This window comes from Convolutriloba macropyga, chromosome 7, assembly GCF_964194025.1.
Source record: "Convolutriloba macropyga chromosome 7, txConMacr16.3, whole genome shotgun sequence".
Taxonomy (NCBI): Eukaryota; Metazoa; Xenacoelomorpha; order Acoela; family Convolutidae; genus Convolutriloba; species Convolutriloba macropyga.
Genome location: NC_134474.1, coordinates 48,677,417 through 48,821,595, shown reverse-complemented (window position 1 = coordinate 48,821,595; position 144,179 = coordinate 48,677,417). Strand labels below are relative to the sequence as shown.

The 144,179-nt window shown below is 34.6% G+C and overlaps 2 protein-coding genes across 3 annotated transcripts; both read left to right on the top strand.

The window, feature by feature from the left end:
- Window positions 1–28,276: 28,276 nt before the first annotated feature.
- Window positions 28,277–32,008, top strand: LOC142342930 (exportin-5-like). Its single transcript, XM_075394609.1, has one exon. It carries the CDS (start codon window positions 28,312–28,314, stop codon window positions 31,855–31,857), a length of 3,546 nt encoding a protein of 1,181 aa, XP_075250724.1. The 5' UTR covers window positions 28,277–28,311; the 3' UTR covers window positions 31,858–32,008.
- A 38-nt stretch (window positions 32,009–32,046) lies between these two features.
- Window positions 32,047–112,047, top strand: LOC142342931 (calcium channel flower-like). 2 transcript variants are annotated; one of them, XR_012759184.1, is made up of 6 exons: window positions 32,047–32,391; window positions 32,957–33,029; window positions 52,718–52,843; window positions 63,157–63,264; window positions 105,717–105,877; window positions 110,617–112,047. XR_012759184.1 is itself a non-coding variant. In XM_075394610.1 (5 exons), the coding sequence occupies exons 1-5, from the start codon at window positions 32,286–32,288 to the stop codon at window positions 110,702–110,704; spliced, it is 501 nt and encodes a 166-aa protein (XP_075250725.1). In that variant the 5' UTR covers window positions 32,054–32,285; the 3' UTR covers window positions 110,705–112,047. The 2 variants fall into 2 exon arrangements, 1 of the variants encoding a protein (XP_075250725.1); XM_075394610.1 differs by lacking the exon at window positions 105,717–105,877 and having other exon boundaries at window positions 32,054–32,391.
- The last annotated feature ends 32,132 nt before the right edge of the window (window positions 112,048–144,179 follow it).

Below are 144,179 nucleotides of genomic sequence, written 5' to 3'. Positions count from 1 at the left end.
TTAATCTTTTAACCCCAGTTCGCGGAACCTACTGAAAAAAGTTTCGAGGCTGTTGTTAGATTTCTGTACTGTTGTTAACAATTGGATCCACTTGAAAGTAAAACCTCTGGGTCTTGTTTACTAGGCCTTTTGTTGAGCAAACGTCTTCGATCGTGGGTTTGTTGATGATATATTTTTGTAGAATCTGATCCCAGGGAAATGTAGGGTGTGCATTAAATAGTTGATACCCTGAAATTGGTGTTCTTTTTGTGTATAGTTTTGTTCACTTTCCTTGCGTCTTGTGCTGCTATGACTGATTTTTCTTTTCTAACTGTAATTACTACCGGGCTTTAAAAAATTTGTCTGGAGATTTGTCCAGATGTCTAATTTGCTTATATTTTATTAGTTTTTCGAATTCCTTCTCAACTTCTCTTGGGATATGTAATGCGAACATCCTTTTTTTAAATCGGCACGGCTATTGGTCGTTTACGAATGTAGATTTTGCCTTCTGGTTTAATGATTTTTCCAAATTGATTACGGAGGTGCAGCTTTTTTTAAAAAAAATGATTTAGTTTTTGCTTATATTAATATTGTTTGTGAAATGAATTAATTCACATGTTCCCTTGGGATTTGTCTGTTGGAGTGGTAGTCCCAAAATCCTGCGATTGTACCTTCCTTCACATTGTGTGCTTGATGTGCCAACAATAGAATCTCACAGCTCTTTGCTAACCATGATCCCCATTGTTAGAGGTCCCTGAATTGCGATGTCCTTGTAGTGGGATTGTTGTGCCTGTCGGGTTTTATTATGATTGGGTGTGGACGCACCACCCCTTGTTCAGGACACTATTGCTTCTATGTTTCTTTTTGACTATTAGACGTGTTACCTAGATGTTACGTCTGGGCTTTGTTTGTAATAGCTGTTAAGTGGGGTATCTTCGTCCATATAATTCGTCGAATCAAGATACATTTGAGATACCTAACTTTTGATTATGTCCTCCTCTACGGTATCTAGGATTCTTTTAACCCAAGTTCGCGGAGCCTACTGAAAAAAGTTTCGAGGCTGTTGTTGGATTTCTGTACTGTTGTTAACAATTGAGTCCACTCGAAAGTAAAATTTCTTGGTCTTGTGTACTAGGCCGTTTGTTGAGCAAACGTCTTTGATCGTGGGTTTTCTGATGATATATATTCTTGTAGCCTCTTATCACAGGGAGATGTAATGTAGGTTTCTTTTTTAAATCAATTTCATCCAAAGTGTGTCTACTTATGATTGGTTCCCAGTTCTGAACGTGCTTGAATGCATTTTCGCAATCAAATTTTTGTCATTCGTTTTGTTTTTCCAAATTTCTAAATTCCTCCTATTTTGAGTTTTCTAGGGCGTCCTTGTAGATGGGGTATATTGGATAGAGGAGATCCTTTATGTTTGGCTTCAGTTGAAGTAGTTTTCCGACCTGCATAATTGTTGACCATCACTGTCATTTTGAACGTGGGGAATCACGAATTGCAATTCCCGCAAAAATTTGGCCTTGCGTCTCAGAAGAGGGGAAACCGCAATTTTCATTTGATTGACTGTGTCATGTGATGCGACAGCACTTGCTTTTCTAAGAAGTCAGATTCGATCACACGTAATTCGGTGTTAGCTAGGTTCAACTTAACTCTCTAGACACTTTCTTTCAAAGCGATTATCTTTAGAATAAACGGTTACTAGACAATACCTGTCATTGGCAACAAAAACAGACGCAGTCCATTTGGAACCTATGGATGTGCTTATATGAACTAGCGAAACAAAATCTATTTTATGAAATGCCCTCCCCAACACTGGGTAAATACTGGCTGGTCCGTGGCTCTCCCAACACTATGTATTCCTAAAGCACTTCTTTTTGATCGAATCTATCAATTAAAATTTAAAGTTATAACATTAAACAAAACATCAGCTGAGAAAAAAAATTAAAAAAGACAGACAGCATTCGAAAGCAAACAACTAATGGCGAAAGTAGATGTTTCAAATTAGCAGCCTTCCTTCCTCAACGCCAGCTCCAATTGGAGCACAAAACATGCGAATTGCGTCTGTCTATGTTTGGTGCTCGGTTCTGAATGTGCTTGTTTTCATTTTCCCAATCAACTTTTCGTCATTCGTTTATTTTTTTCCAATTCCTGTTTTTCTCCTAGAATGAGTGATCTAGGGCGTCCTCGTAAACGATGATTATTGGATAGAGGAGATCCCTCATGGTTGTTTTCAGTCGGAGCAGTTTTTCAACCAGCATCTTTTTAGGCCATTACTGTCATTTTGCGCGTGAGGAACCACGAATTGAATTTCTGGCCATGGTTTGCCCCTGTCTCCCAGAAGAGTGCAACACGCAGTTGTTCGTTGATTAACTGCCCCATGTGATGAGACAGCCTTAGTTTTTCGAAAAATTCAGATTCGGCTACAATTAATTCTCTGCTTGCTCGGATTAGCTTAACTCTCTACACACTTTTTTTGATAGCGATTGTCTTCAAAAGAAACGGTTACTAGACATTGCTTGTCATTGGTAACAAAATCACAAAAGGAAGCAGTCCATTTGGAACCTATGAGTGTAGTTATATGAAATAAAGAAACAAAAGCTACTTTAAGTAACGCCCCTCGCTCCTCCCAGTACCACGTTTTCATAAAACAATTTGTACTGTTGGAACCTCTCAATAAAATGATAATATTATACACAAACATCAGCTGAGCAAAATGCAGAACAAACTACAGGCCGTATTCGAAAACAAACAACTGATGGGGAAAGTAGGTGCGTCAATTTGACAGCATCCCTGTTCAACCACAGCTCCTATTGAGGCACCAACCATGCAAAGTGTGTCTATCTATGATTGGTCCTTGGTTCTGAATTTGCTGGCTTTTGTTTTCCCAATCAACTTTTGTCATTCGTTTCGTATTTTCGAATCACTCTCTTCTCTTCTGTTGAGTTTTTTCTACGGCATTTTCTTAATTGGGGATACTTAGACACTGTCCATAGGGTCCTTAGGAATGTGGGGAACGCAGAGTAGCATTCTTGGCGAGAGTTTGCCGCTCTCTCACAGAAGAGGGGAATACACCATTGTAGTTTGATTGACTGTGCCATGTGATGTGACAGCCTTTGCTTTTCGAAAACTTCAGATTGGACCACAACTAATTCGGTGCTGGCTAAGTTTAGCTGAACGCTCTAAACAGTTTGTTTTAATGTGATTGTCTTTAAAATAAACTGTTACCAGACAATACCTGTCAATCACAAGAAACCACAAACTGACGCATTCTATTCACAATTTATGTATGTGCTTAAATGAACAAAAAAAAATAAAGCTGATTTGAGAAATGACCCATCCCAACAGTTGGTAAATATTGGCTGGTCCGTGGCCCTACTAGCACAACATCTGCATGAAACATTTCGGAACATTTGTTTCCACCAATAAAATTATAATATTATACACAAAAATCAGCTGAGAAAATTGTAAAACAAAAGACATACAGCATTAGAAAACAAACAATTCATGGCGCAAGTAGACGTGTCCAATTAATATCCTCCCTTCTTCATACAAAGCTCCCATTGAAGCATCAAGACTTTCGCGCCGCCTAAGTGATGATGAGCCTCGAATGCAGAGGATCAAATAAGTTAAGAGAGCAAAGATCATTTTTCTTTTTTTAGAAATGATATGATGTCAGCGTAGTTGTACTCTTTTCGCTTAGAGAGCTTTGATGCCAGTTTTGCAACACTTTTTAAGCTAAAGGCCAACTGCGCCAGTGCATGCAAAAAAAGAGGACAAGAGGCTGCTCTCTCAACTTCAATTACTCTTTCATCAAATTTGTTCGTTTTAATAGATTCATGGTACTCGTAGGTGTCGCTACTGCTTTAATCGCAACTTCTTGCCGGGGTTTTGAAAATTTTTACATCAATTAACGTTTTGTTAAACCTGAATTTCGAAGGTGTCGATATCTAAACTTGCATCATCATCATCAGTTGTCGTTGATTTAAGAGGAAAGTTTTTACCTTGCAAAGGCTTAAATGAGGTTCGGTCTCGATATCATGACAGACATCACTTAGGAGGTTCTCAAAAAAGTTGCTGAGTTCACTATGTCTCAAGTGGTTGTATTTTTCATTTGGAAAGTGGAGGGCTTGTACAACGGAGAAGTTTTCCCTCCATGCGCTTAGTGATGAAATCGTCACTGGGACCCAACAATAGCATCAACCAGCTTGATGCTCTTTTTTGACTAATTAACTCCATTGAGCCAATTTGCTCTTAAATCTTTTCTTTATCGGTTTGATATCAAGCTCTTTCATTTTTCTTATTTCTTGCATAATTTTTTGTTGCTTAAATTCGGCTTTAGGCAGAGATGGCGGAAAATTAGCCTTCAACTATTTCCAATTCTTTGTAAACAAAAACTGTGTGCTGTTTCAAAATAGGGTTCTTTGGTAATAGTGTGGTACTTGGAAAGATGATAACCGAAATTAAGACATCGTTTTTTCAATAAGTCAAAAAAATTTGTTTAGATTATCAGTAGAGCCAACAGCGTTACCATTGTCCGTACACTACCTTTAAATTGCGAAAAAATTGTCAAGAAGTCCAATTAAAGTGATATTGGCGAGCCCATGAATCGACATCCCAAGATGGTCACATTGGGTTAAGCGTTTCTGGGATTGTATCGTTTGTCTGTTAATAAACAAATTTGACCAATCACGACATAAATTACTAATGCATTGCTAGAGATAACGGGATAAAATCTAAGTTCTTGATGCCTTTTAAGGCAAGATCACGATTGAGACAATTGAAAGTGTTTTTTGCATCATTAAGCAAGGTTGCTTACGAATCTGTGTTTTTTTAAAAGCAACCCTTAATGGTTGAACGGCAAGTTCAATTTCCCCCTTTGACCCATACTTGTTTGTTGATCACCGCCCAATACCTTAAGGTCGATCTTAGCACACTTGGAAATAGATCTTCTATTAATTCGGCTTGGGTTTTCTCCAATTGCTATAAAGCGTACAAGGGCGCATATAACAAGAGCTATCAATCGACATGAAATATATGAAAGAAGTTACTTAAAAATTGAAGTTGCTATGAGTATTGCTAGTTTAGCAGTAGTTTTGTATCGATCAGTCGAGGACGCTTAAAAGATGTCAAACCCCTGCTATTCGTTGGCATCCAGGCCCAAAAAGCCATGGCTTCCATGCGTCTTCATGGCAGATTTTCTAACCATTGAGTTTTTCAATCATGGACTGATGGTTTGTTAAGCTTTTGGATGTTCATTGTCCACTATATAATTCAAATTTTTTTCGCGTGGTTCTCGGTAATTTTTTTGTAAGCCACCGGGAACTGTTTTTTGTCAACTTTGTCAGTTGAAGGAAGGACACCACCTTTCACTTCATGGGTGAAATTCCAATTCCGGTTGACATTTATTTATCAAATTCCTTGTACTCATCAAAAGATTGTTTTTTTCAACACTGCTTATATGTTCCTAGTTCACTTTCGCTTCAAGAAACAAAAAATTTTTGGCCCAGTTCATCAATTGGCTGACCGTCCTGCAATGGTTGTTTTTTTGTGGCGTCATACATCGTTTTTCTTCTCGCAAAAATGAGATGATGCATCGCTATTGCGCAGTGCATTGCAGTTTCTGCGTTAGAATCAAATAAAGTTGCAAAATGGCAGACAGGGTTTCATTTAAAGTATTGGTGAAGTTAAAGCCTGTCTTGCTTCTTGGTAGCGTAAAAATTGATTTCCAACGCAGAAATATTTTAAGATGTTTTTCATGCGCCTTCTTTTGCTTTCCTGGAGGTTAATCCACTAGCTGCAGGATTCCGAACAGGCTTCAATAGAAGCCTGCAATGTCTGGCTCTCAGCCGCTGCATGGCTTTGAGTTGTTGCATTTTAGGAGTTTATAGTAGCTGTCGCATCGCAGCTTACGCAGCAAAATATCTCATTGTGTTTTTGCCCGGTGCTGGGTCAACTTCACTCAATGTGCCTATAAAAGGCGCATAAGTAACACTTAACCTTTCTACCTAAGAGAAGTTTTCAACATTTTAGGCAATTTCAGCATTTTAACATTGACTACTCGGATATAATTTGCAAAGAAAATAAGGAAGGGAGGCTGTTGGTATATGATTAACTAACGAGTAAAGAACCCAAACATGGGGGTTTAATAACAAGCAAGCATGTGGCTTCTGTAGATAGAGAAGTTTCCACCATCTTTACAGAAGTGATTGAATGGGATGTTGAAGTATGGGTTCCCAATTTGAAAGACTCCACAAAAAGACTACTTTATAAGTTACATAAAGTTTTATTTGGTTTTTTATTTTGCCTATTTAAAAAATTATTATTCGTGAGGCCAAAAATGTTTGGGACGAAGATGAAGCGAGGATGATATTTGTTCACGATTGTATTTTTCAAATTTCCTCTGTTATTTGAAAAGTCATATTCATTTGCGTCGTGATCTTTAAAACCAGTAATTACAACTACAGTGTTCAATGTCTTTGGTCAATACGTTTGGAAGGTTTATTCAACTCCCCAAGGAAAGTACCTTTGAAGGAGTGTATTGTCGCCTTTGTCTACATAGGTCCAGGTAATTCGACCTCGTTGATTCGATGACCAATCTCCTTGAGAGTCCTGGATTTGTCTTCGGCGCGGAATCAAGGTTTGCCTACCTTACACTATGGCAGTACAAGGAGATCGGTTGCTTTAATGGATTTTGTTCAATGTGCGTTCAAGAAATAATTGAAAAATTTAACACTTTGTGAACAATTTGGGGATGCTGATGCCTGGCCGGTGCCATAGGGTGTCTTTTGTTACGGGTATGAAGTAGTGGATCAAAGGGGGCCCCCAACCAACCACCCAACACTAACGTGTATTCGTGGGCGATTGGGCCCCTTTTATCCACTACTACAGTATTGGATATATATCCACTACTACATATACACATTACTTTATATTTCCCATTCTTATACAACTAAAAACAACCATTTCCTGTCTCAGCCAGTGCATTACACTAGTACAGATTTAGGCTGGTAATTAACCGTTATCAGACGGATAGTTTGGGTTTTATCCCACTGACTCCAGTGGACGTCCCCGGATACTAGTGTAACTGATGAAACCGTGTAAAAAGCACGTAAAATCAACCTGCAAAAATCTGTTAAGCCCCTTTGTGGATAACTTGAACAAAAGAAGCCAGCTTAGCTTTCCACTTCTACGTTAAATCTTTCGGCATATTCCTCGAATCTATCTTTGGTATGTTTATATCTATATCTATGCTGATAATCACATAAACTACACTTAAAGTTTTTAATTCTAAATCCGATGATATGTTGATTTACATTAAACATTATACAAGTTATATATAGATTTGGATTATTATAATTCATTTTCAAATGATTGATATAATCCCTATTCTTAAAGAAGCTTTTACAGATTTAACATTCAAATAAACTATCTAAACTTTTATCACAACATTTTTTCTCCATATCTTTACAACTATCACATTTTACAGATGTCTGCATAATTAATTTTTATATTTTCAACAAAATGAGTTTCTGTCCTTAAAAAATAAAGACGTCTAATGTAGAAAACGTAATATTTTGTCATATTTGTGATTTGTCCTTTGAAGCAAGGAAACAATTTGTCAAACACATTTTAAGTATTGAACATGTGAACAGGCTGAGAAAGGAGTATTAAGATGACGTGGAAGATGAGGCTAATGAGAGGATGTATGATTCAGATCAAGATGAATACTTTCTCGCCCCTGAAACTAAAATTAAACTGAACCTTAGACTCAAAATAAAACTAACACTGAACCGAGCCTAAAGTTGTGGTACCATGCTGGGTCTGTGGTGAAAAATTTAAAAAAGATTTTGCCCTAAAAACACATATGAATAAACACTGGAGAGAGAACATAGCTACAACTAGTGATTATGAATTTAAATCAAGCTTTAATTAACGACAGATATAGATTTCAAGAAATAATAAAAAATTTATCGAAAATAATAATGAACCAGTAGATTATGTAAGATGATAACAAACCATTTAATTCAAATAAATATAAAGTTACCGCCGATTGTTTAAATAAGAAGGGAGAGTCTGAGGAGGAAAAGATTATTAAAGAAAACTTTAGAACAGACGATTATATGACTAAAGATTATCGACTAGATCTAAGTCAATGGCTTGATTTTCCTAAAGAAACCTTTGAAGGTTATGGTTGTGGTTATGAATTTTTAGTGTAACTGATTCACAATTAAATATAGAAAAACCAAACCATCACTAGGATCTTCTATCGAACTACCGCCTGGTTTAAGAAGTAAAACAAAAGCAATTTTAAGTATTGGAAGTGATAAATTTAATTGTCTTCGTCTATGTATTTGAGCTGAATTATATGCAGTAACTGATCATGCAACTAGGGAAAAAAACTATATTATTAACCTAGTTGAAGACTGGGAGAATAATGAATATGTATGATTTTCTTAACAAGAATTGAGAATAAATATATTATCAGCATATGGTTTTACAAATCTTCAACAGATGATAAATCAAAAGTAGAACTATTAGGGAATTGCTCTGGCTTCTTCAAAGTCATAGGAACGTATGAATACTAGTCTGGGATGAAGACTGTTCTTTAATTAAGAACATAGAAGTATTATTAGAAAGATCTAATACTAAACATGTAAAGTTTTGGTTTTGCGATAACTGTACTTATTGTTTTGACTCTCAACATAAATATGAAACTCATGAATGCTGCATTCAAGTTAAACCAAAGATTTGTGCCCTAAATTAAAACAAATCAAATTAAAGAATCACCACACACAAAAACAAGTGAAGAATGTTATCTATAGTGATATTGAATGTTATATGGAAGGTGTTAATAAAAAGATTGGTGATAATGCATATAAAATAACTGACCATGTACCTATTGCTATTGGATTTAGTTTTAATGGTAACTATGAACCATATTTTGAATCGGACTTTATTACAGGTTATGTTAAAGATCTATTAAAAATCATATTGTTAAATTAAACAAAACAATGATATTTAATAAAGAAGATAAATTAAGTCATGATGCCAATAACACATGCCATATATGTAGTAAATTATGTGTGAATGATTTCAGTGATTACTGTCATGAAACAAGTAAATATAGAGGTCCTGCATGTAATACTTGTAAATTAAACTATAGACAACAAATCTTCATTCCTGTTATATTTCATGATGGTATAGGTTATGACTTCAATCTATTATGCGATGAGATGTTTAAAGAGAATAGTGTTAAAAGAAGAGGAGATGTATTACTTAGTACCAATGGTAAAGCCGGACTGTTTAGAGTAAGTATGCTAAAGTTTATAGATAGTTACAGTTTAATGACAATGTCTTGATAAAATGGCTAATGTGGTATTAAAAGTAAAACATTATATCTTCATGAATACTTTAATGATGAAAATAGCCATAAAATATATTAGGTAATCTATCTATCAATAGAAAACTTTAGATAATCACTAAAAAATGAGTTGCCACTCCAAGCTGAAGTTGATGAGTTTGCTGGAAGTAATAGTAAGAAAACCGTTAAAGAATTATTACTATAGTATATAGAGAATGATGTTCGAATATTGGAATACTGTTTCAATTCAATTGTTAAGTTAAACATGATTACATATAAACTCAATCCTCTGCATTATTTTAGTCTACCTGGTTATAATTTTGATTGTTTCCTAAAACTAAGTAAAGTTGAATTAGATAAAATACAAGATAAACAAATCCTAAAAGATTTCTTTAGTGCTATAGGAGGTGGTATATGTGGTGTTATGGGCGATAGATAAGTTAATAATAATAATAATAGGATCATCTGGTATATTTACAATAATAGATTACATGGTTATGCATTAATGCAAAAGCTGCCATATGAAGATTTTGAGTATCACGGAACCTGCTTCGCAGATATTACTACTACTTCTTTATATGAAGAAGAAACAACGCTTCAGAGTTTATTAAATACTCCAGATGATTTTTATTAATGCTATTGGGTTATCTTTGATTTGGAATAAACAAATGAATGTATAGATAAAACTAGAAACTTCCGTCTTTTACCTCTTAGAAGAGAAGTAGAAAATAATGAATTAGTTTATAAACACAGATCACCAGATTCTTCAAAAAGTGAGAAATTAATATTAGATCATAATTATAAATATGAATATCCAATACACTATAGTAATTTAAAGTTTGTTGTTAAGATGGGTATAAAAGTTACTAAAGATCTTAAAATAATTAAATTCAATTATTTAGGAGCTAAGATTCTAACAGATGAATAGGAAATAGTTAAAACTGTTATTAAATCAACATGTAAAGATGTATTTTGATATGATAAATATAGTTTAATAGAATATTAGAAGAAAGAGATACAATATGATAAACCAATATACATAGGCTCAATTGTATTAGAAACTCAGTAAACTCCACATGTATGATTTCTTTTATAATATATTATAACCATCACTTAAAGATCTACAACTTCACTACATGGATACTGATAGTTTTGTATTAAATTTTACTGAAGGTAGTGTCCCTAACGAATACATGGACTTAAGCAATTTGGATACTAAAATTAAAACTAATAATAAAGTTCCAAGTAAATTCAAACATGAGTTTGGAAGTAAAGTCATAGAAGGATTCATAGGACTACAACCAAAGACTTATAGTTTTAAGAATAAAATATCTAAAGAAAAAAGAACAAAGAAAGAAATCAATTGTAACATGAAGACTATTCTAAAGCAATAATGGATGACAAAGAAGGAATTGTAGAAAATTGTAGAATACAAAAAGTAGAAGATAAAATGGCATCTATTAAAAATAGTAAGAGAAGTCTAAATAGCTTTGTTGAAGAAGATTTTTATGTTTATAATATTAAAAGCTATCCTCTTGATAAAAACTTTTTTCTATATAAGGGAGGTTTGATAATTAAAATTGAAGCTGCTTCCTTAGATCAATTAAAAAATTAGGGCTAGAAGTAAGTAACGAGATATTAATAAATAATGTTAAAGTATTAACTATTAATGATGATCGAAAATCAATATTTGCTGCTATTAACATATATAATGATTTAACTTATTTTTTGTTTCGACGAATAAAAAATGACTCAGCTAGATAAACTTATAGAATCAAACAATCTAGGAAAACAAAAAAACAGGACAAATAGATTAGAAAAGAAACTAAGAAAACAAGAATATTATGGCGAAACAGAAGAGTTATTTGATCCTTTGACCAAAACTTTAAATACTAATAACGAAGCAAGGCAGCCCCATATGGAGACAATGCAAGCTCTTCATAACAAAACAATAGCAGCATTAGACAGTAATACTAATGCTTCAAATAGTGTGGGGTATAAAAGTCAAAACAGCTTTCTTGATGAACGAGCTGGTCTCGTATCCCCCACACCTGATCCATCTGTAACATTAAAAGATGATAGAGGCAAAAAATTTGCTGTAGACAATGATATGATTGATATTATATTACTAATGGTTACACAAACAAATAAACATTTCGAATTAATATCAGTTGATCCAAATTCAAACAAATTTAAAATAAACCGTTTAGAATTTAACTGTATCTCTAGTTCCTGATGGTATAAAAATGAAAGGTGATGTTTATGATTTTTCTAAGGGGTTTGCTATGTTTATTACTAATGAAGATGTAACCGGAAGAGATATAAAAATTGATGAAAACAAAATAAAACAATTTCTAAGGGATATCGGTTATAAACAAAGGGGGGATACTAAAAGTAATAGATCAAATTTTATAGGAAGAATGTTAGCTAGTTTTTGGGAACCCATTTCACAGATTGAACAATCAATAGTGTTTCCCTCTAGAGAAGATAACATATACCGACGTGATACTAGTGATTACGAACAAAGTGCTGTAGAAGAAGAAGAAGAGGATTAAAATGATTACAAGACTGATAAACAAATAGAAGCTAGTGGTCTTAGCGAAGTGAACCCTAATATTTTAGAAGAAAAGTTACAATTAATAACAATAGAGTCGAAAGCTGGGAATGATGGTTTATATGACGAAAAATTAAATATATCAAAACAACTCGTATCACTGAATATTATTAATAAACAACAATTAGATAATTTTGCTTTTTATAATGGTAAACGAGCAAAACTATAACTAAGCCCTTAATGAAACGACAAGGCACAATTAAAACTAAACAACAACTACTAGCTAAGGAAGTATTTGTTCCCCAAATAACAAAGTTTAGAAAAGGAAGATTAATACAATTGAATTAAGATGAAACATGGTCAGCTGATTTGACAGACAAATCATCTCTAAGTAAATGGAATAACAATTATAAGTTTATATTAACTGTTATAGATATATTTAAAAAATATGCATGGACTATATCCTTAAAGAACAAATCCGGTATATCTATAACTAATGGTTTTAAAATAGTATTAGGTGAAAGTCCACAAGGCGGTATCGAAGATAGAAAACCAGAAAAATTATGGGTAGATAGAGGTAGTGAGTTTTACTAGAAAACATTTAAATCTTGACCTCAAGAATATGAAAGAGAACTATATACTACTTATAGTGATTTATAAGCTGTGGTTTTAGAGAAATTTAATAAAACGTTATTACACATAAATAATAAACCAATATTCATCAACGGGTGAATATGTTAGGAATGCTGACAAACGTAACATTTTCTCTAAAGGCTACACTTCTAACCGGAATAGAGAAGTATTTAAAGCTAATGAAGTTCTAAACACTCAACCACCAACTATAAAATAGAAGATAATAATGTTCAGATAATAGAAGGTAAACACTATGAACAGGAATTTTTAAAATCTGATTTTGATTTTGAATCTAATTAAAAAGCTTTAAAATTGTTAAATATAGACCTCCCGTCACCTACAAAGTAGACAGTTTCTTTTCTGTAAACAAATACAAAAATGACAAGAAATATATTTAACCGAGCTAAACAAGCATCATCAGGGAACCTGCTTCACAGATCAAATATTAGTCTATCAGCATGTAATGCTCAGCAGTTTTTCCTAGAAGATAATGATAATATTGACATAAAAGATATCTATCAAATTACAAATGTGCACTCTCCCATAGATGAAAAAGATGTTGTCATTAAAGAGTATTGTAATAATAAATTATTATCATCTGATAATAATAAAGATATATTAAGTAAAAACTTAACTGAACTAAGAAAAGGTTAGTTTGAAGACTTTACAATTGGTCAACTTAATGCAAACATTATTCGTCTACCATCATCTACAACCAATGGAGGCACTGTATGGATTGACGATCAGACAGTTGAACTAGTTGCTCTTAACTAATCTAATATATCCACATTAGCCAATAAGTTAATTGAAATTGAAACTATTATTGTTCAATTTGGCAATAATGTTTCCGCTGATACAATTTCTAAATATAATGAAATAGAAGTAGAGTTTGATAACAATCAGTATAATCAGGCAATTGCTAATATTCAATTAGGTGATGCGTTTGTTGATAGATGGAAAGGTTTAAGTTAAAATCAGATATTAATAATAAAGACTACTATAAATTATATAATAGCTATATTATTAGAAAAAAAGCTAGTAGACGACAACGAAAAAGCAAGGATTGAGATACATTATGATTTTAATCGAGAAAATTTATTGAAAGAAATTGATAGTTATTTAACTACTGAAAATGAGTCAACCAACAGCACCAACAGTGAGAGATTACTACATTCAAACTTATCAACCGTTAATGAACAAAAGATAAACGATAAATCCTAGCTAATAAAAAAATTTAGTAACAATACTACCAACAAAAACGATATTAGATTTTATTACGAAATTGAAACTAATAACTATAATAAAAGTTAAGTGGATATTAAAATTTTATTAACATAGCTGAGATAGCAGAAATATTATTATCTTTAATAACAGCAACGGCAACAACAACATCAGTTGCATTAACGTTTATAGGATTACCTTATTTTATACCAACTGCTTTTGCTGCACCAACTGTTTGTGGTTCATTATCAAAAACGATTATTACTAAAAACGGAAATAAAATTATGAAGTATTATAAAATTTATTTTTTAAGTAAACAGTTTAGTGACAAGTTAACAGACTATATACTAAATCAATGAATGATAATGAAATAGATACTGATGAATATATTGAATTAGTTAAGGTATATAAAGGTATATGAAGGATATAAGAAAAAAAAGAGAAATAAAGTAAATCTTTTTTTAAACTGAAGTTAATAGTGTTTAATTTTAATAAGTTTAGTAATTAAAATATTAGTATTAAAATTTACCATTCGACATAATTACTTCATTTTCTTAGTACCTAAGTATAAACTTTTTCGTTTCTGTACTACTTATTAACAATCGCCAGTAGTTTCAATTTTAATTAAATCAGTTGTGAATGATAAAGCCACTCTAGGATTTCTACTTGCAGCTGCACTTCCGACTTTAATTGCTATTTCTTATGCTCTTTCTGTATTATTAGCAATTTGTTTTTTAAGGTTAACTCTTGCTTTAACAACACTCTTAAAATTTTTTTTAATCCCTCTGCATCTATTGTTGCGTCACTGACAGTCATTAACTTATTTCTTTGACATTTAGTACAATTACTCTTTAACATTTCAGTACCTTTTGAAGTAAAAAAACAACTTAGGATTTTAGTACCCCTGTAAGGTCTACCACCAACACAATATGAACCAGTTTTAATTTTCTGTAGACGACATATGAATATATATATATATATATATATATATATATATATATAAATGAATATAAAAAGTATAGTACTTTTGTCGTAAATCCTAAGACTAAGACCAAAACTATGACTAAGACTAAGACTATAGTTGAAAGTAAAGATCTAGCTAAAGCAAATGAGAAGAAAATAGATATTATTTATGCTAAAAGATAAGTTAAATTATCCAAGTCTGACTAAAACTATAAATATATAACTTGAGTATAACTAGAATATTAGATATAATTAGAGTATTACTAATGTATTAACTACATCTATTGCTAAAGTAATATTAAAGTTTTAACTATAACTATTACTAAAGTTTTATTAAAGTATTAACTATAACTTTTACTAAAGTATTTACCATTACTATGGACCTCATATCTACAAGATAATATCAACCATCTTACTACAGTCACTATTAACACTAATAACTCTTCTAGTTAATACTAAAGCATGACATATAATATCAGCAACACCACGAGCAAATTTAAAAATATTTTGTATTGCTTGTGCCCCTATATGATCTCTTTGATATCTAGCATCAAATATGTATTTTCTATAACTGCTTTTAAATGCTCTACGATTTATATATGGTTTAATACTATCTAGTAACGATTTTCATCTCTATTGAAATTTACAATCTCTTAATATGCAACATTATACTTATAAGCACTATAATTAATATTCAATGTATGTTCAGGAGATGTTACACTAACAGTCTTACAAAAAAATCCGTAACATCCATTTCATTGAATATAGTAGAATCATTAGTTTGGTCATTAATAGACTCTTCTTTGAAATTTTGAAGGCTGTTTTATGACATTAGCATGGTTTTCTTTTTTATTACATTTAGTCTTCGTGAATCTATTTATGAACAAGCAGACTCATATGTCAGACTAATACTTGAGTGACAGCTCCTTCCCCTGTTATTCGTCGCGTTTGTTAATCTCGTTGGTTTTCGTTGCTTTATTCGCAATGCGTCTGCGTTGATCAATTTTTCAGTGTCGCTGGTCAATGATGCGCCAATTAAAAGCTTTGACGAACCACAGCAGTCGCTAACGTGTTGTCAGAACCTGTGATTTTGGTTTCTGGTGCTCTCTCATCCTGGTAACATGACGGCAAGTTTGACCGACATAGGTGGATTGATATCCACTACAACCACGTGAGATTTCGCTTTTTTTTTTATCGAAACTAGACTTCAGCGAAGACAAGCAAAATTTCTTTTGCACTATTTTTCTTATTTTGTAATGGGTCACAATTACGATAGTGTAGGATTCTAGAGGTATCGGTAGGCTTACGGTACCTGTTGCATGAAAATTTTGTTCCTTGCTAAAACATTCATGTCAAGAAAGGGCAGTTCGCCGTTTGCAAATTCATTTTTTTATGTAAATTGAAGGTGTTTATGCAATGTGTAAACCTTTTCGCGCAATTCTCCGCTTCTTGATTTCGTGGTACATGCAATATCCTAAACGTATTGCGCAAAAAAACTTTCTCAATAGCTTGAGTTGGGTTTTGGCTAATTTGTTGCTGTGACTACAGAACCATACAATATCGGCCATTATTTCGTATTTATTGCTTATTTTCTGGCACTTCGTATGAAATCATTTTCCGCATCGTTATTATTATAGGTCTAAGCACCATTTACAAAATCAAAGGTGCTTTCAAAGTCAAATAATAAATAAAAAGGTTTTCAGTTTTTTACGATAATCAAACTCATGGGGTATTAATTTCATCTCAAAAAGCAGCTTATTCCATTTGAAAGGAACAACAAAACTAAATGATCTTTGCCCAAATGTAGTTTTGACATTAGGAACCTTCAAATTGTACGCATATTGGCGTCTAGTCATCTAATCATTTCGGAAAACTAATGCGCCAAGATACATCGGAATTTTCTACGGATGGTGAACTAAACGGTAGCCAAAAAGTAAAATTTTGTAGAGGATACGTTGTTTCATGGGTAGCCGATGTAGCTCTTTGATATAGTTTGCTGTTGGTGAACCAGGTGATAGCCTAAAAATGAGACAACATGCTGAGTTCATTATACGCTCTATTTTCTGTATAATATAGACAGGTAGTCCATAGTACAGTGAGTTGCATTAATTTGGTCGCGAGAGCATCATTACACGAACTAACTCGATCAACGAATTTCTGTCGACTGTTTCTCTGATGGAATAAATATTTCGCAGGAAATAATAACATCTACGGCACGTAGAACTAACTTGTTTCGTATATGAAAGTCTGGAATCTAAGTTGAAGCCAACAAACTATCATTGTCAGAAAAATTGGAATCTGTTGGAAGTTCAATATCGCTATCTAAACTATTCTTTCTACTAATAAAGATGTATTCGGTTTTATTCGACTTTAATCGGAGTTTAGCACCACTGAACCATTTTTGCAGAGTCGGAAGTATCAAATCGAAAGCCCCCCTGTTTTATCGAAGCTTGGTAAACAAAATGTATAACAGTATCATCGGCATAAAAATGATAATTGACATCAAGACGTTCAAGCAGAACTTTCAGACGAACAAGATAGCAAGAAAAAGAACGGGCCATATAACAGATCCTAGGGGAACACCCGTTTTTATAGTTCTTGGCATCGAATATTCACCATCAACCAACACTTTTTGAGATCTACTACAAATACAACTATTTAAAAAGCTAAGCACTTTATCTTGAAACCCAAGCTTGTTTCAAGAACTGACAGAAGTAATTCATGATCGAGAGTGTCAAAGGCAGCTGATAGATCAAGTCCAATATAAATTTGTTTTCCTATTTAAATTGAGGAGCAAATCATTTTCCATCTTAACCACCGCTGTTTCTGTAGAAAAAAAACTTCCTGTAGGCGCTTTGGTATTTGCTAAAATGACTTTTATTTTCGAGGTGTTCACGCATATGCATGAAAGCCGCCCGTTCTAATAGTTTTTGGAATGTAACTTAGATTGAGCTAGGTCGATAATTTTAAAAATCTTAATTGTCAGAATTTGTTTTCTTCAAGTGGGGCTTAACAATGGCCATTTTAGGGGACTGGGGGTAACATCCCGCCTTCAGCGAAAGATTAGGAAGTTTCAGGAATCGAGAAAATAATAATCTGGAAATGACTTCATAAGATGTTTCGGAATGATGTCCAGTAAACATGAACTGTTTTAAGACGCTGAAATCAAATCTCTAAACTGACTCATCGACAACTCTAAGAACGAATTCATTGAGTTGACTTCAGTTTTCAGAATTTAAGGACCTGTCGCAGTGGGAATCGATGCAATAATACCTTGCATTTTAGATATAAAGAACTCGTTCAAGACGTTTGCAAGTTGTTTTTTTGTTTTCATAATTTGGCAGTTGTTCAACGTCTTGACCAAGAAGCAATTTTAAGTTGGCAAATTTGTTACGGCTACAATATTCCAACAACGCGTTCTCAATGTATAATCTACGCTTCTCTACGAACTTTTCAAAATACAAACGGTTAACATCTTCAGATTCAGATTTCAGTACAGATGTTTTTGACTTTCTGTATTTACGCTCTGTTTTTCTCTTCTTTCGTTTCAATCTCAAAAGCTCGTCGTCAAAAAATGAGCATTGATGTTGAGAAATGTTTTTATTTTGAGTGGTAGAACGGAATCCAAAATATTCTCAAACCTTAGATACATATCCCATGCTTCATCAATTCTTGAGCAACATCAAACTTTAAGCAGGACTTCAATAACTTAACATAAGAGCGAAACTGTTTTCAATTTCTATACATCAATCGTTGTTGAGATTTGCGTTCTTTCACACTGCTGAGCGAGAAACAAATAAAAGAATGTTCCGAAGAAATAATGAAGCTATTTGATTTGACACTGATTGAAATATTGTTTGACGCTATAACATGATCAAGAATCCCACCATTTCTATGCGTTTTCACGGAGACGTACTGAGTCGAGTCAGTCCAAAATCGTCAAAAAATGAGTTCCAAATTTTTGATGCATCGTTATTTTCGATACATTCAATGAAATGATAAAGTAACCCAGGAGAAAAATATTGTCGAATTGTAGCCTTTTCTCTTCAAAAAGAATAGCAAATTGATCAATAGAGGGTTTAAAATTTAATCCAGGTGATCGATAAACAGCGATTACTAAACAACTGGTAGCCCCAACAGTTAAGAGGCATAACAGCATTCAAATATTCAGAGGTAAAATTTTCAAAATTTTCCAAATGGAGATCATATCTGTAAAAGAGGCAAATTCCACCTTCTTTTTTATTCATCCTTGGTGCACTATAGCATGCAAACCACGGGGTACAACACTGCTTCAGAATAAAGTTGTCATCTGAGTTGTTCGTAATCCACCATTCTATAAATAATCCCAAACTAATTTCTTTTGCTTCCAAGAGGAAGTAAAAAAAACATTTTAGGATTTTAGTACCCCTGTAAGGTCTACCACCAACACAATATGAACCAGTTTTAATTTTCTGTAGACGACTCATATATATATATATATATATATATATATATATATAATGAATATAAAAAGTATAATACTTTTGTTGTAAATGCTAAGACTAAGAACAAAACTAAGACTAAGACTAAGACTATAGTTGAAAGTAAAGATCTAACTAAAGCAAATGAGAAGAAAATAGATATTATTTATGCTAAAGGATATGTTAAATTATCCAAGTCTGACTAAAACTATAAATATATAACTTGAGTATAACTAGAATATTAGATATAACTAGAGTATTACTAATGTATTAACTACATCTATTGCTAAAGTAATATTAAAGTTTTAACTATAACTATTACTAAAGTTTTATTAAAGTATTAACTATAACTTTTACTAAAGTATTTACCATTACTATGGACCTACGGTCATATCTCTACAAGATAATATCAACCATCTTACTACAGTCACTATTAACACTAATAATTCTTCTAGTTAATACTAATGTATGACATATAATATCAGCAACACCACGAGCAAATTTAAAAATATTTTTTATTGCTTGTGCCCCTATATGATCTCTTTGATATCTAGTATCAAATATGTATTTTCTATAACTGCTTTTAAATGCTCTACGATTTATATATGGTTTAATACTATCTAGTAACGATTTTCATCTCTATTGAAATTTACAATCTCTTAATATGCAACAGTATAATTATTAGCACTATAATTAATATTCATTGTATATTCAGGAGAGGTTACACTAACAATCTTACAAAAAAATCCGTAACATCCATTTCATTGACTATAGTAGAATCATTAGTTTGGTCATTAATAGACTCTTCTTTGAAATTTTGAAGGCTCTTTTATGACATTAGCATGGTTTTGTTTTTTATTACATTTAGTCTTCGTGAATCTATTTATGAACAAGCAGACTCATATGTCAGACTAATACTTGAGTGACAGCTCCTTCCCCAGTTATTCGTCGCGTTTGTTAATCTCGTTGGTTTTCGTTGCTTTATTCGCAATGCGTCTGCGTTGATCAATTTTTCAGTGTCGCTGGTCAATGATGCGCCAATTAAAAGCTTTGACGAACCACAGCAGTCGCCAACGTGTTGTCAGAACCTGTGATTTTGGTTTCTGGTGCTCTCTCATCCTGGTAACATGACGGCAAGTTTGACCAACATAGGTGGATTGATATCCACTACAACCACGTGAGATTTCGGATTTTTTTTTATCGAAACTAGACTTCAGCGAAGACAAGCAAAATTTCTTTTGCACTGTTTTTCTTATTTTGTAATGGGTCACAATTACGATAGTGTAGGATTCTAGAGGTATCGGTAGGCTTACGGTACCTGTTGCATGAAAATTTTGTTCCTTGCTAAAACATTCATGTCAAGAAAGGGCAGTTCGCCGTTTGCAAATTCATTTTTTTATGTAAATTGAAGGTGTTTATGCAATGTGTAAACCTTTTCGCGCAATTCTCCGCTTCTTGATTTCGTGGTACATGCAATATCCTAAACGTATTGCGCAAAAAAACTTTCTCCATAGCTTGAGTTGGGTTTTGGCTAATTTGTTGCTGTGACTACAGAACCATACAATATCGGCCATTATTTCGTATTTATTGCTTATTTTCTGGCACTTCGTATGAAATCATTTTCCGCATCGTTATTATTATAGGTCTAAGCACCATTTACAAAATCAAAGGTGCTTTCAAAGTCAAATATTAAATAAAAAGGTTTTCAGTTTTTTACGATAATCAAACTCATGGGGTATTAATTTCATCTCAAAAAGCAGCTTATTCCATTTGAAAGGAACAACAAAACTAAATGATCTTTGCCCAAATGTAGTTTTGACATTATGAACCTTCAAATTGTACGCATATTGGCGTCTAGTCATCTTATCATTTCAGAAAACTAATGCGCCAAGATACATCGGAATTTTCTACGGATGGTGAACTAAACGGTAACCAAAAAGTAAAATTTTGTAGAGGATACGTTGTTTCATGGGTAGCCGATGTAGCTCTTTGATATAGTTTGCTGTTGGTGAACCAGGTGATAGCCTAAAAATGAGACAACATGCTGAGTTCATTATACGCTCTATTTTCTGTATAATATAGACAGGTAGTCCATAGTACAGTGAGTTGCATTAATTTGGTCGCGAGAGCATCATTACCCGAACTAACTCGATCAACGACTTTCTGTCGACTGTTTCTCTGATGGAATAAATATTTCGCAGGAAATAATAACATCTACGGCACACAGAACTAACTTGTTTCGTATATGAAAGTCTGGAATCTAAGTTGAAGCCCAACAAACTATCATTGTAAGAAAAATTGGAATCTGTTGGAAGTTCAATATCGCTATCTGAACTATTCTTTCTACTAATAAAGATGTATTCGGTTTTATTCGACTTTAATCGGAGTTTAGCACCACTGAACCATTTTTGCAGAGTCGTAAGTATCAAATCGAAAGCCCCCCTTTTTTATCGAAGCTTGGTAAACAAAATGTATAACAGTATCATCGGCATAAAAATGATAATTGACATCAAGACGTTCAAACAGAACTTTCAGACGAACAAGATAGCAAGAAAAAGAACGGGCCATATAACAGATCCTGGGGGAACACCCGTTTTTATAGTTCTTGGCATCGAATATTCACCATCAATCAACACTTTTTGAGATCTACTACAAATATAACTATTTCAAAAGCTAAGCAATTTATCTTGAAACCCAAGCTTGTTTCAAGAACTGACAGAAGTAATTCATGATCGAGAGTGTCAAAGGCAGCTGATAGATCAAGTCCAATATAAATTTGTTTTCCTATTTAAATTGAGGAGCAAATCATTTTCCATCTTAATCACCGCTGTTTCTGTAGAAAAAAACTTCCTGTAGGCACTTTGGTATTTGCTAAAATGACTTTTATTTTCGAGGTGTTCACGCATATGCATGAAAGCCGCCCGTTCTAATAGTTTTGAAATGTAACTTAGATTGAGCTAGGTCGATAATTTTAAAAATCTTAATTGTCAGAATTTGTTTTCTTCAAGTGGGGCTTAACAATGGCCATTTTAGGGGACTGGGGGTAACATCCCGCCTTCAGCGAAAGATTAGGAAGTTTCAGGAATCGAGAAAATAATAATCTGGAAATGACTTCATAAGATGTTTCGGAATGATGTCCAGTAAACATGAACTGTTTTAAGACGCTGAAATCAAATCTCTAAACTGACTCATCGACAACTCTAAGAACGAATTCATTGAGTTGACTTCAGTTTTCAGAATTTAAGGACCTGTCGCAGTGGGAATCGATGCAATAATACCTTGCATTTTAGATATAAAGAACTCGTTCAAGACGTTTGCAAGTTGTTTTTTTGTTTTCATAATTTGGCAGTTGTTCAACGTCTTGACCAAGAAGCAATTTTAAGTTGGCAAATTTGTTACGGCTACAATATTCCAACAACGCGTTCTCAATGTATAATCTACGCTTCTCTACGAACTTTTCAAAATACAAACGGTTAACATCTTCAGATTCAGATTTCAGTACAGATGTTTTTGACTTTCTGTATTTACGCTCTGTTTTTCTCTTCTTTCGTTTCAATCTCAAAAGCTCGTCGTCAAAAAATGAGCATTGATGTTGAGAAATGTTTTTATTTTGAGTGGTAGAACGGAATCCAAAATATTCTCAAACCTTAGATACATATCCCATGCTTCATCAATTCTTGAGCAACATCAAACTTTAAGCAGGACTTCAATAACTTAACATAAGAGCGAAACTGTTTTCAATTTCTATACATCAATCGTTGTTGAGATTTGCGTTCTTTCACACTGCTGAGCGAGAAACAAATAAAAGAATGTTCCGAAGAAATAATGAAGCTATTTGATTTGACACTGATTGAAATATTGTTTGACGCTATAACATGATCAAGAATCCCACCATTTCTATGCGTTTTCACGGAGACGTACTGAGTCGAGTCAGTCCAAAATCGTCAAAAAATGAGTTCCAAATTTTTGATGCATCGTTATTTTCGATACATTCAATGAAATGATAAAATAACCCAGGAGAAAAATATTGTCGAATTGTAGCCTTTTCTCTTCAAAAAGAATAGCAAATTGATCAATAGAGGGTTTAAAATTTAATCCAGGTGATCGATAAACAGCGATTACTAAACAACTGGTAGCCCCAACAGTTAAGAGGCATAACAGCATTCAAATATGCAGAGGTAAAATTTTCAAAATTTTCCAAATGGAGATCATATCTGTAAAAGAGGCAAATTCCACCTTCTTTTTCATTCATCCTTGGTGCACTATAGAAAAAAAACCACAGGGTACAACACTGCTTTAGAATAAAATCGTCATCTGAGTTGTTCGTAATCCACCATTCTATAAATACTCCCAAACTAATTTCGTTTACTTCCAAGAGAGCATTTACATTTTTAGTTTTGCTCCTGACAGAGCGTGCTTTATATAGACAATTGTTTAGTTCTGTAGATTTTTGTATCGTCGATCTTTGTTTTAATGGAGAACTGCTTATTAGTCAATTTTGATCCACTTTTTTAGCCAATCACGGGCGGCTTCATTCAGGTAAAATCTTGACACCGTAACGATTTCAGTCCAGACATCAGGAAACTCTACTTTCTCTTCATCAAAAAAATACACAATGGAAGTGTTTCAGGTGAGCTTCTGACTTCGAAATTTGGCGAATATGAAGTAATTCGACGTTCATTTTTATACAGAACTCCTCCTTTTCTGATGCTGTTATGTACTGACTCAATCGACCTACATTTAAATGACGACGCTTCGGGGGCTTTTTGATACCCTTGATGACTGCTGGATTGGTGTTCATTCCCGTTTTTATCTCCTCAGGTGATCTTATTTTTCTATGTACAGTTTCAAATTTAAAATCGTCCGCCTTTCTCTTTTTGATTACTGTCACACTGTGATAACTGGATGAGCTGGATGAGTTCTGCAGTAAAGCTAGGAATACAACCAGCACAGGACCAGTAGATCATTCCTTTGATATTTTCGGTACTTGAAATTCCCAAACAACCAAAGTGAACATTTATTTTCTTACATTTGACACAAAATGCACTCATTTGTACATTGCAAGGCTCGTTACAAATATTGCAGAGGTTCGGGCGGTGGCGACGGTGGCGGGGGCACCAACGTAACTTGGGGTAAAAGGGGAACTAAGGGAAGTGGCCGCTAGGGGCCTAAACTAATTAGTCAAGCAAATGTGGAGAACCCTAAAACCAAATCTTTTACTAAGGAAAATATATAGGATGGCAAAAAATATAGGGAAACAAGCAGATGCGGAGAACTCTCTCTCTCTCTCCAAATGCTTGGTACCAAATATGGGGTCGTAGATAATTCTCGTATAATATCTTCCACCGGAATCTGAAATCCCCGGTAACTGGGGCTACCCAAACAATGTCCGGCCTCTGATACCGCAGAAAATAACAACAATCAGGGGCTGAAACAGAATTGAATAGCCTCCCAGGTGCACTTGGATACTATTTATTAATGTAAAAGAAACCGATTTGTCAAAATGAAATTACTTCCGATATTTAAAACAAACGTTTTTGAACTTTACGTTCATCGTCAGATTAAAACTGTTTTCCAAATTGTTAAAAGATAAAATAAAAATGTATTTACAACTTCTGAGAGCACACTTAAAACAATTCTAGGAACTATTCTAAAAAATTCAATCGAAAACTTTTTCATATATTCAATATTTAGTCTATTTACAACTCACATTTACATCCGTTATCAATTTATTTAAAAACATTCATATTCCGGATTTTTCAATTTTGGCCATGTTCTTGTATTTTTAGGGTTATTTTGAATTTGCCCAAAACTTAAGTATCCCTTTTGTGGAGGTTTTGCAAATTTCGTTTTGTCATGCACAAAATGTTTTTTGCCTTATGTATCCTCATCTATTCAAAATGATAATTTGAACTAATATTTTAGCGTGAGTTCCCGCCCCCTATATGCATCGCGTGTGTTAATTGCCGGCTTCAGCTTGCTGATGTATATAGCTTCGATAGTCATTAGTTTTTCTACCGTCCGGCAGGCGTCCAGAATTTTCTATTCAATGTCATTCGTGGCGCCACGACAACCAACCAGATGTTGACCCACCTGTGAATCCTTCTTTTGATGTTCTGTTATCCTTGTGGTAACATGCCGGCTTGGGTGCCCAACATAGATGGATCCGCATCCATTTTATTTAATCTCATAGACCGCGTGGGATTTCAGGTCTCTATCGAAAGATGATTTCAGGGTGGGGAGGCATGATCTTAATTTCCGCGTTGTGAAAACCACTTGCAGTTCGCATAATTTCTTCAATTTGCTTGAAAAGTTTTGAGTAAGGTTGCCTCTGTATTGTAGAAAAAAGGTTGCCTTATCATAAGATCTATTCTTGCTTTTTTGATGCTCTTTTGGTGTTGTTCTCAATTGGTCTTTACCGCCATTTATTATCTTTTCTAGAGTCTGGTTCACTGTTTTTGAAGACCAATCTTCTGGATATTGATTTTTGGTCTAGCGAAATTTCACCTTTTCAAGAGCCTGCTCGAAGGGCAACCAAATAGAGGTTGCATTAAAAACCCTATGAACCGTCCCTTGAATCACAGTTTTTTATGCTGAAACGGTGCACAGCTGCAAAAATTCAGTATTATTCCAGTGTCAGTTGGTTTTTGATACCAAAGACAGGTGATATTACTTTTGCTGCTCACAATTACGTTAATGTCAAAAAAAGCCAAATTCCCTTCCATGTTATTTTTTCTAAGGTAAATTGCAAGTTGTTGTGTAAAGAATTTGCGAATTTTAAGTACTCGTCCCGGTCACCACGAACCCTGCAGATAATCTGCTTCCTCGATAAAGCATACCTGCTCAACGATTCGTCGGCAATTGATGAACTAACGGTTTTCTACTTAGACTTCGAAAAAGCCTTCAACAAGGTTCCTTACGATCTTCTGCTTTTGAAAATCCACAAAATGGGAATAGGTGGAACAGCCCTAACACTAATTGCCAATTATTTAGACAATAGAAAACAATGCGTGAAAATAAACAACTCAATATGTGAATTCCGTGATGTCACTAGCGGGGTCCCAAAAAGGTCCCTACTGGGTCTTCTACTCTTTTTAATCTACATAACTGACCTCCCCACTGTTGCAAGTGAAAGTGAATGCTTCGGATATGCCGATGACTACAAACTGTTAAGCACATCTCGTGAACTCCTAGAAAGTGACCTAATAAGTTTACATAACTGGTGTGTCGCAAACAAAGTCAATCTCCATGATGACAAATGTAGTCTGATGCACTTCAAAAAACAATCAGTTGTCAAAATGAACGAAGTCGCTGTCAAACCTGTTAAAGTTCAAAAAGACCTTGGTGTCCTAATCTCTAACGACCTCTCCTGGAAAGAAAACTGTAATCTGCGTCGAGTTAAAATCTCTGAAATCATTGTGGTTTCTCAAGCGTAACATTTCTTTCAAGTCAACGACTAAAGCCAAACTAAACGCATACACAGGATACGTGGTACCCGTCATATTGTACGCATGTGAGGTCTGGTACCCCACCAAAACAGACTTGTCAAACATCGAAAGATTACAGAAAAGAGCAACACGGTGGATTCTAATCAACACAATTCCCTATAAAAAAACTCAAAGAACTCAACTTAGTGCCAGTGTCAATGTACTTCGGACTCCACAATCTCTTACAGTTCTGCGCCATCAGTGACCACAAGTTTGACATAAAAACATAAGACTACATATCACGTAATACCAAAGAACGAACCAGACAAGGCTCCAACTCCAGCTTCAACATTCCCCAAAACCAGACTCAAAAGGACCGACGATAACTTCTGGACATGAAACGGAACATTGCACAACTTTCTGAGTAAATATATTGACTTAACAACGAAAGAAAACAGAAAAGCACGAATAACACAGCAATTTTGGAATTTCTTCGAAAAGTTCAACGAAGACAATCTATGTACCTGGAGGATACTCTGCCAATGCACGAACTGTAACCAACATTCCAAACTTACTCACTAATGACATAAAGGCTGAAAACCCATGGTATATCCCTAAGGACTTCGCTACTACTACTACTACTACTATGATATCATCCACATACCTTTTGAACATTTTCATCTCCTCATAACTCCCCACTATCTGTTGGTTGTTGCAATAAGTACAAATCCAAACAACATCCTGCATGTTGGCGTATTCCTCATTCGATAACTTTTGGCATCTTGCATGAAACCAGTTTTTGCATGACTCACATTCTACTCCTCTATCTCGGAAAGTCACTCTCCGGTTACAGTCTTTGCACTTCCCGTTTTGGTCGGATATGGAAATATTTTCATTGAGCTCTGGTTTTTGCAGTGATTCCTCAAACGATTTCATCCACACGTTTGCTAGTATTACAGCCAGTGATGCACCCATAGCCAGACCATCTGATTGGACATACCAAATTCCATTACATTTGAAATTAACATTCTTCACCGCAAGCTTTAGCAAACTTTTCATGGCGGATCTTGGGATATCTGGCGCTAGGTTGCTTGAATAGAGTTCTCTTAGAGCAATTTCTATAGTCTCTCCGACCGGAACGTTGGTGTACAAACTTTTTACTTCAAGAGATACTATCTGCTCGTCATCTTCAAGAGTGAGAGACTAAGGCCTTTCTAGCATCTTGCGTGTTGGTTTCAATGTTTGCGCCCGGTAGTTTCTGGGAAAATGGTGTAAGAAATCTGTTTAAGTTTTCGTAGCTGCTACCAGGTATCGAAAGAACAGGTCGGAGAGGTGTATCTTTTTTATGTACCTTCGCCAGGCCATAATGCCATATTTATTAAGTTTATCACAACAATTAGGCTAACATCGTTCACATTCGACTCCTTTACTATTCCAAACTATTATTCTTGAACAATCGGGACATTTCTCACTGGGATCTTTCTTCCGTCTGCTAGACAGTATCATTTATTATAACATTTGAAATGGTTTATCTGGCAATCTGTCTGCTATGGTTTATCTGGCAATCTGTCTCGTATGATTTATTAATTTTTCTTTTACAAGAACTATGGTTTTGTCTTTATTGGAAAGAACGTTATGTTCATATGGCTTTGGGGAATTACATTCTGATTCTGTTTGCTAAAAACTGTAGAAGCTGTTTTTCAGTTTGTCATGGATGAAAGTGATGAAGCAAAAGTGATGATTGCTTATAAGACATCTCTGAATCCTTCGACATCAAACTTGGAGAAACAAAATGCGTTCCACTTCCTCGAGACATTCAAACATCAGTCTGACAAATGTTTGGCTATTGGATCTTCTTTAATTAGATCGCCTAATTTGTATGAGAAAACCTTGGGCTTTGAGCTGTTGCATTGTTTTGTACAAGAGAGCTGGACCCTGAATGATTGGAACAGTGCATCACTTAAAGCAAAGTTCAAATGGGAGATTCTCTTGCATGTCCAAAATGATCAAACCATAAGTGAAAATAGGCTACTCGTTAACGCGGTAACGAAACTGTTTGTATTGATGTTTCTTCAAGAGTTCCCCCAAAACTGGCCAGATTTATTGCCAACTCTCTTCAATATTATGGAAATGTCAAGAGGTCAAAAAATTTTGGTCTTTGCAATTTTTCAAAGAGTTTCAGAAGATCTTATTATATCGGCTTGTGAATCAATTCCTTCTAATCGCACGAAAGATATTCGGCAGTTTCTATCTAGAGCTTCAAATTTAGAACCTGTGTTCAGGGTTTGCCACGATGACATGAGACATGCTTTAGAAACAAAATCTTCGCCCGATATTGGTTTGATTACTGCCGAAATTACTTTGATGCAACAGATATTAGAATGGGTGCCTTGTGAGTTAATTTCACAGTTCAATATACGCGAGCTTCTTTTGAATTTGCTTAGCATTAAGATTATTAGAATGCAAGTAGCAGATTGTATTGTTGCTCTTTTGCAAAGAAAACCATCCGATATTAGCGAACGAGCATTGCTGCTTTCATTCTTTAAGATTTCTGCTTTGAGATCTTTCAGATCAGCAATTGAAATGACGAAGTTAAGCGATCAAATTGAAGATGATTGCTACATTTTCTTGAAGAAAGTTTTGGAGTTGTACATTACAATGAATGATGTTTACGCCAATATTCAGAGTAAGTTTGTCAACGAGTTATCGTCGATAACACCAGAGGAACACAATACTTTCCTTGAAAATTTATTTACACTTCTATTAGTACCGAGTCATTTTTTGCATCTCGAAGTTTTGTATTTGTTGGTACAGAATTTGAAATCTATCGTTAAAAACCCGAACAAAGCTTCGTATCTCCAAAAAGTGTCGCCAATGTACCAAATTGCATTATTCGTACTGGTTAAAGTTGGATTCCCGTCGAAATCTAACCATCCAAGTTGCAGGTTTGCGGGACTGGATTTTGATGACGATCTTGAGTTCGGAAGCTATGTTGGCCAACTCAGAAGTGGTGGATGTGATCTGATAAAATGTCTTGTTGATCTAGATTTTTCTACTGTATCTCAAATACTAATTGGCGATTTTACAAAAACAATAAACCAATGGTACTCTGAGGGGCAAAAGGATCCGTTGTTGTGTCATTATCTAGAAGCCAAGGCGGTTGCATTATGTTCATTTCTGGCCAAAACGCTACCGAAAGAAGAAACTGAGGCAGTGGTAGATCTCAAAACTCGTTTGCAGAATATATTTGTTTTCTGTTTAGAAGCCTGTGAAAGAGAAAAAAATGCTTCGATTTTGAACTCGCTTCTATCGGTTGTGTCCTCACTTTTTTCGTACTGGTTTCAGAGTCAAGAAATTTTTGTTAGAGTTATCAAGCTAATATTCAATACAATGCAAATGGTTGATTTTGATTGTGAGGAAGATTCAAAGAAAGCCTGTTTGTTGCATAGGCATTGCTCATCTTTATTTTTGTCAAAAGTTATTGAGCACTATGATCTTTTCATTCCGTTCTATAACGATTTTTTTCCAATCTTGTCATCGTTTTTGTTCAACGAAGAAATTGACAAAATGTGTCGAGCGTCAATGCTGGAGTCAATTGTTATTCTGACCGCTTATATTGACGAACCGTTTAGAAGTGAAACCCTTCAAAAACTGCTCCATTTTTCGATTGATAAATTTAACAGTATAGTGCAGGAACATTGCCAATCTGTCGACAGTTTTCTCCGTCTAACAAGTATATGTAACTACGGAGAAAAATTCGAGTATTATGATCAAATGATCGAGCTAAAATTTTCAACGTCTTTGGTAAATGGATTGTTTCGTAGGTTCTGGAACGCTTTAGAAAGGAAACAAAATACAAGTGACAAGAAGGATGTTCCTGAAAAAGCTGTTCTTATCAAACTTGCGAGTGATGCAGCAAAAATGGTGACACCCCATGCAATAGCTGTGATATGTAGACTGCACGATTTACACGAGTCAGCAATAAAATCCTCGTTTTGTGATCAACTAAAAGGAGCGCTGGAACTGAGCGAACAAGATCGGAGAATGATTCTTGGAATCCAGCTTCCAGTAGTTGAAGCCCTGGAATCCGTAGGAAAAACGCCGTTGGATAAAATCCAAAATTATTTTAAAGAACTTCATAGCAATACTATTCAGACACTATGCAGTGCAGCCCTTGTTTCTTTGTGCGAACAAGAACAAAATTTTAAACTGATCGAGCTAATGCTGGAAGCCTTGTTCTGCAAATTTGATTGCCTGTCCAATGTGTGCATCGCCGGTACAATCAAATATTTCCTTGCTCCTATAAAAGATAAATGTCCCGAGTCCTTACACGCAAGTATTTTGATTCCAATCTTCAAGTTTAGCTTTCCGAAAATTTTTGAGAGGTTAAACCGCGACTGGACAGCACTGACCAGTCGGCCAGATGCAACGCTACCAGGGTTCAAGGATCCAGAATCTGGTGATACTAGCGAAGAAGCACTCGAAGATCTTTTTATCCGGAGAAACAGCCGGGCAATCATATCAATAATCGAATCTTCATGCATTGTGTTAACTACAGAGAACGTATCACAGAAAACAGAAGGACCAAATGTCAACCAAAAGAACAATGACTCTGAAATGAATGATGCGACTCCTCGACTGTCTTCGATTCCGTCAATTGTGCAATGTCGTCATGAGTTGAAGAACTTTGGTCAAATGGTAGTAAATGACGAGTCTTTGTATGAGTCGGTGTTATTGATACTTGTGAATGCCTTTGTTTGGCCTGATACCGCCGCGTGCAGTAAGTCAATCGATGTTTTTTGGACCTTATTTCAGCCAATGATGCAGCGGGAATGTTCAGAGAACGTTATTGGTCTTATTTTTGCACAAATGCTGAAAGGCTACCAAGTACACGAGTATTCTAATTCTTCAAGTGCGCAACTTTCATCGCTAATTTTGAAGTTCTTTGTTAGTTTAAGGCCAAGATACCCAATTTTGAGAACGATTTTGAACCAGGTTCCTGAGTCAAATGCTGACCTAATTGATGAGTTTGAGAAGAAAGTTCAATTGTGTTATGCGGAAAAGAAAGAGACACTCCCGAGTGAAAAGAAAATGAAGGAAATGATGAGAAAGATTCTGAAGGGAGTTGTTGGCAGGCCTACAAGTCGAATGTACCAGAAGAAAATTCTAGTCAACAAATTGCCCAGATTAGCGCCCATGGTCAAAACTGAAATTGAACCTGATCTTGATACCCAAAGCCTTTTCCAGTTTTTCTAATACACCGTTTGAAGTCCTCAGTATCATTTTAATTATATCTTAAACGTAATTTTACGTCAAATATTTGTTGTCCAAATTGTTAAATATTGTCTGTTGTAATGCATATATTATTACTCGTTAATGACAGAGTTAAATCGTCATATTTTATTTATAGATTTTTCTGGCTCGTGAATCATTTTCTGAATACTAGTTTTATTTTTCAGATATTTGTTCATGTTCATAGCATTTGCTCTGGAACAGAAATCACGCTATCAGAACGGGACTGGATTTCTTTGCTAAATCGAGGAGCCAACTAGTTAATTTGCTTCTCAGCTGTATATTACCATAGATATTGTTAGTCAAGCATTGACATCAAAGTTGCCACCAAGGCTTGACCTCTTTGTGAACCAAATTGTGACGAATCGGACAACCCGTGACCTCCTTTTGAAATGCCAGACGTGGAGAGCAACCAGAAGCCGGCAGAGCAAAGTGCCAATGAAGTGACGTGGGGCTTCAAAATTCTAGGAAGAGTCATCGGCACACTAGCAGCTGCTGGTACATAGCTTTTTTTCATCTACATATGATCTGTCGCATAAAGTTAAAATAAACGAACGTTCGAAAAATGCCAAAACATGTAATTATCAGTGCGGTCATTTGTGCGCCATTGCTTTTCTGGCTTTCACCTTAAGGTCCAATTTATTTGCTTTTATCTACATTTTTAAATTTTAACTTTGAACTCTTCGCTGATATATAATGGAGAAATTATGGCAAAAGTACATCCGATCTCATAGCTGACATCGGTAAAGAACTGATAGCTTTTGGTCTTCAAATCGTGAAACTTGCTGATTATCAGTAACTCAGAAAGCTTTTTTTACTTAATCGATATCAACTTTGAAATTTCTGGAAATTTGCAATGGCAACTCATGGCAACAAATTTTATTTGTTTGCTGGTTCATGCTCGCATAGCTGATGTAATGAAAGAGTGTGATCTCTTATTGGGCTTAGATTGAAGTTTTGAATCTGTGATAGTATTTTATAGATTGCTGGACAACAGCAGTATAGACTTTTGCCTATTGGTGAACATTGGTTTGTGTAGTTGATTGATGTTTGTGTGCTTCAGCGATGATAATTCTGGGCCTGATGACAATGATTGGGTTCAGTGGCAGCTGTCTACTATCAGGTGTACTCATGATGTAAGTTATTAACAAGTAACCACTCCTTGTTCATACATACCACTAAGTCGAAGTTGCACTCAATCGAAACACCCTTAAGTTTAGCTAAAGTGTCCATATGATCGAAAAGAATGAATTATTCTGGTTATCTTGTTATGAAGAAATTCGTCTAATGGATATTTGATTGTTCTAAATAGATAAATATGTGTTGAATGGAATCAATTAACAACGGCGCGCTTATTGTTCATAAGGACTGGTTAAATTATTTCTTTGACCTGTGTTTCCTTAAGAGATGTTCAAATAAGACTGTTTGGAGTGTTATTCGTATCGATATCTTTCTAGTTGGTCAAGTGGCATTTGCTGAGCAGTGTAATGCTCTGACTGGCTCAAAGTTGATATTTCAAACAGTCTCTCTTGAATCAGATCCATGTTTAACTGCTCTCTAATGAAGTTCGAATCATTTATTGCAGCCGTGCATGCAGTCTTTTCTATGCACTTTTTTTGTAGACCGTTGTTGCAACTAAGTTTGTTGCAATTATATTAGTCCTGCGGTTTTTTTAATGCGTTTTTAAGCTAGCCTCGGTAAACCCAACTGGTGAAACCAACCGCTTGCTAGTCGTTTGAGAGCAATTCGCCCGACGTTATGCGGTTATGTTTTTGTGATGTAGTATAAATGATGACTGATCCCATTGACTCCCCTAATGAGTTGTGACGTTGTCAAAAAATTCGTTAATATGAATACTTATCGAGCATGATATTTAAACAGAATATTCTTTATTTACATAGAAGCAAGCCTCACCAAATTGTTTGTTTTAAATTCATAAAAGTGAAAGAGATTGTAAAGTTAAGTTACTTGCTAATTTCAACACTATTGAGAATTAATTAAAACGATTAAGTGAAAATCTTTACTTACTCAACATTTAGAGATACTGTACTGAAATATAGAATCCATTGCATCCAAAGTACAGCCATCCACCAACATCAGCCTAAACTTGATAGTAATTAATTTTCTACGCATGCAATTATCTATAATACACATTAATAGCAATACCAACCTCGTACCAAAACAGTTTTATCGTGGTATTGGATATGGTGACAGAAACGGACACCAACAGCTGAGAAGAAGGTCCAGCTGAAAAAGATCACAGGCAGTATCTTGTGTTACAATGTCAGCATCTTAACCCTACTAAGCAAAGAAGAAGAAAAAACTGGATTTTACTTGCTCAAAGCCAAAGACGCAGCAGAAGGGCTCAATCCCATTTACAACTTAGTGCTCAAGAATCACCACAACACTTCAAGGGTTCGTTAACAATTCTACTTTTGCAGTGAATTTATAAAATGTCCTATCTAAACTTGATGAGCGCTCAGTCAATTTTGATCAAATGAAATCATTTATCGTGAAAACAGAAATGTTTGAAACCATGAATGGAGAGATTAAAGATAAATTTTATGGTGCTTTTAAAAGTAATTATCACTTTCATCAACTGTGTCACTAAAGTTCAGTTCAAAAACTAAAGGGGCTCAATTTTTCAGAGTAATTTCAAATTTTGACACTTTTTGGGATAATTCCGAAGGAATTTTGACAAAGCACATAACTTTTGTTTCAATCACTTGCATTTTGCACACTAACACGTCTTTTGACTTCAATAGTTAATCATAATAATAATAATAATTATAAAAATGGCTCAACCAAATATAACTTTGAAACCGTACTCAGGTACAGAAAAAGAAAGTTTCCGTGAATTTGAAAGATTGTTGAGAAGCATAATAGGAGTTGCAGGAATTGCAGCTGGTCAACAGGCTAATTTTATGTCATTACATCTTAGAGACTCAGCATTAATATATTTTCAAACACTTGACGACGCTACAAGAGCAGACATTAATTTAAGTCTAACAGCACTGAGAAATCACTTTTGTAACCCCCAATTGCAGGAACTACATGTCATTAAGTTAGAAAGTTTGAGATTCGATCAAAAAACTGATACACCAGAAAATTTCTTAGTAACACTTCAAAATATGGCAGTGAGAGCATATCCTGACCCAACACCAAACCCGGTAGCAGCAGCTGACCCTGCGTTAGATGCAGGAGCAGAGAGAGCAAGAATAGATCGTGAAAATGCTGTAAATGCACAAAATTTACTTTTTGCACAAAATGAACGTGGTAATCAGATTAAGAGACTTTTTGTGAAATGTATGCCAAGTTGGTTAAGAGCAAAGTTACTTGAACAACCAGATAACGCAACAGTAGATGATTTGTGTCTTTTTGCCAGAAAACAACTGACAATTCATAACTTATGTAAAACAGACGAATATGCAGATGGAGCATTCAGTGAAATGAGTAACACAGTATCAGAGAACTTAGTAAATGCACTTTCAAAACTTACACAGACAAGTGAGGCTATGGAAAATAAAGTAAATGAACTTTCAAAACAGTTTGAAGAACAAAAATTACAACATCAACAACAGGAACAAGTTTTGAGTCAGCAAGGTATGAATGCTCAAGAAAATTATTACCAAGAACAGGGAGACTTCAGAGGAAGTTATAGAGGCCGCAACCGCGGTGATTTCGGATTTAGAGGACGAAACAGAGGACGAAATAATTACCGAGGTAATAATAATAACAGAGGTAATTGGAGAGGACGAGGATATTATAATAACAACAAAAATTATCCTCGGAACAATAACTTTTCGCAGCAACTTTTCCCTGCATATGCAAATCAACAAGCAGCAGGTCAAGTTTCACCTCAAGCACCACCTGCACAAGCATCTAGTTCTAATGCTCAGCCTGCCACTGTTCAAATAACACCTCCCGCTCCCCCTGGTCATATTGAAACAGTTCAATATTCTAGTGTAACATGTTTCATTTGTGGCTATCCAAACCACACTGCAGCAACATGCTCTCTGCGAGGCAGAGGAGGCAGACGCGGCGGTGGTAGTTTCCCATTCAATAGGAAACCAAAAAACTAAACGAGCCACAAGTTCCACAAAAGTCCTCCAAAAATTTAGATTTTTCTACTAATCATGTAACTGACAATGTATTTGATTTTGATACTAGTAGTTTAGAAACGGAAAATGATTTATGTGCCGTTATCCCTTTGGAGGGAGAATTCCTTTCTTATGTTAATATTCTCTTTGATAATAAAATTCGACGAAAAGCTTTAATAGATACTGGTTCTTGCGCAAATGCAATCCCAGAAAATCTTTTAGAGCAACTACAAAATTCCAATGCAAAATTTGAGTTCACATCACCATCTTTCAAAAATGTAAAATTGGCTTCAGGTGCGCCAATTAACATCTCAAAGGCCGTAAAAATTACTTTTGATATCACAAATCATGAATTTACAGACACTTTTCTCGTTTTGCCAACAATGAACTCAGTTATTATTGGAAATCCTTTTTTCAAGAAAAATTTTATTTGGATTTGCCCCGCTTTCAATCTTTTGAAACTTCCAAATTTGACTGTCCAGCTTAATGAAATTAAGCCAAAAGGTAAATCAAAATTTTACCTGAAAAAACTTAAGAAAATACCCATTTTTCTTAACAAAAAGCATGCCCTACCCCCAAATTCACACCAAATTTTAGAATGTTCACTCAAGGATAACTCTGAAAGTTTTTCCGAATGTAGTGGAGTTGTTATCCCTAATGACGAATTTGAACAATCTACAGAGATTGCCTTAACATCATCTCTGAGTACAGCTGAAAAAGACGGAAAATTGTATATATCAGCAATTAACATCACAGATCACTATGTACATCTTAAAGCTAACACACTTGTTGCATCTTTTGAAATTCTGAGCCAAGCTCAAGCAGAAAAACTTATCAGTATCGATCCGCAACTGATAGCGTTGGCTAAGCAACGTGATCCTGATGACATTGAAAATGGTCTTAATCAGCTTATTCAAATAGAATGTTCAAATGATGAGTCCAAAAAACGCCCTGGACCTGAGTATGAGAAACTCTGGTTCCCAACCCCTGAAACTTGTCCCAATCCTCATTTACTCCCACCCTTACAACGTGAAATTTTCGACCAAATCCAACATTTTCAAGGTCTTGAAAAAATTGACCCCAAAGTTAATGAAGTTCACAAGCAAACATTCTTAGCAAATTTCAAATGGGAAAAATCTGTTTTGTCAAATGACCAAAAGGTCGAGGTCCAAAATTTGTTGACAGAGTTTTCTGACATTTTCGCCAAACATCGTTTCGACGTAGGTTACAATACCGAGTTGAAAATCAAACTTACACCCGAGCATAACTCGCCTGTTTATGTACAAAGTCCACAAACACCCATACATTTGCGAAATGAACTGATTGTCGAACTAGCACTCATGCACTATTATGGTTTGATTACAACCTTGTCACATTCAAAATACAGTAGTCCAGTATTTGCTCAACGAAAAGCATCCGGTAGATTGAGAATTTTAATTGATCTAAGACGAATAAACCATCTGTTAAGGAATGACTATATAAACACGAACTTTCCAATTTCAAATATGAGCGATGCATCGAACCATTTCGCAGGAAAGAAATTGTTTAATAAACTTGATTGTTCGCAAGCATACCATTGTGTGCAAATGGCAGATGACCTTTCGGTTCAACTTTTGGCATTTAATTTTGCTTCTCGTACTTACGCATATAAATGTCTAGCTCAAGGTCTTAGCAAATCTGTCACAGGTTTTAGTTCATTCATCAGACATTACTTAGACCCATGCTTAGCAGCAAATATATGTACTCAGTATATGGATGACATAGGAAGTGCAGTCGATAGTTTTCATGAGTTGATTCCTAACCTAAGGAAAATATTTGAGTGCGTGAGAAAATCAGGTTTAAAACTATCACCAAGCAAATGTGAATTTGGTGTTCAGGAAATAACCTTCTTAGGAAAAGTCATTACTCCCAAAGGAATTCAACCTGAGAAAGAAAGAATTGCAAAATTCCTTAGTAAATTGACAATGCCTAAAACGGTTAAGCAAGTGAAAAGACTTGTCGGTTTTCTACAATTTTGGCGAGATTTCATACCAAACCTAGGTGAAAAACTTTTACCGTTTTACAAACTTTTGCGAAAAAATGTAGAACACTACATCACTGATGATCATAAAAAAAGTTTGAAAACTTTGAAAGATGACCTAGTTAAAGCAACAGAGCTTACCCTTAGACTGGCGAAGCCAGGAATGCAATATGTTTTGTTATGTGACGCCAGTTATTATGGCGCAGGTTTTGTCCTAATGATTGAGGACTATGTCAAGGACCAAAAAGCCAAAGAACGAAAAACTTATGCACCAGTTGCTTTTGGTACAAAATTGTTCAATGAAGCTCAATTGAAATTTTCAACTTATTACAAAGAATTTTTGGGTCTGTATTTTGCACTAGACCATTTTTCGCATTTTATTTGGGGAACTGAAAAACCAGTTATTATCCTGACAGATAACAAAAGTTTGGTACAATTTTTCCAATCAAAAACAATTCCCCCATCTTTATGGAATCTTCTTGATCGATTACTTTCTTTCAACCTAGTCATTGCTCACATCCCAGGCAGAGCTAACTATGCCGCAGATTTTTTGTCACGTATTCAAACTGATCCTGACCAAGCGATTGAATTGAAATTAACTGATCATATTCCAGTCAAGGAAATTGAAATTGAAACGATGGCAAAAACACCTGATGTTTTAATGAACGCTGTAGAAGATTTTGATCACTTGTTCAAAGTAATACTTGATGAAAACGTTATCAACCAACTCAAGCAAACAGGCATTCCAAATGCTATTCTTGAACAAATTCAACAATCAAATCAAGTTACTGAAAATGAAGAAATTTCAGGTTTTGTCAGATTTTTGTTGAAAAATACCGAAATTAACGCAGTTTTAATGCCAGATCCGGCAGACAAACTTAATGATTTGCATGACAGAATGACACCTCTTAATCTCTTAGATGAACAAATGAAAGATGAGACAATAAGAGAGGTAATTAAGTGGAAAAAAGAAGGTCAACCTGTTGATTTAAATTACCAAAGTTTTGAATTGAAAAAGTATGCAAAACAGTTCCAAAGACTTATTTTGAAGGATGAAATTTTGTATCGACAATTTTTTGATCATGCTGGAAAAGTTGCAAATCTCCAGTACTGTTTACCAAAACATTTGTGGAAAGAAACAGCGTATAGATTGCATAATTCGCCAATAGCAGGTCATATAGGCATACAAAGGACAATAAATGAGTTCAGAAATAGATTTTATTTTCCAGGTTTCACAGAGTATTTTGTCCAAATGATTAAAAATTGCCTAACCTGTATCCAGCAGAAAAGCATTTCAAACAAGTCTTTACGACCATTTTTGCAACCAGTTTCATCCCTTCAATCATATCCAGGTGACATGATGCAAATTGATATTGTAGGACCATTTCAGTCTCCACTTTACAAATATGTCCTAACCGGTATTGACGTTTTTTCAAAGTATCTTTTTGCCGTTCCACTCACAACTGTCAACGCACAAAAACTTGCACATGAACTTTCATCAATATTTTTCGAACACAGCTATATTCCAAAAACTATAGTGTCTGATCTTGGAACAAGCCTAGTTTCTGAGTTAATGCATGAACTTGCATCATTGTTAGAGGTGAAAATAAAGCATGCTAGTTTGAAACACGCACAAAGTGTAGGTGTAGTTGAAAGAGCTCATGGAGCGTTGAAACGTATCTTAAAGCTTAACACCAATCATCAATGGTCAAATTGGCACAAATACGTACCATTGGCAGCCTACATTCATAACACCTCATACTAATCATCAATAGGTTGTACACCAACTGCAATTTTTCATGGCAGAGAGCCAATCAAACCTCTTGATTTGAGATTTAGCAACACAGCCATAAAAAGACTTGATCCAAAGTCTGATTTTGTAATAGAGTTGCAAGATGCCATGCAGCAAAAGTTCGCTGAAACAAAATCTAGGCTCATTCACAGCTATCACCAATATCGAAAATATTATGATGAAAAAGCGTTAGCACATCCACTCAAGTTGCATTCCTATTGTTTGATTTTGAATCCTAAGTTGACGAATCAGAATGATTTTGGAAGTAAGTCCATGAATGTTTGGTTACCATTGTATAGAGTCGAAAAAGTGCTTACTGATTCCAATTATTTGATTCGAAAAGTAGGTACCTATTTTACCCAATGTATTCATCGCATAAGACTCAGAGCATATAGTCCGAGTGAACCTCCGATAGATCTCGAAAACATAGATCAAGAAAAGTTCATTCCAGACCCAGTCTTAGGAAAGTACAGACAAGAGCCTGCGTTATTTGATAATGAGATTCCAAAATTGTTGGAACACACATTCATGACGGATGTACCAGAGCAAGCAGAACAGGAAGAAGATGATGCGCAACTGACAACCGCAATTCAATTTCAAGTTGCAATACCACCTGTTCCACCAGCTCCAGTTTTGCCTCCACCAGTTGTTCCACCTGCAATGCCTCCAGTCCCTCCACCACCAGCTCCAGCAGCACCAGCGGATCATGCTGAACCAGGCGGTGGCCCTCACCTTGAATTTCCTGACCCAGTTAACGATGAGAATGAAGCAGACGAGCCAGATATAATAGATCAGGAAATTCTAGATGAAGAACTGGAGCCAATAACAGACGAGGAAAATGATAATGATGCCATTCCGGATGCTGATGATCAACCATTCGCTGAATTTCCACAGACATTTGAGACCAGACAGCCTCAGATGCCAACAATCCATGATAAGATTCGACCAACATTTGAAGTCGACAATACACCCGAACAGCGAGAACCACGTCCTACTAGGATACCAATGCCCAATACGGCAGAAACTCCTATAGCAGCGACACGCCGGAAAACAGTTACCTTTCATCCTGAAACGAAGCACACCACTTCTCCCACGACAAGCAAACTCGGAATACGGGATGGAAAGTTATATTTTAAAAATCCAAATGAAAAACGGTCAATAATTATTCAGTCATGTCGTGACAATACTGCCCGCTTAGCTTTTGGAAAACCGCCATCTAGAGCAACAAAACACGATATTAAGCGAAGCGAAGAAGCCCACAATCAATTACTCAATACAACACCTCAGTCTTCAAGTTCTCCATCTACTTCACAAGCTTTACCAAAACAGCCTTCACCTTTGTTAGATTTAGTAGTAGTTGCTAAGAGACGCACGAGACAGAAAAAAGAAAAGGCAGAGTTACAGAAGCAATCTGGAATGAAAGCCTTAGTAGATGATAGTCTGAAGATTTTCTTCAGCCGAGAAAACTTAGAAAACTCAAAGTTCTCTGTTGCCGACACTGTTTCAAAATCAAATCCAAATTCCTTTTTCCAAAAATTGGACTTCAATATCCCCCCGTACAATCTAGAAAATCAGGACCTAGATATAGGTTCATTGCTAACCATTTCTGACGTATCAAACAATCGGTTTATCTATAGTCTTGTAACAAAAGAAACCGATGCCCACAAACCATCATACTTATCATTACAAAGTTGTCTTCAGAACCTTAAAAAGCATTGTGAAAACTACAACATCACTGATTTAGCAATCGCACAACTAGATTGCAAGCCACAGCAACTTTCATGGCCAGAAGTTCTTAATTTAATCCGAAATGTGTTCAACAATTTTAACTTAAACTTATATGTTCATGTAAAATAAAAAGAAAAAAAAATATTACAAAAAAAATATATAATAAATAATTAAAATAAATAGAAAAATCATTAAAACTATTACTTTATTTTATTAATTAAACACACTATATATTCACTTACTATTAATTCTTAGTTTTAACCCTTATTTAACCTTCAATTCTTTAATTTATAATTGATGTTTTATTCTCATTGCTTTACTTAATTTAATAGCAGTTTTAATGTATAAGTACCCGGATTTAACATTTCTTTTTACCCTGACGTATACAGGATAATATTAATAGTAGTTAGCTTTATTCCTATAGTCCCCCTAGTTTATAGAACTCCCACATGTATGTGCTTTGCCCTTAGAAATCTTTTACAAAAATTTTTGCTATAATTGACCTATTTCAAAAATTGTACCCCGACTAAAAGTCCCACCCTACAAAGGAGGGAACAAACCCTCTCACTCCTAGAATCAGCATTGAAAATGGCGAATGAAAAAATTTATTTTGAACATCAAAACTCAAAAGAACTCAACGTAAAAATTGAGCAAGAATTTCATGTCAAATTAGAGCCAAAAAATTCAAATTTCTAGAGAAACTAAGGCCTATATTAAAAATCTGTGGGGGCCTTTGGTACCTAGCAGATCATCCTCTATCGAATGGTGTACCTCTGAAGCCTCTACGGAAAAAAAATTTTCAAGGTCACCCGCATATGCGAACTTTTTAAAAATTTTTGAATTTCCTTAAATTTTTTCCCCAAATTGACCTTAATCAAATTCAAATTCCCCAAAACGCAGCTCATAAAGTTTCATCAACCTAGTAAACTGTTTGTATTCAAAAAATTTATTCGTTCAGCTGAAATTTAAGTTAATTTTTCTATGAAGAATTGATGAAAATTATATGAAATTTTGTTTGAACATCATTATGAGTCACTTTTTTATAACATCACCCCTGAGGAATTTAGCAGCACGTGGCTGCAGCTCACCCTCGGCTTTTCGATCATCAAACTCACCCTCATTGCTAAATTATTTATAAAAGAGTGAGAAATCTATATTTTTGACCAATTTCAAGTTTTGCTGTCGAAAAAATGTAAATTAACCTTTTACAGGGAAACTGTAAGAGTGGCTCGCAGTGAAAACCTCTTGAATTCTTTAACAGTGCACTATGTAAAAGAATTGCCGGCCCATTTCCATTCTTTAACTCACAGTGTCGATAAACACTCCACATCCCTTCATTTTTATAAATCCAAAAGACATTTATGTCGCACTTCAGCACCCATGCAAGTCCAAGAATCTGCCACAAAAAAAAATGATTTTGCCCTGGAAAACTACATTTTTTCCACCTAATTTGCATATTAGAAATAAAGGCAGTAAAAATGTACCCATGATTCTGACACTGGCCAAGATGTATTTTTATATTCGAACACATCGAAAGGATTTGGGATATAATTCATCTCTTTTGTACAAAATTTGATAAAGTCAGGTCGCAACATCATGTCCGCAGTGCGAGCTCTCAATTTGTTACACTCACCATTCTCTAAAAATCCATTTTTTATTTTTGATATTCATTTACATACCATTAAATTCAAAAAAAAATGCATGACCTGATTTTTTGCCAGTTATCAAATAATAGACCGAAGAAAATACACAATTCCCAGATGTTTCCGAAATATGAGGCTGCACAATTGGAAGCGCCGGTTCACATAATTCCTTCTGGTATGAAGTACCAATAAAAGGTTTCCTTTCAAATTTGAAATCGAATTCCGAACACCACTTTCTTTGCATAGCTTCACTGGGAGTCGAACATATTATCTTTTCTTTTCCACAAAGTTCATTAAAGCAATCGGGACATTGCCTCACCGCACTGGAAAAACAAAAAGAGATTTTACTACCTTAATAACATGATTTCATTCGATGATGTTTGATTACTTACTCTTTCGCCACTAATTGAAGTCCCCCAACAAAATCTGGTAGGAAAAAGTTTGAGGATCTCAAACCCGCCACAAGCTGTTTTATATCACATACGTGATCCTCAGTTTGTCTGTGAATTCTTCGTGCCACTTTGCCCGCAGTATCGGCAGTCGGCACGACAAAATTGCCTTTCATTAACACGTTATTGACAACTTTAAATTGTCGAAAACGATCGCTGTAAAGTTTGCGATCTCTGCCAAAATTATATTTTTTGTCAATTTTCCCAGTCCCACAGTAAGTTTTAGCAGCTTTCATAAGATACACTTCCATGACTAATCTTAAAAAATTCACGAAAATTGAGTATTTTGATTTAGAGCGCTCACCAAGTGTGAGTGTTAAAAGAGTTAAGAAATAGTAAAGTCAAATTAGTCAAAAGTCATTCTAAAACAACATTCTAAAACAAAGCCTAGCGACATCTAACACAACTCAGTCTAGTTTTAGTCCGTTAAGTCTCACGTAACTAGTAATAACGATACATTCTGGCAAAGACGCAGGCCAAAACTGATTGCACTGTTTGATAAATACAAAACAGGATTGTTAAAGTCCACACAAAAGGAGCGACACTGAGCTGTCCCTCAGCTCCCACCCCACACGCCAAAGGTACAGACTTGCTCCAAATTCTTTCTGTCCCCACAACCACATAAGTACCATTAGGGCAACAGTGTATTTGAGTCATACGCCAAACAACCACCTCGCACGAAAGTACGAAGGGGGCCAACAAGACGAACAAAAACAATTTTCTCAACATGACAAACAACTGAAATAGAGACAACTTACCATTTGAACACATACTTTTGTTTTACCTGACTACTCTACTTGTGAAAACAAGGAGTAAGAACTTAAATCTGAAACACAACAAAACATCATTAGTTAATTTTTAAATTCTTAAAGCTTAATTTGTGTTTAGATGAGGCTTGCTATTTCCCTAACCCTTTTATCCCTAACCCAAATTTATTGCTCAAACGACTATGATATTGATTATGACGATGTTTTGAAAAAAGGAATTTTGTTTACGGAAGAATCAAAAATCATTATTGCCGAAAAATTCATTCCAGTCCAATTTCTTGTTCCTTTTCCATCGTATAACTTCACGTTGAAGACTGAAATCAAAGACATGCTTGCCAAGCTAAATGATATGTGGAAACTGCCATCTGCCCATTGCCCTCTCGATTTCTCATCACCTTTTCATACAAATGAATCATATTTTAACGTTGATTGGATGTTCAACAAAATCCACCATGAAGTCAATCAGTCGAAAGCTGATATCAAATTGCTCCGAAACGAAACATCAACATTTCTTGGTGAAAAATCTAAAGTGATGAAATCGACAACAAACGAAGAGAAACATTCACGAAATGCTAGAGGAGCACACATTGGAGCGTTGGCAGCAGCAGGTCTAGGTCTATTTGGTTCAGGCCTTATTGCAGGAGGATCTGCAGATTGTGGATTGACCGGAATCTTCGGCACTTCTCAAGACCAATCCGAAACAAATGCAGCTAATATTGAACATTTGGGAACAATAACTTCAGTCTTGACTAGTTATGTGAGCCAATTGAGAACAAACACCGACGAGAAGTTCTTCCTTGTTAGTAACAAACTGAAAGCAATTGAAGAAGCACAAGCTCAAATGACTGAAACACAGAATAAGAATTGGCAGGTTATTCAAGAACAATTTAACGTAATCGAAACTAATTTCAATATTCTTCGCGATTGTAATCAAATGCTGTTTTCCAACCAACAGCTAAATTTCAATTTCGATACGATGGCGAGTCTTCTCTCTTTATTATATGCCGACGTCAAAAGTTATCGGGCTTCCGTCTACACCTATCGAGTCAACGTTTTGAATGCAATTCCAATTCTGATGCAAAAGTTATTGCCAATCTCGTTAGTTCCAAAAGAATCCTTACAAGCCATTTTAAAATCTGTTGGAGAGGACTTGACTTTATCCGGCAGCAGATTATCTTTGGCTATACCTTATAACACTGACTTGCTTTCATATTATGAAGCAAAACTTCTCCGTGATGTCGTAACAGTCGAAAAAGGGTTGATATTGACCCTTGCGATTCCGTTGGCGTCACGGACTACTGCATACTCTACATATAGAGCTAAGGTGGTTCCCATGCCACAGTCTGAACCTCGTATGGCGATTAGATGGGTAATTGAGAACCCATATCTTGCCGTCTCCGAGGATCAGGATGAAACCGTTACCTTATCCCAGCAACAATTCGATCGTTGCATAGGTTCTTCGAAGTACAAGATTTGTCATGAGCAATTTCCGTCTCAGTCAAATCAACCTTCGTGCCTTGCAACCTTGTTCTTGGGATCCATACTCAAGGCAGCCGAGACATGCGACACGGAAGTGTTTTATCTTCCAACGAATGTCCAAGCGGAAAACTTGGGTTATGGAATTTGGCTTCTTACTTCAGCCACAGATGCGTTTAGCATACGCACATATAGCCTGGAAAAGAGCCTGTCTGGCCTCGGATCTACTACTGACGGATGCAAAATCTGTCTTCTTACAGTAGATTGCGGTTATCAGGTAAAAGTTGGTGATAATATAAAATTGCGATCAGATTTGGAAGTTTGCGACAAAATAGATCCCAAAACTGTAGACGTGAAACTACCCGATCCCCTGGAACATTTAATGAACGTCGTGCCTGATTTGGATAGCTTACCTTATTTCGAGTCACGTACTATAGCCGGAGTCGACTTATTAAAGAAAGTCCGTGCAAAACTTCTGTACAGCCCGAAAGTTGAATCGACTGACGATCTAGTCAAGATAGCGATGCTTTTGACTATGGAAATGAGCAGCCTCAACCCATCATTCAAAACTACCTTGAAGGAATATGTCCCTTTAAAAATGTCTCTAACCTTATCAGTTGTAGTCTTTGTCATCAATCTTTTCCTTCATCTCCTGTTCATGTGGGCATATCACAAATTCAAGTTAATACGGAGTGTTCTTTCACCGTTCATAACGCGACCACACGGAAATTTGGAACCATGTTTCATTATGGATGTCAAGTGGGAAGATAAAAATGAAGTCAAACTTTGCATGGAACGTTATAATGAACTTAAACGGGATTATGACATTTTTGTTCGAGCTGAAGACAAATTGATATCATTTGAGTCAGCGCTTACTGCTGTCCCTTCGTCAAGAAGGTCATCCATTCAATCCCGACATCATCAATCTGAGCGAAATTTGTCATCATCTGATCAAGCCGCGCAAGACGAAACCAATGTCTAAGAAAGTGTGCAGTTTAATTGTAAAGTATAGATGTAACTCGTCAAAAATATCAACAACTGCACGACCAATTAACGATCATCCACAGTACACCTGCTTGTCCTATCCCACATTTTAAACGATCTACGTTGAGCAAATTCCACACGACTACACCAATTTAGTTTTATCCTTTTCTGACAACAAAAAGCATCTTTTATATCTATTGCTCAGCCTCATCCGTATCCCTGATGCGCATATACCTTTTATTTCTTATGCATGTAAACTGGACTGGAACGAAAGGTGGCAACTTTTCTATCTTTTTCTACAACTACAATTGCTCCCTACTATCCTAACAGTACGATATTTCTCAACGTCATTGAATGATGGAGTACCAAATTTTTTGGAGTCCGGAAGTTCTTAAAAGGACGGGAGTGTGACGTTGTCAAAAAATTCGTTAATATGAATACTTATCGAGCATGATATTTAAACAGAATATTCTTTATTTACATAGAAGCAAGCCTCACCAAATTGTTTGTTTTAAATTCATAAAAGTGAAAGAGATTGTAAAGTTAAGTTACTTGCTAATTTCAACACTATTGAGAATTAATTAAAACGATTAAGTGAAAATCTTTACTTACTCAACATTTAGAGATACTGTACTGAAATATAGAATCCATTGCATCCAAAGTACAGCCATCCACCGACATCAGCCTAAACTTGATAGTAATTAATTTTCTACGCATGCAATTATCTATAATACACATTAATAGCAATACCAACCTCGTACCAAAACAGTTTTATCGTGGTATTGGATATGAGTCATAATTGAATATTCATGTAATGTTTGCAGCCTGTGTCCGAGTGTCTTAAGGACTTAAGAAATTTGTTTTAAAAAACAAACTTTTGCCCTTATTTGTTGTTCTTTTGTATTGTTTCTTTTTTGCGTTATGACAGGTCTCATGGGTTTCAAAAAAGCGTCGCTTAATGTCCCCACTCCGCTCACAAACCCCTAATGCCAGCATTCCTAAGCCGCCGCTGGATACTACCAAAGCCAACCGCTCGCCGTTAGTTGGTTATGTTTTATTAGTTAAAATATTTTTTTATGTTAAAGGTTTTTATGGATTGTATTATCGTATTTGAACGTCTGAAGGTTTTTCGACCGTTGAAAACAATTATTGCTTTTAATGCTTTTTTTGCTATATTTTGCTATTTTAAACGCTTTTTCAGCCGTTTTTGATTTTCCGTGACTCTTGATTTAGGCTAGTTTTTCTAGTAGTTATGTTGGCCTTTTTAATTGCTCCCGAGTGAAGCAATTATTGTAAAGGGTGTGCTTTATTGCAAAATTTTTGCTCGATTGTTTTGTTCTAGAGCATTTCTTCGATTTTGCTTCTCGAGTGACTTTTTCACACTTTGACTTTTTGATTTTTGCGTGACCAAAATTAGTCTAAAACAGAAATTTTCTGTAGCCAAAACAAATGTGATTGTAAAATAATCGGCCTGGTAGCCGATTGGTTTGTGGCTCGGTTTATTATGGAGGAAGTCGGGGGTTCGAACACCTTGAGGTGAAATTTTGCACCCATAGATAATTACCTAGGCTAAGGCCCCCACCCACCCCCCCCACCCCTGTGAATTAAATTGCCCCGCCCGTCTTTCGAGAGCGATTTTCCTGTCCTGACATTTGTCGAGTGATGTTTATTTATTTAACATTTCTGATATTGTCTTTGTCAAAAATTGAATAAACTGTGTCACGTGTTGACCTATTTTTTTTTGAAGTTTTCAGCCTATTTCGTTTTTGTGCACTTTATTTGTGATATCTGGTTGCATAGCCTCATTGACGATAAGTCTTATGGGCTCCCTAATGAGGCTTAGGTGGATATATTTTTTGTTCTCAAATAATGTACAACAATATTTGTCGCCCGTAGTTAACTTTATTTTGTTTCTGAGCTTGTCTGTGTTGAATGTTTTTTTTTGTTATCTTGCTTCGGGGTCTCGTTAATGGCACGTCTGATCAATCAATTTACCACTTGTATATAAGTGAACGCAGGTGCTAGGAAAATTGGCCGACAGAGCGTTTTGCCGACAGTTATTATAACCGAAATTTACCCGACAGTACGGGGGAGGGGAGGAGGTTGCGATCACGAATAGACCTTCATTACCTTCGCTAGCTGATAAAAAAGCTGCGATATATTTGTCCGATTACGAAATAGTGTTTTAAATTGGCCAATCACCGCTTCAGAATAAATTTTATCGCTCATTTTACTTTAATTGTCGGCTAAATTTCGGTTATCGGCTAAGCGCCCTGTCGGCCAAAACGGCGGTCACCATGAGGCAATAACAGGTTTGGTTTCTAACTTTTGGCTTTTGACAATAGATCTTTATTCTCACAAAGCTTTATTCTCAGCTCATACTTGTACTTTTTTGTTCCTGCGACACATTATCAATGGCAAGTGTTATTGGTGTTCTAGTGAATCAAATCATAGAATTTGACAGTCAAAATTGAAAGGATCTCATTTTGGGAAGTTTTCATTGCAAAGTACAGCATTAAATTAGTCCTGTGGTCTTGATTTTCTGTGAAAATTATCTCTTGGCCGGTTTTTGGTCTGACGCCTTAACTTTTCGTCCTCAAAAATGGATAAACAGGTTACGCGGAAGGCATTAAGTGGCTGAGAAGATTATTAGAGCCTTACGACTTCTCTAAGTATGCGATTCGCCATATGCCGGTTTTTGAGACGCCCTAATTCTAGCATCCATAAGTTGTAGCTGACTGCTACCGAAGCCAACCGCTAGCTCCTCGTTTGAGAACAATTCGCGCAACGTTAATCGGTTATGCTTTAAAGCATTTGCTTTCAAGATGTATTACTGAGGTTTTATGTTTGACCTTGTTTTCGCTGCACTTTTTGCTGCTTTTGTCGCTTTGACATTCACTGGTAGTACTGAAAAAATATTAATGCTTTTTAATGGTGAAATGGTTAATATGGGTATTGTTTTTGATAATAGGCGTGTTTTAATTACTTTGATGCTGCTTACTTTCATAGGCAGTGAAATATTGTCAAATTTCAGACTTATTGTGCTTCTTTTTTGTCTGCATTGGTTTTCGTGGAAGTTGTGTATAGTTCTTAATGATCTCTAGTGAGAACAAGGAGGCTCGGTAATGTCCGTTCGCACATGAGGTTCTGGTCCCGCTCATCCACATTTTTGGCTAAATTGTCTTCCAAAAGAGAAAGAGATAGAAAACTTAAAATTATTTACTTTTATCTCGAAAATAATTGGTGTATAAATAAAAAAAATTGCTTTAAACTTAAACCAATTTACTATTTAATCAATGGTGTTTTAGAGGGCCAATGAGATACGCCATTAACAAGAGTACGAGGCAAGACAAACAGAAAATTAAACAAGAAAACCAAACATTAATTACGACCAAAACGCAACGTATGTTTTTAAAAGACATTTAAAAATGTCAAATTAGCACCATCACATAAAAACTAAATTGGGAGCTACTCCTAACAAGATATGGGAGCTACTCCTAATGAGACTAGGTAGAAAGTATTCAAAAAAGAACACAAAGGGAAATGTAATAAATACGTTTTTTTAAAAAAAATATTAAAGTCGTAAACCATTAGACTCTCAACTGAAACCATTAGCTCTCAACTGAAATTATTAAATAGGTTCATTTCTAAATTGAAGAGAAGCCACTGAGACTTTTCATTATCCAGAACATGTCTTAACACTAATAATAACAAATACTGAAAACCATGAAAAAACCGATAAAAATTGCTAAAAATCAGTGTCCAAGCCATTACATGCATGAATAGGCCTGCAGTCAACGCCAATGGGACTTGTAATTGGATTGTTAATGTGACAAGACACCAAAAATAAAAGTAAATCTGGTGAAAAAATTCCTGAATCACAAAATTTTTTGTGAAAGCTCAAAGAATCAGCTGGAAAATCAATATTTTAAGCATGAAAGCGATTTTTAACAAATTTGAAATTCAGCTAATCAAAGAATTACAACCTGCCATTGAGAAATCTCAGCTAAAATTTACCAGAAACACAAAAAAAGAATAAAATTTTTTAAAAAATGGACAAATGTACAAAAACAACAAATACGATAACTATTAGTCTCAAACCTTAAAAACCATTTCTATAAACGTAAAACGCAGTGACAACTAATATTTAGTTAAATAGAGTTTGACGCAATTTTGCTGGAATTAAATTAAAAGTTTACAGAAATAAGATAAAAATGGCAAAATCTCAAAAGTCATCAAAACAATAAGCTTTCAGCAATTAAAACTAAATGAGATTACTTTCAGTTCCATATGATGTCATTAGCGAGACTAAGTCTTAAGACCACAAAATAAGAAATAAAAACCCAAATTTCTAAAAGAAAAAAAACAATTTTACGCAAACAAAATTTTGAAGCCGTAAAAACTTACAGCTTCTAACTAAAAATATGATGTTCATTTGGCCTCATTTGCACGTAAAAAGATCTGTTGGTAATTGAGAAATGAAATGAAATCTTTCCGTTGTAATAGCATTCTGGTAATTAACTTAAAAGAAACAAAAAAGTGAAAAAAATTGAAAAAATAAAAAATACATTGACCTATACAGTTCGAACCCACGAATGGACCAAAACTAGCTTTTTTGCTGTCGTACATAAGAAACAGGTACTTGCTCCAAATGTTAGTGAAAGTTTTAATGTGACAAAAAAAGTAAATATTTCAAACATAAATGTTGAAATTTTGATAATTATCGAGTTAAATTGGATAAAAACCGGCAAATATTTAATTCCAGAACACTTTGATAGCAAGAAAAAGTAAAACTAGCTTTTTTGAGAATTTGAGAAGATTGTTTCAGCAGTTTTTAGGCCTTCACTTCCGGCTAATTTAAATAAAATGTGCTATAGAAGTGCATTTTTTGGGGGAAAAGGCTGAATCTGTCCTAAAAGCCATTAACACTTTTGTTAACAATTTAACATTCTTTAAAGCAAAATTGACTAAAAGTTGAGCAAAAATATGGGAAATGTGAACAAAACTATAAACCTCAATAACTCCGTGGAAAAAAACGAAATTCAAGAATCTTTCTAATTCTTCATTCTTCACTGGACGGGCTAATGATACAACTCACAACTCTCTACGATGAATATATCGATCGGCTATAATTGACTGAACAAAAAACCCATTTGAGTACATAGTTCCTCCCCCACCAACGAGTTTTCCGGATGTTTGTATTTTGACTTTAACACCAGTGGTTTTATGAAAAGTTGAAAATTGTTGTTACTTCTTTTTTGCGTATATTCGGTTCAACGTTTTTTACATATCAAGAGCTATTATTATAAAAAGGCGGCAGATCTTGATTTTATTCATTTTTGATTGTAATGGAGGACTTTTCTTGCTACGTCTTTTTTAATTCGCCATCTTCCCTGATTCTTTTGAAAACATTTGACCACTTACCAAGTCAAAGAGACAATTTGTCAGTGTCCTTTACGCTCTTATGCTCTTGGTTTGATTCATTAATTCAATGGTATCAGACATTTTTTGATTATACATAAATTGCCTCACTAAAGGAAATGACTCCTGGACTCCCTAATTGAGGTTTAAATTGAGAATTTAAACTGTAATTGAAAGCCAATAGAGATCACCCAAGATAGATTATAACAGGGTCCTTACTTGAAGTACAGTAGTATTTGAATCTAATAATGTAATGAAATTAAAAACTTTTATCAAGGGTCATTTTTAACTGGGTTCTCGGCAGTCTTTTTGCCGCTATTGACCGGCATATATTTACCGGACATGCTTATATATTTTTGCGGAAATGTGATAGTATTAAAGTAACCTTTGAGTTGGAGTAAATGGCGCTTTTAAATCAAATGGGGTTTTATTGTTGTATTTTAGGATATTCGGTGGATTGGTGATAATGATAGAGGCACCCATCTTCTGCCAGTACTTCCAATGGGCCGAGAAGGTCACTCAGTTTGTAGACAACAGACCCTACTTCCTCAGAGCTGGTCTCTATCTCATGTCAGTACTCTCTTATTACAATCCAAACAATTTGAATTTTATAGTTGCTGTCTTTTTACAATTCGGTCAATTTGAACTGTATTTGACGCTGTCTTTTTATAGGACTTTAAGAGGAGTAATGGTAATCTATTTTTTAATCGGTGACTTTTCTGTTAAAAAGGTTGTTTCCGTTTTTAGAGGTTGTTTCAAAACAATTGAAAGGCCGAACGGGTAAATTATTTAGGTCAAGGTGCCCAACAAGGTTAAGATCAGGGGGAGAATTTTAGAGTAGTTTTTAATAGCCGCCGTCAGCCTCTCAACGGCTATTATTTAGGCGCTCTCCTTTTTACAGTTCAAAGCATTTGAATTGTATTGGCGCTACCTTTTTTACGACTCGAAGAGGAGTATTGAAGAAGTCTTAATCAATTTTATTGGAGTAAATTTTGAAGCAGGAAATGATATGCGTGAAAAACTTTGAAGTGGTTTGGGTGCTGGATAAAACTGAAGAGTAGAGCGAAGAGAGTGCTTTTTTGTTCGTGCCGGTGTTTTCGAGAGATATGAAAAAATTCGAGAGGTTTTGAGAGGTATTTTTGTTCGTGCCGGTGTTTTCGGAGGTTTTTCATCTATTTTGCTGATCTTTAGACGAATTTTAGCGATTTTTTTGCTCTAAGAGGGATTTGAAGAGACTTGTGTAAAAAGTTTTGTTGAGAATATTGACAAAAAATTTAGAGATTAAATTTTTCTTAAGATTTTGTAGTTTTTCGTTATTGTTTCTAAACTTAGACAAGTTTTGTCGCCTATTATGACTTGACTATATTTTAAAAAAAATTCAATTTGAGGTTTTTGTTCAAATAATTAATGCTTTTTGTATTCGTTTTCAAATTGTTAAAGCATTTGGGGAGGCCTATGGTTCGAATTAATGGTTCTAGATGTTTTGGCTGTCTTTTAAATGAATTGATTTTGAGTTGTTTTTGTTGACATAATTGAGTAATTTTAGGGAAATTGTGGCCAATTTTGTCTTCGATTTTTTTGTTTATTTATTCTGACTTTTTGCTTTTCGCTACTTATTCTTGTCGAATCTTTATTAGCTATTCTAGAGTTGTTGCTCCGAAAAGGTGCCGCTGGAAGTCAGGCAGGAGACTTTAAGCAAAATAAATAATGCAAATTTCTAGTTAAGTTCTAGTTCTTTGTTTTATTTTTTTTTTGTTGTTTGTTGGTATAATCCTGCCGGATGACGGGTGAGTGAATACTTGATAAGAAGCTATAATAACGGTTTTAAGATAACGATTGGGAAGTACAATTTTTGCAGCATGTAGATAGTTAGCTAATTTTTGTAAATTTTGTAGAATGTTTTTTGATTTTGACCTTCATTTTTTTCCCTTACCTCCGCTTCAGCTTTCTTTGCATTAAATATATTTTTTTGGTTTATCTGTCAATTGGGAGTTTTTTTAATTAATGACATCAGATGAATTTTTATTAGATTCTTTATCAGCTTCTCTATTGATACTTTTCCTTTGTTTTTGTTCCTTGTCATTGTTTCAAAATGATAAGCGTTATTAAGTAGAATTTGAATCATGTCATTTGGGTTGGTCAATTTCCTCCTTCGGGTCATTTCCGGATTTCGTCCGGCTATGTTTTTTGATCGGTAAATTGAGTGTTTTTCAAACATGATTTAAAAGTTATTGCCGCATTTGAAAAATTAATTGTTTTGGTCAAACGGCGGAAACTACTTGAAGATGAGGTAGAGTGGTTTTCCGTTCCTGGCGCTTTTGAGAGAGAGTGCACGCGATTGCCGTTTTAAATCCAATTTTCTGTTAGTTTTGCCATTTTTTCTTGACTTTAACTTTTTTTACCTTTTGTATTCTTTTATTTTTTTAACAGCATGTGGGGAGTGGTGTGGGAGTTGTGTATTTTTGTTGAAGAGAATTGAGTAAATTTGCTCACATTTCTGTCAATTTTGTCTGTTTTTTGTTTAAATTTTTCGTCTATCTCATTTGATTTTGCTGCGCTACTTTGAAGTGAAAACTTGAAAGCTGGTCATGCCACTTATTTTCAAATTTTTTGACACTTTTTTCCTTAATCAGGTCTTTCCAGACCCATGGGCCAGAAAACATCCTATGAGATTTGACAATAAGTTACTGAAAAGTTTTTAATGGTAATGGAATAATTTTTCAACTTTTAAATGTCACAAATTTTAGCAATTTTTTGATAAAACTTGCTTTTTTCAAGTTTTTAAAAAAATTTTTTGTCGTTTTTTAGATTTTTTCAGCCTTAAGAGCTAAAGAATTTCCTCTAGGGTTTGGAAATAGGTTTCTGAATAATTTTTAGATGAAATGGAATGTCTTGCAATCTTTTAGCATCAAGAATTTTAGCATATTTTTGATATTTTTTGCCATTTTTTTCCAATTTTTAAACATTTATAGGCATTATTCAGATTTTTTGAGCCTCAAGGGTCAAAAAAGCCTCCGTTAGGGTTTGATAATATGTTATTGGAAGATTTTTGTTGGTCATGGATTAATTTTCAAATTTTTGATATCAAGTGTTAGCGTTTTTTTAAAACTTCCTCTCGGGTTTGATAAAATGTTACTGCATAGTTTATAGATGTAATGGATTGTTCTTCAAGATTTTAATATCACGAATTTAAGCAATTTTTAGCAATTGCAATTTTTTGTTTTTGATTTTTTTCCGGCAACAGAGGCCCTGGGACCTCCTACAAGGTTTGATAATAAGCTGCTGAATAATTTGTAGAGTTAACGAGATTGTGATCAAAATTTTTTATGACTCCAGTTTTAGTACTATTTAAAAACTAACTTTAGTTTTAAAGTAATAAAATAACTTCAAGTTTTTGGAAAATTTTTATGTTCCAAGCGTATGAATCTTTATGGGACCAGTGAAACTATTTCAGGCTTGAAATAGGGATACTGGATAGTCTCTTGGAGACAATGAATTGGTTCTTAAGATACTAATGTCTTGAATTTTAGCGAGATTTTAAAATTTGCAATTTTTTCCAATTTTTTTTTCAATATTTTTTGTCCTTTTCTGAGTTTAACGACCATTACTGGCCAACGAAACTTTTCAGGTCTTGGAGATGGGTTACTTGACAGAACTTTTGGGACAAAAAATGGTTTTGAATTTTTATTGCGGAGTTCAAAACTTTTTTTATATTTGCCTTTCAGTTTTTTTCTTTATGATTTATTTATTAACAAGGTTAGAAAACTTGTTAAGTTGCAGTGTCGTTTCCAATCATGGAAGATATTCCTGTCTCCTTCTCTCTCTTTCGGCTGAAGTTCCTTTCCTTCTCATTCTCGTTCACATTTTATCTCTCTCTCTCTCTCTTTCTGTTGATTCCGCACTTCAACTGCTGTTATGTGGCGTAATGTCACCAGCTGCTGTTATGTGGCGTAATGTCACTTCAGCTCTCTGATCCTCGTTATCAATGAGTTATAGTTGAAATGTTTTTTTAATCATAAATGATCTAACAGGCACTTTTAGGAAACCATTGTTAATTGCTGTCAAAAGCAAATCGGTCAAGCGAAAAGCAATTTTTCGCTTGGCCGATTTTTCGTCTGACTCATTTGACTTTCGTATTCAGAAACGGGATAAAGAGGTAGCGCCCTGAGGACACTAAACCGTGGCTAGCTGTTGACGAAGCCAACCGCTCGCCGGTCGTTTGAGAGCAATTCGCCCGACGTTAGTCGGTTATGTTATTTTGTTGCAAACTAATTATATTACAAGGTCTTAGTAGTTTTTTCCAATTGTTTTTTTTTTGGAGTGGCAACCGGAAGTAAATTTTTTCAGATGCTATTTCAGTTTTTGTCAATTATTTTTTATCGTTTTTTTTCCTGTTATTGTTTAAAAATGTTTTTATTAACGATTAGCTGTTTTAGCTGTTTCTCTTTTTTTTCTATACGAATTCTTATTAAAGGTGGCTTGTGTGTTCGACTAATGCGTTTTTGTCGTTATTTGGATTCCTCAAAAGACAAGTAATGGTTTTTCAATACTTAGAGACTATTTGTCTCCATAATGTGATTCAAAATGATTTTTTGAATTCTTTTTGGTTTTCCCTTTTGTCATTTAGTTTGACTGGTCTCCTTGGTTCTCTATTGAGGCATTTTTAAAAAATGTATAGATTTGAATTGAAACATAATCGTTTTTTGACGAATTTGAGACTACTTGTTTTCAAAAAATATTGATTTTTTGGATTTCCCGTTTTTCTTTCATTCTATTTATTGTTCTGTCACTTAGTACCTTCTTGGACATCTAAGTGGATGAACCACAGTTTGATCAGTTTGAATGTGTTTGTTGTATCTAACTGTTTTCACGACTTTCTCTAAAAGATATTAATTTTTCGGATGTCAACGCTTTGTCTTCTTTTGCTCTGTCACCTAGTCTCATCAATGATAGGTCTCATTGGCTCGTTTATTAGTAATTGTTGAACCGAATTCTTTTTGTTCGAAACTGAAAGTTTTAATTACTTTGATACGACTTGCGTTAAAAAATATTAGTAATGTTTTTTTTTGGATTTTTACCGTTTTGTAATTTTTTTTGTTGTTTTGTCGCCTAGTCATTACTGACAAATCTCATTTGCTTTATAATTAGGCTTAATTAAATTCACCTAAGGTTTTCAGTTTAATTTTAATATTTTTTGACTTTGACACCATTTGATTTCGACAGCTCTTGAACTTTTGATTGTTCCCGGCTTTTGTTACTGTTTTTTCATCCAATTGTTTTCATTGAAGTTGATATACGCTTTTTATCTATCAATAGTGCAATGGTTCTTGAAGAGTTCAATCTTCAGTTGGATATTTTAATGAAGTTGATGTCATAAATTTCAATTGCATCGTGAAAACAGGTTTTTTTCGAAGGTTGTTTTTTGTCCTTCTACTTTCTCACTGGTTTTCTACAAAGCTGGAATTTGTTCTTCAGACTCACATTATGTAAATGGCTGTCGAAGTTGTTTTGACATTGTAACTTCGGTTACCCTATTTTTCTAAAAGGAAAATGATTTTTTTTTCGATTTTTGTAGTGCTCTGTTTACATTCGTGTCTTGCTATATATTTTGTTCATTGTGTGAGCTTTTCTTTTAAAGAGGCTGATAGTGTTGTCTTCAGTTTGTTCAATTCTGTAAAATGTAACTCGGGACTGGTCCTGCTATGTTTCTTTATTTTGCTTCAACTTTTTGAGCGCGCTTTTGTTTTACATTAGTCACGATCTTCACGTGACTACTGACTTACCTCACTCACTGTTTCAACTTTCACTCATTGAATTACGCAATGTAGTGAATGCGGCCAATGTCAGGTTAATTGTTTTCCTTTAAAAGCTGCTCGCCGAATTACAGCATTTTTTGACACTTAGAAAAATTCTGTCGATTTTTATCTCCTGTTTTCTGTTTCAATCACGATGTGCGTGAAGCGTGCCAACGGCCATTCTCTCTCTATGTTCTGTTCATGCATCGTTCTGAGAGCATTCCCATTCTATGTTCTGTTCGGGAAAAAAGTAGAACTGCATTTATTTTTCGCTAAGCAAGCTATTTTGTTTGAGCACGAGCGGCTTTATCAAAGCGGTATATTAGGTTTAACTATAACACTTTCAGCCAAAGGAGTTTGTCAAATAGCTTAGCTAGTAAGAGTATGCATCAAAGTATTTTTGACCCTCTGGAGCAAATATTTTTATTATAGCTGCGAAGCTGTAAGCTGAGCGAAGCTATATTGCGGTTCTCTTGGTTTTTTTTTGTTTCGTCGTCTGACGCTCTTTTTTCGTTTTACATTTGTTTACACAGCAAAGCTGAAAAAATCAAATTTTCTGAATGACTTCTTCCTCTCGCTAACGGCATTTGCGCGCGTGACGTCATTTCTCACTCGCTTTAGCAAAAGTTATTAGGTTATCTGCGTGATTAGATTTTGATCATACGTGACCTCACTCAATAAAATGACTTTTGCACTTTAAAACTTAAGTTTAGTTTGAATTTGTTTAAGGTCAACTCATCTGTGCAGTAAAGGTCCCTAATAAGAGGCTTCTGCGGAATGAATTTTAACTAGCTTTATTAATTTATCGCTGAATGTTTTTTAGCCTAGTTTTTTGAGCGGCGTCGATTTTTTTTTCAATTTAGATCTGTATCTGTTTCCATCTCTATTATATGGCACGCGGGTCTATTCCTTCGCAGCTATTCCGGTAATCTGCCGGCTATGTTCTTCAATTTTCTATAGCATTTTGGTAGTTTTTGTTTGAACTTAGTTGTTAAGTGGCTTCAGCGAGCTTTCGATATGATTAATATTAATCTTGTTGTGCTTGTTAAAGAAAATGCTGTATTTTTAATCGAATTTTGGACCGTCTCTATATGTTTTTTGCCTATATCTTCTGATTTAAAGATTTTTGCAATCATTTCTAATTGCTTTCGAACGAAGTCTGAAGCAATTATTGTCACCGCGGTGAGCTTTTTATGCGAGATTTTTGTTTGACCGTTAACTTATCGAGTGAATTTTGCGATCTTTACCTTTTGTTTTGCGTGATCTAAATTTCTCTCATTTACAAGTGTAAGCAGCTAACTCAAGTGGCGGCATGCAGTTCACTGCTGAAAGTAAAATTAGTTGCGTAAAAATTAGTGTGATTTTCACTTCAAGTTTTATTTGTGATTTTCGTGGTATATAGTAACTTCTAATGACGTCATTTGAAGCCCCCTTTAGTGAATTTAGTTAACCCATCTCCCTTGTAGCAAGCTGTGAAAGATTTGAGCTCCCGCTAGTCGTTCGATAGGAATTCTCCCGAAGTTTGTCGGTTATGTTTCCTGTTGACTATTTAATCTAGAGCTATTTGTCAGGTAATGCTATCAAAAAGTGAAACTTTCATGGTTATACAGGGCAGTTTTTACTAAAATGTATCAATAACTTTAAGATTTCTCGGTGTTTTTCAATATGTCTCTACAAGTACCTTGATTTTACATCTGATTTCCTTTCTTGGTTTTCTCTGTATGTACAGTTTCTGCTTTTTCAGCCAGTTGTTTTTTGAACGAAAACAATTTTACCATCAGTCGCAACTTGTGAGGAATGTTTTTCAATTTTTATCAGTTTTTGTTACCAGATTTGATTTTTCTAATTGTTTTTTTACTCTGTTATTGTTTCTAAAAGATAAGTTTTGTAAACTAAAATGTCATTTTTGTTTAGTGAGTACGATGTTTTAAAGATCTGTTTTTTTAAAGATCTGTTTGATCACTTTTTTTACTTTTTGATGTCAATGGGAGGCTATTTCGTAGTGATTTTGATCATGCCGTAGTAGTAAGAAGAGTGAAAATGGGGTAATTGTTTGACATGAAATTTTCAACTGCTTTTAATGTGAAGTGTGAAATTTGTGTTTAAATATTTTTTTTAGTTTTCGATGGAGAATTTGCACCTGAGACTTGTTTTTCTCGTCTCTTTACATATTTTTTTAAAGGCGGATACCTTTAGTTAATACCTGTTTGCTCTTGTTTAAACCCCTCAATAGGCACTATTGGTTTTTACAACTTTATGTAGAGATATCATTGGCCCCATAATGAGACACATTTAACGTAAATGATTGATTTGAGTAGAAATCTAACTGGTTTAATGACTATGATGCTACTTGTTTTCAAAAATTTTTTTGCAATTTTGACGGCTCTCATTTGATCTGTTTTTGTTTTTGGAAAAGTTTTGATAACTAAGGGATCTTTTCATGACCTTGACAAGACTCATTTCGAAAATATATTACTGATTTTTTTTGCGTTTTGCGCCTTTTGTAGATGTTTTTGTTCTCTTATTTTATCTTTTAAATGATCGGTCGCGTCGGCTCCCTAGTAAGACATATTTTGTATTTTGCGACTTTTGTAATCGTTTCATGACCTTGAGATCTCATTAATCTTTGTAATATCATTAATCTTTTTTATCTCATTAATCTTGTTAATAATGTCTCGTTAGCTCTCTAAATAAGCATATTTGGGTTCATCTAATAATTTTAATTCAATTATATGGTTTTGGTTTCTCTGGCGTTTCTTGTTTTCGGAATAATTTGTTTTACCGGCTTTTCTGATCTACCGCGCAGTCTCATTAATGTATTTTGGCTCTGTGATGAGGTATTTTTGATTCCATTTAATTTCCTTCTATTCATATCTTACAGTTTTCACAACTCTAACGCAACCTGTTTCCTGAAATTATTTGTGATTTTCTCGATTTTGGTTTTCCGTAATTATTTGTGTTGTTCTGTCACCTAGTCTAACTAATCGGAAAGTCTTTTTTGGTCTCTAATGAGTCAATTTGAAATCTATTACTTCTGTTTTTGAAATTTTTTTTGTTGATCGGTCGCTTAGTTTCATGACAGGTCTGCTTTGCTATCTTCTGAGGCATAATTGAATCCATTTAAGGATTTCAATTAATTGCTGTTGATATTGTTGTTTGTCAAATTTTTGTTTAAATTTTGTTTGTTGCCTCTTTTGCTACGTGGTCCCTTTAGTGTTATTAAAATTTCTATGTGCTTTCTTTTGACGGTCAGTGCAATACATATTGAAGATTTTGAATTTTAGTTGTTTTTTGACGTTGATATGTCGTCATTTTACTCCGTCTGTTGTTTTCTACGACGTTTGTGTTTGATTTCTAAAGTCCCAATGTGTAAGGTTGTTCTGACGTTGATGTTGTTAGACCTAATAACTTTTACAACCCTGTTGTTCGAAGGAGAAATGATTTAAGTTTTTGATTTTTGTGTTCCTTTTTGTTTTTGTGGATATTTGGTGTATGATGGGTGAGAGGGTTGACAGTATTGTTTTTAGCTTGTTGATTTCTTTGAATTGTAATTGAGGACCTGTTGTGCTATGTTCCTTGTAAGTTGTTCACACATTTTTCCATGACTTTGAGCTTTCAAAACGAGATAAACAGGTAACTCGCAGTTGGCAATAAGTTTCATCAGAGGCCCTCAGCTTGCTTTTGTAGGTTGTAAATTGTTTAGTGTGCTGTGAAGGCCTAAATTGAAAGTGGAAAGGTCCTTTTTGATAATTTGAGGTTAAATTTTTGCAGTTTTTTGATGTTAGATTTTGAATGGGTCTTAAATTGACGTTGGTCTTGGTTCATCTCTTTTACATATAAGAAATTTCCTTTCGTGGTTTCATTTTGGAGCCCAGCTTTTGGTAATACCAACTTAAACGCAAAATATTGTACGGAAAATATTATACTGTAATTTTTTAAAATGTTTTTGAAAATATTTTTATCGAGTATTTTTTGTACTCTTAGTGGTCAATAAAGTTTGTAGTGGGCACTTTGTGTGTGGTTTGACGGGTCCCCTTTTGGTAGCACAATTTTGTTTTTAGGGTTCTGTTTTCAAGAGGGTGGCATTTCAAAAAGAATTTTGGCTAATTTGTATTTTGTCATTTCTGATTTTTTCATGTTTTTCTGAGCTTGCCAATAAAAAGTTTTTGAGTTTAGTACTGCATTCATGCTTAGATTTTAGTATAGCAGTGTTGGTATGGAAGATATTAGTACCTAGAAACTTTTGTATTTATTTGCTAGTTTAATCTTTCCATTCTGTTCTTTTGCTTGTCTGCTATAAATCAAGCAGGTTTTTCTTTCATGCCAAGTTTTCCGGTCGTGTTCTCTGACATTTTTTATCGCAAATTTTGGTATTCAACATTGTGATCCCAAAAATATCGACAGTTCAATTTTAATTATTTTTACTTTTCTCTCAATTTGTGAAAATGAGTTCGGCTCGTTATGTTAATTGATCTGCTGGACAGGTTGATGAGCATTTATTTTTTTTCAGTTCTTTGGAATGTATTTCAGGACTTGTCCTGCTATGTTTGTTTTGGAAATTTCGAACTTCAAAATTATCAAATTTTTCTGAGGAAGCGTTTGTCTGAACTATTTTTCTGGAGAGATCAGAATTTCTCAATCAATTTACTTCTAACATTTTGTTAATTGAAACGTTTTATCGACCTCCAGCAGACATAATGTTATTGATACCTGCAAAATAATCTGCAATACTAACCTGTTTTCAAAGCCACATAGTGAAAAGTTTCGTGTCTGCATTGACCACATATGAAAAAGAATCCTTTACAAATCTTGTATGCAAAGCCTTTGCATGGAAATATCGGAGAAAAATTTTAAATTTAACTTGATTTTGGTTTGAATTTAAATTTTAATGTTTGCAATAGTCGTGAAATTTACATGTTAGAATGAATTTTGCATCTTAAAAAGCGTCAATTTAAAGAAGGGCCCTTAACTAAAATGGTCAACGCTGCGGCAACAAGTCAACTCACATATGCATGGATAAATTCTGAAAGAAGTCAAACATCAAAGGGCATAATATTAAAAATCATCAAGAGGATTGTGTTGTTTCAGCCTGTCAATTGTGCCCTTTGCCATATGTCGCTCAGTGTCCTCCTTCTTCGGCTGCGGAGCTCTCTTCGTAGCTGGCACCTTCTACGGAGTCATTGCTGTAGGAAAAAAGTTAGTCAAAACGTTTACATTCACAGCCACGCTTTTTTAATGTTTTCCTTTAAACAGTAACCGAGCTGAGTATGGAATGATATCTGTATTGTATATCTAAGACTGCTTTTTAAACGTAAAATAGTGGCAACCCCATTTCTTACTGAGATGGTCATGCCACTTCTGATTTTTTTAAAAAAAAAACTGCAGGTCTGATTTTCTTGTAATATTGTAGATGAGACTAATTTCAAGCCCTCCGTGTAACGCAAATTGCCAAATTAGAGGGTGAGTGGCCTCTCCATTTTATTTGTGCTTTTTTAATTGATCTTAAACGCAATTTGTAGCAAATTATTGGGGTACTGTGTTTCCTTTAATGCGATTTTTTGCCTGATGGTTTTTTCGCGTCACCGATTTTACTTCTCATCCTCAAACAGGATAAACTGGGAAAGCGTGCTGCGTGATCTAAATTTCTCTCAATGGCCGCCCTTATCTTCCCAGCCCGCTATTTTAGCGCTTCTTTTTTTTAGAATTCGAAGTATCTGAAATGTATTAGGGCGCTGTCTTTTTTAACATCTGTTCACACATTTTCATGATTTTTGGAGTCAAATTGAAGTGATGATTTTGGTCACGCCGAAACAGGAAGTGGAGCGAAAAAGCAAGTGGTTTTGCGGCGTGAACGTTTTTCGATCTAATTTTAAAGTAGAGTGAGCGTAGGGTGTTTAAACAAAAATTCGCTTTCTAGCTGGTAGTTTCTTGCGGCATTTTGGCATTGACTTTTACTGATTTTTTATTCAAAATGGTTTTCCTAATCCATTCATATTCTGGTCTATGTGTAGTTTTTTGTTTAGTCAATGTAAACTCTTTGAATTGTCAGGATTTGTCCTGCGTTGTTTTTTACTTCGTTAAAAATTTGTTTCGCTTTACCTTGGTTCAGTATTTTGCATGAAAACTTTTCTTTCGGCTTGTTTCATTCTTAACCCATTCTGCAGAGCTTTTAAATAGAAATTGCTCTGCAATTCAATATAATATAAACAAAATTAGTATTGAAAGACGAAATCAAAATAGGAACATGATAACGCCATGAATCTCAATTTTAGATGCCCGCTACTTGAACGTTGTTCTTAAAAGTTTTAGTTAACATCTCTAATGCGTTTTGGCATTGATGCTAGCTCCTGCCTCCTCATTAAGAAACAGGAGTGTGCATAACTACGAAATCCAATCAAATTATTTGGCACTTTAAAAATGTTCTTGTTCATCAATCAATTTTTATCCTTGTTTTTCAATACCTTCAATCTCAATACCTTCAATAACTTCCTGGGTATGATTTAATATTTTGAGCTGATAAACTGGACAGGCAGCAGTTTTAAATCTTCAGGTTTTGCATTTTTTGTTTTTTTTTGGCGCAATTTTGGCAATGTTTTTATCCTTCGTGAAATGTCTATTGTATTCGACGTTGTTTTTTGGTTTCGTGCAATTTTTAATTCAATGGTTTTGGTTTATCTTTTCATTTGATTGGTTTGGTTTTTGAGTTATTTTTGCTATAGAGGACTACCTAAATTGTCAAATTTTGACCCACTTTTGTCTCTGTTTGACGTTTTTATGGCTGCTGCTTCTTCTGTTTTTATAGCTGCTATAGCTTTTTTGGTTTTGTTGTGTGACTCTCTTTTCCGTGTTTCATTTGTTCTGGAACACTCTTTCGCTTAACTTTTTGCAGTGAATTTTTCACGCTTTATTTTTTGATTATCCTAAAAATTATCGAATTCACAAATTTGTTTTGCTAAAACGAAATTAATTGTAACCTGATGACCTGGTAACAATGACAAGAGCCTGATAGCCGAGTGGTTAATGCTTCCGATTCGTACGCCGAGGATGTGGGAATGATACACTGATACACACTCAATATTTTAGGTGCATTGTCATCACTTTTTGCGCCCAAAAATGTTTTCAATGATACACTCGTTACATCGACGTTTTTTAGGTGGCAGAAATAATTTCTTCCAACTCTTTCAATATCTAGTTTTTTTTAAGCTATTCTGGCAGTCTACCAGCTATGTTTGTAATTTCCGCGAAGTTTTTTTTGCTTGATCAATAATTTTCAACAGCCGCCGTCTGCCTCCTAACGACTATTGTTTAGGTGCTCTCCTTTTTTTAACTCTTTTTTTAAAACTCGCTTTAACTTTTGAACACGTTTTCCGTTTTACATAAGTCACAAGTTTCTCGTCTGACTCGTGACTTAACTCACTCACTGTTTCAACTAAATAGATTTCACAATTTTTCACGCATTGATTTTCGCAATGTAATAAATACGGTCAAAGCCAAAAGAGCAAAATCAAAAGAAACGGGATAACCCGATGAAGCCCTGACTTTAAGTGATTAAAGTTCATTAGTGATAGTGCATTAAGTTATCGAAGTTCAATAGAGCAATTGCTAGATGACATAAGTTTTAAGCCTAATAGCTTTCAGTTGAGAAGCTGAACTAAGTATCGTTTTATAATGTAACTGAAACTGCTCATCGATTTTGAACACTTACTGAAACCTAGGAAAAATCTGTCAAATTCTGTCTTCATTTTTTCTGTTTCAATCCCTATTTTCCGGCAATCTTCCCGTTATGTTTTTGATTTTTGCCCGGTTTTAGCTTATTTCTGCTCTCTTACTACTTAGTATCATTGATGAAAGATCTGATTGATTGCTTATGAGGCATACATGAACATAATTGGTGGTTTTGCACTTGACACTTTTTCTATCAAATTTTCAGTTAATTTTTGAGGTTTGCTACTATTTCTTGTATTTTTGCTACTATTTCTTGTAGTTGGTACTATTTCTTGTAGAATTTTGCTACAATATTTTGTACTGAAACTTAGGAAAAATCTGTCAATTTCTGTCTCCTTTTTTTCGGTTTCAATCCCTATTTTCCGGCAATCTTCCCGTTATGTTTTTGATTTTTGCACGGTTTTATCTTATTTCTGCTCTCTTACTACTTAGTATCATTGATGAAAGATCTGATTGATTGCTTATGAGGCATACATGAACATAATTAGTGGTTTTGCACTTGAGACTTTTTCTATCAAATTTTCAATTAATTTTTGAGTTTTGCTACTATTTCTTTTAGTTTTTGTTGCCTTTTCATTTAATCTAATTGTGAACAGGTCTTTTTGGCTGCTGATTGGGGTTATGTTAATCGATTTAACTGTTTCTGTTCAAAGCTAATGCTTTTTTATGATTTGACAATTTTTTCGATATTTTTTGTTGGCCACTTATTGACATATATTGACTTATCTCTTAGTCTGAGTAATGACATTGAGTATTGGTTGCTATTGACAATAAAATTAATGGAAATAGTTGTTTTAGACCATAGGTACTGTTATTTTACACAATTTTTTTTCAAAGTTCGGTGTGGCGCACTTTTGGTCAACTTATTTGCTCCAATTTTTAGCCAACTTTTTAATTGACTGAGATACCGTTTGTTTTCGAAATGATCGGGTGAGTTGTGAATCTTGCTAAATAGTATTTTATGACTTCTAAGGTTTTATTCTATGCTTTGAGTAAGAATTTTGGCATGTAGTTATGTGGTTGTCTTGCTTTGAGGCCTCTTGACTTTCAAAAATACTTTTTCGCCTCATTCATTTTTGCCATTTCTTTAGTTTTTCCTCCTTTTACTTCATTTGTTATTAATTCCCGGAGGGTTGTTGTATTTTGTAAACAATCTAAGGCTGATTAGAATCAATGTTTTCATAATTTGATGTTAATAATTGTTCTTAAAACACAAGACTTTTTTCATATTTTGTACGTTTTTGCTTATGTAGGGTCATGGGCTATGTGGAATGTCTTAGTTTAATTGTGATGTAGAAATTAAATTTGCTGGTTGTCAGGACATTAGTTAATTAAAATCTTTTGAATTATAATTCCCTATGTTTTTTTCCCGCTATGTCCCGCTATGTTTTTTTATGATCTGTGCACACTATCAGTGAGAAGTCAAATGAGAGTGCTGATTTTAATGACTTTGGAGTAGTAAAAGGAGTGAAACAGTGCGGAGGTTTGAAGCGAGATTTTCCAAGTAACTTTCAAATGGAGTGAGAAGTTGGTATTTGAACAAATTTTAGGTTTTTGGAAGCGACTTTTTTCACGTGCGGCAATTGGACTACTGTTTCACCTTTTTTGTTGTCTTATCACTTAGTGTCAATTATAAAAGTATCATTGGTTGCTAATGAGGCATAAAGTAGCCTCATTAGGTTTTGTGAGCTTCTGGCTAGTGGTTTCCATGGCTCTCACTTTAATTGTTAAAATATTTTAATGATTTTTTTAATAGCCGCCCTCATCTTCTCAGCCGGCTATTATAGCGCTCCTTTTTTTTCACTTCGTCGAATAAAAAAATGTTTCGCTTTACCTCATTTTGCCGCCTTTTCAACATTTTGCGTGAAATCTTTTTGACTTCTCTAGGCTAGTTTCTCTCTTCTCTCATTCTGCTAAAAGTGATTTTGAACATCAGTTGCTCAGCAAAGCAATTCAAAATGAACAGAGTCAGTATAAAAAATTAAAGTCAGAAATAGAAACGGGATAAACCCATAAAGCCCAATTTTAGATGCCCGCTATTTGAACGTCGGTCCTATAAGTATTAGTTACCTCTCTTTAATGCTTATTGGTGTTGATAGTAGCCCCTGTAGCCTCTCTCCAAGAAACAGAAGTATGTTCAACTACGAAATGCCATCAAAATAAATCGGACTTAAAAAAATGTTTTTGTACAAAAATCTTTTCTTTTCAATATCTTCTGTTTTTTCAATCCCAATCATGCTTATTGGAATCAACGGCGGCTATTTTCCGGCAATCTGCCGGGTATGTTTAGTTTTGAGTGTATTTGTTGTACTTTTTTATTGTAATATCAATTAATCTCATTAGGGACAGGTGTCATAGGTTGCTCATGTGAACTCTTTTAACCGATTGAATTGTTTCATTTCAAAGCAAATTATTCCGATCACCTGGACTTTTATTGTTTTCAAGAAATATTGAATTATTAATTCTACGAGTTTATTTTGCTCTATTTGTTGTCTTTCTCTTAGTCTGCTTAATAAGAAGTGCCGTCGTTTGCTAAATATGCCTAAGTTTTACTTTTTAGCTGTTTTTTTAACTTATGCGCTGTTCAATTTAAAAAAAATAGTGCACTTTATAGTTGTTCGTATTGTACTTCTTGCTCTTCTATCACTTAATCTCTTTAATGGTAGGTTTCGTCGGTTGCTATTGGGTGATAGGTCAATCTATTTAGTAGCTTGAGTTAATAGCAATCGTTTTTTAAGATTTCAGACCGTTTTTTCTGAAAAATAAGTGTTGATTCTGTGGTCTTACGTGTTTTTGTTTTTGTGGTCTTGCAGCTCCATCTCAAGAAACATTTAATTCCTATTTGTCGTCTGGTGTAATTTCAATCAATTTATTGGCTCCAACTTTCAGCCAACGTTTTCATTCGCTGAGATACCATTTGTTTTCCAAATGTTTGATTTTGCGAATATTGCCTTCATTTGTAGTTATATTGTCCGTTTTTCAGCCATTGGATCTGCTAAAAGGCATCTTGTGACTTTCGAAGTTTTATGCTATGCTGTGGATAAGGATTGCTTCTGACATGTAAATGTATGGTTTCCTGGCTTTGACGCCACTGATTTCCACAAGATTTTCGATTTTGTTTATTTCTTTTTGCCTTTTTTGTTTTGTCTGCAATGATTCTAACCAGACTTGTATTATGTACTGATTCTAAGGATAGGTAGAGTCTATGAAATAGATGATTTTTCATAAATTATTGTTATTCTTAGCTTTTCCTAAAACACTGGTAAATCTTGAAACAATTCTAGTTTTTGAGTTTTTGTTCCTTTTTTGCGCATATGGGATCAGGGGCTTTGTTGACCTTCTTAGTTTGATGTTGCTGTCTAAGAACTTTTCGTCAGCTCATTAGTTAATTCAGAAATTTTGGATGGTAATTCAAGACTTATCCTGCTTATTTCCATAGACTATATATTGTGTAATTGAATGAGTGAAATCATACCAGTTGAAACATTGAGTGAGGTAAGTCAATAGTCAAACGTGAAAATCGCTACTAATGTAAAAACGAAAAACATAATTTAAAGGTAAAGCGAAATGAAATACGCAGGACGATTTTCGTTTTTACGTTAATCGCGTTTTTCACGTTTGACTCCTGACTTAACCTCACTCAATGTTTCAACTGGTATGATTTTGATTTATTTCACTCATGCAATTACGCAATGTATGGTCTCTGTCAAAAGAGCAAAATCAGTTAGCAAGTTAGGTTATCAAAGTTCCTCAGAGCGATTGCTAGCTGACATTAGTATTAAGCTTAATAGCTTTCAGTTTAGAAGCTGAATTAAGTATAGTTTTAGAATCTAATATGACGTGTTCTGAGCTTACCTTTTTATAGGCTACTTCTGGAACTGTCTTATGGTTGTCTCAAGAATATAGGTTACTCTTATGGCTTACCTGACTAACTAAAGTTCTAGATCTCTAGTCTGTTACTCTTCTATCTGAGCTTCAGTAGACAGTGCACGGGCCCCAATGCTAAAGTCTAACGTATATCTCAATACTAAACAAGAGCGGAGTAGAGAGAGAAATATACTTTATTATTATATCAGGTTTGAGACTAGTACCGACTAACGGGGTTGACTAAACGGTTCTGAAGGGAAAACAGGTAAACATTTAAGGAAAGGTATTTTCCCTTTTTCAACCAAGCAGGGTTGAGTATTTCAGTCTTTATTTTAAATAAAGTCTTCAAGTCTTTTGTTGGAAGTCAACATTGACTCCATCTTTCCGGGGTTTAGAGTTTTTTGAAAGTAGACAGTGCACGGGCCCCAATGCTAAAGTCTAACGTATATCTCAATACTAAACAAGAGCGGAGTAGAGAGAGAAATATACTTTATTATTATATCAGGTTTGAGACTAGTACCGACTAACGGGGTTGACTAAACGGTTCTGAAGGGAAAACAGGTAAACATTTAAGGAAAGGTATTTTCCCTTTTTCAACCAAGCAGGGTTGAGTATTTCAGTCTTTATTTTAAATAAAGTCTTCAAGTCTTTTGTTGGAAGTCAACATTGACTCCATCTTTCCGGGGTTTAGAGTTTTTTGAAAGTCTTCTGATCAGTATAATAAGTCAATTTCTCTTTATTCTCTCTGAATTCTTTTTTGGATGTGTTGCTTTGTATTTCGTTCGTCAGTAGGTCGGTTCCCAGACACAGGTTGCCCAAAGAGCAAGGAGTGAACATCAACAACCACAAAAGTATCTATTCCATAACCACATCCAGTGGGTGAAGATCCTTCCGGGTAGGCCCAGTGTTGATGTTTGATGTTGAAGGCGTTCCTGATGTCTGTTTTGTTTGTTAGTTGTTTAAGGTTTAAAATTTTAGATTATTATTATGTTTGGTGTTATAATTGTTCGGTTATACCTAGTATCCCTTCCGGTTGGAAAGAAAAAACAAAATGATTTGTTCAAAATGTTATATGGAAAAATCGTTGTTCAAAATGTTGGTGGAAAAATCGAGAGTAGGGAGGTAGTTTGTCAACGAAAAGTTGGTTGACAATAACGAGAAATGTTAGTGACATTTGACTGTTTTGGTCATGTTGGATTTTGTGACTGAAGATGAACATGTATTATTACGTTTGATGTCTCCCGAAATCAGGAGTTATTCTGATGCAAATTGCTTCTAACGAATTGTTTCGTCATACTTTTACAGATTTTGAATTTGTTAGATGTCACGATCAATGTTCACTTGTTATTGTTCGCGTTTTTCGTGTCTGTAAATTTAGTAAAGGTTACAGATCTCGCTTATAGTTTGTAATGGGTATGTGCAAAAATGTCCCATTGCCTTATTCCCATTAACGGTTATTTCATCATTGGATAAATTTATTTAGTTATCCATCTACGCGCTTTATTTTTTAAAGATTCGCCTGATACGACACACTGATATTCAATCTTCAAAATAATTCTTTTGGTAATTATAATTCCTTTGAGAATTATATCATATTAGTTGTTAATAGGTGTACTGTTGTTAGTTGTTACTATAGAAGGATGCATGTTTATACATGCGATAGTGTCATGTTATTATTTACATGTGTAAAAATCATGTTCTAATTGTTATATTTATGGTTTACAATAGTCAGGCTATAAATTAATAAACTGAGTTATGTATTTGTCAAAATTTCGTTATGGAAATTTTCGAATTGGAAATGTACCTATGTTTCTGTTTGTTTTAAGTTGTATATATTTTATCGTTTATACGTATCAGATTTGTGTATAAAATACATTTCATATACGATGTTATTGTGAATACCAAACTTTGAGCTAAGTGTATATAGTAATGTTATTACTGAAGTTGGTAAAGTTGTCATGTCATGACTCAACTTATTGAATAACTTTGTACACGTTATGTGTTTAACCTATTATGCATGTCTATTACATAATACGTATAACCTATATTGTGTTATTATACACTGTGTTGTGCATATTACGCTTGTTACACTTATTTATATCTGTTCGTATTATTCATACTACAAATTATAAGTTATTTTTTGGTATTTTCTTTATTTACAAAAAGTGCATATATCTAACTATGGAAAATCTTTGCATATGTACATGTAGATTTCTATCAGCTAAGAGTAGGATAAGTTTTCTATAAAAATAAAAAAAAAATTATTTCTATCTAAAGTTTATTACACATCAAGTGTGATAACCAAATTGTTATACCTATAAGGGGTATAAACTGGTTTACAATTTGTAGAGGGTGGTATAAATGGAGAAGATTGTACAAAGTTAATAAACGGTGATGTTCAAACAGTTGAAGTTTAAATTTTTACTGCAAAAAAGAGGAAAGCATCTATGCAAGGATATATTCATAGTTAGGTATGAAAGTGGAGTTTATTCGACATTGTTACTTGTTCTTCAGTCGGTGTCATTACAACTTGTCCGTTTGTTTGGGATGATTTGTTCTGTCCCTATAATGCTTGTATTCCTTAAGGAAATGTTCGTCTTTTGACAGAAAATGTGCGAGTAAATCAGTTATATCGTCAATTGGTACGTCAGTTATTGACGCTTTAACTGTGTTTCTTATCTCTTTTTCAGTTTCCGTTACTTTTCGTTCGTTATTGAATTATTCTATTACTAAAGGCTTTATTCGTTACGCTGCCTTCTAAGTGGTAAGTGTGATACTCTTCAGACGGTTCGAGCGCTTCGATTGGTACAATTAGTGGTCGTTCCGGTGCTTCCTTGGGTTGAAAAATGTAGTAGTTCTTAATGGGGTCAAAATTACGTAAAGTCCCGATAGTATAGTTCCATTTTAGCTTATACCCGTAATTTAAGAAATACGGTGTGGTCAATTGATCGTTAATATGTATGTAACTCTTAGTAGTGTTCATGTTCTTATCACGTAGGAACGTATAGTATATTAAGTTGTGTATCAACTTTGTTTCGTGTACCCGGTAGTGGTTGTTTTGTACATCTTTCGGTGTTGGCTGTAAGGAGTTAAAAGATAGTTGGAAAATTTGATGTTCGAATACACTGTAAGCCGAAAGGTCTTGTGATGCCTTAGCTACAAGGTAGTCAAAAGTACAATTTACTGGTACCTTGAACTCGTAGTCATAGTCGAACATGAAGCGTTCTGTTAGACTGTAGAATTGTTTTAAGATGGTGTATGTTGACTGATGCAATTTATCTCTTCCCATATTTTTAGTACTACGTTTTACAGTAGTAGTATTTTCGGATGGTAGAGGCGGGAAATATTCCGAGACTCGATCTTTCAAGTTATGTAAAGGTGTTATAACAAAATTATAATCACGGGAATCGAATGGCATTTCAGACCAGTTACGGTACGATAGTAAAGGATTATAATTACTGTTGTGTGGATTGTTAAGAGTTCTCAGGTCGTTTTCTTGGAACCAAAGTGTTTCCATGACAGTTGATGTGAGGGTTTGTTCATTGGTCGACTGGTGAAAGAACGATTTCCTATTGTTACTCCTAGGTGTAACTGCGTACGGAAACCGGAGGTTATTCGGTCTAATGTGATGTGGATTCGTTGCTGTCCAACTGTGGTGGGCATTGTTCTGTATTCTGTTAGTTGAGGTTGTGTAATCATCAGGTGGGGGTGGGCGTACTGGTGGTGGATAAGTCGGTAAGGGAGGAGAGACAAATGTTTCATTTGGAGTTTTGTTACTCGGTCTAGTGTTCTGGTAACTGTGCTTGTACCTTGTTCATTTGCTCTGTTGCGAAATGAATCTAGATTTCGTCGGGTATCCGACTGTCGCTTCTTACCAATGTGTTCTGATATGTGGTTCGCTTTTTCTTGTGGTGTACGGTGGTTAGTCTGCGTCTGTTGTGTAGATGTCGCGTTTTCCACTTCTATTCTCATTGTCGTTACTCTATCCTGTGGGTGATCAAAGTTATCAGTTATCATCCGTTTGCGTGCTGCAATCCGATGCATTATCGCGGATTGTCCCTGGGCTTGATCGTCCAGAGCCAGGGCTGAGTTCGCCTTCCTCCACATCATAGCTTAGTGGAGAGTCTGTTTTGTAGGGGGATTCAATTTCGTAATCCATTCTAGAAGCCATTTGCTAAAATTGTTACTGTTTAATACATATTCTCGATTATTACATATGTTACAATTATTATTTTCTGTTTTTGTTATGGGTTGATTGTTATTTGGTGTCGTTATAACTATTTTACACCAGAATTTTCCTGTTGCTATTTTTACCAATGAAGTATTGTTATATCAGTATGAATGGATATCAATGGATCAGTACTGAACGGTTAGTGTGATTTTGCATATCGTTACGAAACTTGTATTTATATTGCTACTGTTACATGAATTATGTGAAAACTACATGTATTTGTGAAAGATGAAAATGAGATATAAAAGCTGAGATTATAAATTGAATAGAGGTATTATAAAAAGAGGGGTTGAAAAAATTTTTGAACATCAAGCAGTATGTTGTACATTAATTGTATAATGTTAGTTGTTCGTGTTCTACGTGGTTGTTGTTAAACATCGTATGTATCTGCCGAAGGATTTTTAAAATATGTTACTTCATTCGTATGTGGTTGATCGTCATTTTTTAGCATGTCTAAACTATGGCTGCGGTTTTGCATTTTGTTAGCCGTTATTTTTAATTGATCAAAATCTATTGGTGGTGGATTTTGTATATCCAGTAGTTTAACTGTTGGTATTAGATGGTGTTTGTTTGTAGATTTATTAGATGGTTGTGGTATTTCATATGATGTTCACTGGTTCATATTGATTGGTGGTTCATACGGGTGTGTCTGAAATGATGTAGTTTGTTGTTGTATGTTAGGCGCACTAGGAAGGGGTGTGTTATGAGTTAAAGGTGTATTAGAGAATGATACGTTATTCCCCAAACATTGATATGCAGTTGGTGGAGTAATAAGTTGTGGTGGTAGTGTTTGTAGTTTGTTTTCCGGTATTGTTTCCAATGGTTCTACTTTCAGTGGTTCTTGTTTATATTTTCTTTCTGGTAATGGTGGTTTTTGTTTCTTTGGAGGTGAATTTGTTGTTCTTAACTGTAATCCTTTATCCGTTCTACGAATTGTGGTGTTATAATGTTTGTAGTTTGTATCTACATAAATTGCTGCAGGTTTATCAATATCAGTATAATCTGTGGTATGTGTTATGTCTGTTGAATGTCTGCGAAACGTATGTTTCTTTTTTGGGTTGTAATTTCCGTACTGTGTATAATTTTCATCGCTGTCGTGGCTATTTTCGTCTTCTTCTTGTATTTGAGCTACTAGTTGTGTGAGTGTTTGAGAAAAGATTCCAAATATTCCTGTAAGAAGTATTTTTGTTATGCTGGCTTGTTTGCCAATCGCTTTATGTATTGCAAAAGCGTTGTAGAATTTTATAATTAAGTTTGATAAATAGTATCATGCTTATCATTGCGTAGATTATTGCCATTTTTTCTAAGACGTACCATGGCCAACCAAAGATTGTTAGTATTTGTTCTTTAAGCCATGCTCCGTCAAAAATTTTTTTCCAGTTAATACTGGGTTGGTCGATCTGGAAGTTATATCCATTTATGTTCAGGTCTCTTAACCACTTTAGTGATTGTTCGTAGTTTTTATAAGTTTGTAGTAGTCCTAATTGTTCAAGTTCTAGTAATTTTTGTGCATTGGCTGATGTTGCTTCCTGTAATGGTTTTTCACGATCTCTCATGTATTCGTGTAGTAAATCTCGTTTTCGTTCTTGGATTAGTTGTTCTTTACTGTATATACCACTTTCTATTAAAATTGCTTTACTAAACATGTTGTCGAGTACGATTTCTTCAGGTGGTATAGTGTTCAATGTTGTTTCTACTTTTACAGGGTAGGGTGTTACTCTATATCTTGCTGTTCCTTCCGTGTCTATTGAGATTAGTTGGTCAAAGTTGCTGTGTGAACATGGGACTTTCTTTGCCCATAAGTATGTTTGTCTTGTAAGTTGATGTACATATTGTACTCTGTTCTTATACAGTATTGGTATTTTGTCATAACATTCTCGGGTTTGTGGTACATATAAAGGTGATAATTTTTTCGCGCATTTATACATTTTCATTACGTTTACTTCTTGTTTTACAAAGATGGATCTATCTCCAGTGAGGAGTGGTGTGTTCTTTTGTACTTGTGTTAATGTTAGTTGTCGAATATTTCTAGTTTGTTCGCAAATTTGTGAATAAAATTGTATTGCTTGTAGGCTGATTCTTGAATATATGTTATTCATGTAGAGGTCCATTTTCATGTTTAAATGTGTGTTTTCGTTTACGAAACCATAGTAATATTGTTTGTTATCTTCATCTTCATATCGTGTTTGTTCTGATATGATTTGTTTAGGTTTTATTTTTATAAATTTTTCATCGTCGAATTTGTCTTTCTTCTTTGTTACTTTTTGTCCTGTATGCATATCGAATCCGTATTCATAGATTATGTAAATATCGTCGTATTCTGTTTTGTGTATGGGTTGTAGTGATCCGCACTCACGTTCTAGGAGTGGGTATACATCAAATCTTGTAGCGATATTGTCTGTTTTATTGAATTTTGCTTGTTGTGTTATATCGGGTTGTTGGACTGTGGTCCATTCTGCGTTTGTTTCTATCCATTATCTATCTTCGTATTTCACCATAAATGCGTCAAATCTAATTAATTCGAATAATTGACAATGTGTTTGGGGTTCCCAAACTATTGTTGCTTTTGTGAAAGGTGTCGGTAGACATTCTCCTTTGCGGAGGTCGCATGGTAATTTTGTTCCCCAATATGATATTTCTTCAGTGTCTAGATTTAGTATTAGTGATACTTCTCGTATTTCTAATGTCGAATCTAGTATGTCTATTCTGTTTTGTTTTCTTGGTCCTTTCATGCAATTGGATTGTGCATTTTTAATTGCGTTTGGTATCCACATTGGGTTTGTATAGTCAAACTATACGTCCGTATGGTGGTACCATAGGTGTATCAAGGTCGAATTGTATTCTACCTTGCATATCTTCGATCTTTTTCTGAAGTGGTGGGTTAGCTATGTAATTGAATGAGATGTTATATCGTGTTGGTTTGTATCTTGTATTTTTAAGAAGGTTTATTCTAGCAAGTTCGTTACGAACTTCATCTGCATCTAGTATTTTTGTTCTTTGTGCGTCTGAGACGTAGTAACTTGGTCAGTTAGCTCTGATATAGTCGGTGTGTTGTGAACACCATTCTACGCGTTCTTTTATTGTTCCTGCAACAGCGTATGCTTTATTTCTACCGCTTGTGCTTTCGATAATAGTTGTACTTCAGTCTTTGTCATATCTAAATCTAGTGGTTTGAATTTACATGTGCTTATTTGTTTAATTCGTAGTATTTAACATTAGTTATTTCTTCTGCATCACAATCGTAGTGTTCAATGAAAATGTCTTGTGGTCCTGTTGCGGAGCCGTTGATATTCTGTCCTTTTAGTTCTACAAAGTCTATTTTTGTTTGTCGCTTTTGTCTTTTATTGTTCATGCCAAATTTTTCTAATATACTATCTGTTAATCGTTCTCTGTAGAAGTTTCAATTTCGTGTCCATTTATCGATGGCTATTTCCCACATTGCTTCGTAGTCTGAACTGTTTTTAAAGTTATCGAGTTCTTCGTTTTAGTGTTGTTGAAATGTTTTGGATGAGTGTTGATATGATTTTAATTAAATACATAGTGTTGAAGGTTATCATATTTTTGTTGATCAAATATGTGGTAATTATTAATGACTTTTTCATTTCTTGTTTTATTTTTATTTTTAAAATGTTTTATTTGTTGTTCCATTTTTTCATTTATACGATCTTTAATGCGTTGTTTAGCATCATTTTTTAGTCTTTGTTCTAATTGTGTTTTGGTTTCTACTTTCATATATATGTATATTATTATTATTAATAATATGAAAATAATAGCTTTTAGTTGAATCGACATGTGTATGACAGACCGGTGTGTGGATTATAGAATGTTGCGAATCCTAATGTCTGTTTTGTATATCTATCAAATTTATATATAAAATCGATGCAAATGAATGGTGCTTGTGTGGTTGTTACTATCGATGGTGTAGTTGCGTGGAACGGGTGATTAAAGACAGTGTGGTATTTAATTGTTGTGTTAAATTTAAGTTCGAGAGATGGTGTTGCTGAAACTTTAAGTGCTGCGTTACGTTGCCGATGTGTGAGATTTAAAGTGTTTATTAGTCTACTTCTTGACCAATTAGTAAGTGTATCACCGAGATTAGTGGGTCCGTATATTTGTGGAGGTGGATTCCAAGTTTTGTGATCTAGTGCGAAAAGATATGTATGTTCATTCGTCCTACTTTTAGTAGGGGGATTTGGGTTTAGTATCGGTGTTGATCTGGTTCTACTAGGATGGCTTGATGGTAATCTTATTTCTGGTATAAAGGATGATGGGGATAAAGCTGTATTTCATGGTGGCTGTAGGGAGTTTGTTAGTTCAACGTGTGGTACGCTTATAGAAGTGTTCGATGATGATGTTTGATTTGTTCTTTGTGGTGTTGTGTTGCTACTTGCGGAGTGTGGTGATGTTGCTGACCTGAGGGAACTATTAGGTGAGTGTAATGGCTGAGCTCGAAAATGTTCTTGAACAAAATTGAAATCTTGTCTCTGTTGAAATGTAGGGGGTAGAAATGGGTTTGCTCTCAATTCAGATTGAGTGGGTGTTTGGATTGTACTGTTACCAGAATGATCGCTTGGAGAACTTAAACTAAAATTGTGTAATGTTGGTGTTCCTGTTCTACTTGGTGGTTCTGAGTTTCCTGCTTCCATAGGTCTTATTATGTTAGATTCTATATCTGTTGAACCATATGAAACGAGTGTTGAATCTTGTGTTGGGAATGATAGCGAAGATCGACGTCGTGCTCTTAAGAGTTCTCTTCTTTCTGGGTGGTCTCGCCTCACGGTATATGGATTTTCGTTTCCGGAATTATCATCAATTTCTGGTGGAGTTCGTATATTTGTTAAATCTGTAACTTCGTTATGATGTGGTCTTTCCTGATTATTATTGTTACTTTGATTATTGTTAGACGACGCAATTTTTGTCGATTATTTTTTAAGCTCCTGAGCCAGGTCCATGTGGTGGGACTTGGACAAAGGGTGGTGAGAGTAGTATTAGTGGTCTTAGTTCTTGTTCTGGTTGTTGTGTTTGTGCTCCTAGATTAGATACCCAAATTTCGTTGTTTTCAAGTCTGAGTTGTAATTGATAAATTATAATGTTGCCGTATAATGGTGAATTTTCAGGAAATCCTATTTGTAAATAAAATTTTTGGGAGTGTAGTGTGTAATATATTGATTCTTCTATATCTGGTAAAGTATCAATTTTTATGGATTTATAAAATATTCTAGTAACATTAAACACATGCGTAAGAAGAAATAAATTATTAGTGCAGTTTTAATAAATTTAAAAATTTCTAGTTCTATTATATCTATATTGGACTTGCATATGAAATATATCGGAATGTACTTCATGCATTAGTTATTTTTTTGAACTGGTGGACTGGCGTAGATAACTCTACGGTTTCTAATAACTTCGTATATTGTTACTATAGCTAGATATGTTGAAACAACTACTATACACGGTATGAGAAAGATAGTTAAGAAAAATATTATTTTAGATAATATTGAATACGTTGCTATTAGTGCGTTAGTAAAAGTCAATTGTTGAAACTGTTTTTGTTGTTTTCTATATGTTTTGTGTATTTTATTATTTGTTTGTATATGAATGTTAGATATTATGGTTTTAATTTTTATCCGGTGGAATTGAGATAGAATGCTTCACTGAAGAGTGACAGTTATTTACTAGTGTAACTGACACTTAACGGTGTCGCACTATGAAAGTACTGTAGTTCCAAAATTATCTGTATTTTATGTTATTGATATATAACTATAACAATGATAGGTATCATTACTTATTTAATTTTTCAACTTGTCGTCTGACAATGTTACAGCGTCTTTTTTGCAAACTACTAGGAAAACTGTGTGTAATTTGGTTATATTGATACACTTGTCTGTGTTAATTTGTTGTTTTAGTGTTTCGAATTCTGTAATTGTTTCAGTACACGGTGCCGTGTTCTTTAGTATTTCAAAATGTTTTTCTCCCCAAAAGAGTTTTACTTCTTGTCCCGTTTCTGTTTCTCGTTCTATTATTAGAAGATAGTTTTTAGGTGAGATTCTACAGTTTCTTATTTTAATACTGTCATTATCGAAATGTATATGACAATTTGGTGGATATTCAAGTTCAATATAATAGTCTATTTGAACAACTATTTTTATGCAAAGTTGTTTTCTATTCAATGTTTTCATAAACTCTGACACTGAGATCATAGGTGGTTGTTCATTACCATGTTTACTGTAATGATGAATTAGTCTGTCAGAAATGAAATTAAAATAATTCAGGTTACCTGGTACTGATGAATCGATTGAGGCTGAAATTTTGATGATAAAACAGTTAATTGAAGAAGAAGTATTTTGTTTGTCTTAATTAGTTATTCGGAAGTTTCTCAAAAACTGTTTTGTCTTGGTCGAGAGAGTATGAATTTTTTTAGTTTCAGAAATGAATTGAGATTACGACTTTAGAAATGAAATGAAAAGAGGTTATATTTGTATTAAGACTTTGAATTCAGAAGTGGAATAATGTTTTGAGTAGAAGTTGGAAGTTTTTTCTCACTGAATATTTGAATTTATGTTTTTTTGTATCAGTTTAGCTGAAATTTTTCAGATTTTTCAAATGAAGCTGAGGTTGTGATTTGTACGAGACAAAATCGGAATTGTGATTTTTAACTCAACTGTTTGTTGCCTCTATAATATTCTTGGCATTTGTATATCTTCCGTTTTCTTTTCTTGGTTCTTGAAGTTGCCAATTTTACTAATTTACTGGGTCTAATTAGACTTTTGGATTCCGAGTTTTCGAATTATAAGATTCTTTCTGAAGTTACTTCAGCTTTGTTGTTATGATTGTTTTTCCCTTGTAATTGGTATGTTTGATGGTAGTGTGACGTACTTTTGTCATGGTATGTTAGAGGTAGTAATTAGTTACTTCATGGTGTTTTTGTTACTTGTTAACATTTAGCTTCAAGTAGGTTTTTAATCAATTGTGTAATTGATGTAGATGGTTGAAGTGGATGGTGACGTCTTTGGTGTATATCGTTAATGAGTTACCAAGTTGAGTTACCAAATTGGTATTTGGTGCAAATGGTGCAAATGTCAAGTGGATGGTTGGTTTGCAAACTGCAACTGTTAATTAGTTGTTTTGGTATCGACGTCATGTCGAACGTGTTTGAATGTATTATTGAAGTGTTGTGCAGATGAAGTGTTTACTTCAACTGCGAAATGATCTTTGTCAGATCTATCATGGTAATCACCATTTCGTTCATGGCGCTGAAAATGTTAATTGGTTTGGCATTTTCTGGTTGGTAATTGCGTCTGCAAGGGAGCGGTTTAGTCCCTGTAATTTGTTTGTAAATTCCTTTTATCTGTAGATGAAAGTGGTAATTTGTTCCTTTCTTTCTTTGTTCTGTGTTAATGAGGTCCTTGTTACCTTTTGCAATCTTTGTATTTTTTCTAATGAGGATACTAATGAGGTCTTATCCTGCTAATGAGAGCGTGTAATTAACGTCCGTTATTCGTATGACGTAGGTGGATAGTGACGTATTATTCAGGTAAAATTTCACTGTGGAATTTCCATTTAGCCTAAATGTCTGTTTAGCAGAAATGTTTATTTAAGTTTGGAATGTCTATTTAGCCGAAGGGCGTTTTGCTGATGTTACGCGTTAGAGGTTGTTTGATCAGTGTTATGAGCCAGAGGTCGTATGAGCGATGAGTAATGAGTAATCAATGTAAATTAGATGTCATGTGTTTTAGGTATTGGGCCGATGTGGATATTTAGTTGTCTACAATATCGTGTGTATGAGTACCCTAGATTGTTACATGGGTTGTTATTGGATTGTTATACATTACTGGATTGTAACACTTATTGGAGTGTTACGCGTATTAGATTGTTACGCTTATCGGATTATTACACACTTTGTTACACGCATTGTTACTCGTGCTTTATAGTTAATGTGCTTATGAAAGAGGAAGTCACTGAAAAGAGGAAGTTATTTAAAAGGAGGAAGTTACTATATTTGTAACCGTTTATATTTATATGTGCTGTGTTATTTTTAGCTTCCGTCTTGATACGATTCAGTCTTGTTATTCCATTTGTTACATTGTTATTATTTGTTGTTATTCCTGTTATTATTAATTGTTATTATTCCTTTTCCTTTTTATTACTTGTTGTTATTATTTGTCCTTTTGATGTTAATTTTATGTTCAATGTTCCATAATATTGGCATCTACAAAATGTCTATTCCATTCTGCGAGTCCTCTATCATGTTATAGCGGACATTGTTATTTGAACTTGTTTGTTATTTTGATTTTATTGTTATTTGATATCTTTGTTTATTGTTAAATCGTCAACAAACTCGAAACGTCTATTCCAGTTCCAAGCCTGTGCACATCCAAAACCGTTTGTGGTTTGAATATTGTTTTTTGTTATTCGTTTACATGAAATTACCTTTTCCATTCATTGGTGATTGGTTCAAGGGCTACTATCAATACCTATTTGTATTAGTGTATCCTGTTTGGATTTTTTACTTGTTATTTTGATTGTTTTGTTATTTGTTTTATTTGTTTTATTTGACGAATGACAGTGGAGTAGATAGAGGTGACTGTGTTGAGGACCTGATCGATGGTCGGTGATGAGAAGCTGTTGGTAATGAGCTGTTGTGCGATTGTTAAAGAAGATGATGTTTCATGATGAAAGTGATGGCGATTGAGGAAGGTGATGTTGTTTGAGAAGAAGAAGATGTTTAATACATTATTATTTTATGTTTTTTGGTTTCTATTTAGTTGTTTATTGAGATATCTCGTGTGTTCAAATTGTTTCATTAGAAGGTGTTAATATTTAGGTAAAGTAAATTGCTATTTTAATTCTATATGATCACTGATTAGGTTAGTTCATACACTAAACATTGGTTGGAATAATTGTTCGTAAATACGGGTTATTTAGTTATGGATTATAGAGGTTAGTGGTTAGGTGTTGGTTATTAACACTTTTCAGTTTCGATGTATTTTTATGTTCGTTTGTATTTTAATATTGATGTTTTCATTTGTTAATATAGATGTGCCTTTTCATTCTTTGTTTTTATTGTTCTGGTGGTATGCACACAAGGTTCGGGTTAGGGGAGTGTGCTATTTCTTTGCAGTAAAAAAACTGAATATTTTCAAAGAAGTGAAAATACTGAATGTGTTCAGACTAGTAGAGATACTTATGTATTCAAAGTAGTAGGAATATTGAATTTTCAGTTTACATTATTAGATTAGTAGGATGTGTAATAGATACGAAATAGAATAGAGGATGTTATAGAATAGAAAATGTTATAATAGGAAATAGAGTTCCAGAATATAATACTATAGTATTACTATAGGCGTATTTAAAATGTTGAATAGTACAATATGTAAATAATCGAAGACTGTTAACATTTGTGAATTAGATACAATAAAATAATGTTATTATTATTAATATTAGGATTATTATTATTATTATTTTGGTTGCTGTTTGATCATTTTAATAGTGTTATCTTCCTTTTGCGAAGATTGTACTGATGTGTACGTTCTTTATCTGATTGTTTTAGGTTTGGTTTAGTTCCAGTTGCCACATTAGGTTGTTTTAATGTTGGTATCTCATTTGTGAGTAAGTAGTTCTGTAATTCTATTTTGATATGTTTTTCTTTTGGATAATATGGTACAATGTGATTTTTGTGGATTGTAATCTGTTCTTTATTGTTATCCTTCAATATGTATGTTGTTTCTGTAGGTTTATCTATGATTAGATATGGTCCTGTTTTTTGGGTAACAGTTTTTTTGATACTCCGTCAACTTGTTGTTGGTTTGTTACTAATACAAAGGTATTCTTTTCAAGTGGTTTTGCTGTTCTGAATCTGAGATTCAGTTCATCTGTTAATTTTTTTCTGTTCTGTAGGATTTTTGTTATAGATTGATATGTGTCGCTATAATGTTTTTTTAATCTAGGAACCATTTAGCAAATGTTCCTTTTTGTAATTTTGCAATTTTTGGATGGCGAAATTGTTTTTCCAGATGGGTGTGTGCTGGCTGTGTGTTACATGCAGTTTTCTCTGATGGGTTACAATTTCCCATTTCATCTGTAGTTGATCCGAGTTTTATTTTCGTTGGTTTTCTTGCTTTTGGTTGAATACAACTTCATATGGCGACATGCCTAGTCGTGTTTGGTATTGTGTATTGTAAGAATATGGAAAGAATTTTGCTTTCCGTGACCAATTATGGTACTTTTCGTCTAGTAATGTTCTAATGAATTGTCCAATTATTCTGTTTGTTCCTGCTACTAGACCGGTCGTCCAGGGTGCATATGTTGTACTTGGTTTAAATTTGATTTCAAAGTAGTTACATAAATGTGTTAACTCAGTGTTAATGTATTCCGATCCGTTATCTGATCTAATTTCTTCGGTTAGTCCGATTTTCATGAACCAATGTTCGAATAGTGCTGTGAATGCATAGTGTGCATTATTTTTCGGTGCACACATTATCGTTACGTAATGTGAAAATGCGTCAACTATGACAAAGATGTAATTGTTTCCTTCAGATGTTGGGTGAATAGGTGCTTTTGTGTCAATCATTATCATTTCGTTGACATATGTCTTTGTGGATGCAAATTGTTCTTGCTTACTTTTTATTTTTGTGTTCGCGAATACTTTGTTTGTTTGGCATTGTATGCAGTCTGCTATCAGTATTTTGATCCAAATTGTAAGATTTGGAAAATAATATTTGTTCATTATATTTCTTTTTGTTTTTTCAAGGCCTCTGTGACCTACTAGGTCGATGCAATGGTTATTATAGATTGTGCATAGTAATAGTGTTAATGGTAGACAGATTCTTTGTATGGATTTTTTGTGAATATTGATAACAATTTTTATAATACCTGAGTTTTCATCAATTATAATGGATTTGAATTTGCGAAAGTATGCAAATAATCCTTTGTTTCCACGAATCTCCATTGTTACTGAGTGTGGTTTTTTGTTTATGTTTTTTCCACATTTTCACTCTGTGAAGTACAGGATCTAAGATTTGTGTTTCTTTGATTAAGTTTTCGGTTATTTTTGTTTTTTCGTCATAGAAATTGTCTGATATTTTTGCATTTTCATAATTTGTTTTCTGTAGTGTTCTTATGTTATTTATCAATCTGAGGTAATCATCATCATGATGTGTTGTGTATGGTCCTTTTTGATTTTTCTCAATGATTAGGTCATCTTTTTCTACAATCGGTGATTGCCAATCTTTTGTTCTCGGTTTGTATTTTGGGATCAGATTTGTTTTCGTTTCTGTATTGTATTTCTCGTAGGAGATTGGTTGATATTCATTTTTATCGATATTTATTTCGAACTAGTTATTGTGTATGTTAGCTAATACTGGGTAATGTGTTTTTTCTGTATTTTCGTCATTGGTATTGTTACATATGCTGTATTTGCATTCGAGGTTGTTTGTAAATGGTGTTTTTGCGAGAAAAAATTTTATGTCCTCTGGTATTTCTACTGTTATATCTCGTGTTTTTGTAAAATGTTCTTCGTCTACTGTTCTGCTTAGAAGGTCGGTGAGGGCTAGGTTTTTTCCTTCTGTCCAAACTATGTGTAAATTTGGGAATTTCATCAATATTAATTGGAATCTATAAACTCTATGATTTGGTTTGTTCTTTTGAGTAAAAAGATAAATTATTGGTTTATGATCTGTGAATAATACTATTGGGTGGTTTGAACCTGTTAGTAAAATTTCATACTCTGTTAGAGCGAAGATTATGGCTGAGCATTCTCTGATTAATGTTGATAGTCGCATTTCGATAGGTGTGAATAGTCTGGAATTTGCGGATACTAATTTCATCTTTCTTTCAGTTGGATGTTGTTATAATAATGCTGCTCCGGTGCCTGTGTTTGATGCATCTGTGATAATATAGAATGGTTTTGTAGTATCTGGCATTGTTAGTTTCAATTTGTGTGTTATTGTTCTTCTCATTTGTTCAAAAATTTGTTGATGTTCTTTTGTCCATTTGAACTCGTTCTCTTTGTGTAGAAGATTATATAATGGTTGTAATAGTGGTTGCATACCGTAAAGGTATTTCGCAAGGAAATTTATTATTCCGAGGTATCTTTGTAATGCTTTCATGCTTGTTGGTGGTTCCAGTTTTTGGAAACCGTCAATTCTTGACGTTAGTGGTTTTACTTTTTTGTCTTGAATGATGTGTCCGAGAAATTTGACTTTTTTCAACATGAAGTATGTTTTATCAGGTGCTGCTTTAAGATTTTCTTTCAATAATATCTTATGATATTCTATTAATGTTTCATACATTTGTGGGTATGAATTGGTTTGAATGAAAATGTCCTCGACATATGTAATTACCGTCCCTTTCCTGATTAAGGGATAGAGAAAGTGTGTTAATATAGATGCAAACGCTGCTGGTCCAATAGAGATTCCGTAAAATAGGCGTTTGAAACAATATTGTTCGTTTCCAATTGTAAAATGAGTGTATCTCATTGATTGTTCGTCTAAATGCAGGTTATATGCACTATTGAGATCAGCTGTCGTGAATCCGTGTTAGGGCTACATCAACTGGTTCAATCGGCCAGTTGCATTTAGATTCGTCAATCATGCTATTCAAGTATCATGCGTCTTATACTATTTTTAATGATTCTCCTTTTCGTAAAATAATTTCTGGATTTGTGAACGTGTTCCCTGTAGATAATTGTTCTTTGTTAACAGGTGCAATTATGTCGTATTTCTTCAATAAATCTAGTAATTTTTGGATTCTTTCTCGTAAGTGAATTGGTACTTTGCTTATTCTTTGTTTTTGAAAATTATATCTTTTTTCATAGGTAGATTCAGTTTCACTTTTGTTTTTCCAACGTCGAATTTTGTTGTTGCGTACACTTGTTTGTATTCTAATATGATTGTTACTATTCTTTCGAATTCTTCCTGTGTTAAATGTGAATGTTGAAAATCAAACATTTGAATGAACTCTTTTTCTGATGTTGTGTATTTGTTAATATCAAATTTGCATTTAAAATTAAGTTTTCTTTCAAATGTTGCTACTTGTTCAATTGTTTCGTTTTCTTGTATGTTTAGTATTTCGTTAATGTCGTTTCCATTTTCATATGTTAGATGATATAATGCTGAAAATAAGTCTATCGAATTCGTGTGGTACAGTTCTCTTTATGTTGTTTGAATGTAATGTTTTGATACATAAAACCAATTAGACCTATGTTAATTGTTACTTTATGTTGTTTTTTATTTATTAGGAATATGTCTATGAAGTGTTCTTTTTCTATCAATAAATCTTTTATGTCTGTAAATGATAAATTTTGGTATTTGTTTATCGGTTCAAAATAGTGCATTGTTTTGTATATTGTTTTTCCATTTGATTTTTCCATCTGTTTAAATATTTGTATGGGAAAAGTTATGCATTTGTGTTGGTCGCGTTCCAAGTATAATGGTTCTTTGTTAAAAATGGGGTATAATCGAGGGTAATAAGGATATCCCGTTGTACTGTTCATGAGGAAGATAGTGTCGTTATCCATAATTGTATTCGTATTTATTGTTAGTTTGTTCGTATTTACATTTATGGTTTCTATGTATTCTTTGAAGAATGGCGTTCCAAGTATATTATGATTGCATTGTTACGTAAAAATGTATAATTATGTTATGTTGGGGTTTATTTCTGCTGTTTGATGTTTTGTCAGGTGTTAGATTTAGTGTTACTGTTCCGAATTTTTCTATAGTTGTATTATTTGCTGCTGTTAGTGTTTTGTTAGCTTGTTCAAGGCGTATATCTGGGTTGTTATATTTTATTTCGTTCCAAGTATCTTCGTTCAAGAGATTTAATGTTGCTCCAGAGTCTAATAGAAAATCAATCTCTAGTATTGGTCTCTGCTTTGTAAAGTCTTGTTCAGTTTTGTTACACTGGTACATCGGTAGTATCCAGGTTGGGTTACTTTCTAGTGTATTTACTACTGTGTTGCACGTGTCTTCGTTAGCATTATAGAATTTATCTAATATTTCTTGGTCTTCATTTGATGATTCTGATGTGTATTCGTAATCGTCAATTCCAGGTGAGTCATCGTTTTGTCTATCTGTTTCTATGTTATTTATTCTGTTTTTATTGTTATTGTTGTATTTATTTCCGTCTGTTCTTCGATCTTTCGAATGATATCTATCATTTTGTTCTCTTTGCGTTGAGTGTTTTCTGTCATCACTATTATTATTATTATTATTAGAATAATGTCTATTGTTACTACTTGATCGTTGTCTGTATCTATCACTTTTGTTTGAGTCTTTACTATAATGTCTTTGTCTATTATTATTATTATTGTAATTATTATTATTATTTCTGTTGTATGGTGAATGTTGTCTTGAGTGACTGCAGTTTGTGTATCTTGAACTTGATCTGCTATTGTTGTATTTGTTATGATTATTGTTTCTGTTGTAACTGTTAGTTCTACTTCTATTATAATTGTTTCTATTATAACTTCCACTTACTTCCACTTCTATTGTTATAATTATTATTTGAATTACGATGTCCTTGATAGTTCCGATTGTCTCTGTTATACGAGTTATTGTTAGAATTGTTTCTTGATTGTGATCTGTATGGTGTTCTGCTTCGGGAATTGTGGTGTACTGGTGATGTTGATGGTAATTGTCGTCCGTTGATGTTATTCGAATCAATTCTTCTGTTTGGTAGCTTTTGATTATTTCTCATGTGGCTATAAAATGATCTTTCTTTTGGTCGTGCTATGCTTTCTCTTCGTGGTCTTTTAAAGCATCTTCCTTTTGTGTGACCGTGTGAGCTGCAATAGCTGCAAAAAAGTGCAAACTTTGGTCTTCCTTTAAAGTTTTTTCTATCATACGTGTTATTAATCCCGTTTAGGACGTTACAGATTGTTCCTTCAAATTGTTCTAAATCATTTTGGTTAAGTTCTTTTATCTTGTTACAAGCTACGTTTATTTGTTTGAGATCTTCACAAATGTTAGTTGTAGTTTGGTTAACTTCGTATAGTCTTTTGTGATTATTTGTTATTGTTCTTGTTAAATCCATTTGATCTATTTTGTCAACTAGCGTTTTAAATGGAATTTCTGGTTCTCTTGGTGTTTGTTTATGATTAGCATGTTTTTTCAATGCTGCTGTTTTTAATTCGCTATCCAAGCATCTAATGAATGTTTGATTCATTACGCTATTTCTATAATCTTCTGTATATAATGAGTATGCTGTTTTTACAAGTGTTTCTATGCTCAGTGCGAGTGATCGTAATGATTCATTTGTGTGTTTCTGTAGTTGTTGTAACACTATTTTTGCTTGTTGTTTTGATTTTTCTGAGTCGAACATGTCTGAGAATTCCTTACAAAATGTTTCCCAATCCAATTTAGTTTCACTTGGAATAGTGGAATACCACTTTTGAGCTGATCCTTGTAGTGTATGTAATATTAAAGCTGCTCTTTTTACTTTCCATTGATGATGTCCTGGTTTATTTACTGGTTCTATGCCGCTATTAATTATCATTGCTGCAACTATACTGTTTAAATATTCTTCAACAGTATATGCTGGGTCTGTACCGTCAAATGGTCGTATTGTTGTTGGTACTGAACCACTACTAATGTTTTGTTCTATTTGTGGCTCTTCGTGTATACTCATTGATGTTAATTGTTGATAAAATGGTAAAGGAGGTTCTGTTACTGTCGTTTCTCTTTCTTCTGTTGTTATTGAATTTGATCTAGTACGATTTTCTTGTTGTCTTTTGTTTTGAGTATTAGAATTTTGTATGTTATTAGTATTTGAGTTTCTGTCATTGTTTAAGTTTCCGTTTTCTGATCTTAGATTGTTTTGTCTATTAATGTTATCTAATGTTCTTTCAAGTTTGTCGAATACCATTTCGATTGCTTCTTCTTGTTTTCTTTCTATGTTCTCGTTAATCTGTCTAATTTTGTTTTCTATATTATCAATAAGTGTATTCGTATGATTTGTTACTTTTTCTGTTATTTCCTCTTTGAGATCTTGATAATTGTACATTTGTTGTTCCCAGAATAGTTCATGTTGTTCACGATTATCGTTCAATGAACTAATATATGTGTTATTTTTGTTATAATTATATTGTGTTGGGTTCTGATATTTTCGTCTAATTCTTTGATTTACAGATGGTGGTAGCAAGTTTCCGATTCTTGCATCTCTGTCTTCTGAATCCGATATATCTATTTCGTCTGCTATATTCTGTTGATTTCCAAATAAATCTGATGTTAATTTTTTATTTGGTTTTATTGTTGATTTTTGTTTTAATTGTAAATCTGTATTTATTTGGACATCTTTTGGTGTTAATGTTGTTAGATTTCTTGACAAGTTAAATGATGAAGAACCTGCTTGTCCTTGGTCTTCAATTTTTACATAGTTCTCTAATCCTTCTTTGTAGTTGAGGCTATCTGAACTTACTTTTAGTGTTCTCTCAAAGTGTTGTGAATAGTATTCACTGTCCCAAATGTTTTTAAGTTCGTCACTTAAGTTTTCGATTTGTTCGTGAAATGTTTCTCCAAACTGTATTCGTTTATCGTTAATGTGTTCAAAATTATCTAACCAGAATAGGAATGTGAACTCTGAGATAATTTTTATTATATCTGGTGTTGCTGTTTTTAATTCTTGTTTTAGTTCCATGATTTTTGTTAACCAATTGTTATAATTCATTATGTCGTTTCTTAGTTTGTCGTTTACTGATTGTATTGTTTTCTTTTGATCGTTTAAGTATACGGTTGTATTCCGTAGTATTTTGTACGTTGTAGATGGTATTGCTGTTATCTTTGTACTATCTTGTGAATCTTCGTGTCGTTTTAATGTTTTAAACATATTAGGTAGTGTTGTTTCATTTTGGAAATTATAGAATGTTTTTCTATTTCCTTTCTCATCTGTTAAGATAAATGTATAATGTTTATTAAGTTGATATCTATCCAGTAGTATTACTGGTAGATAATGTGCCAAGTGATTCCTATGGATGTTAATTTGTTGTATATGTTTTGTTTCTTTGAAGAGGTTATGCTTCAAATTTATTATTATTCTGTAAATAATTTCTCGATTTTCTTGCGGGCAATCGCTAGCAATTGTAAATGGTGTTAAGAAATGGTTTGTTATCGACTGTGATTGATAATTTGTATCCATATTTTGTTTTTATTATTTGTGATATAATATTGTTAGTTTAATTTCGTTATGGAGATTTGAAATTTGTTATTTTCTTTGGTTTAGTTCGGAACTGGTCGCACCAGATAAGACGTGTTCCGAGCTTACCTTTTTATAGGCTACTTCTGGAACTGTCTTATGGTTGTCTCAAGAATATAGGTTACTCTTAAGGCTTACCTGACTAACTAAAGTTCTAGATCTCTAGTCTGTTACTCTTCTATCTGAGCTTCAGTAGACAGTGCACCGGCCCCAATGCTAAAGTCTAACGTATATCTCAATACTAAACAAGAGCGGAGTAGAGAGAGAGAGAGAAATATACTTTATTATTATATCAGGTTTGAGACTAGTACCGACTAACGGGGTTGACTAAACGGTTCTGAAGGGAAAACAAGTAAACATTTAAGGAAAGGTATTTTCCCTTTTTCAACCAATCAGGGTTGAGTATTTCAGTCTTTATTTTATTTAAATAAATAAAGTCTTCAAGTCTTTGGTTGGAAGTCGACATTGACTCCACTAACTGAAACTGCACGCCAAATTATAACACTTTTTGACTCTCAGAAAAAAGGCCTGTCTTTATCTCCTTTATTTTCCGGTTTCAATCCCGATGTGCGTCAAGCGTGTCAACGGCTGCTAATTTCTGACAAATTGCCGCGTATATATGCCCCTTTTTGTGATCGAAATTCATGTGATGTTCGCGATTGTAAGCAACTGAATTAATTGGCGGCAGTTTACTACTGAAAATCAAATGAAAAATCTTAGAATGGTTTACATGAACTCTTATCAGCTATGTAGTTATAATATCCTATATTGCGGTCATAATATCCTTTATTGCCGTATGCTAAGGACACACGCTCACACATTTTTTGCCCCATCCTCCAAGTGCCAACTGGCTTCCCTAAACTTAAGCCTTCTACAGCCAAAAACTACTTCTGTTATGCGAGAGCAGTTCGTCCGACGGTAGTCTGTTTTGTTTTCGATCATTTTCTTCAAGATCATGCAATTTAGCTGAATTCAGTCATCTTTTTTTAAAGCATGGGCAGTGAGCTCACATTTAATGGGAGTCGATTCGTTCTTTCGCTGCTAATTGGCAAAATCTTTGCGTCCATAGTCTGAGTTTTGCTCAAGCTTAATGCATTGTTTTCTCTTCAAGTTATTTCTTGGCCCTTAGTGCCTTAACATGGTGCGCCTAATTTTGATCAACCAAATTTGCACGTGTTTTCGTGGAGAATTGCTTCAACTACCGTGGCCAAATATATATATATATATATATATATATATATATATATATATATATATATATATATATATATATATATATAATGTATATTATTTATACCTATATATATATATATATATATATATATATATATATATAGCTTATTTATTATCGTTGGTGTATTTCAGTGTCTACTCACATGTAATTTTTTTCTGGTTGTTTGTTTTAACTTTTGTAATTGAGGACTTCTAAGGAATGGTCTTATTTGATTGTTTGACTTTCTTCTATTTTGACTGCAGATCTTTTTGTTGTGACATAGCGTTTGAAGATATCGTGCTCACAAATTTAGAATCAAATGAACCATCAATATTTTTCAAGGAGTGTGGAGAGCACACCGTTGCAACCTTCAACAACAATGAAGTTTGTACACTTATTTCCCACGTCAATTGTATTGCACCCTTTTTAAGTTTAAATGTTCATTCTTTCTGCACTTCTCCTTCATTGGTTGAAGTAAACCAATTGATCTCAGCATGCTTTTTGTGTTTAACAAAGATTTATTTGTTGTGAAATTAATTTTTTGACCTCTTATTATGATTTTTGTTTAGCTCTTAAGGGATCTCTATTAATAGGTTGATGGCGGTGCTACTGTGGATTTTAATGATCTCTTTTCTTGTAAGCATGAAAGTGCGTCAAAAGTGTGTCATGCGCGTGGAATTGTTAATAGTTGGGGCTGCTTGTATGGATAAAGACTTTCATTGTGTCGCGTTCTAATGCGGCATCGGCAGAAGTTATTTGAACTTATTGTCTTGTTTCATGGGGTGTTGGTTACGCTCCTGGTGATTAGTAATTATTAATCCTTGGTTAAGAACTAATCATCTTTTGGCTTCTTTTTGTAAGGGCCTTCCCTTTGGGTCTTGCCTGCATTGGATTAGAGGATTACCCAATTATTAATAAAAATGTGGAATAGATTGTGAAATTGAATTGTTAGCCGATAGGATAGCCGGCAACTGCTTAGCTAACTGCACACAAAGCCAAAAAAGACGACACACACACTCTCTTTCTCTCACAGGAAAAGACACGCGCTGACTAAGAATGAACATTTCTCGAGTTCACTACCTGGTCTAGACAATTTGATTAGCCAGAGATCAGCCCTTTAATTCAAATTAGAAGATATTGGTAACCTACTTATGCTAATTTGTAACTGATTTGGGAAGCAGCCTAATTTCGTTCAAGCGGACGAATGGGATTTTGATGAGATATTAAGAGCATCAAACTCTGATTACTATCACTATTGAAAAAAATCTCGTTAGTCGAGAGGAACTAGCTAGAACATCTTCGTTGCGTACCTAAAGTAGCGTGCAATTGATTGCATTCGCAAAAAAACTGATCATGGGTGACGATTTAGAAGCGGAAATTGTTATTTGCGAAAATTTCATTTCATTAGTGTTGCTCGAGTGCTTAAAGTTTTGAAAGTTTCTGATCCCTTTATTAAAAAAGGTGTTGTTTTTATAGCTGCGAAGCTGTAAGATCTGTTCACAAATTTTCATGATTATTGAAAACGAATTAGAGTAAGGATTTTGGATACGCCGAAACATGAAGTGGAGCGCAAAAGCGAGTGATTTTGCGGCTTGAATTTTTTTCATTTAATTTTAAAGTAGAGTGAGAACACTGTGCCTGAACAAAAATACGTTTTTATTGAGATGTTTTGTTCACGTGCGGTAAGTTGACCTCTGTTTTTAATGATTTTGAGTTTTTGATAGGAATTTGCAATTGCTCTCGAATGAAGTTTGAAGCAATCATTGTAAACGTGTGTGTGTTTTTATGCTTAATTTTCGCTGGACAGTTTTTTCGCTTTTGTACTTGAACGTTTGTCCCTTTCAATTGACATTTGCACCCTTGACATCTGGGAGGTCGTGGGCCTGAACCCCACTGGGGTCGGTTTTTTGCACCCTCTGATAGTTTAAGCTGCACCCCCCTCTAAACTAAATTGCCTCCCGCTTGTTGATCGAGAGCAACTCGTCCCATGGTAATCGGTTTGTTTAACTAATCTCAAACGGAGTTTGAAGCAATTGTTGGAAAGTTGTCTTTTTATGCAAAATTTTTGCTCGACAGTTTTCTTTTATAGCATTCTTTCGATTTCATTTATTGAGTGACTTTTTCACGCTTAACTGCTTGATTTTTGAGTGATTTGAGTTGCATTCATTCAGAACTTAAGTCTGCTGCTAAAAAACTGATTTGATAGAAGACCATACCTAGCCCGGGTAGGGTAGAGGTTAATGTCCCCTACTCTCATCCGAGAGATCGTGGGTTCGACCTCCACAGTCAAAAGTTTTGAGTTTTTCTAGCCTACAACTACTTCTAAATTGTGCGCCTCGCCAATTGTTTGAGAGCAGTTCGTCCGATGTTTATGTGTTTAAGTTTTCTTAATGCTTTTCCGAAGCATTTCCTAGTTATTTTTTTTTAAACAAAATAAAAATTTTTATTGTAGTTCAGGACTTCTCCCACTGTTTTTTTTTTATTTCCTCGCGCAACGCTCTTTTTGTTTTACATTTTTTCACATAGCAAAGCTGAAAAGATCTATTTCTGAATAACTTCTGTCTCTCGCTAACAGCGTTGGCGTGCGTGACGGCATTTATCACTTGAGCCTAAGCTTTGTCATTAGATTTTGATCATACATGACTTTTGCACTTTAAAACTTCAGTTTAATCTGAATGAAGGTTAGACAAACTCATGCGTTGAATAAAGGCAAACTGAATAGACTCCTGCAGTTTGAGTTTTAATAAGCCAAGTTTTGCTGATTTATTTAATAGTTATAAGCGATTTTTTCTACTCTTTTCTGTATCTTTTTTCTCTGTATTCTACCAGACGCAAATCTTCCGCAGTTATTCCGGTATTCTGTCGGTTCTGTTAATTTTGATATTTCGCAGCCACTAATAGGATTTTTATGTTAGAGAGTGCCTTTTAATGTCAGTTTTTTGTGTCTCTCTGAGTTTTTAATTGCTCTCAAACGAAGTTTGTAGCAATTATATTAGTCCTGTCGGTCTTTTTTTAATGCGATTTTTCGCTTGACCGATTTTTCGTCTGACGCTTGTCACTTTTCATCCTCAAAAACGGATAAACAGGCAGCGCCCAGCGAGCATTAAGTGCTCTTAGAGTCTTTCAGCTCTGTTTGAGCTCAAACTGTTTTGGAGACTTAAACTTATGGTGTGAAGGGCGGTTCTTAGGTTGAAGACACCCCACCCCCACTGTTGACCACCCAGCCCTCCCCCATCAGACCCCCAGTTCACCCCCCCCCCCCCCACCCATGGCTACTGACGAACAACCGATCGCTAAATACACGCAATTTTTTTGCTAATTTTTGCAATTTTTTCGAGGTTTTTAAAAATTTTTGGCAATTTTTTTAGTTGTTTCAGCCCTGGGTGTCAAGGAACCTCCTCTAGGGTTTTATAGTGGGTTACTGCATAGTTTCTAGTGTTTGTGCAATGGTTTCAACATCAACATTTGAACATCACGAATTTTAGCATTTTTTTTTTGACAAAACGTGCAAATTTTTTCATTCATTATTCTTGTCTTTCCGGACGCAGGGGCCAGAACATTTTTTGATAATAGGTTACTGCATAGTTTTAGTGATAATGGAATGGTTTTTCAACATTTTAACATCGCGAATTTTAGCAATTTTTTTTTATAATTGTCATTATCTAAGTTTTCCCAGCACCAGGAAGTCTCCTATAGCGTTTCATAATAGGGTACTTAAATTTTTTATTGGCCATGGATTGGTTTTCATCATTTTATTATCACAAATTTTAGCAAAATTTTGATAAAACTTGCAATTTTTTCAAGTTATTTACAATTTTGTCATTTTTTAGGTTTCTGCAACCCCAAGGGCCAACGAACCTCCTGTAGGGTTTTATAATAGGTTACTGCATAGCTTCTAAAGGTAATGGAAGGGTTTTCAACATTTAAATATCAAAAATTTTAGCATTTTTTGACAAAACCTGCAATTTTTTCAATTTTTTTGAAAGTTTGTCTTTTTTTAGGTTTCTCCAACCTCAAGGGCCAGCGAACCTCCTTGAGGGTTTGATTATAAGTTACTGCATAGCTTCTAGATGTAATTAAATGTTTTTCAAAGTTTTATTATCAAAAGTTTTTAAAAATGTTTGCAATTTTTTCTTTTTTTTAATCTTTTTGAATTTTTTATCATTTTTTCCTACACCAGGGTCCTTGTTCTCTTCCAAATTTTGATGATAGGCTATCGCAGAGTTTATAGAGTTAATGGAATGGTAATCAATATTTTAACGACTCCAGCTTTAGCAATTTAATAAAATTTAATTTTTTTGTCAAATTTTCGGAAAATTATTATCATGTTCCAAGTTTATGAATCTTATGAGCCAGTGAAACTATTTAAAGCTTGGAATAGGTATACGAGATAGTCTCTCGAACAATGAATTGGTTTTTGAAGATTTTAATATGAATTTCAGCAAGATTTTGTTAAAATTTGCGATTGTTTTCAAAATTTTTGAATTTTTCTGTCCTTTTACGATCATTTCTGGGCAACGAAGCTTTTCAAGTCATGCAGATGAGTTACTTAACATAAATCCAGAGACAAAAAATAGTTTTTAACATTTTCACTGCAAAACTTGGAAGTTTTTTTAAAAAAATTTGCAATATTTTGCAATTTTTTAAAATATCAGTTTTTTATTTGATTTATTATAGCTGCGAAGCTGTAAGCTGAGCGTAGCTATATTGCGGTGCTCTTGGTTTTTTTTTGTTTCGTCGTCTGACGCTCTTTTTTCGTTTTACATTTGTTCACACAGCAAAGCTGAAAAAGTCAAATTTTCTGAATGACTTCTTCCTCTCACTAACGGCGTTTGCGCGCGTGACGTCATTTCTCACTCTCTTTAGCAAAAGTTTTTTGCGTGATTAGATTTTGATCACAAGTGACTTACCTCACTCAATAAAATGACTTTTGCACTTTAAAACTTAAGTTTAATTTGAATTTGTTTAAGGTCAAAGGAACTCATATGTGCAGTAAAGGTCCCTAATAAGAGGCTTCTGCGGAATGAATTTTAACAAGCTTCATTAATTTATCGCTCAATTTTTTTACCTAGTTTTTTGAGTGGCGTCGATTTTTTCAATTTAGATCTGTATCTGTTTCTATCTCTATTATATGGCACGCAGGTCTATTCTTTCGCAGCTATTCCGGCAATCTGCCGGCTATGTTTCACTAAAAAGGCTAGAAAAGTAAAAGTTGCAGAGTAGAATCAGGGTAAAGCTAGCCTCGCTAAACTGTGTCTAGCTACTGACAAAGCCAACCGCTCGCCGGTCGTTTGAGAGCAATTCGCCCGACGTTAGTCGATTATGTTTATGAGTTGTGACTTCTAGATGGCTTCAATTTCTAATCCTGTTATTGATTTCATTTATTTAATTTCTCTCGAAGAGAAGCAATTATTGTAAACGTGTGTGTCTTTTTTTTAATGCGAAGTTTTTCGCTTGACCGTTTTGCGCTTTTCTTCTAGAATAATTTTTGACTTCTCAAGTGACTTTTTCACGCACTTCTTGATTACCTCCCTCGGGGTGACGGAGTTGGACTCAGGAGGTGGGTGTTCGAATCCTACCTTCGACTGATGTTTTTGCAGCCATAAAGGAAAATTTATCTAGGCTACAGCCCCTTGAATTAAATTTCTCCGCCTGTCATTCGAGAGCAATTTTTCCGACGTTAGTCGGTTTATGTTTAATTTTCCGTCTGGCTATTTCATTTTTCGGATGAGTTTTTTACTCGTGACTTTATTTTTTCGTGATCTAAATTATATCCATTCATTTTAATAGCTTGGCGATAAGCTGCTGAATAAGTTGCGGTAGTAAGCTGCTAAATGTCAAATCTAATGTGTGCCAAAATTAGTTTGATTTTTGTTATTGGCATTATAAGGCTGTATTCTCATTTTAAGGCCCTTAGTGAAGTTATAGGATGAAGCAGGCTGCGACCCCCACCCTGGCTGTAGTTTGAGAGCAGTCAATCTGACGCTGACTTTAGGCGTTTATGATTCTCATTGCGCTCGCCAGTTTCTACCCTGAATAGCAACGGTTACAACTGAAATCCTCCAGGCTTTTCAGTCAGTTCAATTCAATTGTCTGTCAGCATAGAGCTTAGATATCCATTTTTTCACGAGAAATATTTTATGGTTGAGCTATCCATTTGTTAGTTGTTACAAAGCAGTCGTAGTCAATAATTAAAAATAAACATTTGAACATTTGACTCTCAGTAGTTTTGCCAAAAAAAATGACAACCCTTAAAGGCAAGATTCATTTTTTTTCGGATCAGCGCGCGTTTTTGAACTCTGGAGTTCAGGAAAAGCTGCAAACAGATCAAAGCTCAGGAGTTTCATTTTAAAGAACTTAAAGAAAAATACGTCTGTGATGTTTCAATTATTTATTTGCTTCAAAAATGTTTTTTATGGGAGATCATTTTTCATTCATATACATGCCTTTTTCTTCGGTTTCTAAGAAAAGGGTGTTAGGGAAGCTTTTCTTATTCAAGAAGAGCACAGTTTTGACCAGTGCTTTTTTTGTTAATAGCCGTACAGCGATAGCTGGGGCTATTATTGGCCTTCTCTTGGTTTTTTACAATTCAAAGAATTTGAATTGTATTGGGGCGCTGTTTTTTTTTAAGATCTGTTCACACATTTTCGTGATTTTTGAAGTCAAATTGGAATAGTGATTTTGGTCACGCCGAAACAGGAAATGGAGTGAAAAAGCGGGTGGTTTTGCGGCGTGAATTTTTTTCGCTCTAATTTTAAAGTAGAGTGAGAAAACGGTGTTTGAACTAAAATTCGGTTTCTCGGTAGTGGTTTTTTGTTCACATGCGGCAATTTCACTCTGATTTTTACTGTTTTTCGATTTTTTGGATCGGATTTTTTTCCAAATGGTTTGTCCAATGCAGTCACAGCTCATTCTAGGCCTAGTTTTTTGTTTGAATTAAATTTTCATTTCTCGCTAGTGGTTAATTGCTCTTGAACGCAGTTCATAGCAATTATTGTAAACGTGTGTGTCTTCTTATGCAAATTTTGCGCTTTTCTTCTAGAACATTCTTTGACTTCTCAAATGACTTTTTCACGCTTTCGTTCATCATTTTTGAGTGATCTCTAGTGCTCCGAAGTAAAGCTTTGTGCTAATATAAAATCAGTTGCAGCATAGGAAAATTACGTGACTCGTAGAACAGTGGTTAGTGAGGTTGGACATGGATCGGGAGGTCAGTGGTTCGAATCCCGGTGGAGTCGAGGTTTTTTTTGCACCCATAAATATTTATCTATACTAAAGACCATGAATCAAATTGTCTCGCCTGTCGTTCAAGAGCAATTCTTCCGACATTTGTCGGTTTATGTTTTTTTTTGTTGACACACGGCATTTTGACATTGATTTTCTGTTTTTTTTTCTTATTTTTTGATCTGATTTTTTCTCAATGGTTTTCTCAATTCACTCAGTCCATTCTAGGTCTTATGTTTCTGTTTCGTCATTGAAAATTTTTTGAATTGTACGTCAGGACTTTTCCTGCTATGTTTTTTTATTTCGTTGTTGCGATTTTTGTTACGACCATTTGACGTCACAACCACTTCAAATCTGCTTTTTTTTTCATTCGTTCATGCAATTTCAACTGAAGTGAGTGTGTGACATCATTTTTCGCTCTTAGTGGAGCGAGTTTTTTTCATTTGCGTGATTAAATTATTGGTCACACTTGACTTACCTCACTCTCAAAAATGATTTCCTCACTTTGAAATTGACTTATTTACTTTAATTCAAAGAGAAGGTCAAATGGATGTGTGTCACTCTAAATGAAGGTTATTTTAGAGCAGCAAATAGAGGCAGCAAAAAACTTCTACAAATTTTTTAATCAAAATATAACGTATCAGCCTTCAATGAAAAGATGAATTTTTTGGGTCTGTCTTTTACTGATTTTTGAGACTGCAGATCTACAAAGCTATTGCGGCTATTTTCTGGCAATCTGCCAGCTATGTTTTTGTCCATTTAAGCTTAATTCGAAGTTGTTACTGGTCTATCTTTCAATGGGTGTTATTCATCAGATTTAATCTGAGGCTGTCGTTATATTCTGTTCAGCTTCCTGAGAAATAGAGAAATAGATCATTTCAATTTCTTTACGTCACAATAATAAAAAATTGTTTCGCATGAGGTAGCAGCGTACTGAACGATGTCCAGAGGAATTTCTTTGTTTAAGTGCCATTCCAGAGCTCATCAAATTGATTTTGTGCTCAATGCTTTCTCATTTAATCTGTCACTTTTCGTGAACTTTCTAAATCCGTAACTTTTAATTAACTGATCATTTGTTGTATATTTGCTTAAACCTTTCAAATTTGAAGGTTCCGCAAAATAAACCTTTCTCACAAAATAAAGTTTTCATTTTGTGAGAAAGGTTTATTTCGCGGAACTTTTCTCTCAAATTTGAAAAGTTTAATTAAATATACAAAAAATGATTAGATATATAAAAAATTACGGATTCAGAAAGTTCATGAAAATTGACAGATTAATTGAGAAAGCATTGACCACAGATTCAGCTCTGAAATGGCACTTGAACAAAGAAAAAGCCTCCTCATATCCGTTCAGTGCGTTGTTAAATCATATAAAACAATTTTTGTTATTGTGAAGTTATAAAATTGAAATAATCATACTTTCTCTATTTCTCAGGAAGCTGAGCAGAATATAACGACGGCCTTAGATTAAATCTGATGATGACTGTTAAAAACGGTGCTCTTCACGAATAAGAAAGAAACGCTTTCCTAACACCCTTTTCTTAGAAAGCGAACAGAAAGGCTTGTATATGAAAGAAAAATTATTTTCGTAGCAAATAAATAATTGAAGCAACTCATGAGTTAGCAACATACTGAACGAATGTCAGGAGATATTTTCTTTGTTTAAGTGCCTTTCAAATAGAGCTCATCAAATTGAATCTGTTTTCAATGCTTTCTCGTCTAATCTGTCAATTTTTATGAACATTCTAAATCCGTAAATTTTAATTAACTGATCTTTTTTTTGTATATTTAATTAAATTTCTAAAAGTTGAGAGAAAAGTTCTGCAAAATAAACCTTTCTGACAAAATAAAAGCTAAGAAAATTAATATTGCATTTGTTTAGATGCAACAAAATTGTCGCTTCCTTCTCGAAGACCGATTGAAAATAAAAAATCGAGTATTTTGTTTTTGATCAGCTATCAAAAAGATTTTTTATCAATTAGAATCAATGTATTAGAAACAATGAAAATAAAGGAGTTCTTTGTTAGAGTAATTGCTTAAGTCTGTCATAGTTTTAGATTACATTTGACCAACGAGCTACAGTATTGGGATCGAACTGAAAATCGCTAGCGTCGGCTTTTTGTTAACTTAAAAATGATATGAGTTTCAACAGTGTGTTCTTTTGGAAGTATTGTGACAAGTTGCGAAAGCTTGATTTCGTTTAGTTCACAATTGGATTTTATTCATAGCAGCCGCCAGCTTCTCGATAGCTATTATTTAGGCGCTCTCCTTTTTGTCCGGTTTACCTTCGGATCACGATTCGTAGTACGCTAGTTGCTAACTTCACGCCTGTTTTCTGACTTACCTCACGCACTGTTTCAACTGAATGGAGATTAGATTTCATGCAAACAAATTTTCGCATAAAAGTGAATGTGGCCAAGGGCAAAATCAAAAGAAACGGAATGAAGCCTGGTCTCAAGGTTATCGGAGTTCGTTAATGCGATTGCTAGATGGCGTTGTTAGTAAGCCTTATAGATTTCAGTTTTGAAGCCAAATTAAGGGTAGTTGTTTAATTAACTAACTGAAACTCCACATCAAATGAGGAAACTTTTTGACTCACGGAAAAATACTGTCAATTTGTATCCTTATCTTTTCCCCCTGTTTTAATCACGATTGGTATCAACGGCGTCTTTTTCCAGGCAATCTGCTGGCTATGTTTTTTTTCTCCGACCGACTTGCTTGTACGTCAGAAGAAAAGTTAAAAACACGAGTAAAACGTTTTGCTGAAGATGTAGTTTGCATAGATCTTTTATTAGTTGTTCTATGGACAAGGAAACTAAATTGATTATATTTTATCAGAAATTTGTAATTTTCTCAACATTTCAAATATATATCGTTTTGAAATTTAGTACTACTTTATGTACAAATAAAGCCTGATAAGAAACGATTGATAATCTAGTCGTGGTTTTTTTGCAAAATTTCGTCTCAGAAAGTCAAAAAGCCTGAAGATGCCGGACGGAGAGAGTTTGTGCTTTCGACAAAACTGTCGGTGCTCAAGAATTTTTAAATTATAAGTGTTATGGCTTATTTGCTGTATTAATGTTTTTCATTGCTTTTTATGAAATCTGCGCCACAATTCAAATTGTGCGTTTTACTTTTTCTCTAATTCAGAAATTAAGTCTGTTGCTGAAACAAAAGTGATTGTAAGTGAGATATTGCAAGGGCGTGGTCAATGCTTCTGTCTAGTAGGCTTCAAACTCCTTCTCAGTAAGAACTTTTTGTCCCCATGAATAATTTGGGCTACAGCGCTCTCTGAATTAAATTGCCTCGCCTGTCGTTCGAGAGCAATTTGGCTGACGTTAATCGTTTTCAAAAATTACTGGAGCTTTCTGAAAATAAAGGAGTGGTGTAATGAACTGGAGAATATTCCAGCTTTAATTGTTGTTATGGCCAACAACCGCCTTGAATTTATGTAAACTGAATGTAAGTTTTAGCAATTGTTTGTATCCTGTTAATCCTTAGCCTCCTTAAGCTTAAGCTAGTTACAACCAAAGCGAGCCCAGTGTCAGTCGTCAGAGATATATTTTTAAGAGGTTTATCGGTTGTTTTTTGTTCATGTGCATTTGACTGTTGAATGCAGTTGTCAAGAATTGAGGGATTTGTGAATTGTTATCGGTGTAGAAAGATATAATTGGTTTAGGAAATGGTTAGATATTTTTAATAGCCGCACAGCGATAACTGGGGCTATTATTGGCCTTCTCTTGGTTTTTTACAATTCAAAGAATTTGAATTGTATTGGGGCGCTGTCTTTTTACGACTCGAAGAGGAGTATTGGAGAAGTCCTTTTTTTTTAATCAATTTTATTGGAGTGATTTTTGAAGCGGGAAATGAAACGCGTGAAAAAATTTGGAGTGATCTTGGTGCTGAACAAAAGGGAAGAGTGGAGCGAAAAGAGAGTGGTTTTTGTTCATACCGCTGTTTGTGAGCGAGCGAGAAATTGATGTGTGAAAAATTTTCTCTAAGCGAGCGAAATTTTTTTGTTCACGTGCGGCATTTAAAAGCAGTTTTTTTCATTTATTTTGGTTAAGAGGTTTGGTTATGATTTTGTTTTAATTTTACGCTGGTTTTGGTAGTGGTTTGAAGGTTTCTGGAAATTAATATGAATTTTATGATAATTCGGAGGTTTTTAATGTATTTTGCTGATTTTCGGGCTAATTTTTGCGGTTTTTGACGATTATTTTGTTTTACTGGCTCAAATGGGTATTGAAGAAACCCCCTCTACTTGAGCAATTTTATGATAACAATTGGGAACAGTTTTGTTGGTAAGAATCATTTTTTTGTTGAGAAATATGACAAAAAAATGGCGAAAATTGGAACTATTTTTCTTAATTTTTTTTTGCAGTTTTTCATTTTTTTCTGTTTTTAGCTTAGTCTCTTTGCCTGTTATAACCTGCCTATTGTTTTGCGAGCATCGGTATACCCTATTGGCTGAAGGGAATTTTTCTTTTGATTTATATGCTTTTGAAATATTAAAAAATTTAGTAACTTTTTTCAGTTTTTCAGTGAAAGTTGTTTTTAAGAGCTTTTTTTTTCATAATTTTAGCCTAAAGTATTTTTTCGAAATTAACATAAGTGGTTTTTGTAAGTACTGGTTGTTTTGATGAAGTTATTTTGGCAGAGATGGTTTTTTCGGGATCTCAATTTATAACAAAATTTGATCAGATTTTTTATCATATTTTAACAGATTTGATTTTATTTTTTTAAATTTTTTGTTTCATGACTTTGTTTCAAGATAATCATGAATTAGTGAAGGCACGTTTTGTTTGATGAGTAGTTGGATGGCGTTTAAATGGATTTTCGCTTCGAGTCGTTTCCGGAATTCTTCCGGCCAAGTTTTTTAAGATCTGTTCATACATTTTCATGATTTTTGAAGTCAAATTGGAAAAGTGATTTTGGTCACGCCGAAACAGGAAATGGAGTGAAAAAGCGGGTGGTTTTGCGGCGTGAATTTTTTTCGCTCTAATTTTAAAGTAGAGTGAGAAAACGGTGTTTGAACAAAAATTCGCTTTCTCGCTAGTGGTTTTTTGTTCACATGCGGCAATTTCGCTTTGATTTTTTCTTTGTTTTCGATTTTTTGGATCGGATTTTTTTCTAAATGGTTTTCGCAATCCATTCATAGTCCGTTCTAGGTCTAGTGTTCTGTTTATTCAATTAAAATTCTTTGAATTGTACGTCAGGACTTGTCCTGCTATGTTTTTTTATTTCGTCGTCATGATTTTTGTTACGAGCATATGACGTCACAGCCACTTTTTGTTCATTCGTTCATGCAATTTCAACTGAATTGCATGTGTGACGTCATTTTTCGCTCTTAGTGGTGCGAGTTTTTTTGTTCATTTGCGTGATTAAATTTTTGGTCACACTTGACTTACCTCACTCTCAAAATGATTTCCTCACTTTGAAATTGACTTATTTACTTTAATTCAAAGAGATAAGGTCAAATGGGTGTGTGTCACTCTAAATGAAGGTTATTTGAGATCAGCTAATAGAGGCAGCAATAACTTATACAGATTTTTAATCAAAATATAACAGATCAGCCTTCAATGGAAAAAAAAGAATTTTTTGGTCTGTCTTTTTTGCTGTTTTTTTAGACTGCTGATCTACGAATCTATTGCGGCTATTTTCTGGCAATCTGCCAGCTATGTTTTCCCTTTTGCCCCGTATTCTATTTTTCGTATGTTATTTTTTGTTAAGCTCGTAGATGCTTAGTGCTTGTTCTCGAATGTACTTGAATATTGAGTGTGATTGCAAATTGTTATATTTTTTCTCTCTTAATTTGGTAATTTCGTGTGATAAATTGAACGCCGAATATCATTTATATAGTGCACCTTATGTCTTGAGCAGGATTCTATAGAAACTTGTAGTGCTCGAGCAATTGACAAAGGTTCGATTGTTGATCTGAAATGAAGAGAGAATATGAATTTAGTTTTCTAATATTGCGCTTCATTCGTTCTTCTCCGCCTACAATTTTAAGCAGTCTGTTCTGGCGCCTTTATCTGGTGTAAATGGTCGGCTAATGTTTTTTAACTCGCCGATTATGTGGCAGCGATGGCTTAAAATTGTACAAGCATGTTTCACCGCATGCATCCCGAGCGTGTGTGTCAATTTTAAAACGAATGTTGCACGTTTAACAACTTGACTGATAGTTTTGTGTTTTGTGTCATAGGGGTGGGGCGAGTATTCCGCCGAGTGACAAAAATTCAGCCGGTTACATTCCGCTGATAGATCAGCAGTGAATGAAACAAAGTCAAGTCAACCCAAAGATAGCGATGAAATCCCACAAATGCAACATGAAGTCACGTCTTTTCTTCATTCTCCCCTTTTACTGTAATTAAAATGAACTGAGAATAAGTAATTACTGTCGTCAATGTTCTGTATCTTTCTCTCAATCTTTCCTGTTCTCCCCCGCCTTTCTGTCTTTTTTCGCATTATCTGTTAATGCTGTTTTCTTAATTAATTCAAGAGGCAAGCGATGAAAAATTAATTGCCAAGTTATTTAAGGAGCCTGTAAAAAAATTAACTGATGAAACGGCACTTCCAAGTATGGTAAAAGGTTGTCTGCTTGTGTTATGTGTTCATAGTGGCAATGGGTGTGTTGACTTGTTCTTCATTAATTGTGTGATACTCGCCATGTGTTCTGATTAAGTGTCAATGGTTGTGGGCGTCTCGTCTCGGTTATTATATGGTTTTGGTCGGTTAGAAAAATGTCTATTGCATTACATGCTCTTGGATGCCAAATGCCTCTCGAAAGCGTAAATGGTGTACCCATAAAAGTGACGCGAGTTTTGCCTAATGGTAGTGTTATTTACTGGGTTCGTATCTTTTTTGAGATTATTGGAGATCGCCTCAATGTATATCGAATCACTGTTTCAAAAATATCTATGGAAAGTGTCGGGTTTCTAAACAATAAAGAATTAAATGTGTTGTGTCTTATCATAATCAAGTTTATAATTGTTGCAACCCACCTTAGTGGGGGAGGAACTACATTATGCTCAACTGCGCTTTTTGTTCCGTCCATTTTGGCCGGTTGATATAATCATCAGAGTTGAGTGGTATCATTATAAAGCGTCTATATCGTAGAATATATAATCAAAAAGATTTTGTTTTAAATTTTTTCCGGAGTTATAAAAGTTTATATTTATGCGGATATTTGACTGATTGCCGTTTTTTATAGCTGCGAAGCTGTAAGCTGAGCGGAGCTATATTGCGGTGCTCTTGGTTTTTTTTACGACTCGAGGAGGAGTATTGGTTTTCTAACGGTCTTTTTTATAATAGCCGCTGACAACCTCTCAACGGCTATTATTTAGGCGCTCCTTTTATTATTTCGCTTTACCTTTTGATCGATTTTTTCTTTTTACGTGAGTCACGTTTTTCACGCTTGACTTCTGACTTACTTCACTCACTGTTTCAACTGAATGGATTTTAAATTCTTTTGCCTATTGAATTACGTAATGTAGTGAATACGGTCGAAGTCAAAAGCGCAAAATCAAAATAAACGGAAAGGCCGAGCATTAAGTCATAATGCATTAGGTTATCAAAGTTCATAAAAGTGATTGCTAGCTGGCGTTAGTATTATACTTAATAGCCTTCAGTTTAGAAGCTGACTTAAGTGTAATTTTAGGATTTAACCGAATTTGCAGAATTTACACACCAAATGAGATCACTTTGACACCAAAAATTCCGTCAGTTTTTATCTCTTATTTTTGTTTCAATCCCAATGTGCGTCAAGTTGGTCAACGGTGGCTATTGTCCGGCAAATTGGCGTATATGTTTTTGTTTTTTTACGGGAAGTACATTTGTTCACGCGGAATTTCGGACCTAAAAGTGAAAGTGAGAAAACCTGTCATGGTGAAGATTTTCGCTGAGCCAGATAAGTTCTTTGATCATGAGCTGCGTTTAGTGAACTAATTTTTAACTTTGAAAAAGTGTGTTTGAGAGATAACCATTTTTCGTCTATCTGGCTCAGTTTGTTTATTGTTATTTCGTTTTTTGTAGAAATAATTTTCGGTCGATGCCACATTAATGTGTAACTTTGTGAAAATGCTACCACAAAGTTTTCTAGTGCCTATTAATGCGTTTCAAGTGTAAAATGGGCACATAATTCTCTATTTTTTAAAAATTATTTTCATTTCTGGATCTTTGAGCTTTTTCTGAAAAATCAGTGTACTTTTGGCAACGTACTTTTGACAATTCATGCATTGAACTGCTGTTTTTAACGTAAAGTTTTCGGTTTTATAAAATTGAACACATACTAATCCCATTTTGGTTGTTTTCGTTGGTTTTTTTCAATCTTTTGTTTGTTTTTTGGTTTTAATAATTGGAATTTTTTGTGCACAGCCAGGGGTGTAATTTCGCGTTATTGAAAATTGATTTATTTTTTGTAGTTTAATGTTTGAATTTCTTTGAAAATTTTTTCCTTAATTACAATTGCAACAATATTTTGACATTTTTTGCAGAGTTTCTTTTAGTTTTTCGAGTCTGTGTAATCGTTGTTCACTTTTTTGGATCAACAGAAGGACGACTATGGAAGATAAATACTTCTTTTTATGTTTACTTTTTTCAACTTAATTTATAATCATCAGAATTTACGAAGTAGTCTTTTTGTTTCTTTGGTTTTTACAATGTGTTCGTTTGCTCCACATTTTTGAATTTGTCATTCTACCATTCTCCTAGTATCTATAGTTTTTCTTTTTGTTTTTTAATTGTTTAACACTTGATTCATTTTAGCATTTTTTTTAAAGATAATAAGATTCATAAGATTTTTTTTATATGTGAGCGAGCAAAGAAACAGGAAGTTCAGGGAAAGTTTGAAAAAATTGTTTCGGTGATCAAATTCGAGGAGCGAAGAAAAGAGAATGGTTTGTTTGTTCCTTCTTTCTTTTGAAAGTGGTTGAGAACTGTAGGTGAAAAAAATTTTTTCAAAGCGACTGAATTTTTTTGCACACGCGCGTCCTTTTAAGCTTTTTTTATTTTTAAGTTTTGTGTATTCTATCAGCTTATTGTAGACTAGAGTAATATTATTGAGCCTGTTTTAATATCTTTCTTAGGTTTCTTTGGTTAATAATGGAAAGTTAATGCTATTTTTAAGGTTTTTAATCGTTTTTGGTAACTTTTTCTCTATTTTTGGCCAATTTTTTAAATCGTTTTATTCAATTTATTGGAAAAATCAATACTTATGCCCGTAGGCATCGTTACTACAAAAGCTTACAAGTTTAATTTGTACCAAGTCGTCTTTTTGATGAAATTCGACAAAAAATGAAATTTGATACAATCCTTTTCTTGGAACAATGTTTTCCTGGAAATAGAGATGTTCGTGAAATCATTAAGGATTGGCTTATATTTTGTGTTTAGATTACTAGCTTGCGTTGCTTGAAGCAACATGTTTTCTTTGTATGAGTGCTTGAACTATATGAAAAATTATCTGAGTTCGTAATTTTATATTAATTTAGTTAATTTTTCTTTAGTAATCTATTGACTTTAGCTTTTTGTTTTCTCTGCTTTCATGCTTTTGTTGGGAAGACATAAGCTATTTAAAGTACATAAGCCAGTTCAGTTGGTGAGTACGACTTCGAGTCGTTTCCGGAGTTCTTCAGGCTATTTTTTTTTGTTTCATCGTCTGACGCTCTTTTTAGTTTTACATTTGTTCCCACAGCAACGCTGAAAAAGATTTTATGAATGACTTCTTCCGCTTACTAACGGCATTTGCGCGAGTGACATCATTTCTCAGTCTCGCTAGTAAAATTTTCAGCTCATTTGCATGATTTGATTATGATCGTACGTGACTTACCTCACTAATAAAATGACTTTTGCAGTTTAAAATTTCAAGTTTAATTTGAATTTGTTTAAGGTCAAAGGAACTCATATGTGTAATAAAGGTCCCTAATTTGAAGGCTTCTGTTCAATGAATTTTAACAAGCTTTATTAATTTATCGCTGAATGTTTTTTACATAGCTCTTTGAGCGGCGTCGATAACTTTTTCAACATATATCTGCATCTGTTTCTATCTCTATTATACGGCACACACAAGTCTATTTGTTAGCAGCTATTCCGGCAATCTGTCGGCAATGTTTGAAAATGAAAAAATATGGTCTCGTTAACGTTTTTGAAACGTTTCACCACTGTATTTGAACGTTTTTGTTATTGAAATACTGCTTATCAACTGTACTGCCTTCATAACATTGCGGTTGTTCTTTTCAAAGAATTAACGACATTGTTAATCCAAATTACTTCAGTTTGAAGTTAATGTTAAGATCATTCTTGTTTTGTGTTTGTGTTCAAAAGTTGAGTCTCCTCCACGCAGAGTTGGTCTCGTGTGAATATTTCTGAACTCAGTGTTCTTGAATGCTCTAGTTGAGAATTTGAAGCCAGTTGATAGGGGAATCCAGATAAACTGGGACTCATCTGAAAACTAATTGGACTGTAAAACCTATTCTCGATGTGTTAGTTCGATCAATCTTCGTTTGTCAAATTTCCTCAACATTGATTTTAATTGGATGATACAGCTATTTTCGGTCGTGGGAAATACCATTCGAGTGGTTCGTCTGTCATATGATTGAGTTGGAGCGTGTTACCTGATATTGAGAGTTTTGGAGATTTCTTTACTCATTTTATTCCGCAGTGAAAAACTGTTTGTTGAGGAGAAATTTGGGCTCTATTTATATGAGTAAGGAAAAGAAGTCCACATGTAAGGTTGAAGCAGTTGTTTTACTCATTTTTTTCCCCAAAATATGCATTGAAATTTGTACCCGGAATCGACTTTAGTTAACTTGTTGGTGAAATATTAACCATTAATTTGTCGCTTTAAGGCAGTTGAGATTCGACGGCGTTGTACTGACTTCGTAAAAGATTTAATTAAAATTTTCAAATGGATAAATATAGCAACTATTCACGTCCTAGCTTTATATTGAAGCGTCAACACAAAGAGATTGGCGTCAGAAAAGTGTGAAATGTTGTGGGTTTTCGGCAGTTTGACAGACAGTTTTTGTGGGTTTAATTAATGTTGAATTGTAGGGGTGAAAATTTTGACTGCTGTTTGTTGAAGATGTCATCTTGGTTGTTTGCTTCAGAGGTGACGCTGTGAAAGCAGCAACAGCTGCCCATGGGGGTGGGGGGTATCAACCACAAGTGAACAACGACGAATCAACCCTACGCTAAACAACCACCAACAAACAACGAAGACAATAATAATACAGCGACAACAAATGGACGAGGACCAGTAACCAACTATGAAATGTTCCCAACTTATATATAAGGCACAGATGCTTAAATGGTACTTACGAAGTATAGATTTGTTGTGTTGGCTATTATTGGGCTACCTTGCTTGTGAAGCAATGAAATTGGATGTCAATATTTGGGGGTTTTTCTACGAACAAAGCGAATTGATCGCCCAATCATCATTCATCAATCATCATTATTACCACGAGTCTACAATTGAACGATAGAATTGAGAGATAAAGTGAACTAGTCTAACTGTCAATCGAATCGAAAGTTTATCGAACTGTACCATCGTCTACTAGAAATACTTATATCGGACTTAACTGCCATGTTGTTGTTGTCGTCGTCGTCAAGGTTAAGGAGCATATAAATCAAGCAAATTATTACACGCAATCATCACAAATTATAAGTGCTTGTCCTTTGTAATGTCCTGTTGTTCTGATTAATTTTGGGAGAGTTTTGAATTCGGTTTAAGTCTAATCCAACTTCTGATGACACCTTATGTAGCACTTGTAGTAATCCGAATTATAAACCCAAATTTAGTCTGTAACATTTTGACTTAAGTCTGAAAAAATCCAAGTTCACTGAAAAGTATTTACTTGTTATGCCATATTGTCCTCAACTGCATCGGTATTGTCCTGAAATCCCGCTGCGATATTACCTCATGGAAAGTTTACCCCTGCATGTGCGTCAAGTTGTAAATTTGTGAATGTGGGATGCTTTGCTACCCCCTCTCCCCCGACCCCCTATTCCACCTCCCTGAATCTACCGGCTTGACCCTCATTCCTATGTGCCAATGATGCTGAGTATATAGCACATCTTGAAATAAACCAATTTTTGAATCAATTTACGGGAAAAAAAGAAGCGGGACTTCGCATTGATGGTTGCTTGCATATATTGTACATTGATACATAAACAGCACAATGGATTCTGAATTTCTATATCAAGTTTTTGGTTTAAATTTAATAAAAAAATAACTTTGATCTTCATTCACAGTTGAAATGAATTCGTTAATTGTCAATTGATATTCCTCACCATAATAGTCTCTCCCTATTTGGCGTATAATTAAATTGGATTTCCCTCCCTCTGTGCAGTTGTTCGTTTTATGTACATTTGAGAATAATGAATGTCACTTTTACATGGCCAACTATTCAACGAATAGGTTTGGTTTTAGTTTATTGGTTATTACTATGATTATTATATCATATTTACAGAATAATTTATTGTAGCTTATTTGAAAGAATGGATTATTTGTATCTGAGTAAATCAATTATCAAATATGCCTTTTACCTCTACGGCAGTTTGCACTTCCGAACCGACTTAAGCTTTTTTCGCTTAGTTGTAGGGATTTCGAAGATAGGATTGGGTTAGAGCATAGAAATTTTTGAAATCTTTTCAATACCAATTGACAAATTGTTAAACTGCAATACGGCAAACAAATTATTTAAAACTTTCTGATTTTCTTGAGCTAGTGCTGAAAATAATTGCTTTTAGTGTTCTGAGATGGTGCTAGGACAATAGACTGAAAGACAGCAGATCAGGAGCGGAAATTGGGACAATAGATTGAAAATTTCATGCAGTACTTTTACACCTTTGGAGTACGCTGAAATATGGCGTTCCAGGCGAATACAACAGGCTACCAATAATTGCAGAGCATCAGAATTTAACTGTATTTTTATATTAGTGAGAATTATTATTAACAGAAAATTTTTATATAAGTGAGAGCGATCGCGATACTGCTGTTATTTTCGTTTTTGTGACTCGAAGACCACCAATGGCGAGCTTCGGTTTTTTAAATTGGTTGAGTGCTAATGAAACGGCATGTTAAAGTCAATACCGCACGTGAAAACAAATGTTTAATTAGATTGAAGTCAAAATAAAGAGAACGAGAATGGATTTCGTTCATGGACGTTTGGTACCGAGAAAAGCGAAAGTCTTGCTAATTGAGCAAATTTTTGTTACCTGCAGCGTTTCAAAAGCAGTTTTCTTTGATTCTATCTTAATTTTTTGCGGCTAAAGTGATATTTAATAGCCGCCCTCATCTTCTCAGCCGGCTATTATTGCGCTCGTATTTTTTTTTACAATTCAAAGAATTTGAATTGTATTGGGGCGCTGTCTTTTTTTTTTAAGATCTGTTCACACATTTTCATGATTTTTGAAGTCAAATTGGAGTGGTGATTTTGGTCACGCCAAAACAGGAAATGGAGCGAAAAGGCGAGTGGTTTTGCGGCGTGAATTTTTTTTGCTCTAATTTTAAATTAGAGTGAGAAAAAGGTGTTTGAACAAAAATTCGGTTTCTCGATAGTGGTTTTTTGTTCACATGCGGCAATTTCACTCTTATTTTTACTGTTTTTTCGATTTTTTGGATCAGTTTTTTTTCTAAATAGTTTTCTCAATCCATTCACAGCTCATTCTGGACCTAGTTTTTTGTTAGAATAAAAATTACATATCTCACTAGTGGTTTTTTGTTCTCACTAGCAGCATTTTGACATTGATTTTCTGTTTTTTTTTTGTTTTTCTTTCATCTGATTTTTTTTAGAAATGGTTTTCCCAATTCACTCATTGTCCATTCTAGGTCTAGTTGTTCGTTAAGTCAATAAAAATTCTTTGAATTGTACGTCAGGACTTGTCCTGCTATGTTTTTTTACTTCGTCAAACTTTTTTTCGCTTTACCATTTTGCCGCTTTTTCGACATTTTGCGTGAAATCTTTTTGACTTCTCTAGGCTAGTTTCTCTCTTCTCTCATTCTGCTAAAAGTGAATTTGAACATCAGTTGCTAAGCAAAGCAATTCAAAATGAACAGAGTCGGTATAAAAAATTGAAGTCAGAAATAGAAACGGGATAAACCCATAAAGCCCAATTTTAGATGCCCGCTATTTGAACGTCGTTCCTATAAGTCTTAGTTACCACCTCTAATGCTTATTGGTGTTGATAGTAGCCCCTGTAGCCTATCTCTAAGAAACAGAAGTGTGTTCAACTACGAAATGCCATCAACATAAATCGGACTTAAAAAATATTTTTGTACAAAAATCTTTTTTTTTCAATATATTCTATTCGTTCAATCCCAATCATGCTTATTGGAATCAACGGCGGCTATTCTCCGGCAATCTGCCGGGTATGTTTTTAATTGCATTCAAACAAAATTTAGCTATTATAGTCCTGTGGTCCCGATTTTTTTGTCTGCCCCATTTGACTTTCGTCCTCCACAGCTGGATAAACAGGTAGCGCTCGGAGGGAATTAAGTTCTTTTAGAGCCCTAAGCCTTACTCTAAAAATGCGATTCCCCAAAACTGTTTTGAGGAGACAATCATGGTATGAAGGGCGGTTCTTAATCTTAAAAGTTTGACCCCGATCCCCTCAGTCACCCCGCTCGCCGGTTGTTTGAGAGCAATTCCAATGTTATATATTTAATAAATTGTAAATAATTAGTTTAATCTCTTATGTGGGTTTTGAAAGTTCTTGAGTGAGTCTTAAGTCGTTTGTTTAGTTACTTATTGAAGATAAGCGTTATAACAATGTTTCGAGATCGTTCAAGATTTTTTGGTTTTGTGTATATTTTCAAATTCCTAGACTTTGTTGTTAACTTTTTTATTGTGTTGTCACTCATGTGGTAAGGCATTTATCGAACGGAAACACACCATCACACGTTCTATTGAGAATGAATGCGATCAAGTAACGATTTGTAAAAATTTTTAAGGAAAGTTGTTCGAATTTGTCTCACCTTAGTCTGTTTTGTTTCATGTCGACAGTAGTTAGTAATAACTATGCTGCTGGCTATGAAGTTCAACTGTGAGTTGATTCCAGAGTCGTCCTGCTGTTTTTATCAATTCCCATCGGCAAGGTCATTTGATAAGGCTCGCTTGGTTACTTGCTAGAAAATAGAGTTTGAAAACTGAGTAGCTGCTCTCGGATGAAGTTTGAAGCTATTTTTGTAAATGTTGGCCTTTTTAATTCATTTTTTTTGCTTAACCATTTTCTTGTAATTTTTCCCCTGTATTGGGTGACATGCTTTTTGCGTCGAAAGAGGGATAAACTGGTAAAGCTTGTGTGCGTTAATTCTGTGATGTGCTCTCTTAGTTCTATACTGAACTAAGTATACGGGACAGGGTAGCTTCTCAGAAACGCTGAGCAGGCAGATATTTAGGGTTTTGCTCAGAAACGCTTGATGAGACAGATATTTAAGGTTTTGGAAGGGGATTTCGGACAACAGCCCATTTTTTAACCATCCGCCTATGCCGTTTTTGCACCCCCTTTTCACCCTTTATCCTTGCTCTGAGTGTGACCTCTCTATGCTTAAGTTAGTTCTAACTATTCGACTTCTTTTCTAGAGCAATTTTGACGAGGTTAGACAGTTTTTAGAAATTCAGATCATCAAATGCAGAATCGTAACAATATTTCTCGCTGCTATTTTGGGATGTATTCCGTTCCCCCTCAAGCTTAGCGGGAATACAAAATTTACGCCCCCACGCCAGTGCACGTCATATATTTTACTTAGGAACGTCCGATATAACAACACAAAAATTGTAACGGGGGGCATGAAAACACTGGGGGAGGAGCAGAAGAGATCCCTACTTTGAGGCGATGTGTCATTTGAGTTTTAATTATTGAAGCGTACTTGTTTCGAAGTTCTTTATTGCGAAGAGTACTTGAAATTGTTTCTAATAATTTATGCCCCTACAATGCACACTTATAATTTCGAAAGCATTGTCTTCTTTTAGGAGACTAGCCTTTAATAGTTGTAGTCAGCTACTCAACCGTTTATCTTTTTGATTCAATAATTTTGTAGTGTAATTGAAGCAAGAAATTCCGATGAAAAAATGCGTTTAGATTGTGAGGTCAAAAGTTTGTCGTCATTTTATCATCTTTATCAGTGGAGCAAATTTTGAAACGAAATCAGGTAGCTGCAAAAAAGAATTTGAGATAGCAACTTCAATGAGCATATTCGTGGAGCAAAGGTAACAACACGGTGTTGTTTTTTTCATACTGCATTTTAAATGAAGGGAATAGATGTAAAAAAAAACTTTTGTTTATTTTCATTTTGTACTTTAGAACAGTTTTTATTTGTAACTCTTGACTAAGTTTCTTTAATTTATGCTTAGTGGAGTTACACATTTTTTTTCTCACCCTAAGTCTCCAATTCCCGTTGACTACTCTATAATATGAAAGTTTAATTATATTCTCAAACGAAGTTTGAGGCAATTGTTGTAGTCGCAAGGGCCCTTCGAATGAAAAGTTATTTCCATGATCGTTTTGACTTTTAAATTGACTTTTTCCCTTTACTCTTTTTGTTTTCCGTGATCTGAATTGTTCTGTCATTCAAAATTGTAAGCAGCTGAACTCAAGTGGCGGCAGTTTACTACAAAAAGTCAAATGAAAAGTGCGCCGACTGAAGTACAGTACAATAGAATCGAACCCTCGGCAGTCGTTCGAGAGCTGTTCTTTCGATTTGATTTCTTCAGCGCTCATTTTGTCAACAATTGAGTGTTTTCTGTATCTCTTGTAACCAATGCCGTTCGCTTAAACTGGTGATCATTATCTGCTGTAGGACCATCTCAACTGAAAATTTGAAATATGGCTTATGCAACTCAAAACAAAGATGTTCAAACGTCTCTTGCACTTAATCAAATCCATTCCATTGTGGCATTATCATACAGAATTGGGCATTTTGATATTTTAAAAATCATAAATCGCTGAAAGTTACTCTGAAACCATTTGCAAGTGATATCCGTCAAAGAGAAGGATGTTTGCCTTGTTCAAAATCCCATGCCTAGATATCGACCGGAAGTGACTCGTTTGTTATCGTCATTTCTTTTCACGAACCCGGTAGCACTGTCTCTGTTCTTGAACAAGTCATTCAGCTTTCGAATAAAGAGACCCTCTCTAACTAGTGGGTTTCGGGAAATCACTTGGGTGAATGACTCAGAATCTTCGGGTGTCTGGAGTGATGGCAAGTCGGGCTCGGAGGACTGTTCGCTGGGCTGCCACTGTGGGATGTTGTGCATACTCACTGGGGCTTTCGGGAACAGGAATCCAGACTGGATCCAGCTGGGAACGTGTCTGTTCATCTGGAAAAAATCATTCAGTTCAAATTCAAGGTAGCAATGAAAATAGAATTGTTCCCTGGTCAAGACAGGGATAGCCACCATTAACAGAAAACTAAAAATGTAATTTTCTTAGATTTAGCGGTGACCTTATATAATTTCAATAAAAAGCCGACAATTCAAAGGAAAATTGCTCAATCTTAAATGGAACTTTTTCTTTTCAAACCTACTCAATGAGTTAGATTTTCAGTGAGTAGCTACAGTGCCATAGATTGTTGTTTTTATTCCCAAGAAGGGAAATACTTGCTACCGTCACTTATTAAATTCAAACAGATCATAAGACTCTCATTCACTTAGTGCGTTACAATCTAAAGCTGTTTTTCATCTAATATTTTTGCTTTGTGTTTAACTCGCCGAAAGCATAATACTCCTCTTTGAATTTTTTTGTCATCTTTTGTTTCTTTCCAGAAATCCATACAAATTTTTAATGTTATATAAGCGTCAGATCTTAAAGGTAGTATATACGTCAAAGACATTGTTATCAATTAAAAAATACTCTCAATAATTCGATTGCTAGCTATTATTCTGCTTAGTCACAATATTCTCAAATAGTTCATAAGCTGGCTTACATTGCATTTGGCGGCGGTAACTGGTACAATAAAATAAATAGTATTCCAGATCAAGCTGCTGCATCAGTTTGTTGAAGGAATCGCCAATCGGTTGAACAATTTTTAATAGCCCTCAAACGAAGTTTGTTGCAATTATATTAGTCCTGTGGTCTTTTTCATGCGATTTTTCGATTCACGAATTTTTTGTCTGACCCTTTTGACTTTTCGTTCTCAAAACACGGGATTAACAGGTAACGCGTGGAGGGCAGTAGCTCTTAGGGTCTTTCGTCTCACTAGACTGCAATTCACTGAAACTGTTTTGGAGAAAAAAATTTATGGTGTGGTTCTGATGGTCCCCCCTCCACCCACCCCACCTTCTCCCTCTCAGCCCACATCAGTCGTTCCTCCCATGCGCAGCCCTACACAGCGTTCCACCAGTAACAACAGCGCGCTCAATCACAGCCCGCTCCCCGTGCCCGATGTTACGTTGTTTTTCATCGAGATTTTTCCTCGAAAAATTAGCAATGAAATGTCAGCCATGTATGACTAAACAACTAGAACAGCTATTGTGAACCCTGAACCTTCACAAATGCCATAAAAATTTAAGGAAGAATAGAAACGGCATTCAAAAACAAATTGAACAAAAAACTAAAAAAACTAGAGTTTTTTTAATAGTACAAGGAAACAAAGCAGAGTAAAGTTCATTTGCAATTCATTTGCAATGAAGCTCGCAAATTCATAATGCTACTCAGTTTAGGACGATGCCACAGGTTTGAATTTCTAACCAGGTTGCACCCACACATTCAATAGAATTTTTTAATTATTTCCACGCTCTACAAGACACCAAAAAATGTTAAATACTTTGTTATTGGATTATGTAAATGCAAATCAACAAAACATGCTATTTCGTCTTGACAAGTTCATGTTCTGTTCAATCGCACAGGTCTAATGTCCATGAACTGTGTTGTGAATTTCACATTATTTGGAATACTTTGTGCGCAAGAGCCGACTATGAAAGATTTTCCACGTGAAATTGAAAATGATTCTATGTTCAATTTTATGAATCTGTAAATCTATGTAAAATTTGCAGTCCAGATATCTTTGTTCAACTATCTAGACTTTTGATATCTTGAGCTTGAATGCGATTCTATTTTCACGTTGCAGAAGTGATAGCTGAGTTCGGAAATCTCCCTTTATTCAAAATCTAAGCCTCAATGAAGCGCACTGGAATTAATGCAGCAAACACTAAGGTAAACATTGTTGTTCCGACCCCTCTTGAGGGGTGGGAGGAACTATACACTCAAATGGGTTTTTTTGTTAAGACAATTTTGACCGATCGAAACATTCATCGTAGAGGGTTGAGACTGGTATCATTAGAGAGCACATCCAGCGTAGAATATGGAATTAGAAAAATTCTTTGTAATATCGTTTTCTAGAGTGAGTTATCGTTGTTTAATTTTTTGTGAATATTAGACCGATTTGCGTTACTTTTATTCACATTTTCGGAAATTTTGCCTAAAATTTTGTCAATTCTGCAAAAAAATATGTAAAAATTGTTAACAATAGTACTATTGATTTTATTTTTAAAGGTAAAAAAGTATTGTTGAATATTCTGATTTGATTTTTTTTGGCTAAAATTTTGGCTAAATATTTCAAAGTTCAGCCTTTTCCATCAAAAATTGCCCAAAAAAATATTTTTTTAGTCCACTTTGATTAAATTTGCCGGAAGTACACGCCGAAAAACAACTAACACAATCTTTGTAGACTACAAAACGGTGCTAGTACTACTTCCATTGGAAGTTGTCTGGAATTAAGATATAGCGTTTTTTGCCGACTTTACTCTGATAATCGAAAACGCAGCATTTTTTATCTTTTAACCTACAATTTATCTAGATATATAACATTAGAAACAATTGAGTGTTCTTAATGGACAAACCGCAATAGCAAGGCTCGTTTTGGTCCTGTCTTGGACTGTTACAATCAAAAAATTGTTCGGATTGTAATCAGTCGGTCTTTTTTTTTAAAAAAATTGATCTTTTTAAAGTTAATTGAAGAAAAGAATTCAATTCAAAGCTCACTGTTGATAGGTCCAATTGGCTTCAAAGCAGTTCCAATTTAATGTATCTAGTTTCTTTAGTCAAAAGATTGTTTTTTTTTGACTTCTAAAAACTTTTGATTTTTAAATAAACAATGGCTTATTGAATTTTGCCACTATTTTTCTCTTAATTTAGTCAACTTGTAGTTTAGTGTCAGCAAAGAAATAATTTTTCCTCTTTCACTTCTTTCTACTGAATTAAAATTTAATCTTTTTTGAGATTTTACTAGTTAAATTATGGTTTTCTGATTTTGATGCTACTAGATTTCACAACTTTTTTATGCAGTGGCCCATTTTTCACGTTTTTTCTCATTTTGTCAGTATCAAACTGTTGATGGTTCACATATTACATCATTGGCGTTTAGAATAAGACACAATCGAACATATCAAAATCTTTAAAGTTAAGGATTATGGTTTTAACAGCTTTGCTTCGACGCCCTTTCTCAAAGAATTCAGCTGAATTTTTTTTGTCTTCATTCTCTTTTACGTATTTTTGATCGTATAAAAATTCCTGGATAATGACAGGTCTCATTGATTTTTTATGGAGAAATGAATAAGCCTATTTTCTGATTTGAGCAGATAGCTGATGATTTTCATGACTTTGAAGTCAATTGTTTTGAAGAAGTAGAAAAAAACTCATTTAACTTCTCATTGTTGTTCTGTGTTGTCTATTTGTTACCCAGTCTTGTTAATTACAGGTCACATATGACATTTTTGTTGTCAATAGAATTGTACAAAATCTAATGTTTTTAAAGAATTCGTTTTGAAAATCGACGCGGGTTTTTGGCAAGAAAGGAAACTAATTTCTGAGTTTTGTCTATATTTGACGCTCTTTTTGTAGACATAGGAGATATTCTGAATAATTACAGGTCTCAAGCGCTTCCTGTTGACGAATAGACAACCTATTTAACTATTTCCTTTTGTAGCTAATGGCTTTTATGACTTTGAAAACAAATGTCTTCGAAAAAAGGGGGGGTTCTAGTTCTATCTGTTCTTCATCATTTGGTAGACAATTATGCCGAAAATGCGGATGAGCAGGGTTGAAACTTTATGTGCGAACGCACATTACCGAGCCTCCTTGGAAACTAAGTTTTGCAAATCGAATCTAGTATAGTTTATATTATCAAGGGAACAAGCTTGAAAATGTTCATTTTTTTGAAAGCCAAACGGAGTATTGATGCCCAGCAGTCTGTCATCTCAGAGCATATTGTTCGAGAACAAACACTAAATGTCGAGGAAGCTAGGGAAACTTAGTCGTGTTATACAGCTCACAGGAAAAATTTAATGATTTTTTAAAGGTAGACAAGCAGTCAATTATACATAGTTCAAAGATTTAGTCATGCAAATCTGCCTACAATTTTCTACAAATACCAATCGGGTGACAAAATTCTCGAAGAACTGAAACCAGGCCAGCAAAACATTAACGACTACTAAATGATTGCTGGCAAACCAACTAACAGTGTCCGTTCGGTTTGTCTTGACGGTACGGCCCCCGCTGTTGTTACTAAGCGATGTACTTAAAAATTTGTCTTGACAATGTCCCTATCAAAAAAATACCAAGTAATGAATGAAATAAAGCAAGTGAAATACGTATCCCAATCTTTCAATCAGGAAAATCATCCCTAGTGAAAGCTTCAGCTCCCTCATTTTGGATATTTTTGGATTCACCTGCACTATCGGCTGTTCTTGACTCTAGGAACTGCAAAGCAATGATAATGTTAGCAGCAACTTCAAATGTATTCGCAAGAGTACTATATAAATATGCAAATTTAACAGAAAATCATTTGCAAATAAATCCTTTGCTAATTCAATTTTTGTTTTAGTGTTACAATCTGTGCTCTGTTCTGGAGTTAAACTCAGTACCCGTAACCGTTTATTTAGGTCTCCTCCATGAATTTTGGCTGTAATCTGGAAACTCACCAAGTTTGGCTGCGACGATAATTTTTTGCCTCGTATCGCACAAACAGAGAACAGTAGATAAAAATTTTCAGCCGTTACCTAAAGATTGCAAGTGGTGTTCCACAGGAGTCTATTTTTTGCAGTCATTTTTCTAGTGGTTAATGGTTTTACCTGAACGCGTATTTGTTTTTTTGCAGGTGATGCAAAGGTTTCACAAAAAATACAGTAAAATAGCGGTACTCCAATCGGACGTAGACGGATCAGTTGATAGAAGCAATTACAGTCTGCTCAATTTTAAAGTTGATAAATTCCTCGTTCAAACTCTAATCAAAAGACAGATTTTACCATTGATTTTTACGCACACGGTACTTTTATTAATAAAGAAACTGAAGTGAGTGCCATCATGAGCATAAAGTTATTGAAAGGTTGCAAAAATTGAATCAATAGATAGGAGCAATACCGTTTTCCTCGGACAGCTCGAGAGTAATTTATGAAATCTGTTATCTGCTGTTCTTATGCGTAAAATTTTCAAACCAGTATCAATGTGTTTGAAATGTTAAGAAAAGGCTCAAAGGATATTTATAAAATGGATTGTTAGGCAGCCAGACCTGAAAGACAATGACTACATTGAATCTCTTTCCGCTCGAGCTCTCTTAACAAAATTGGCTGAGAATTAGATTATATACATGCCAGTAAGGATTGGGCAAAATCACCGGGGCAATCTAGAAGTAGATAGAATGATAAGGAAGGTGTTTATAATTGCAAAGGTAATACGTAGATTTCTGTGCGAAAACTACTGATTTTGAGTTGCGCAACACAGTAACTATTTGGTTAGAAGATGCTGGAAAGCATTGTTTGCAATTTTGGGAAAAAATCAATCACATAGGAGGTTCTCTCAACCTTTCTTCTACGATGTGTATTGTTGAGCAGGCATTGATCGCAAGACCATTGAAGCGTTAATAACCAGCTGTGAAAACTAGGGTCGGCATTGGGTCTGTTCAGTCTGGCCGAGGTATCCTGTCTGTTCTGTCTGGCCCAGGGTTGGTCTTTGGTCTGCTTGGTCTGGCCCAGAGTCGGCATTGGGCCTGTTCTGTCTGGCCAAGGTCTCGAGTCTATTCTGTCTGGCCCAGGGTTGGCATTGGGTATGTTCGGTCCGGCCCAGGTCTCGGGTCTGTTCTGTCTGGCCCAGGGTTGGTCTGTCTTGGGTCTGGTCCAGGGTTGGCCTTGGGTCTGCTCTGTCTGGCCCAGGGTGACCAAGGTCTTCTGTCTGGCCCATACCTGAATTCGGGCCTGCTTTGTCTGAACCTCCCTGTCTGCGACGCAGGTCCGTCTGGCCCATATCTCTCTAGGACTTCATCCTGGGTTAGAGGCATTGATTCCAAATCTTTTCTTGCCGACCAGGAGGAAAGTGTACTTGCCCTAACTAACACGCGCATGGTGGTTGAAGAGTGGTAGTTACCCTCTCTTTGGTTGGTTGAAGAGAACGATAAAAGAGCGACATTTCAAACTTGGCCGGGATAAGGAGATGCGCCTGACGGTGTGATTCGATGAGCTTTAACTCGAACCAGTGTCAGTGTGTACAATAAACCGGAAGTGCAGCTCGCTCCTGTACCACCAAACTGAAATCGTGTTTTCGTGATGGAAATTAGGGCCGGCGATGTTAACGTGGATTTTTTAAACTAATTAGACGAACTCAAGGACAAATGAGGCAGTGAAGTTAGATTAACACTACAAAAAAGTAAATGCTACATTTTATCGAATCCAAACTGATCAGTTCATTTTTGTCAATACATATATTTAGCAACTATTGTTAGCACCTCATAAGCATACCTGAAGTGGCATTTTAACTCAAACGCCAAGTATCTCACTATCAACAAATCATCATTTCCTCGTATTCTTGAATTACGAAATCGAATATATTATTAGAACAAAGTGAGCTCAAATGGAGTCCGATTTATCGGATTTGGAAAACCATATTCAGTGAATTTTGCTATGATCATTCCGATTTGGAGAGCACTGGGCTCTGTTTAAGGTATCTTAAAGAAGCTGACAACATAGCCATCGCTATCCAATGAACATCCCATCTCAGAGTTAACATGTAAAGCAGTACACATAGAGCTTAAAAAAAACTACCCGAAATCAGTTTAATCTCGTTAATTATGTCATACTGATCTGACATATTATGCATATTGGAGCACAATTCCTTGAACGGTGTATTACTCGTTATCATGTTTTGCTCCTGCCTATCATGTCAGTGATTGTACAGTTAAACTAAACTTTGACATTGAAAAGGGAATTAACTTTGATAATCTCAACTTTCTCTGAGGAACACTTTGTACCAATCACTTTGTACCAAACAAAACTTTGTACCGATCGCAGACTTACTTCCTCTTACTGGTTACATCAACTTTTAAATAGTTTGAACGTTGGCATTTTGAAGCCAATTAAGAACAAATTCATTGGATAAATAACTCATCATTATTGTTGAATTTACTGATTAACAATTGCGAACTGTAGCAGGCTGAAATTTTGCATAGCTGCAGCCATATTATAGTGCAACAATTTATGTGAACGGAGTTTTCTAATTTCAGTTTTTAACTTGAATTATCAACAAAAATTCAGTTGCTGAGAAGTAAAGCTGAGCGGTTAAAAATTGGGACTGATTGAGTATCGAGTTATGCAACCGTAATCTGTATAGTTGAAAAGACAGCACACAAAGTAACTACAAAAAAGTGTCTGGACAGATTTAAAACCAAGTGAAACAAGCTTGGCGCTGTAAAGCATACCTTGTCTTTGATAGGAGCGCAACCGTTACATTCGTCTTGCCGACCTGGACCGCGAAAAGCAAACTGTTGTGCAATTGGGCGATCGAAGTGCCAAAGTCACTAACTAAGGAAAATCGGACGGATCAACAGCAAAACGCCAGCGACTCGAATCGAAATAAACAATTCAATAAAGAAACTGACGTTCAAACCCTGCTGAAGGGAAATAAGCAAAGCAACAGTGAATAGCAACTGAGCAATGCAAGCTCAGTCAGAATCTGTAAAATAACACAACCGTATTGTAAAATATCAGCAAGCCAAAATCAATTACATGAAGTTTCAAGATTAAGTGGAATATTTTAACACTAAATGAAGGTTTGGCTAATAAATAACCAAAGATTTAGATGGTCTATGCGAACTACAGGTTTTCTACCAACCCCCTGTTCACATTCTGGACAAAAATATCCCCAAGAAACTGCTGCGTCGAAACAAGATTGTACTCAATCCAACATACTTTGAAGAAAATCTAAAACAAGCAAAGGGTGTGCATGGCAGGTTTGGACATTAATTGGCCCGCACATATAAGCAAAGGAACGGGACGAGAACTGAATGCGGAGGAATGCAACGTAATTACAGAAAGCGAAAGTAACAACAACTACCCAACAGACAACTAAGTTTTAACAAATTGTACAAACAGAGCAACAGGAACCGGGCAGGAGACGAAAAATGGTTCGGAGACAACGAAGCAAAAGCGTAAAGAAGTAATAAATATATTCGATATCGGATTTGAAGAAAGCTGTGACTAGAAAGCTAGAGATGGAAATGAAGGAACTCCGAAAAAAGCATCAAATACTGAAGAAGATCGCGAGCTAGAGCGCACGGTGAAGAGAACAGCATTAGAAATTGGTGATGTTCGCATTCGATCAAAGAGTGTTCACGACAAATTACCTCTAAATTGGACCACAAAGAGGAGAGATGTCTCTGTTTGGGTCGGTATCATCGACAATTTTCTAACGACAGATTGGTCTCCAGCTTGCTGCGAAGCAACCCCATGAAATGAATTGGCGTGGTCAGTTCTCACGATCGCGAAGTTGACGCCATCTTTCATCAAGTGCTGAAGACCAGGATGCGTTCCTCAGCAGAGCCAGTTTACGAAACAACGGTGTTTATTCTGTATCAATGACCTACCGAAATTTGAACAATTTCGATGAAAGCCTCTTGATTAGTGGGAGTTGTCTAGTATGTTCATTTCTATATTGAATCAGCGACCAAAATTTGACTCAGGGACGATGAACCATCTGAAGACTCTACTTGTAGGCAGAGCAAGCCACCAATTTCTTGAAAGTCGATTTGTTGACAAATTCGTAGTGCTGCTTGGAGCATTATGGAGACGAAAATAGGAAGACATCATGTGATCGTCCATGCACAGATGGAGAGTTTCCGCAAGGCAAGACGGTGAAAGCTTGCCACTCATCAGGTCTAAATGCTTTCTCAGTTATTGATTTAAACTTTGTGAACGTGCTAAAAGTGTGCTTGCCAAGTTGGCGATCGGCAATTAGGCGGAAACTGTATCAGACAGTAGACAAACTGTCTCAGCTTCTCAAAGCAAAAGGTAATTCTTTTTTGCTGATAAAAACGAAGACTGGCATGATCTGATTGTTTGTAAAATGAATATCTAGAATGGCATTTGTCCAAGAAAGGTTTTTAGCTTTCGTGGGAGAGTGGAAAGAAGACCGAAAAAACACCAATAGAGAAAAAAAAATTCAGTGCAATTTCGAATGTGAAAAGGAACAAAGGGAACGCAAAACGATCTGTGTCCGCTAAATGTTGGAAGTCACAAAATTTTGAATAACCCATTATTCGTGAAAAAATTGGAAAAACGAGTATTAATGATCGGTATGAAGCCGTGAGGAAGCAACGCTTGTATAACGGATGTCTGGACAGAGGTTACGCAGTGAGAATTTATTAAGTCTACGCCAGCGGTATAAATGGATGTACAAAGAAGCAAAACCAATTTCGAGACTCGGAAAAACAATTGATTAACCTGGTCTGCAACGTAAGGACAGCAACAATCAACCAAATTAACAAAATTATGAGTTTTCAGATAGTTCCGGTCCGAAAACAGCGGTGTCAATCAACCGGCTAAACATATAGGCTCTCCATGATAATAGACTAATGTTTTCATTGATCAATCAAACCATGTAGGCAAATTACGAGCATCAGTGTGAAGATGTTAAGTTCAACATAGCTGGCATACACGAAACAAAAGATCCGAAGACAGAAAAAGGTTCCCCAAAATAATCGGACTAAATTCAATTCATGAGGAGCATCTGAACACCTCCCAATGTCATTGGGAAAAACAAACTGTGATTACAATGAGCTGAAGCAAATTGTGTTTTCCCAAACAAAAGCTTCAACTTGATCGAAATTGAAGTGATTTTTGGCCAGGATTCTGAACTCCATTGTCCATTAGACTACAAGATAAGACCACGCAGTGAACCTTTCGACGTTTTAAATGAGCTAGGATAGGTTATCAGCGAACTCTTGACGGGCAAAACAGAGCAAACTGTTTTTCATTTTGTATTCACAGTGAAAGTGGCTAAGATTATCCAAAATTGGTGGAACATAGAAATCTATGCTTTCATTATCAACAGCATCAGTCAGTCAAAAATAGAACCGAAGGCTCAAAGGATGCTAGAGAGTACGACACTTTTACAGGCGAGCGGTACGAGGTGAGAATGCTTTGAAGTGAACCAGAGCCAAACCTAGCGAACAAGTGCAGCTCATCCTTGGATCAGTTTTACCCAGCTGCATGAAAACTGAAATAAGTATACCTACTCGACAAGCTTCTACCGTTTCCTGGTCTATAACATGGTTCGATTCTAGCATTATACAGATTTCGATAATGACCAATAGGCCTTACATCCGACATCAAATCAATGTTTACGAATACAAATCTTGAGATTTCTATGGCGTCCAGGAACTGAAGAACGCGATCAAAAATCTCAATATTGGCGTCAAATGCTTAGCGCTATGAGTTCTCTAGCGTGTGCAAACTATGCTCTCAAGCAAGTGGAACTCTTAAATGAACAAACGTACCCAATCGCAGCAAGGGCAAAACAAAACATTTTCTACATTGACGACTTCATCGGATCGGTAGAAACCACCGAAGACTTAATTGAAATTTGTTACAACAATTTTTCTGTTAATCTTGATTTGACTTGGAGGAGTGGATAGGCAACAACAATGACGCTACTGAAGCAAATTCAGAAGACTTAAAATCGATCAACTGCACGAAGCAAGTCAAAGTGGAACCTAATACAGAGTGATTCTAAGTTCTTGGTTTACAATGTACTGTAACAATCGATGGTGCATAGGATCCAACAAAAAGGTGAACACCCATAATTTAGAGGAAAATATTGTCACCTCTAACTTCAATTATTGAACCGATCGGTTTGTTTGCTCCTTTTAGCATTCACCTAAGAGGACATCTGAAATGTACATTGATTAAAAATGGACAACATTGTGTAGCATATTGGACAGCAGAAATACCGAATTAGAAATAACAATTTCTTTTTGTAGCTGAGGCAATCTTCTTTTGATGGTGCTTTGTTAGAGTAGAGGCCCGAATAGAACATCATTTGTTTGCGGACGCATCTGAAGACACAATATATCCACTGACCTCTCTACGTTCACAGCCGCAAAAGTTTTTAGCTTTCTTTGCAATTGTCATTGGAAAGTGCAGAGTGGATCCGATGAGATATCTTTCATTACCACAATATGAATTGCAAGTGGTAGCCACGACAATAAGTTTGAAGAAACATATAGTCAAGGAACACGAAATCTAGATACATAGTGACAATTTTTGGCTAGACCCAACTACAGTGCTACTGTGGATACACATCTCCCATCGTAAACAACAAGTGTTTGTGGCCAATCGAGTGGCTGATAAGTTTGATACAACTGATGTTTTTCGGTGGAATCATGTGAGCTTTATCAATAACCCAGCAGGCATTTGCACCAGACTAATTAGAATTAAGGAACTCAAGAAAAACGCGCCGCTCACTGAGTAGACGTGGCTGAACTGACCAGAAAGTGAATGGGCAGATCAATAGAACCCAATTTTTGCCCCAGATGAAGCGAAATTACCCGCATTTGCCTTAACGATACAGGTTGAAGAAAAAACTGTTATGGGAAAGATTCAATAATTTTGACAGTCTGGTAAATACTGTGGCATACGTACAGTGAGCATTGAACATCTCGCAAAGCAGCAAAAGAAGTTCCAAAAGCAGGAAGTCCTACAGTTCTCTGCCTTTCATGACGGAGAAGTCGCTGTTTATGCCAAGGGCAGAATAAACAAAAGTCAATTGGACTTAATGCAAAGCATCCAACATTGCTAGATTGGAATATTCACACAGTTGAGTTCTCCTTGCAAAACGAGTACAAAAACGTCTACTCAAAAGCACTGAGCTTTGAAAAAACATTTTTCAGTAGATGTGGAATTTTGAGCAAAGAAAACGCCTTCAGATCAATGAAGAACAAGTGTGTTAGCAGAAAGGGCAGACCAGAGCAACGGTAATGCCAGATTTACCGGAGAGCGGATAACAGCTTCTATAAATGTTGAAGTTGACTAATTTGGCCCTAAACTGTGATTTGACGAAGAAACGAAAAACGATAATGTCTATTCACTTGTCTAACTTTGAGAGCGGTGCATGTAGACGTGGCACCTAAGTCAGACACGGATAGTTGCCACCATGCAATTATATGATTCATGTTAAGGAGAGGCATAGATCATGGACAACGGAAAAAATTGTTGTTTGAGCTGAACGAGAATGTGCAGAATGCGTTGCGGTATGGATTAAAGAAGGAATTGAAAAAGATCTAATTCTAAAACAGATTGAAACTTGACCAACCAGCAGCAACTAAGGAGGAGTATAGAATCATTGGTTAGAAGTTGCAAAAAAACAAAGTATGTATAAATCATATACTTCACTCAGCTCAGATGATAATAGCTTAGAGGCAATGACTCCAATCATTTCTTGATGGACAATAAGAATTTTTGCTTTCCCTAGCTATCATGCACAAGAGAACTCATCGATCATCGAATGCTCTTTTGACGACCTCAAGTTTTTAAAAATCTTATTTGTGACAGATTTCGAGAAGAGTAATTGCCAATTTTGAATAATGGGCGTTACATTCAGAGAACTTAACGACATCTCTATGCAAACAACAGTTCAGAAATCACATGTAAAGCTGTATAAAAAGAGCTTGAAGATATCAAAAATCAGGCAAAATCCGTTAATTTGTTCATATTAAACTGACAACAACTTTGAAAAACAAAGCTGGGAGCGGTAATTTCTTTTATCGTGTCTTTTTTTCTGATGATCATAGCTGTGCTTGTACAGTTAATCTCATCTTTGACTGGTTGAACATAGAATTAACTTTGATATTCTCAACTTTTTTCTGAGGAACAAAGATCTTAAAGAAGAGAAGTTATGTACCGATTTCAGAATCAGTTTATTTTACTGGTTACGGCTAAAATAGTTTTAACGTTGCCTGTTTGAAGAGAATCAAGAACAAATGTTTTGGATATTTGACCCATCATTATTTTTGGATTCAATCATCATTAATATTTGATAGTTTTTACTTCGAATTGTTTTGCATTCTGGGCGAAACAATTTGCCATTAGTTATTGGGACTAATTGAGTATCGAGTAATGCAATGGTAATCTACAGTATAGTGAATAAGAAAACAGCACACAAAAAGTAACTGCATAAAGAAACAAAAAACCCAGACATATTTGAAGCCCCTGAAACAAGCTGGGCGGTGTAAAGCTTCCCTTTTTTGATAGAAGAGTAGCCGTTACAGTCTCAAACATATTCTGCCCGTGTATCACTTCAAAAATTTTCTAAGAACTTTATAATTTTTTTTTGAAAATTGACGGGTTGTTTTTGCATGTCGAAAAGCAAAACCGAGTTGTAAAATTTTTTATATTTCTCGTGGGTTGAAAATGGAGTTGAGCCTTGACCCACTAAAAGCAAGCATTTGCCAATTAGATAATAATTTGTCAGTATTGTTCATTTTGACATATTACTCTATAGGGACTACATGAGACCTGCATTTTCTTATTGTGCAATTTGAATAGTACTTTTTCAAATACTTAAAGGGTAATTGAACAACTGTTCATTTATTGCCAATATCCCCTCTGTTTACCTAAAATAAGATAATCTTCAAATGATCAAATTTTGTGCTTAACTGACTGCCTACTGTTTTTATTTTTTCCACAAATTTTCAGAAAAATTCTGAAAGGAAATCGTGAAGTAATTTTATTGTATTTGTATTCATTATTATTAACTAGTGAGTGAAGTTCGGCAATTATTTCAGAGGTGGTAATAATTTAGTGTCAAAAGACTGAATTTTAACTTTTGCGAGGCATGCACGTTCAAAACTTGTACTTAATATGAAAGAATTCTTTAGACCCTGTGAACCTACCAGCCATTAATATTAATGAGAAATGCCTCAGAATTTTCAAGATTTTTAAATTAACTTTTCTTTTCTGCCAGCCATTTATCGTCCCATGGTCATTTTTCAATTTCAGAATATGATAGTTTTCACACCAATTTCTATCGGTATTCTAAGCACGTAACAAGTCCATGCTTTGTTCAAAAAATTCGATCTCTGCTCTTGTTTGAATTGACGGGCAATTTAGCTCTCTTGAATAAGAAATGCAAAAAGCGCATCTAATTTGTTAATGATTAGTGCATTTTGAGGTCTTTTGTTAATGTGAATTACACCTCATAATAAATAAGATATATTGTTCTTCAAAAATTTACCCTTTGACAGCAAACAGTTTTGAGAATGGTATTTTGTGCTTTCATTACTAATAGAACAGCACGTTCATTACAATACAAAAGTAAGTGGGGCATTTTAGAAAGAAAAATTTAATTGAGTGGAAACAGTCCTAATGTACATATCACTCCCACAATTTTCAAACACCACTCAAACGAAATGTGGGCATGGCCAGGCCAATATTGAAATGTCTGTTAGGATTATTGAAATACGCCTTCACTATCAAGCCCAAACCTAAAAATGAAAATCTCAGAGTGGAGTATGTCACATGGAAGTACCAATAAAATCAAGATACTTAAATAATTTCCTAACTGAAGAAAAGAAGCCTCGTCAATATAAATGGAAGGACAAAAAATCAGTAATGCCGCTTTTGAATCCGAACATAGTAGCTTAAGCTGGCGAGGACAAACGATACATCGTTCAAAAACAGGACATGTTTTGGGGCTATAACCGCCGTAACGCCCAATAGAAAAAATTGAGAAAAATTTTTTAAAATAAAAATTGAAATAGTTAAAAACTATATTCGCTGATAAACTGCATTTAATTTTCGTAGGTAGAAAGAATTTTCAACATTATTTGCAATTTTTTGCACGTGGCTCAGCGACAGGAACTCACTGAATAATGATTTGATTGCCAAGGCTGCTAAGAGCTCTGCCGTAAGCTGCAATTTTGGTGGATTGAATTCAGCTGCTTGACACTTAATCAACACGAACTTCGCCAGGCTTTTCAGACGTGTTCTTCGCGGAACCAATAATAAGTAGGAACTCTATTCTGAGCCTCAGAATGAGAAATAACAACTAACTGAGCAACTGTACACGAAGCGCAAAATGAAGAGAATACAAAGATAATAATATATCTGCATGCATAACTTTTGAAATCAGGACTTGTGAGATTTAAAACTAGAGAAGTAAGTGAAAGACTAAGTGTAATACCCCACCATGTTAAATCAATTAGTATTTTCGGGTAGTAGACCATTTAAGTGCAATTAAAGAGAGCACAGGACAAATGAGTTTAAAAAGTTCTATGAAAAGATATTCGTAGAAAACTGATTTGAAAATAACAACTCTGCAATTTTTTTGAGACTCACGATTAGTTTGTGTAATAATAAGATGTCTTGGGGCCTATTTTTGCTCATCGTACAATAAATTTGCCAGCGCTTGTTGGGGTTGCCGAAAATGAAGTAGTAACGTGAAGGGCAGTTGATCTTCTAGCTCGTTGTCGCTGATTAATAGCTTGACTGCGCACCGCCGAGTTGAATTGGGAAACTTGGATTCTTTACTGTGCTGTTCTTGTCCCTTCGATATTATCAATTTTCCTAGCTCCTTACGGTTTTATCATGATTTCTTTGATATTTTTCCAATCTTCGCTTCGGTAGTCTTCTTGGGCAGTGTCTGGACTCGTCTCTTTATATACCCTTTGTGGTTGGATTTTCTGTCATCCTGAGTTTTAATTCTGATAAGATCACAGTTTCGTTCAATCAAATGAAATTTTAAAGGTTCCCTGATATTAAATGTTTAAGCATCTGTGATGATGATGACGGATGCAGGGGCTAACACTTCGTAAAATTCACACCAATCATTCTGTATAGTTTCTAGTGCGTATTTCTGGTTACAAGCGAATTTCATTATGACGGCCTACTCTTTCAGTGGTGTTGTTCTACTCACTTGGGTAGACATTAGAAAGCGTGACTTCTGATCGTCACTCCCCCTTTTTGCTGCATGTGTCTTTTACCACTGCACTCATTCTTCTTCCCAATTCATCACATTTCCGATTTGATTTGAAGTCCCTCGGAGACACTTTTTCAATGATCGGCGGAGGATATCGATTTCCGATTGTTTCCATACTTAATGCTGTTTAGTTGATAATTTGTACCAGAGATACTGGTGGTATTCTGACTTTTGATATCTTTTTGTCGGTGTCTTTTTTGAGGTTGTTTTTCTGGGGTTATAGAGTTAGTTGTTGTGTCTTCGTTCAGCCCAAGTTTTAGTTTGACAATCTTTAGATCACAGTTTTGGCCATTCAAATAAACTTTAAAGGTACCCTGATATTATATGTGTAAGCATCTTTATTGATGATGACAGATGCAGGTTCATCCCAAACCTTTTGAATTGTTTCTGGTGCGTTCTTTAGCAAGTCAATTTCTATATCACTTTCTAATCTTTCAGCGGTGATAATCGACTCACTTCGGTAGACATTAGAAAGCCTGACTCCTGGCTGGCACTTTCCCGCTTTTTGCTACGAGCGTCATTGGCCGCTGCACGCATTCTGCTTTCCAGTTCATCATTACTCCGATATGATTACAGGTTTATTTCCTGTAAGAGTTCTAAGAGTGTTACTGTTTCTTTGTTACAGATTGTGGGGAGGCTTTAGGAATTAAATCTTTGTAGATAGGTTCCAAAGGCAATTGGATACCATAAGATTGTGGTCCAAGTATTGTATCATTTGAAATATGGTCTCTTCGATGCCAAGGGGAGTCCATCGGCGGGCAATTGACTGCGCCCTGCCGTATACCGGAATATCAATTTACGTTTTTGGTCGACGGGTACGCTTTACACGTAAGAGTCAAAACTCTCCAGGCGTATGCGCTTTACAGTTTTCAGTTTTGTTTTTAGCGGAGCGAATACTGAGTAAAAGCTCTATTCTGAGCTTGAGAATGAGAAGCCAGAATAAAATTTCAAAAAATTTGTGAAACTATCAGAAGCGCAAAATGCAGAGAATTAAAAGGTATTATTTATATGCATGAACAAAAAATGAATTCATGGCGTGGGAGAATTAACACTGGACATGTAAGTGAAACGCTAGGACTATTAATGAAAAGTTTTTAACGTTAAGAAAAAATGTGGCAAAGCTCCTAAAATTGTTTTAGTACAAGTTATGAAAATTTATTTCATGATGTTCCGACCCGAGCTCATCTACAATTTTGACTTATTTGTCAACCAAATGAAGAGATAATCAAAAATAGATGTTTGAGTTCGACAAAATTGTTACAGAACCAAACTACAAATTGAATTACATAAAGCCACGCCTCATTACAGCGCTCACAAGATCTGCCCTTAAAAAGACTACGAGAAAAAAGCAAACAACAAAATAAGCAGAAACGAAAGCTTCAATTTCAGGGGAAAAACTCAATATTTAAATTCAAAAGCACCTAGTACCAACGTCAAAATGCAATCGGATGACATTTTAACTACACACAGTTACTTCTTCCTAACTACATAGATGGGAACTTTCCTCAATGAGACTACGTAACAATTTGACAAAGACAAAAAATAATCAGGCAAAATTCAAAAAAAAACAATCAACCTCTTTTTCAACCAAATATTATAAAACTTCTCAAAAATCATTAGCTTTTAACAAAAAATTTCTTATTAGGTATACTAAAAGTCAGTACGAAACCAATAAGAACTGTCGTTGGTTATACTAAGTTACACAAAGGGAATAAAGATGCAGAAAAACACAAAAAATACAAACAATTTGCGAAAACGCAAATTATTGAAGCCATTATAATCAATAGCTTTTATCTGATTTTTATATATTTTTATTTCAATTGTTATTTAAAACCAATCAGCTAAGATTATACCAAAAAATTTAATAAGTTCAATTGGGCCACATTTGAAAATTATTGGGATCTGTTATAACGCGAATGTGCTAAAAGAAGAGAAAAAGAAACACAAATATTGAACACTCAGAAAGCTTTTTTGAAAACGCATATTGTCCAACAAAAACATCAATTACGGAAAAATTTCAGTAAGATAATTTAAATTTTGATTTACTGGGAATTAGATGAGACCTGTTAATGTTGAGATCAAGTTACAAGTTGAAGAAAATAACAAAAACTGAAAAGTTTGAAAAAATCTTTGAAAACGAATATAAACTTTAAGACTATGCGCCATAAATTGAGTGTTTGAGTAACATCATTCGTTAAATCCTCAAGTAGACGCTTATGGGATCTGTCAGTATTTTACGGTTACCTGGAAAGTAAAAAAAACTGGCAAATGCAGCAAATTTAGAAAAATGTTCGAGAAAAGTGTCGAGGCCATTAAAAAACTTTTGAGTAAAAGCTTTTTCATTTTCGTATCTTAATTACCATTAAAATACTACAGTTTTTTAAACAGCATTAGGATTCTTCTTTTTAACAATATGACTTCAAAGGTATGAACAACTATTTTAAAACCACAAAAATTTTGGGAGAACCCATAGTATCAACGCCATTAAACTCAAAAGTTTTCGCCGGAAGTCAATGAATACGCTAAGTTATGCCTCGATGAGAGGACAGGGATGTTTGTCATGCATAAATTATCAAAAGAAAATCACAATAAGCTTTATGACTATGAAAACAACAACAAATATAGGTGAAATCCAAAATTTCAAAAGAAAATGTGGGAGAAGAAAGTGTCGAAGCCATTTAAACCATAAGCTTTTCCCTGAAAACTTTATCTATGATTATTTGAACGTCTTCTCCAAGCCAACGGGAAATAAGAATATTAGAATAACGTGATAAGATTTCAAAAGGAAACAAAATTACGGAAAAGTATCCAAAAACTAGAAAAAATGTGAAAATCCGTGGCATCGAAGTAATAAAACCAATGGTTAGAAGATAAAACCGCTAACCAGATTAATTTTGTCTGCAGTAGAAAAAAATATGGTCTTAATTTTGCTGAGATTGACTTACAGTTCGCGAATAAGTTTAAGATCGGTTTATATTTATAAAAATTTCTTCGAATTTTTTTTAGGTCATAACAGTCATTGAATTCCATAGCGCTCAACGGAGGAAAAGGAGTACGCTAAGGTATGCCTCGATGGGAAGACAAAGATGTTTGTTATTCATAGGTTATCAATAAGAGATCACAATAAGCATAATGACTGTGACCAAAACGACAAAAACAGGCAAAAATCGAAAGTTTCAGCAGAAAAGTGCAAGAAGAGGGTGTCAAAGTCATTTAAACCAAAATTTTTTCTCTAAAGACTTTATCTACGATTCATTGGAATTTTTCTCTAATTCAATGGTAACCATCAGTTTTATGATAAGGTGATAAGGTTTCAAAATCAACCAAAATTACGAAAAAAAAATCCATTTTTTTAAAATTGTTCAAAGTCAATGAATTGAAGGTATAGAACCAATAGTTAGCAGATAAAACCACTAACCAGTGTATTTAAAGTGCAGTAATTTGAAGTGGGGTATTTGAAGTGGGTTCTGTAATTAATGAGACTAACTTACAGTTCGCAAAAATAAGTTTTTAAGATCGGTCAATGTTCAAAAAAAATTACAGAAAATTATTTTTATAGACTTAACCGCCATTTGATGTCCACTCAAAGCCATATATTCGTTCACTTAATGCATGTTAGGAAACTCAATGCACTCTCTGTTAGCAAGTCCATAGGACTCGAAAGCTATCACAAAATCTCCAAAAGAAGTTCAGAAATTGATTAGAAATTTCAAAAACTCTGAGTTGAAGCCAAAAAAATGATTCCTTGAAAACGGATTTTTGTTCCGACCCCTCTTGAGGGGGGAGGAACTATATACTCAAATGGTTTTTTTGTTCAGTCAATTTTCGCCGATCGATATATTCATCGTCGAGAGTTGAGACTGGTATCATTAGAAAGCTCGTCCAGCGTAGAATATGGAATTAAAAAGATTTTTTCAATTTCCGTTTTCTTCAGGGAGTTATCGAGGTTTAAACTTCTGAAAAAAGTAGAGTGAATTCACGTTATTTTATTCACATTTTCCAAAAAATCTGCCTAATTTTACGTCAATTTTGCTAAAATTTGTTGAAACTTTTAAGAATAGTGTCGTTGATTTTATTTTTAAGGACAAACAAGCCAGGTTGATTATTTTGATTTATTTTGTTGGTCAAAAACTCTGGATAAATATTTCAAAAATCAGCCTTTTTCATCGAAAACAGCACAAAATAATCTACTTTAGTCCACTTTGATAAAATTTGCTGGCACTACACCCCCAAACAACACTAATACAATCTTTGTAGACTCAGAAGGAGTCGATTACTACTTCAATTCCGCTGAGAGTGCTCTGTAATTAAAACTTTGCCGTTTTTTGCTAGCTTTACTCGTTTATTATCAAAAGTGCAGAATTTTTTTTAAGTTTTCAACTAACAAATTATCTATATCTACAATATCCGAAGAATCAATAGTTCCTAACGGACAATAAGCATTAGCAGGGCTAGTTTTGGGCCAACCTTGGACTGTTACAGTCCAAAAAGAATTCAGATTGCAATTAGTCGGTCTTTTTTTTTGAAAAAAGACCTTTCTTTTATTAATAAAGAACGGAACATATCAAATGAAAGCTCAGTAGTGATAGGTCCAATTGGCTTCCTAAACAGCTCCAAGCTAATGCATTTAGTTTTTTACTTGAAAGTTTATTATCGTTTCGACTTTTAAAAATAATTGATTTTTAAATAAATAATGGCTTAATGTACTTTTCCTCCATTTTTTTTCTTAATTTGGTCAACTTGCAGCTTAGTGTCAGCAAAGAAAGAATGCTTCTTCATTCTACCGATTTGAAATTTATACTCGATTATGTTTTAAAGCTTGAAGTTATTGTTTTCTGGCTTTGATACTACTAGATTTCAGTTTTTTTGTTTTTAGAAGTTTGCCAGTTTTTCACGTTTTCTAGTCACATTATAACATTTTTGACAGTTCTCATATCACATTATTAGCATTCAAAAAAACACAATTAAACCTATTAAAGTCCTTAAAGATATAGATTATCGTTTTAACGGCCTCGACACTTCTTTCTTCAAGAAATTAATTGAATTTCTTAATTTTGTCTTTAACTGTCATTTTCACTTTTTCTTTTCAGTTGTATGAAATTTCCTGTATAGTGATAGATTTCACTGGCTTTTTATGGAAGAATAGACGAGTCCTAATTCTGATATTAGTAGATAGCTGATGGCTTTCATGACTTTGAAAACAATCGTTTCCCAAAACTAAAAACAAAAAACTTTTTAACTTCGCAAGTTTGTTCTTTTTCTTTTTCTTTTTGGTACCTAATCTCGCTAATTACAGGTCAAATATGACATTATGGGTGTCAAGGGAAGGTGTCAAAAGAGATTGATGTCCCAAAATCTATTTTTTTAAAGAATGCGTTATGACCTTACTGACTTCGACACCGGTTTTTTACAAAAAAAGTAAATTAATTTGATTTTTGTCATGTTTGACGTTCTGTTTGTAGACGCATGAATTATTCTGGAAAATTGCAGGTCTCAAAGAATTCCTTTGGATGAATAAACGACCGTATTTAAATATTTCGTTTTGTAATTAATGTTTTTCATGACTTTGGGTATAATTTTATTTCGATAAAAAATCAAAGTTATTAGATACTTTTGCTTTTTTTCTCTTTTTCGTCTACTTGTTACCTAGTCTTACTAAAAAATGGTACAATACAAGATTATCGGTGTTTGAACAAGGCGCAAACGAATATTTTTTGAGGGCCGAAATATGGCTTGACGGTTTTGACAGCGTTTTCTGGCAAGTTTCAATTGAATTTTTGTTTGTTGTTTTCTGTTGTTCTTTTTAGCCGCTTAAAGAAATGAATTAGGACAATTCCTAATGCCCTTCTATAGAAGAATTGGTAATCATAACCCTTCGTGATATTTTACTTGATTTCTAGTGGTTTTAATTAATTTGAAGTTAATTCTTTTAAAAAAATAAGCGAATTTTTTAACTTTACTGTTTTTGTTCTTTTTTGTCTTATTGTATCTAAGCTTTTTTAGGGACCGGTCCATATCTTTTCTGGTAATTTATAAGTTTGTTTATTTTCAGTTTTTAGATTCATCTGACGGTATGTTAACATTGTTATTAAATTTTTTTTTTAAAAAACGGACGAAAAGTTTTTGTTGTAACTAATGTTTGTTGTTGTTGTTGTTGTTTGATTTTGCAGTTCGTCATGACTCGCTTTCTTAATATTGGCATATCACAGCAATTTAATGCTTCAATTTTTACTCCACTGAGTTATTTGCTTTGGAGGCTATCTTATTGTTCATACACAATTTTTTGAAAAATACTTGGGCTTTTTTGGGTTTTTTGGGATTCCCAAAAAATAATTTTTGGGTTCTCTATCTGTTCCTCATTTGGTGTTCAATTATGCCAAAATTGTGGATGGGCGGGGTCGGAACCGTATGTGCCGTCGCACATTGCTGAGCCGCCTTGTTATCATTGGGCATCATTTGACTGTAAATTAGGTTTGCCATTAACGGAACCTTGATATGAAATATGACTTGTCTCAAAGTGATTAAAAACAATAAAAATTAAGAAAGTTTTCAAAAAAAGCTCTCAAATTGAATTCGAATTTTTTATAGTCAACTTCCCTAAGGCAGGTACAAGTGGGGTCGGAACAATAAGTATCAGTTGATCTTGTGATCTTGTGTTTAAAGGACCATCTGTTGAAAGCTGGCTGACAAAAATGTTCATTATAACTTTTTACATAGCCCGCAGAGCTAAATTGAAGTTAAGGGACAAAGTTCAAATTTAAAACGGGTATACCAGCCACTCAAGCATGAAAACCAGCCATGAAAACAGACAAAGTACCCACAAAGCACAGAGTCCATTGCCTCTCGCATTAGTATTTAACAAAGAGTAAGATCATGGTATTTGATATTTGATTCCCCCTAATCAGAATTGTTGACCCAAATTGAGCCCTTTTCTACTTAAATTAGTTTGTTTTAACTGCTATCGCAACTTCAGAGGAGGACTAACATTGTTCAGATCTGTGTTAAAAGTGTGCGATAGTATGTACCAGATATTAAAAAAGGGGAGAGTGGATGAAATGATATTGAATCAACTGTCTTCCATAACAATTCTATGTTGAACTGTTTTGTTTCTTTTTCTACCCCTATCAAAGTCAATCTCTCTCAAGCCAACTGAGACCAATTGGACACAGCCAGAAGTTCACGTAGCTTAAATTTCTTTTAAAAAAGTTCCGGCTCAATTACTTAAATTTTCGGCATTAAGGTAGTAAAAATTTCGATATAAATTTCGAGATAAAAATTTGGATTAGATTTGTAGTAAAAATTTCGATATAAATTTCGAGATAAAAATTTGGATTAGATTTGATCAGATTAAACTTTTATGCGTAAAGCTCGGTACGTGACAAACAGTCTATCGTCATAGAAGGTCATTTATTTCACTTAAAAGTTTACTTTCAATCTCTTAACGTAGCATAAATCTATCAATAAATAATCCATCTAATTCCATCTATCGGAGCATCTATCAGTCAAAGAAGTTTATGAATTAGAAATTTTTCTAGATAACAAATACTAATTACCGATAGCTTTTTAGCGAGTGTCACTTGGATTTTCGGCTTGTAATTGCTTCGGCCGAGTGAACTCCCCAGTTGTGTCTTGAAACTGAGACTATCTCGAGACATGTGAAGATATTTTCGTAATTTATCGGCCGGAAAAAGTTCAGACATCTAGGCCAGGTGTGATCAAAGATATGAAGATTTACGAAATATGTGAACAAAGAAGAGAACAATTTCATTTATGAACTTTCTCAAGGATTTGTTGATCGTATCTCAAATTAAACATGACTTGGCAAATTACTTTTTCCACGGCTAATTTATGAAGTACTGAAAAGAATTCAATTAAACAATGTCATTCGTCATTGCTGCGTTGGTACGGTAGCTCATCAGTCATCATGATAAAAGGAATAGAGGTGGAAACTGGACAGTTCTTGAGATGGGACGCACGGCAAAAGGTGGTTACAGATTCGGCTCTCCAAAAGAACGCAGTTCTGTAACTAGAATGAAACAACTTTTGACCCATACTGGGAAATCAGTTTTACTACTCCAAAGATTGGAGGGTAATAGGTCTGTCTGAGTCTCAGGGAGAAGAAGTCCATAACCTGGCCGTGCTCGACAGAAGGTATCCACGCTTAAACGTCCTTCTGGCTATGAAAATTAGTTTTATCGAAGCCCATGACAATTCTTTAGAAACAAGACACTATCAATGAAATCAAACACTTTTATAGAAACCTCTTAATGAGATGTCCTTTTTCCATCCATATTGCTGTGACTTACAGCGCAACGACTGTCGCGTATAGGAGAAACGATGTCGTCAAAATCTATTCACACAATGAGCTTACAATTCCACAAGTGAGACTCAATCTGCCATTGCATGCATATTCAGTATAAAAATTGTTCAGGAGTAAAAATTACTTGCAAATAAAAAGATTAGGTAGATCGTTAGAAAAAAACAAACTTTCAAATACTAAGAGACCAGTATGATTTTTTTTGAAAGTTCGAGAAGTTTAAAAAATCAGTCGTAATAAAAATTTAAAATTTGACTTAAATAAGTATTCTCTGAAGGTTTTGAAATTTTCTTTCAGGGGTGTTTCTTTTATTTTTTCAAGATATTGCTTCCAAAGTTTGAAAGTGGAAACTCTTAAAACTTAAACTTTAATTATGAATCTGACAAATCAACAATTCAAAATTTCGCTTTAACTGTGACTGAAACTGTCCAATACTCCATTTTTGATCTTCAATTTGGACAATACTCAAAATTTGGAATTCTTGGTCTCGCCAATACCTTTATTCGGGTATGGAAACTTAGAAATCCCAGTCCACTGCTTAAGTGGTTCTTGTCAATACATGTTTTTGGTCGCAGGCCTCATACGTGGACAAACTGGTAGTTATAACCGGTTTAACCGAGTCCTTACAAAAAACGATAAATAGAGATGAAAACAGAAGCGTAGTTTTTGGTCAGTTTTTGTCCATTTAGGTGCGTTTTTTGTAAAAAACGGTCAGTTTTTTTCGTTTTTGACGTTTTGTCACTAATTATGTAAGAAGTATTGAAAAATCTCGTTTTTGTCATTTTCGTTGGCAAGAAGTGTTGACAATTGTTTTTTTCGTCGAGTTTATTGTTTTTTTGTAAGAACTGTTTGTTAAATGGGTTATTAATGCCGGTTTGTTCACGTATGAGGCCTGAGACGAAAAACAAGTATTGATAAGAACCACTTAAACTAGCGGACTGGGATTCCTAAGTGTCCATACCCGAATAAAAGTACTAGAGAGACCAAGAAAACCAAATTTTGGGTATTGTCCAAACTGAACAGATCAAAAAGGAGTATTTGAATAAATCAAAATCGGAGTATATATATAATTATATATATATATATATATATATATATATATATTCATAGAATTTTGCGTCATTCTGCATCATATTTGCTTGAGAATCTTTTATACAATCTGGAAATTCTGATTTGATCTCTTTCGGATCTCTTAAACACGTTTTGAAGATGGGACAATGCCACATCCATAATGGCGACAGGGGATGAAGTTTCAAGCGCACATGGGCGAATTAGTGATAATGGAAAATGCTCAGTGCCAACCCTGAGAGAGTTTTTGAATTTTGCTGGCTGTGTCCAAAAAGAAAGTAAGGAGAATTGTACTAAAATGCCAATGTAAGGAAACGCCATTTTATTGAAATGCTGCAATGAATTTAGTGCTAGTGAGTGAAATTACTAAAATTATTTATTATAATACATATTATTATTATATATATTTATATATAAATATATATATTTATATATATATATATATATGTATGTATATATATATATATATATATATATATATATATATATATATATATATATATATATAGATATATATGTATATATATATATATATATATATATATATATATAAATATAATTTGTAAACTTTTAATCTTTTATAATTAACTTATAGAAGTAGTTCATAAACAGTTTAGTGTTAATTAGTTTATAATTAATAGTTGATGTTCGTCACATTTTCTCTAAACTAACCATAGTTTTGTAATTTTTTTCTTGCAATTGCTTATCAAGTTCATTCCAAATCCCAGTCGATGGCGATTTTTCATTCTGTTTAGTTCGAAATTAGGCAAAAATTTAATAATTTTTATCGTAAATACAGAATTGAAGCTCTTTATGTTCATACAAAGCTCAGAATCGTACTCTGAATTTATCAGATCTGTGTTCATAGAAACGATGATAAATAAATTTGCTTGACTAAATTCTGAAATATAACGGGGGCTCAGATGCGGGCTCAGAAATGACTATCGAAAATGTGTCACCTTCTTTGCAACTATGGCGTATGGGTATTATAAGTTGGACCATTTTTGTGTGATCAATTCTTTCAGGTTATAATGATTGCTTTTATCAGTGCAGGGGGAGCCTAAGTGATTGTTCTTATCACACTATCAAGACCGTACAGTAGTAAAAGTAATATGTCTAATCCTGGGTCCTGAAATAAGTTCTTCGGAAGTGGCTTGTGTTGCGCATCTCTTCCTTTGTATAACAAATCACAATTAAATAATTCACATTATTTTTTGGCGAACTGTGAATCATTTTTTTTTTTTGAAATTTACCACTTTTTTACAATTGAGTTGCCTTGTAAACATACATATAGCCAAATATTCTATGGCTTTTTGCCGGACAGCATGATTCAATATCCGGATCACAACTGCTACCAAGGCTAATTTATGAAGTACTGAAAAGAATTCGATTAAACAATGTCATTCGTCATTGCTGCGTTGGTACGGTAGCTCATCAGTCATCATGATAAAAAAGAATAGAGGCGGAAAACTGGACAGTTCTTGAGATGGGACGCACGGCAAAAGGTGGTTACAGATTCGGCTCTCGAAAAGAACGCAGTTCTATAACTAGAATGAAACAACTTTTGACCAATACTGGGAAATCAGTTTTACTACTCCAAAGATTGGAGGGTAATAGGTCTGTCTGAGTCTCAGGGAGAAGAGGTCCATAACTTGGCCGTGCTCGACAGAAAGTATCCACGCTTAAACGTACTTCTGGCTATGAAAATTAGTTTTATCGAAGCCCATGACAATTCTTTAGAAACAAGACACTATCAATGAAATCAAACACTTTTATAGAAACCTCTTAATGAGATGTCCTTTTTCCATCCATAATGCTGTGACTTACAGCGCAACGACTGTCGCGTATAGGAGAAACAATGCCGTCAAAATCTATACACACACAATGAGCTTACAATTCCACAAGTGAGACTCAATCTGCCATTGCATGATATTCAGTATAGAAATTGTTCAGGAGTAAAAATTACTTTCAAATAAAAAGATTAGGTAAATCGTTAGAAAAAAAACAATCTTTCAAATACCAAGAGACCAGTATGATTTTTTTTGAAAG

Excerpts from the sequence above, each read along its gene's own strand:
- LOC142342930 (XM_075394609.1), top strand. The coding sequence starts at position 28,312 with ATGGATGAAAGTGATGAAGCAAAAGTGATGATTGCTTATAAGACATCT.
- LOC142342931 (XM_075394610.1), top strand. The coding sequence starts at position 32,286 with ATGCCAGACGTGGAGAGCAACCAGAAGCCGGCAGAGCAAAGTGCCAAT. Across the intron at positions 32,392-32,956 it reads CGGCACACTAGCAGCTGCTG|CGATGATAATTCTGGGCCTG; the intron begins GTACATAGCTTT and ends TGTGTGCTTCAG. Across the intron at positions 33,030-52,717 it reads CTATCAGGTGTACTCATGAT|GATATTCGGTGGATTGGTGA; the intron begins GTAAGTTATTAA and ends GTTGTATTTTAG.